Genomic DNA, 111,009 nt, shown 5'->3' with positions numbered 1-111,009 from the left:
TTTGATTATTCTAAGTCGATGAACAAATAGCTGTCAAGAAATAAAATCCAGGGGTGTCCAAAATAAGTTGATATCAATTTTTTAAGACATATTGTGGACACCATTTATTTAAGATTTTTTAGATAAAACATTACGAAGAAACCTTTTCAAACACGTAACATGCATAATACCAAATCAGGCAAACTAATTAAATCGATAAAAAATATTATAATTGTACATTTAAATCCTATTTGAAAATGTATCATTTCCACCGGTTCCTCTTGGCTATCGTTGAAACATGAAACGTTTTCGGTAATATTTCTGAAAACTGTGGATTCTGTTAAATTTTAAACAATTCTCGAGTACTTTTTCAAATGGACGTAAGTAACATTGAGAGCCTCTCTTTGTTTACTTTCTCTTTCGTTTATTACGACGTCATTACAACACTTTGTACTAATTTTCCAGTACATATCGAAAGCCGACGGTTTTTTACTACAATATTATGCAAAGAGTAGAGTAGTAAATGTTGAAATGGCCGAGTAATGAACAGAAGAGAAAGACCTCAAAGAGAATCTCTCATTGTTACTTACGTCCATTTGAAAAAGTACTCGAGAATTAGAGATGAATTAATGATATTGAAACTTAATAGACAACCCAAGGAATGTAAGTGCTGCATCAAACCAAACAAATGCAGAGAAACTTGGCAGTGTAGGAGGCAAATACATTAAAAGGGTCCAAAATATGTAGGGGTCCAAATTAGGTTGGTTACCCTAATTGTGCAAATTTTGATACCGATTAATAATGAATTCCACTTGTTTTGAAGTGATGCTGCTTCTTTAGTTAATAACTTTTCTCAGCGAATTTTCACTAACTTACAGTGTGCCACGAAAGTGTTCAGTAAAACAATATCTTTAGAAATATATAGTTTTCTCATTAATTAGTTGATGTGATTTTTTAAGAATTTATTCTCAATGTTTACCGATTTTCCATGCTAATTGGGTCATTAAATGAGAAAAAAAAGTCGTTTTTTATTACTTACATCGATAAAGCTGATTTTCGTGATGGCAACAATATTTTTTTCCAACTCAGGAAACGTGAAAATAATATTAAAATTTAAAATAAAGGAATATGTTGACAGTCTGGATTTGACACTATAGGAAGGGTTTGACATATCGAATTTCACGACAAATGATGCCCTGTCAGAAAAAAATAAGGCATGTTTTCTCGGTTTTTCCACAGGGTTATTTTTATTTGACATAAACACCATACATTGCATACAGTTTTTTTATTTTGGGTGTTGTCCTGATAGGCCAGATGTAAACAACCGCTGTTTTCCTATGTATGGTTGCCAAGTTTACATTAGATTTATTTTAAAAAACAAAAAAATCGTTTTTACGTATTACAACGAAATTTTTTTTGAAATCATGTTATATTATGTATATTGGACCTAAAATTTATCGAATGGAACGGAAAACTATATATAGCTTAATGACCCAATTTCCATATAAACTTTCAAATTTTTGGAGGATCCGTAGACACAATTGATCGGTACCAAAATTTGCACAATTACTAAGGGCCATAAAAGCAATCAGTAGATCCTGGTGGAGCTAATAGTCAAAAATTGAACCAGTCTAATGTCCATACATAGTTTATAATTTGCGAACCATAATATTTCTAGTTTTCAACTATTTTTCAACCACATTCATTTCATCATAGTCAAGCGAAACAGTGTTTCATCAATATAGAAAAAAATATGATAAAATGTAGTAAATTTTAGGAAACGATTTCCGGGAAAAGTAAAGTTTAGAAAATTTCCATCATCAAAAATGGTGCACAATAGAATTATTTCATAGGAATCCGATTCGTCTCCATGCGTTACCCCTAGATTTGACCCTGATTGTTCAGGGCACTCAACTCAAGAAATCAAAAACAGCAACACAAATGAGTACCAGTGAACTGTCAAAAACATAATCACCACACCGCACACACAGCCAGAGCGAGATCCAGAGAAGAGTACCCGCATCGCAAGTTTCTTGTCGTCGCGAATGTGTGATATGTTAAATTTTGTGCTCGCGAATTCCGTCGTAATTTGGCGTACTTTCGATACGTTGTACCGCACCATTTCACTTCCGCCTCGAGTCCGATAGTGTCCTACATGTATTGCCAGCTTTTTCCACCCGGAACAGGTAAGTTTTACCGGTGAAAATCGGAAAAATATTTTACGCATTAGACTTCTTTTTCTTGCCTGCCAAATCTTTTGCCTATTGGTAGGTATTTGATATGGTTGGTACCGTATTGCGTTCCCGAGAGACTATAGTGTATTGGTTCTCCGTGGCGATCCTCATCGGTCGGTATACTATAATAGTTTTGTCCTCACCCATCAAACAGCTGCCTCAATAGTAGTCGGTAGTTGTGCGATGGATGCTTCTTGTGGGATTCTTTCGACGATCGGGCTATCATTACCGGTCATCGCCTACCAAGTTGATACGTATTTTTCTTCTTTTACTCTTGTTCTGTCCGTACCACGAACGATGGTTTCCAACTGGGTTTCGTTGTTCACACTCTATTACGGGGAAAGAGTACATGGTGAATGAAAATATTGAACCTAGGAGTTACAATTGAATGAATTCTTAATAATATTAAAATACATATCAAATCGATTGTATGTATTAGTAGGGGGATATGTTTACTATTTTTCAACCAAAACCGGAATACTATCAGCTGTTAGCAATGTGGTCGGCAAATATGCGTAATTTAGGTGGTGTGTCAACATCCAGATAACAACTGCCTCAAAGACTGTGCAGTGCGCGTTACAGAGAAACTGCCTCCAAGTTTGGTTGACCTTGAAATTCGAAACTGCTTTTGCTCATCGCGTCGCCTGCTTTGGGATTCCTAAATCCTAACGTGCCGTTTTAGGAATAGAGTATCACTAGAAGGTTTTACCTATCACAGAGATGTGAAGAGTGATGTTGACTGGGAATACTGAGGAGACGTAAGTTCTAACTTTGGTCATTTAAATGTGCTTCCTTGATTTCCAGCTGTTTCTAGAAGAATAATGAACAAACGTGTGCCCCAATTCGCCATAGTCCATTATCAACTTTCCGACGATAGTCCCTGTACCTTCGACGAAGCATGTTATCAAGTTACAAATATTTTAAAAACAGTAGCAATTCGATCAAGTAAATAGTTCAACGAGTGATGAAATAGACGAGAGAGAAGTGGAAGGCATAGGAACGACGAAATGCTTCAAATTATGCTGAATTATTTATAAACGGTTCTCCCATCACGAAAAACACATGCAAACCAACATCATCATCATCGTCCGTTCGACAAACTTGCTTCGCAAGTTGAGACGCATTCCCGCAGTGCTGTAGTGTGGCAAAGAAGCACCAGCGACCAGCGCAACTGGAGCCAGTACTGACAGTGCGTCTGTGTGTGTGCGTAAAAATGTTTTTGTTTTTCCTTTATCATCCAAGCAAAGCAGTGTTCGAAAGCCAGCCACTGTGCAGAGAGGAGCAACGGCAATGTAGGATTGTTATTATTTGATGTTATCAATTCATTTTATGTGCAGAGACAGACTAAACAGCTTCGATTGGCTTTTACTTTTCTGGGCTGTTCATGCTTTTATTGACTGTGTGTTGTGCAGCTCTGTTTTGCCTAACTTTCGGGGGAGGCTATTTGTTTAAGTATAGTGTTGTGAGGCTTACTTCTCTGATCTGATCAATAAACTTTTTAAGGTCTGGTGGTCTCCGAGCCTAACAGTTTGGGTAGTGTCAATTTATAACGAAAATACTTCAGATTTCATGAGAAAACTAATCGAGTCGAGAAAATATTTTGATAGATTCAATTTAGTACCTGGAAATGTTCGCATCCCACGCATAGGACTAATGCGATCATATTCAATAATGTTGGTTTTAAAATAGAAACTGAGTAAAAAGTAAGGAACCCAAACCACACTAGAAGTAGGCTCTAGCCACGTAATTTTTTTTTTAAACTGCGAAATGCTAAAATCAACAGTTTTCGTGATTTCATCCCAAATTTGCAATGTGATCCATTGATAATAACACTAACTAGTTCAATCTTGGGCCGAGGAGTGTACTGTACACATTATTGAACAGGACAGAATTGTTGATCAGATTCTCTTTACCAAAAATGTACTATGAGGAAGTATCTTTTGAATGGAAACATGCATTCTCCTGCCAAATCGGATTAGCTAGCTAGCTCGCTAGCCGCTTACAGTAACGAAGACGTTTGGCAGGTTATTGTTTTGATGGAAGCTGTAATCCGATTTCGTGGTTAGGCGTAGGAATTTCCGGACTTGAAGAGAAAACCCGGTTGTTGCGTCGTCCGCCTTCCACCCCCGGAATTTTGTATAGAACATAATGCAGTGATGTTTCGCTCCAATCAAATCTCGGTTAGTTTTCTTACAGTCAAGGTCCATCGCTCAACCACACATACACACGTGCCGTTGCTTATCTTCTGTTTGTCTTCAGCCTCCTTCGTGTGGTGCAGTACGGATCTGGTCCCGTACAATCCCAAAAACTGGATTTGTCCGCCGTCCGGGTATTTGTTATTTTCTTCGAAGCCAGATGTTTTGATGTTCTTATATTTGTCCAAGCTTTTAGAGTGTGCCCAGCCTTCGGTGTCAAAAAAAATGCTGTACAAACAAATTACGTCAACCGTGCCAGGATGGGGAAGCTAAATCTTTTACCGATATTTGAGTGTCTGAGTATCATAGGTGTGGATTTGATCCAATTCGTAAACAGCTTAATTCAAAGTCGTTCCCTGTTTGCTGCACGTGTCTGAAAATAACTGTTCAGTGACACCAAATTGAAATAGTGTTTCGAATTTCCTTCCTGGTTCTTCAGCAGTTGAGGTAAAAGAAAATTTGCTCTCAACGAACAAGCATGATACCGTAGATTAAATCATGTTAGTACACCCCAAACTGCATCTCCCATGCAAAAAATGCGTTTCGCTTGAAACGTACGTTACGTATAAACGTGCAAAACAACTATTAAAGACCGCAGCTGTGAAGCTTCTATACCACTTTTCTGTCGTGTACCGTGACGACTCAAGTCCAGGTATTACGGGAAGTAATTTTTTTTCTAATGACCGGCGAAGTCATCGAATCATTCAAAAGCAAATATGCCGCTTTTAGTATTTAGAATTAGAATCACCCTACTAACTGTTACAGGAAAATAATGGGTTTGACGATATTGTAAACATCATCAAGCTACAATAGATCCAATAATTAACAACAAATGTATCAAATTCTGCGTTTAATGCGTTAATAAATGCGATATAAATAAAATAATTGTTGAAATAACTCTGAATAATGTCATGGATCAAACGTGGGAAACTGTCGAATCAAAAAACACGGTTATAGAAACACCTAAAATTAAAAATGCCCTCGCGATGAAAAAGCGCGATAAGACATACAATCGCTCAAGCTTTTTGCGATAATACAAAACCCGGTCGCAAACGCATCCCCGCACTAGGGTCGGACAAAATGATCGTTTATTCAGCACAAAGTTTTTTGGTTCCTTCGGGGGTCTCAAATAACTGAACAGAAATAAAAATACAAAAAAGTAGGTTTTCCATGCGAATTCCCTTACAAATTGTAAACGCAGTGCGTTGTGCCAGGTAATAAACAATCGGCATCAAATTTTGCACAGTTGTTTGTGATCCCAAATGGAATTAAAAGGATTTGTGGTCAAGTTTAGCTTTTTCCATGCAACTATGCCCCACCCTAAGATACCGTTCAGAAATTACGTAACGCATTTAAGGGGGGGGGGGGGGAGTTGCACAACAAATTGTGACATGTTGTGGCATATGAGGAGGGGGAGTTAGCCAGATCGTTGCGTAACCTGTTTTTACTGAAGAAAAAAACTTTCAAGGAATTTGTTTCATAATAGGGGAGGGGAAATAGAGAAATTTGTGACCATTGGCTAGATGAGGTAGGGGAAGAGTCAATTTTGGGCAATGCTTGTGTTACGTATTTTATGAATGGTTCCTAACATACACTCACGATCTCACAATTATTATTATCGAGGTCTGAAGCACCAACATACAAACACTCGCTGTCGCGCTATAATGAGTCGTCTTCATCCAGGAACTGCCACTCCAAAATACGGAATTTATATACACAACAAATACATGTCTCGCGGCGTCATAATTGGAGACTCCAACGAGATGGGTGAGGTCACATTCTTCCTTCATCTTAACGGTGCACTCAAAATTAAACTTCAGAATGACCACACGCGCGAACATTCCAAAGCCCAAGCGATTAAAAAACGTAAACGAAATTACACCCTTTTATAAATGAGTTCAAAGACGCTAGCATGCACCTCCGAAGAAAAAAACCTGCCGTATCCGTATACTCATCCTACGTTAACACGGAAACACTTGTGCCCTTCGCGATAATACAAATATGGTCACGCATTCGAACATACCAATACGATAATCCGTGCACACCTGCGCCTCTGATCTCGCATATATAAAAACGCTACGGCGATCAAATCAATTTGATAGCGTTTACGAATATGGATTATTTCGCGTGATCAAGGCAGTGTAATTAACCTTCACGGATTTGAACTAATTTTGGAGAAATAGTTCATCTGGAGCCATATTTCAATTTTGAAAATTTCCATTCTATTATGTTCCCCCAGATATTTTTACATAAAACACTTAACACCCAAATTCAATTTGAACCTATCTTTCTCATATGGTCGGCGTTAAGTCAGACCGGACTAAGTGACAAAATATTGATTTCGAGAAAAATGAGTTTAAAGTTTGTTTACATTATGATTGGAAATTAATTTTTGCCATAATTCTTGTTTATTGTTGCATATTTCAAATCTGGCAAGAGTCGAATGTAGCTGACGAAATTCTTCATCCAATGCTATAGTTATCTCATTTTTTGATGTTTTGCGACTTAGTCCGGTCTGACTTAACACCGACCATATAAAATTACAAGCGGACGACATAAAACCACTGAGAACTGACATACAAGTAAAGTTTTCAACTTGTGTAAGAAATAAAACTGTCGCTTTGAAACGACAACAGCGAGTAGCAACTTGCCACTGGTCGGCGCTTCGATCGGCTAGCAATCGCTGTACGGAACTTGCGTGCAAACTTGGATACAATGGTGATTCACGTATGCGAACCAGTATGCGATGGTGATTTTCAACGTGTTTTCATTTAAATGTTTACGCAGGTTTTTCGGGAAAGTTTTTTTAGCTTATATGTCTGTGTTCTGTGATAAAACAGAAAAAAAACAGAAACGCATATTTGGCAACACTGCAGTTAAAAACTAATATTTTTTTCTAGACTCCTAGCTTGATTCTACAGCATTAAATAGAACCGGCGATATAATTAAAAGAAAAACAAGGGTTTTAACAATTTGTCATAAAAGGGGTGTCCTCCCATTGGCCGAGGGGTGGTTCGATTTGACACAAAAATTTTGATTTTTATTTGTTGGTAATAGATAAAAAACTCCTCCAAAATTTGTTCAAATCCGTGAAGGTCGATTTCAAGTTTGCATCTATTTTTAATCATTTTGCGCGGAATGACATACATAAACGTTGTTTTAAGTGCAATTATACTAACGCCCTGTCCCACACGATACCGAATCGGTCGCCTCCAGAGGCATCTGCCTTAATGCTGCCCTCCAGACTTCGTTTCAAAAAATTAAAACAATCTCTCATATAGTAGAAGTCTCAGAGCGCCATGGCCGCACGAATATACGAGCAGTTACACGATTAGACAAACACGCGAAGTTACATATACGCGTCACACACTCCCACACACAGCGCGTTTACATACAAACGCTCGTGCCCTGCGTGATACTATAACCCAGCTCACAAACGGGAAAATGCAATTGCGATCATCCACGCAAATGCACGTCCGCGATCTCGCAAATATAAAAACGCCCCTGTGATTAAATGAATGTTTTAGCAATTATAAATATATAAACGCGGTCTTGATCACGAACATATAAACGCTCGGTTCCACGCGATTGTGAAATCTCCATGTCCACATTTAAACCTCAATACACAATCAGACTCACAGCCCGCTGGAATGGGCCTCAAGCAGTGTTTCATTATGTAACATTTTTTTCTCTTGTTTGCAATTGTAGTGGGAGAACCAAGCTCTACCGTTCCGGTTGAATTACTCAAAAAAAGTGAACCCGTCGAAGTTTGATCAATCAGTATATAACATCTTTCAGCAATCAACAGCGAAATTAATTACAAAAAAATGTTTAGGACCACTTTCACTAGATTGAATCTCTGGTCGAATAGTTAGAGAGAGATAGAGACATTTGGGAGTTTAATGTGCCTGGAAGCACTGGGAACTCGTTGTTTTGTCTCAATTTTTCAAGACCAGGAATTATTCGTTTCTGTTTTGCGGCAGCGCTTCCTGGATCTGTTATATTTGGTGGTCCTTCTAGGGAAACTTTTTAGCCTTTATAGGGAGTCTCTGGTGGTGAAACTTTTTTCCTTTTGCTATAGATTCTAGGTACCTCATAGAGATCATCATAGTTACTCTTCCTCACCCTTATCCAAAAGATCATATGAGTTTATCATGGTCGGTGCCGTAGCTCTCTAGCAGTTCTGTGTAATAGTGCTTAAAACATCCCTTAAAAGAACGTTTCAGTTTCTCCAAACGCCGTTTGTACGCGGGACATGCCTAAAGCTTATGTAAATTCTCTCCACAGTAGGTAAACTTTTCAGCACTTCCTCTATAAGGGGCCATTCATATACCACGTGGACCAAAAAAAACTTCGTTTTTGACCCCCTCCTCCCCCTACGTGGACAAGCGTGGACAATTCATGTACCCCTCCCCTCCTCCCCACAATATCGACGTGGACTTTCCCGATGTTTTTGTCACGTAGTATCAATTTCCGATTTCAGGTATTCGTATTGTGTTGGAATGTTTTTATTCTGGCTGTTCCCTGAAGAATCGAATTAAAACATATTGCGAACATTGATATTTGTGAAAATTACAAACATTATGAATTGAATGCCACTTTTTTGTATTCATCGTAACACAAAATTTAGTGAAAAAAATAAACCATGAACTTTAATTGTGTCATGTAAAATCAACAGTTTGATATAAAATTCTAAAATAGTTGTTGACAACGATATAGAAAATTTAATCAAATGTTTCTGGGAGCAACAGGTGGGAGGTGTTGATTTCCACTGGTTTCGTAGCATGAACTGTTAGAAGCTCTTCTAGTGTTTTGTAGTTTTGGGATGATTTGAAGGAAAACATCAAAAGCTTATGCCAATGATGCAAATTTGTTTTACGACCTCATTGAGAAAAAAATATAAGTATGGTCCACGTGGACTATTTCTATACATCCCCCCCGCCCTTTTTCGTACCTCCTACCCTCCCCCAAAATGTTCACGTTGTAAATGGATGGCCCCTAAGAATAATTCCATGATTTACTGCGCATTTCTACAATGGATGACTGTGTGGCCCAATTGCTTGTATTTAGCGCAATTCATGGCCAGTGTTAAGAAAAGCCAGACGGAAAAACGAACCTCGTCGAAGAGGATGTAATTTGGTAAAATAGATCCGGCGGAAGTCACCCGATACGAGTTTGACTCCACGTAAGTTTTCATTCCGTCCGGAATCGGAGACCACACCGTCTATCTCTAGTTGGTGTGCGGGCAGCTAGACATGATACTTTTGCCGGAAGGGTCCTCTCTCCAACAAGGTCATTTGCCTGCTTTGGAGTTGAAGCCACAATCCTGAGCTTATCTGGGTGGACTTTTGAAATTTCGGTTAAGGCCGAATATCGTTCTGTTAGGTTAGGTTAGCTTTCTAAATCTCGAGTAAACTTTGCGCTTTAACGTTGGGCCGGATAAAAATCACAAACGGTCCGACCGAGTTCAATGGGTAAGCAAAGTCTTTAATTACTTTGACATCTAGTTCACAACGAGGTGGGTCTTTATGCTCGGGCATGGAGCCCGGTGATAAGTAGGGATGTAGAGAGTATTAAAAGGAAAACAGGAATTACTGAACTTATAGGAAATGGAAAGATGATTCAGGGACAGGGAAAACACAGCCCTTTACTAGATCTACGACTCGTAAAAATAAATTCATTCGATTCTACCGGCCACAATACTCTGAACCGCTACAGATGCGAACACTTCCAGCGGCATGTTTACAAACGGGTAGTGCTCTTCGCCCCCGGAACAACCCAGCATATTGTACGGATTGTTGTGCCCTTCGCCGGTAACGGTATAATCAAACTTCTACAGATACTGGCAAGCCGTGGAAAAAATGATTTTTTTTTAATATTTATTTACAGTAAATAATAGATATTGCGTTCCTCGAATGTGTTAAAATATGGAGTAATTATACCACTCAGACAAAACATGCGTATGACCCTGAAATATTCTTCGTCCCAATCGTGGTTGGTTAAATAAACACTTATCAAACATAGATATATTTACGGCTTTCTCAGTCAAAATTAAACTCAGTCAGTAAACGAAAGTACTGACTGAGAATTCAATAAATCACCATTGAATTTTTTTCCGCTTCAAATTTTAATTTCAGTCTAGTGGAAAACGAGGTTACAGTCAGTTGTAATAATTTTATTTTCGCACTTTAAATATTTATTTGAAAATCAGGCAACTAGTGATCTGGGGGGAAGGGGAGGAGTTGCTTCTCTAATCTTCCGGTCATCGCATCACATGCTTTGGTATTCTTAGTATTTATAACAAACATGAAGATGTGACACAAGGCGCCAAGAGCGCACTAAAATCTTGTCAATCCTATTTTTCATTGGATTATCTGCTCTAAATATATCACCAGGGGACCATTCATAAATGATATCGGATATTGACAATAGGGGTAACAACGTCACGTAACGAGATGACAACTAAAATGAATTTAGACGTATCAGCGGATCAGGAATAAAAAAAACGAACAACATTGTTTATGAATGGCCCCCAAACAAAGAATATTCCATAACGAATATCACGTAACATCGGCGACAGAGCATTGGGATCAAGGCAAAGTTCCCCCTGAGTCGTGCAAAACTGAGAAGCAACATCAATTTAGGCACAGATAGCAGACGTCCATTTATTTTCATTTTTTTTGTTTTGTCTTTTCATTTGTTTCTCTTGCTACAATATATACAATTCGGTGCAAGAGAACGTGACGGCCAAGGAAACGGAAAGCCAATAGCCCAAACAGATCAGGAGCAGGAAGGAGGACTACGAACAAGGAAACAAACAACCAATGAGAAATCGTTTACTTATTTATTATAACTACAATACTTATCACAATTATTTTGCTTTTCTTGTACTGTTTCAGCAAACCAAAATCTATACGAACTAGCACATACGAACAGTTAGGCTTTGTAGGTTCTCATCTTGACAGAGTCTAGATGAGCGGATGAACGTCTGCCAAGGTGTGGGCTGAGAAATGACAATGACACTGTACGAGATGGCGCTGGGCCTGTGGCCTTCGACTGGCATGGTCCATTCTCATTGATTCGGAAGTCTTCTTGGCTGATTGGTAGATATGTGCTCCTACTTGCAAGTTGATCAATTCGCTTGGGTGGGGGACCTGTGGATTCTGCTAGTTGTCGACTCTTTTGATCGTGAGTATGAGGCTAGTTTAGGAAAGGAGTGCAGGACTGACACCTAAGAGATAGTTAATTATTCAGGACTTGTTCTTATGATTATTAAACTCGACCAAGCACACCGGCTCTCAGAATTGATAAGCAACCCTTTCGGGTCAGTGCGGTCCATTCGAGTCGAACCAGGCGGACTTTCGGTTCGAGCAAACTTTATGGGGAATAGTGGATAAATATTTCTTACGCCTTTATTGGCAGAGACTCTTTTTGCGAAATCCGAAAATATCTTCACTAGTATAGCTACTCAGGATAATAATAATAGAAAAATTAAGGGTTGGCCTGGTCCATAATGTATTGAATATGTATATTGACTAGAACAGGGATAATCGAGTTATGTTATAAGATAGAGAAGAAACAGCACAGTTGTAGGAAAAGTATTCGCGAGTAAGGACTAATACTGCTAGTATGTTGACCGTTTCAATTAATAGTCGATTGATCCGCTTCAGACCTAGGAGGCCAAAAGGAGATTAGGAAGAGACAGAAGCGGATTCAATGCGAAATTTGCCAATATGACGTTGACCTCAAGGCGATGGTAGGATGATTTTCCATAGGATGACAGACTAGATGACACGACGTTACACGCTCTAAACTTGCGCCAAATAGTTTGTATGTATGTATGAATGTAAGCCCGTATGTATGCCTGTATGCATGTAGGTGTGTAGGACCAATGTATCCCTGAGCAACATGGAAGGACAGCCTCTGAGCCGCCAAAACGCTAATGGGAAGCCGGGTGCGCGGTCGTAGGTGTGACCATAAAGCACTGCACACGGAGAGACGGTAGGTGTACAGTTAATGCACATAGGTTGCAGAAATAGGTTGTTGAGACAGCCCGATTGCACACTGATAAATAGCAAATAACAATAACAAAAACAGGCAACTGAACTGACCACCACCGCCTACACCAAATTTCTGACTACGCCACAATTCTTATCGCATGTTCTGTATAGTTGAACTTTTTAGGGCATCGATCCTTGCACGTGTGTAACTAAAAAATCAATTCAACCAGTCAAAATATAGTACTTTAGATTTTCGGCTTGAATGAGACCTTTTCAGTTCAATTTGGAATTTTCCAATTTATTCACACATTCCAGAATTTGTTAATCTTTTCCAGTTTAACCCAGATTTTGAAAGTGCGGAACCGAATGATTGCTTGCTTGTGGTAAAAAATATACTCAACAGTGCTTGGAATCGAAGTGAAATTTGTGTAGTTTTTTTTTTCAACTGGAGGTGATAAAGATGAGAAGCGAACTTGCCGACTGGGATGCTTCTCTTGATAATAAGTCAAACGCCATTGAACTAATTTGCTACTTGGATATTTCCTTTAAATCTCACAGGACATTTATATAATGAATTGTACGGGATAAATATTCCAAAGCAAATGCTTCGAGATTCGAATATGTCTGTTTGAACTTACGAGGACGGGCAAATTTTTATTAGTTAATTTACACCTTAAGTCTTGTAGGCTATTACTTTGCTCAGACCACGCTACCTACGTATGAAAATCGGATGCCCACATGCCAAATAAAATAATGAAATTCATTCGTGGAAAACACTTCTATTATTTGTTGTACAAACTTCAAAATTGATCCTGATTGATTAGAACCATTATGTATCTCCAACTAATTCTTTCGCATTTCTTTTCTATTTTAGCACAATACAACTTACACGAGCAAAAGAGATTCTTCAGAACTGTAACCGAAAACAAAATCGTAACCCACCAGAGAAGAACCGAACGTATATCTAAATTTCACCCCTTTCGTCATCTATAAGCTGCCACCCAAATTGTGAACTTCACGTGTGGTGCGTGTTTTGCTACAGCCTCCCGTTCGTTCGTTCGTTCGTATGCTGCACCAACCTCCAACGCACAGCAGCACCGAACGAGCAAGCTGAAAGCCCGTAACTAAAAAAGCTTTATCGATATTTTCACCGACTGCGTGAATAGCCTTGGTTGGCATCGTAAATTTGGGTGTGTATTTTCGCCCTGTTTCACTGTTACGAACCTTCGATGTGTTCGTTCGTTTGTGTTGGTGGTGGTAGTGTTAGTATGTATGTAAGTCACAGCACAGATAAATCGCTAATTGGCAACTAAAGGCCAAACCAGACCAGACCAGGCAGGGCAGGCAGGCAAACAACAATAGCAAACCCAGATAACAGTGATAGCACATGCTCCTTGATAAGGATCGATTCGACAACCGGACGGAGTGAGTGAGTAAGTGTGTAGAAGCGAATAGTGAACACGGTTGAGCTTGAGCTTGAAGTTATAGTGTAAACGCAACAGAAGCAAACAAACAACGAAAATAGTGTAGAGTGTTGAATTAACAACGCTGTCGAAAAGTAAGTGTGAAACGGAAAAGCATGCTGTTGAAATGTGCAACATCGCCGCTTAGACGTGTTCCTTCGAGTCAAACCGGATCCGGTGGTGCTTCCGGAGGAACGAGCCCGGTTGGCTCGGGCAAGGGCAAAGGGAAGAATGTTCGCAATGGAACCGCTGCTGGTGGCGGCGGCACGGTGACTGGATCAGGTGAGCTACTGCTTTTTTTTCTCCGGATAATTCGTATGCAACAGGTTGCTGGGTTTTCTCGTTGCATCAAAGAGTGCTGTGTTTCGGCAGCGATTTGCTGCTGTGTGAAACCACGCCCAGGGTGGTACAATGGGAGATGCTGCTTTTTCCAGGGGGTGGTACTCTGCTCTCAGCAGGAGCTGAGGAGACAGTTCGAATGGCCCAGCCAGCCTCGTGTAAAGTATAATTATCTATTATTTGGTAATAAATCAGAAGGACAGTGACGGGTGACTTTCTTAGGTTTCTATATGGAATCAGCTTCCACGATTGTTTGAAATTAATCGAAGCTGAAAGCCGTTTGAATATGTATCAAAAATGGAATGATTCATTAGGAACCTGTTTTGGAACTTGTTTCGTGAGAGTTAATTTTCTAAATGCGATCATTACTACGGGCGCTGGGTATTGGACGTCGTGTGATATATTAGAAGAGCATTTAGAATTGCTTCAACCTCATTTAAATATAAACAAAGATCAAGCGATTGGAGTTTTTTGGAATATTATTTCACCACTTCCTATAGAGAAGGACAGGAAACATGTGCACCCTTTTATACTATGTTCACATAACAGAGTTAAAACACGTTATAATAATTTGCAACAAGAAAAATATTATCAAGAAAGCGTTAAAAAACTTTTAACTTGTAGTGTGAACATAGTACTAGCATACGGGTTAAATTATATTCTCACTATGTATGGGGGCGATTGGTTGCTCCTTGGTTTTTTGTATCGTGTTTAATTTTTGTATAGACTTTAGTATGGGAAATATCTTTTTGCATCTCACTATTCCACTCAAATTAAAAAATGCGCTTTATTTTTTGCGTTTTACTCAATCCCCAACATATTTCACTTCTAACAACTCAACTCAAACAAACCCTTAAGATAGGTTCATAATTCTTCAATATTGAAAAAAATGCAACCTCATTATAAAGCCACAATTTTCGTTGCAATTGCAGTAGATGCTCCTCTATCAGCGTACGGTGATAGGAACCAAAAACCTGCAGTAACACTCAGTGCCAAAGCTCTCTTATCGCGGCGGCACACTCGGGAAACGAACTGCGTGATTCATTTGACACACTTGTTTACACGGTAGGGTACCTACCAAACAGAAACAAAAATCGGCTGATGATGGGATGTGGCAAATGGCCTGCTCCTGCTACTTACCTAGTACCGGGCCAAAATTTGTTTTTATTCTTTTGCACCGGCTGAAACTGCTTCGAAAACACGCTTGTTATCTTGCTCACATTGCTATTTCTATCTATCTTTACCATTTTTTACAAATTTACCTTTTATCTCTCCTCATGTATCATGATTATTTTTTCCTCCGGAGGATTGGCTAGTATTGTTTATAACAGTTAGCTTATTGTCAACTGAATCGGATCAAATATTTTCAGTACATGACAAAAGTCATTGATGCTTCTTTCGACGTCCCCGTTGAAATTTTAATGATGAGCAGAGGAAAAAACAAAAACGTTTTTTTTATTATCAGACGCACCGAGAGCGAAAGGCCAGTGTGTAATGACGAAATTGAATGAATTTTGTGCGTCAACCCAATTAAAAAAATCGACCAGATACAAACCGTATACGGTTGTGTAAAATTAAACGACTTAATTTGTAGTTTTGTAGATGATAGATCCAAGATAGTCTTTGATAATATACATTTGGAGTAACATCAGATATTGCTTCAAGCTGTATTCAACTTATCTTGGCAGTTTTCATGACATCACCCGCGTTACGGTATGATGAGGTCAAAATGGTATCGAAGGGGTGTCAATTGTCGAACGTATTCTTGATGGTCTCATTACTAGCATTTCGGTTAAAAATCGGAAGGTTCGATTGATTATTAGAATGGAATGTTCGTCTGTGATATGGCATATCCCTTCCGTAGGTTGATGGGTTTGACGGTATTGCAAACATCATCAGGCCTATTTCAGTCTTAAAAAAACCTGATAGGAAGTTGCTTTAAGATGCTTACTGCATTACGCCTCGATAGTGGTGCATCGAGGAGACCGAGAGGGCTCATGGTCTTTTTTGCGTTTTTCATATGGAAAGGTTAAAAGGTTATGCAATCGGTTGAAATTTCGACTTTTCAACTGAGGCCCGCAGGGCCGAATCTCTTGTATCATTCGACTCAGTTCGTCGAAATATGAAAAAGTCTATATGTATGTGTGCCAAACAATGTCATCCATGTTTCTCAGAGATGGCTGGACTGATTAGTCTCAGATGCAATGTACAACCTTCCCATCAGTCGCTATTGATTTTTTAAATGATCGGCGAAGTTACGGGTTGAAGAGTACTGGTGCCACCATGATATCATAATGATGCAAAAATTGCTGAAATGGGTGCAAAGTTACTTTGATGTCAGTCTAGATCAATAATGACCAACCAAAGTCACAAACGATAACCTGAATAGTGGTCGCAGTGGCAAAGTTTCCCCTAACAAAAAAAAAACAAAGTCGTTTCGCCCACATTGGCCACCTACGGCGGTTATTGATCCCATGTAAGCAGGAACTGAAAATGCTGAAGGGGGGGGGGATCGATAAAGGAAATCGAATTTGTATTTTTGATGCCAAATGTCTTTAAAATGCATAGAACGTTGAGATTCTAGATTGAGATTTTTTCAACGAAAATTTATTTTTTTGGCTCATTTTTGCCTTTCTCAGGTTTTGAAATCACTCTGAACATCGACCCGGCTAGGGGTAGACGGTGTGGGGTTGCCCCTCCCCCTTACACACCACCCTTTCCTGAGCGTCCTCCCCTCCTCAAGTCCACAAGCCCCCTATAAACGCGCCTACAGATACCCCTCAAACGACCACCTCATCCTTCCTCTTCAGACCCACTCCTCTTTCATCTCAATCACCTTCACCCAGTGGGCACATTACGTAATGCGCAAAAATTTAATAAAAACCAGTGAAAAATTTGGTTTGATATGACTTTTATTTAGAAACTATTTTAAACTAGTTTAAAATTTCTTAACAAGATGAAACCTTTCGGTGAGGTCCGGACCTCCTCATGAATCTGCCACTGGTTTCAAGTGTTTCACCGGCTGTGTTCATCTCGAATTCGTAGCTGTCGATCCATTGCAAGTATGTGCAAATCGTACTAAATATGTAATATACATTTCCACCATTATATTCAACATAACCAGCCATGGAATCGTAGCTTAGACAAATGAGAAAGGCACAATTGCACCACTAGGTGGATTGAAACAGGTTTTTAATGTTTCTCTTTTTATACTTTGCACCAACATAAACTAACGATCAACTACTAGCCTTTGCGTGCTGGTGTGACCGACTGGCGGGTCGACGTCGATTAGGGTTTGCTGCGGGCCGTGTTTGCAAACATTGTTCCACAGCTTTAAGGCAGTGTTGGTGGATACGGCTCGCAGTGGAGGTCATTGTGTGTCGGTCGACTTCGTCCTCGTGCACAGGCTAATTAATTGAAGAAATATAAAAATATTAGCTTTTTAAACTTATTAAACGTGTTTTGAACCGAGAATCTAAAAATGCTTATATTCGCGCGAAAATGCATCGGTCCCATCCAGATATCTCTACCTTTGATCTTAACAGACTAAGTTCATGCCTTCAGTTGGACCAAAAAAGGATGCTGATATCCACTTTACAACACGTTCCGTGGCGACATGACCGGGATCTTTAGTAATATGAAAGAACTCACTCTCTTCTAGCATCTGAGCTGTACACAGAAAATAGGTATCAGATTCACGATCCGCGCGCGGTCATCCAAAAACACACGCGAATATGCGAATGGACACACGGTTATAAAATTTAATTTTTACACGCGTTATATACACGCTGGCACACAAACAATATAAACACCCACACGATCGAACACTTTAACGTTCAAACGCTCTATTCCTTCGCGATGATACACGCGAACGAGAAGTCCCTAGGTTCGCATATATCTGAACTGTACATTAATATCACATTCAGAATCACGGCCCGTTGCAATTGGACTTAAGCATTGTTAGTGGGTGATATTTCTCGTCTGCATCTGTAGTGAGTGATTCTAAATAAAAAAATATTCTATTTTTCAATAGGCGTCTGTACTTTTTTAATAAACGTTAAAATTTCTTTGAAAATGTATTGCACAAATAAGGTGTAGAAACAGTTAATACTTTTTATTATTATTTGAAACTATTTATAATTTAAAAAGGATTTGAAAATACACTAACAAAACTTCAAAGTAATTTTTCTCTGTTTGAGCAAAAAGTCCATAGATCGTTTTTTAAACTCCGAGAAAAGGAAGCATTCCTTTCTTATCATCACCAAGAGTTGCAAACATCTGAGAGTCCAAGTTTTATAATATGTTTTGTATAGCACTATCTCCAAAACATGTGCGTACGATACCAGTATTTTCTAAACTAGAGCCTCTGTAACTTTGAAAGGTCCATATAATCAGCTGTAAATGAAATGAGTCCAACAAGGTGTAGAATTTTGGAAAAACTGGAACATTAAACTTAACCTGAAAAAAATCTGGGATTTTCGAGGTATTTGTATGTAACTAAACGATCAATGTCAGATCAATATTTAGGCGCGTAGACGATGTGTTCGTTTTGAAAATTCATGGTTTTTGTTGTCTATTGTTTATCAACTACACATATCTAGGCCCGTGATCTCGATCTTGAAGTTAAGTTAACGTGTTAGGAATAACAAAATTTGTAAACACAATCTGAAGCACAAACATACAAACCACCGTTCCCAAGCAGTCATGAGTCGTGCAGGCCCAGAAACTCCATCATAGGTCCGTGCTTTCTCACGACAAAGACAAACTCTCCCTTCTAGCATCTGAACTGTAAACTCAAACACGCGAATATGCCAGCGATCTGTACATGCCTATACAAACAAATTTATTTATTTATGGACACGAGGTTACATACATGCTAGCACACTCGAAAAACAATGCGATAAAACACGTTAACATACAAACGCTTAAGCTCATCGCAATAATTCAAACCTGGCCATAAAGGCAAACCGTGCAATCGCAGTTGCATACGTAATCAAAGAAACACTCGCACATAAACATACATAAAGCCACTGCGCGCAAGCACGCAGACCCGCACAAATATCTTACTCACATTAGGCACCATAACCTGGACACTTAAAGGAAATAAGAAATAACGATAAATTTTATTTCAAATTGAAGTCAAAAGCACAGGCGAATTTACAAATGCGCTAGCATACACTATACACAAACTCGCCAGCTATGAAAAGAACGCCCATAATGATATACAAACGCTCGAAGCTCTCACAATAATACAAACCCGTTCGCAAACGCAATCACTCATGTATTCCTACGCCCACGATCTCCTAATCATATAAACGTCCAGGAGAACAACAGGGTAACACTTAAAAATTTATAAACGCGGTCCCTTGTGCCAACATACAATCGTACATTTAAAATTAGACATCAAAATGATGAATCGTGCGAACATTCAACTGTCCACACGATTATACAAACGCGATCCCAATTCAGCAGACTAGGTCCATGCCTTCAATTGGATTGGATTAATTAAAAAAAAAGCTCTCATATCCAGTGGATACCACATTACATGGCAACATGACCGGGGACTCTAGTGATATGGGGTAACTTACTCCCTGTCAGAATGTGAATTGTGCACCTATACATTAACTATCAGAATGAAGGTCCGCGTGACCATCCAAAAACGCACGCGTATATAAGAATGGCCACACGGGTAAAAATTCAGTTTTGTACACGCGAAGTCACGTGAACGCGAGCACATGTGACAAACACGTTAACATGCGAACGCTTGAGCCCTTCGCGATTAACAACGCACACCTACGTTCGCCATCGCGCAAACTTAATAACGCCCCGGTAGTGAAGAGAACGTTTTAGCACTTACCAAGTTTCAAACGCTATCCCAAACGCGAACCTACAAACGTCCGTTTTCTCGCGCTCATGAATCGGTCACGTCCGGAAACCATCACTCTCTGTCCTAACAACTTAGGTCCATACATTCAGTAGGACTAATCGAAAAATAAAGCTCATATCCACTAGACAACACGTTCCATGGCAACATCACCGGGAACTCTAGTGATATGGAAGATCTCACTCTTTTGTAGCATTTTGGCCGTACACCAGAAATAAAGTATTAGATCCACGGTCCGTGCGAATATCCAAGAACACACGCAAATATGCGAAAGGCACACGGTTATAAAGTAGAATTCATACACGCGAAGCTACATACACGCTAGCACACGCGACATACAAACGCACAAGCGATCGAACACGTTAACGTACAAATGCTCGAGCTCTTCGCGATGATACACGCGATCGCGAGTCCCTACGCCCGCACATACCTGAACCGTACAATGAATATCACATTCAGAATCACGGCCCGCTACAATTGGCCTAAAGCAGTGTTTTAGTGGGCGACATTGCCTGTCTCGTCTGCATATTGTAGTATGTGATTCTGACGGGTAGCCCTTCCGAAAACCTAGCTCTACAGGTCCAGTAGGACAACTCTCGAAAAAAAATTGTAAATAATAAACATCACCATTATTATAATGGAATTAAGAACAGTTTTACAATTCTTTCTTCAATTATCTCTTTTTGTTTCGACGAAAAATCGTTTTTTTCACATCGTTTCATATGCAAAAACAACGATTTCGAACCCACTACATTTGTAGTGAGGTGATGCTGTGTTAACTATTAAATTGCAGCGAAATGAAAAACGATAGGCATCAAGCTTCAAATAACAAGTTATAGAGAATGTTAAGGTCCACCAAACGAATAGTAGTTGCGATAAATTTGGTTAATTGATAATAAGAATGATTACAATACTCTCCGAATACGCTAACTTTGAGTTATTTTACTAGTAAAAGGTAATTTAGTACACTTAACTAAGAGATATTTGTACATACATCGAAAGGAAATTTGCTCAGCTTTCCAATGAAACCTTGGAAATAACGATATGAAGCATATTTTTTAAAATTAGAGACTTTTACGCACTTGCTAGTCGATTACAGGAAAGGTTTGTTAAAGAAATTACAAACAAACGAGAAGAGATAAAAATATGATGTTGAAGAACAAATTAAAATCGTCCTAAAACCCATATTTTGGATAATAGATATTGTTATAATCAATCCATTATTTTGTAAAAAAAATAACAAAAACCTCATCAAAAACACTTGCTTTTAACTACGTTACAACTAAAAGGTCACTAAATCTAATTAACTGAAAGATATGAGAACAACATTAAATAGGAAATTTTCTCAACTTTCCAACGGAACTAAAAGATTTAAAATACAAAGTAAACTTTTTGAGCTGAAGGTATTTCAATTTAAATAAGTTTTTTGCATAAAAAGTTCAATAATTCTGTAACGGGTGAGATTTGATGATATGTGTAGAACAATTTTTTTCTCCAGTCAATCACCCCTCGAGAGGTTCTTAATCATGAACCAAACAACCTGTATATCCAAAGTAACACCAAATTGGCGCCAGTTAGACACTAAATCCAAACAGGTCACACACATATGCGAACGCCTAAAGCAATTGGCTGGTTCCGAGTGATGTCTCGGTAAGCCAAACACAGAAGCTCTGGGTCGCTGAGGAGTATAGGGAAACGATCTATGTCGTTTGGCATGAGAGCAAAACGCCTGTAGGTATGCGACATATATGTTTCCCAAAGAAAAAAAAATGGATGAACCAATTTGCGTATGAGGGCATAACACATTGCTTCGAAAAGTTGGATTTGACCCGCTGTTTTTCCTTGGAACAGCTCCTTAGACACCCTACATTTATTAGCTTGCTAACAAAATCGGACCCACACTGTGATATACAATTTTGTTATCGTGGATACGATCAATGAGATCATTGCCGAATATCCAAAAACTAAATGACCTAGTATTTTAAACATAACGCAAAATTTTGCCAGTAGTTTGTCCGATTTAATGTGGGCTTTAGAGTGTCTGCAAGGACATAGCCTACTAAGATAAACATCAAAAGGCAAAGTCTAAAACTTTTCGCATAGTCCGATGCTCCAATTAATACTGATGATTCTACCTGTTCGGGTCCTCGAACATACGACGGCTGACTCATGACCATGATCCTTACCCTTTGTCCTGCCAGACCAATGCGCACTAACTCAACCACCCAACTTCAAAATAATCAGCATCTGTGCCACGATAGGAGCCCCCTTTCGAAAGTCGTCGAAAACAGGAAGCCACACACCTATCACACTATCTGAAATATTTTACTGCTCCTCGAAATTTAATCCAAACTGGAATTATCAAGCGACGAGGAGGAGGAACAAGAACATGGGAAACCGGACTGATTTCACACAATAATTCTGTTCAATAATCGCTGCTATCATCGCTGGTATCCGACCGCAACCGGATAAAACCGGTTCTATTTTGGCAATATTCTTCTGTTGTCTCCGCCGTTGCGCTCCGTCGTTATCGCCTTCCATTTGGAAGCGAACGCTCGTGTCCGATGTTTGTTTTGCTGGATTTTGGTCGGTATGTAAGTGGTGTTGGTATTTTGGCTCTATAGGGGCCACGTAGTCATCGGCTGTACTGTGCTGTGCGCCCGGCTGTTTCTTGGTGTGCGGTCCGTTTCGTATAGATCACACACGCCCACAGCGCGGTTCCAATCTGCACGTCGCGGACGTCCTCTTTGTTGTCGCGCACTAGCAGCAACTCGCGAAGCAACCGACTAAAGCGGATTCATCGCGAAGCGCGTGTTTGTGATTTTTTTTATTTGCTTTCGTAAATACTTCGTTTGGGTTTCTGCGTACGGAAATAGAATCGAGAGGATAGAGGATCTTGGACCGAATCAGGCGCCTCGACCATCTATCAGTCACTGGTCAGACGTCGTACCGTAGTGGTGGAACTCCCTCTTCGCGAAAGGTCGCCGGCTAACGTTAGTTTTTTTTTTTCGTTTTACTCAACCACAACTGACAGTAACACAATAAAACGCAATCAATCAGTAGTTCGTCGTGGTTCATACTCTTCGCCGGTCGTCGTCGTGCGCGTGTGTGTGTATGTGCAATCATGTTTTGATCGAGTGTTTCGGCTTCTTGCCTTCCGTTTGCAACCACCTCGCAGCTCAGCTCTGCTGCGGTTGGTTGGCCTTCTCAATTGACTTGTTTTTCTGGTTGTTGTTTATCATGCGTGACGTCCACCAGCGCTGCTGTTTGTCGTCCCATCATACCAGCAGAGCAGAGAGGCCGTAGAAATTTACGGCAAATAGCAATAAACAAGAGTGATTTTTCGTACATCACTTTCTTCACCGTCGTCGTCGCCGCCGTCTTGGATCCGAGATTACTATGATTTGGTTTGATTATGATCCTCACTGTTTTTCAGTGCCACGTAGACTTGGACAATGATGATGGTAAGGTTGACCTGTGTCCCCCCGGAAGTGGACACGTAATTTTAATCAACGAGAAGTGTTATTTGGCTAAGATGATGTACCTCTAAATCTATACAGGACGTGTACAACGTGTGTGTGTTCGTTGCTTCCTACCTCCGGGAAGCTCTACTCCTGTCTGACAATCCCGTTGATCGTCGACCACTTAGGAGAGAGCGAAAAACGTGCGCGTTCGAGCGCGAGAGCGAGATAAAGTGAGTAAGAGAGACCAAACAGAATAGTGCGACTCAATCGTACAATGAGACCTAGCATATCGCTAATCATAAGAAGATTCAAGCGCAATCGTATCAGAACCATTCAGTGCCAAACAGTCGCAACCGCGAACAGCAGATATCTGCCGATGAAAGTGCCATAAGTTTAAGCAAAAGAAGCAAAATAATCTGAGATTTAGTGAAGTAGTAGATTAACATTGTGTAAATATTATAGTTTAGCAGAGCAATGAGATACATAAGTGATCGGAAGCAGCACTCAAGTGCCGAAGAAGGAAGTGACGGTGAACGGGCACATTCGCCCGGTCGACAGCATCCGCCACCGTACGTCGGGAAGAATCGGTTGCTGCAAAGTTCCCAGTGGAGTAAGAGTTACGACTCGGTGATAAATTATTGGAATACCAGTGACCTTGGAGGACGCTGCCGGCCCGGGCCCGGAGGTGGTTCGCAGCATCAGCAACAACAGCAGTGTAGCTCGGGGCAGACGACCAGGGGATACGGAAAGCCAACAGGATATAACGCACCGGGTAATGAGTGTGTGTTTGGGGTTCAACGCCGATGTTTTTTTTTGTGTTGACTAAAGACTCAGCGAAATGATTTTTCGGGGACGAGTGTGTTGACTGATCTTGATAGATTTTTTTAAACAGTCTAGAGCCGTCCCTTGAGTTAAAATCAATTTGGGGAAATATCTTTTCAGTATCCGATTGGGGCCGAAAAGTTTGCAAAGTGCCAAACATTTATTCATGATTTCGGAAGCTTAATCACAATTTTCGTAACCGGTTCCTCTTACGAAATCGTGATTTTTGCCACATGAATTTTTGAACAGATTTTTTCGTGTGCCTTGTTTGGTCTGATTGGATTCTAAACTTCGTATAACTTATCTTCTCTATGCAATTGCTGCCCCTAGGTTAATGGGTCCGTCAAAGTATTTCAAACATCATCAAGCATATTTGACCTCTGACAGACAATTACTTTAGAATAGTTATTGCATTACGCCTTGATAGTGGCGCATCGAGGATACCGACCGACCGAGTTTTGTGTTTTTTGCATAATTTGCACGTTCCCAAAGCATTAATCATTCACTAGCCGGTGCACGCTGGCATGGCCGATTGACGGGTCGACGTAGTTTGGCTTTTGCTGTGGGCCGTGTTTGCAGACATTGTTCCACAGCTTAATGGCTGTGTTGGTAGACATGGCTCGCAGTGGAGGTCATTGCATGTCGATTTATTGGTCGACTTTGTCATCGTGCACAGGCTATTTAATTAAAGGAATGCCAAAGTAGGGCATTATTAGTGTCAGTTTAGTGATGCAGTGAAGACCCGTTTTTATCAGCCCCTTGGTGAATTTTAAGCTGATAAAACAGAGACATTGATAAAATATTTTTCTGCCTTTTCAATAAACAGAAGATCTTAAAATATTCTTCTTTGGTCCTTAGATATAGCCCCGCAACCTTTTCTGATTATTTACTTTAAGTTCCCCTTAAGGGGGTCTGACAGTGCAAAAGTTAAAATAATATTTTAATTTTCGCATTTTTCGGATTTCTAAGATAAGAAATATATGCCCAAGAAAGGATTTACTCAAATTCAACTTGGTTCGTCTTCTAGAGCCCATTAAACTACCAACTATCAATTTTCATATGAAGCTGATAAAATCGGGTCAAAAAGCTGACAAGTTTGATTGCATGCGACATGTGCTCTTTTCTTCTATTTCAATAGCCGGGTTTTGTTGTACTTCTATTAGTTTGCTTTACAACTACTCATGTATACCAAATATACCATCGGTCAATTTATACGCTTCTACTTAAACTATATTCAGCATACTTTTTGGTCGCATTTTAGTTATTTTTTGCTCATGTTAACACTCACTAACACAATCAATTGCATATACTGTCATAAGCAGTCACAATCTTTCTTATTCTAAACGTACAAACGCTCGTGTCCTTCGCGTTTACACAAACCTGGTCACAGACGCGAACATGAAATTGCAATCATACTTACGCCCGCGATTTTGCCAACCTGAAAACACCCCGGTAATAAAGTGAACGATTTAGCCTTTATAAATTTACAAACTCGGTCTCAAGCTTGAACCTACGGTTCGCGCGATCATGAACCAGTCACGCCCGCTAGTCATTACTCTCGGTCCTAGTAGCCAAGACTCATGCCTTCAGTTGGACCAATAAAAATGACGCTCATATTCACTCTACAACACGTTCCATGGCGACATGACCGGGATATCTGATGGGGTGGGGAAACTTACTCTTTTAAAGCATCTGAAGCATACACTAAAAATTAAGTATGCGATACACGGTCCGGCGCGAACGGCCGCACCGTTATAAAATCCAATTAATGTGCGCTATGTCACATACACGCTAGCATACGCTACAAACACGTTAACATACAAACGCTCGAGCCCTTCGCAATCATCCACACACGCCTACGATGGTGATCTCGCAAACAGAATAAAACCCTGTTGATTAAGTGAACGTTACAATAGCAGTCTCAAGAGCGAACCTACAAACGCCCGTATTCGCGCTGTCATGGCGCCAGACCGGACGCTAGTGATATGGAAGAACTCGCTCTGTTCTAGCTCTTCTGAACCGTCCACCAAAAATTACGTATCACATGCACGGCAAGATCATCTAAGAACACACAATGTACGCACGGTTATAAAATCAAATTTATAAACGCAAAGTTACTGTATAAACGCTCGAACCCTTCGCGATGAAACACGCGATCGTACAAATCTGAACTGTACAATAAATATCACATTCAGAATCGCGGCCCGCTGCCGTTGACCTTAAGCAGTGTTTTAGTGGGTGGTTTAGTTTCTCGTTTCGTTTGCAATTGTAGTGCTTCTACCATGCCGACACCATAGATCTACAGTCTCCAAAAGGTTTAGGAACATTGTTTGCGGGCTATATAACGTGAGCCGATTCCGGATTCATTGCACCTTTATCCTGATTTTCGCGGTTGTGAATCAGTGCACTATGAAATAGGTTTTCATTTTCATGATGTTGTTCATATATTATGCAATTTTGTGCATGGTTCTAATATTTTACATTAACAAATTGACTCAACTCATGGACTCATATCTGATTCGTGAGATTGTTCTTGATTGACAGTATATTATTCACCATATTACTTACGTGCTTGTCAATAAGTTGCAAATACAAAAGAGATTCCTAGTCACTGTCTTTTGAATCCATTGGGGAAGCATGTTTCATTAACTGAATACACGCAATGCTTAGCAAACGATTTATGTGATCACAGCTCGTTAAGACAAGTAGAGAATAGGAAACTGGGTGTCTGTGGATGTGACGCGCTGTCACCACGTTTATGGGACTTTGTCGCCGATAACTTGTTGACAGTTAAACTACCCTAAACGCACGTAGTTCGGTAGATTTGATTAGTAATCGCATGTCGAACGCAAATCGAGGAACTCAGCATTTCAAATGATATCTGTCTGTTAGGAGTGCCTGCTTACGGTATTACTAGAATTACATTGGTGGACGACTTGGCTAGAACGTGGGGCCGCAATTGGATTCGTTGATCCAGTACCAGTTTTATCACTGGTGAGAAGTTGGATGAAGCAATAGATTCGTTTTCGGTCTGTACCCGAACAAAAACTTTTCTGTCGTATGTTAAAAAATACCAAAGAATTTTTCCAAGTACTACTGCAGTTAGTCAGGGCACTAACTGACTACATTGCAAACTCAATTATTTCAGGGTTACTATTCAGCATGCTGAGCATTATCCGTGTGATCTTTGTGAATCCGCAGTGAGTGATCGCTGCTCTGAAAATCTAGCTAAATCATCTTAGGGCACCAGCGGCTACTCCTTCAATGAGCCATTTGGGTGACTTCCGCAGGGATATAGAATTGTACTGCAGTAATGATAATGTGACACCTAGCAGTATGACTGTCATAGCTACAACACGTTATCTGAGAATACGGTGCACTATGACCGAGTGTTTTAAACTATGGGATAGAGACCAAAAAGGTTTCAAACAACAAAATGAACGTTTCTATAAGCAACGTGGACCCATTGATACGTGAGCTTAAAGGAGCCGTTGATCTCTTACATTACAAAAAATAAAAAATCATTTTGAATGTGCTACTATCGAATACTTCGCACGTAGCTTGCTTAGGCGAGCGTAGATTCTTTTTCTTTGCGGTGAAGCATTTTTGACGTCGCTTGACAATGCCTGATCCTCATTCCGATTGCTTCCATCATCGTCGCTTTCCTTCATACAATCATCGATACTGAATATCTCGAACGTCACAGTCGATTACTTTGATAAGGTTCATCGATTTGCTGACTATGATACTGAAGTTCGTTGTCTACATCCTGTTTTGGGGAGCGGTTTGTTCTTCGAGAAGCACTGGATGTAGTCAAATGATCAGTTTACCATATTTTGACGCCAAACTGGGTACTGCGCTGTTACGCCAGAGGCAGATCGTGCTGTCGTACCCCGATAGCACCATACTCCATTTATACGGAAATCTTGACCTTAACGTTACCGTGTTCAGCAAAATGTTTCATATTGTTCTCGTAGATTAACACATCTGCTTGGCATCGATTGTCAAGGTGAATGGATGTATAAACTGAATGAGTAGAACTTTTGTGCTTGGTTTTGGAGACAACTCGATCCACAAAATGATCACTATAAAGGTACTTAGCGTAGGATTTGTAATGCTACGTGTACACGAACTAAGCTCGACAGGCGACAGTGTGTTGTTAACTCAAAATCTGAAAGCTGGTATGTGAACCAAATGCATAAATGCGGGGGTTGACCCCAATTTCTGGGCAAGTTTTTTCATGGCGTAGTGGTTAATCACAGAGTTGAAATATACTGATCTTCCTTTGAAGTGTAAGCAATGTTTTCTGAGTATATCTTACACCATAAATTGATTTGCATTGGATGGTCAGGTAGGTTTTTGTTGGACGCATTTTCACCGTTTCACAAACAAACGTTATGAAAACATGGAAAGGCGTTTCTCCAATCACTCTTAAAGGTTTCGGCTTCTCTATATTTTGACATGCGTTGTTTGATGACGCTTACATTAGTACGTGGGATCAGCTCATGTAGCCTTACTTCAATATTATATATGCTGTATAAAACGCCATTACATTCGACGACGTCTTTCATGTTGTTCTGTGAAGTGAATGGTTCTGCTTGGGTAATGCTTTTGAACATATACGGCGCCGCATGACGTAGGTGGTGAAGTTGCATTGCAGTAACTTTTGCTATGATAGGTGTCATATTTATTTTCAACAATTGTTCCACTGTATGAATAGATGGTCTTACGGGACATCCCGAAAATGTCATCAGATTGCCCCCTATCGGAGAATATTGCAGCTTTGATTTATCACACATTTTTGCTCCGTTTGTCGTAAGCTCAAGAATAAAGTTATTTTTTTTTCAAATTTGGTTTGTGATTTATGATTTCAAATTAAAAACACCTGGAATCATACTTGTGATTAAAACACCTGGAATACTGCTCATAAAGGGTAAAAAGATACTATGCAGAGTATTCGTGCTGTTTATTAACATTAACAAAACATGAAAAAACACTGTTTCAAAAATCAAGCGCATTTTTTTTCATTTCGAGTAACGATTTTTTTTTTTCATGTACCGTTTGAACCGCACACTGAAAATTAAACATCAGAATCACAGCCCACAGCAGTTGTCTTCAAGCAGTGTTTTACCGTCTCGTCTGCAACTGGTCCTGGAACGGAGCCCTTTCAAGATTCTAGGTCTAAGCCTGTAGTTGGAACATTTGAAGAAAAAAATCATTACTATGTCTCCTATTTTTAGGAAGTGCTTAAATGAATTGTATAGAGAGCTGACGTCCCTTGTACACGCCAATTCTGTATATGGAATTCAGCACAAAAATTTTGCGCGCATATTCCTTGAAAATAGATGCATCTATCACAAAAATAAAATATAACGCTTCTATCGTTCTAGATGTGTTTGGTCTTCCTAGAATAAATCTCGTGTACCAAGTATGTCCGATCTTTACAAGTATTTACTTTCAGAGCGTGTTCCAAGAATAAATCGGTTCTATAAAAGCATCGGAACTGGCAAGCAATTTGTAGAAGTGAACCAGTTCGCTTTCCCTCAACTTGTACATTAAGCGCGAAAATCGACAAGTTAGCATGTCTTGTAGCGGCTTATTGAATTTGTGAATCTTTATAAGAACTCAACACTCTGGAACGTGTGGACGAACCGCAACTCTTGAGCTTTGCAGTCGTGAAAATGGCACTCAAAAATCCGAATATATCAAATTGGAATCGCTGATGTTCTGATGTTTGCTAAGGAGTAAATCTGGTACGACATTCAATAGAATATGAATACTTCCCAAAGAAACCAACATACTTATTTGTGTTATCATTTGTGTGTCCTAAAATTATTCTATATCTGCGAAAACTGAACCATGGTAAATGACATGTCATATTAAACTGAATACATATAAAGACTTTCACACGTTGTATTTTGTTTGGTTTTCAACATTCTTTATTTTCCTTTCAATTTGCCGAATCGACCGACGTAAATCAGCTCGTCCGAATTCTTCGGGTTCTGGCAGAATAAGAAGCGTGCAATGCTTATCAGCCTGTGTAACACAGAAAACAAAAGGAAATCATTCAACGCTTTGATTGTACCATCAGACGAAAAAAAATACAAACTGCGCACTGACGTAGTTCTTTCTGCTCTTGCGTTTGCTGAATCGCCTAAATGCGCTAAATACTGTTGCGTAGATCGTCGTCACTGACGTTATTGCGCCATATCCGTTGTTGATTTTTTTTTGGAATAGAAGTATTCGAATAGATAGTATTGTTTTTTTGCAGTCGTAATCTTTGGATGCTATGTTTTCAATGCTTTGATTCATTGGTTCAGGATCAATTGTTCTTTAAAGATACTGGATATAACCGGTTACTGCTTTGTTGAAGAATAGCGCCTAAATCTACTACGTACTAAGAGAGCTTGGCAGTCGATATGATTTTTGGTTTTTGACATTTGTTTCGTGTATTGGGGATCCATAATTGAGGAAGTCTGACTCTTTTTAACAAAGAAAACTGATACAAAATCGGTTGATTCTAAGCTGAGAAAAAATCGCGTAAAAATGGTTGCTCAAAAAAAAAAATTACGGGATCCTGTGTAATTAAATAAATAAAACAAAAGTTGTTTTCTTTAATTTATTTTGATTGCTTTTTACAAGAATAAAATCAATTAGTTGATGAAAAATCGTAGGTATAAATCGTATAATCTTACACCGCAAGAATAGATTACTGTTATGTATGTACAACAAGAAAAAACAAGTCATCAGTGGCTTCCTTGTGGTGCAGTTAAAGGTTAGACAGCAAGGCGTCACATTTTGTTCGTTGGCCTTTAGCATTGATTATTGCTCCGTTTACGTGAAGAATTAAGAAACATTTCCTACTGGATTGGTACATCTTTCTGTTACCTGCTGCGCCAATATTTCGTATCATTATAACTGCTTTGAACTAGTTCGCAAAAATACGTTCTCCGCAAGGAAAAAACGCAACGCTATCCACGGCTCACTGAATCGAGTTTTTTTTTTGCTAAACGTTCCCCTAAATGTAAATTTTGTGTACCATTCGATCACCAACAAAAGCGTGCGAAAAACGGTTGATTAATGCGGGAAGACGAGATCTCTTTTGCTTAATATAAGATGCGAGTTTTTTTTCGATCGTAAGAACAAAGTGAGAAATTGGGTAACCTCGAGGAAACCGGTTTCTATTAAGGTTTTTTTTTGTCGATGTCCGGTGTGTTGTATATACCAAACATTAGACGTTAAGAAACGCACATTCACAACAATTATTCCTTAGTCATTTCACGCTCTATATTCATCCCCCTATTAGAGCACATTGATTTGATTATACTACTTTGTTCAACGCATTGGCTAAAATAGTAGTCCTCGATCGAATATATTTTTTTTTGTTCTACCCCCTGGTACTGGAACAAACCTATTAGGTTCTTTACTGGCACAGTTAACCTCACTTTTCTTGACTGTTTGCTTGTACTGTTTACATGAAATTTGTGGACGACTAGATTCGCTCGAAGAAAATCGTAAAGAATTCCTTGTAAACAGCACAAGCGAACTGTCAAAAATGAACACTCAGTTCATTTGTGACGTCACCGTAAAGTATTCAATTGAACTAGTGTGACGCCTCTTCCAATTAAATACTTTACGCTGACGTCACAAATGAACTGAGTATTCATTTTTGACAGTTCGCTTGTACTGTTTACATGGACTTAGAAAAATTCTTCACGATTTGCTTCGAGCGAATCTAGTCGTCCACAATTTTTTCTAAGTCAATGTAAACAGTACTAGTGAACTGTCAAGAAAAGTGAGGTTAATTGTGTCAGTAAAAAACCTAATATGATTCATTAGACGCAATTATCGTAGTAAGCAGGCTTGCGAGCATTTTGACAAGCTCAAGCCATTCATCGTTTGTGCCTTTCTAGTATAACAAATAACCATTTTTAACGCTTTTCTCTTCCTCTTCTCTTTCATTCCAGTAAAACTCAACATCAGTCCTAGTGCGACCCTTGCCTCAAAACTCCACAGAAAAGTATTACGGGTGCCCTCGAAACGCATTCCCGGCAAAGTGCACCCCGGCAAGCTTGCCTCAGTAGCTAGCAAACTGACAGCCGCTAAGCAGCGACTACACCAGCAGCAGCAACAACAACAGAACCAGCTGCAACAGCATCAGTTCAATCTTCAGCAGCTTCCGCTGCAGCGTCCTCCGGCAGCTCCCAGCGTCAACAACTGTGATAACTCCAACGACTCCGGTCTTGGATTCGACCGTAGTCTCGATAGTGCCCTCGGTGCTCAATTCCAAAGTCATCCGAATCATACCAGCTCCGCGTCGACGGCGACGGTTGGCGGTAGCGGTACCATCGGTCGGTCGATTCATCACAGCAGGTGAGTGTTGGGGGTTGAAAAACAAAAACAAAAAAAAAACATTTCCACGGCATATTAAAATATGTAGTCATCCCGAAGTCGGAAGTCGGATAACGTCCAGTCATCCCTGGGCTGGGTAAAACCACTAGGCGCCGCCTGTGAGTTTAACCTGCTCCCTTATCCGGTCGAGACAAAATTCGCACAAATACGAGTCCTATGCGAACTAACGAGATTCTCCAGAATCGATTACTACTCATTGTAGCTGGCCGCTCCGTTTAACCCCTATCTCCCGGAGAGTGCCGATTGATTTATCTGCGAGCGTGAATGTACCGCCGCCGTACCACTGTACACATATATCATCGCGGTCCGACTTGTTACTCTGCTGGGATGGGATTGCCTTTCAATAACGTCTAATTAAATCATTAAAAACAATTTATGCGCGACACGGTTCAGATGGTTTCGTGCATTGTTTTTGCAAATCAACCTACCAACGAAAGGAACCGAGCAACGAACCACTGCGCGCTGACTGACCGGCTGGCAGTATTATTTATGCCGTCGTGGGGCTGTGTGCGAACGTTCGCCTGTCTGCCTGCCTGCCGGTCGAGGTTATCATTTCACTTTTTAGTAAAAGTAAGCACACTCTGAGGGGAGGGATTGTCCATAGTGGATGATGGAAATGGAATTGGGGATGGCAGATTGAAATTATCTGTGTAGTTGTTGGGTGATTTTGTTTGCGATGTTTTTTGTTGTGACATGGAGAATTTTGTGTCATGACACTTGTATGGAGGGATCGTTCAAAGAAAGACGAATCCACGATGATTTGGACCAGTTGGGGGTAACCATTATCAGAATTTCTTCAAGTTGTATTTTTGAGTGATCGTGCCCATTAGCCTTTTATTTTTTAGGAGCACAGACTCGATTCCTAATTCATGTAAACTAGGAGATAAAATGATAACTTTTTGCGGATTCATGCTGGTTGGAGGCTACTATATTGTGTTCTTGATCCCTTCGCCATTTCGAAACCTATTATAATAGAATATTTTGTGGCTATATGGTATGATTAAATACTTAGAAACATATTTTACTAACATTTTGATTATAATCTAGAGCGTAAATTTCGGAATGCTGGTTCCTGAGATATAGTTCATTATACCAGAGGTCTAAAAAGGAACGTTTCTTCGGTTGGAATAGGTTCATATTGTAATCATTTTCCTAATCAAGCTTATTTATAGGTTTTCGGAATGTCCGAATTGAATCAAACTCTGTCTTTTAAGAGCAATCCATGTACAATCTGAAGGAAGTTCGTCTAACACATTTTTGAAGAACATCGTCGGGTTAATTAGATGGAATCTTTACATCCACATCTTAATTGAATTATTCTATGATACTACCAAGTGCCATCAGACTTTAGAGAATTAAAATGCTATAACGTCTTCAAAAATGTTGTAGAGATTACTTTTGCACAGCTTGGCCAAAAACTTCAACTTTTTATCTTGCATATTTCTGGAATAATAGTTTTTGGTTTGTGGATAACTATTTAAAAGCCTACCCACTCCATTCCCGTCAACATCGTTGTTTGGTTCAGAAACTACCGGCCGACTCGGAATGTACCAAGCTTGCCAGCTCGAAATAACTTCTGCTATTTCTCGAACCGCCAGTCATATTGGCTCTCTTCCGAATTTTATTACGATGTTTTACCGGTTCCGTTTTACAGATTAGGCTTAACGAAAAAAACTACCAATTTGTTCTTCGAGTCAATAAGTAGGGTGGGTAATGTCAGAGACTAAGATAATCGGAGTGAAGTAGAATACATTTCACGCTGTTCACTCGAATGCAGTAATTTTTGTTCAAGTTTTTCGTAATACAAAACAGTAGCCTTGAAAATGGCACTTGATGTCAGCAAAAAAAATCATTCGGCACCAGAAGAGAGTGCTGTATTCGTCTGTCACTCCAAGTATTATCTGCTATCTAGTTTCTTACGTGCCATAATGACAGTCCTCTTCGTACATTTCAATAGCCAATTTCGATACCTCTCTAATATGAGAAATTGTTTCTACGTGAGACTGTTATAACGTCGATGCTAGTTTGATTATTGATTGGTATCTTGGGCACAATAACATACAAACGCTCCAGGCTTCCACGATAATACGAAAACGGTTGCAAACGCGATCTTTCGCGACAAACCTATGCCCACGATCTCGCAATCATAAAAAAAACGTCCCGGCGTTTAAGTTAACGTATTCGCACTTACGAATATATAAACGCGGTCTCAAGCGTCAACATACGAGCGCCTAGAGTGTATTCTACTTCACTTCGGTTATGTCTCTGACATTATCCACCTTTCTGCTTTTTCGAGTTTTTGATCCAACAACTTCCGAATAAGTGTTTCTTTTGGACGCATCAGCTCTAATTTTTTTTCGAGCTCTCCTGTATATTGCCATCTGCTTTACTAGTCTTTTTGAAGACCCTCTTCACAAGGGTCATTCGGTAGATTAATGTCTTTCTCAATGCTATCTACGCCCTTTTTCCACGATTCAATTGAAAGTTGTTTTGGCGTAGTGCACCAACACTAAATCCGATAAAAAAGCGTAGGGGTACTATGCTTCTCACATTAAGGCGGCGTATGCCTCAGCAGACACTCAGAGTAAAAAATGGTAGACAGCAAACCGCGGAAACATATTGCTTGCCATACTAGAACGTTTTGGCTAAATTTCTCCGCTTGTATCCACCTGTCTGCATACTTACTTCCTTCTCTTCAACGGCAGTATAATTTTGTGGAAGGGTTTTTAAGTCCTCTTTCACATATCAGGAAGCAGTAGCAACTGGCTCAAATGGCACGTACCCCATGTTGATTGGAGATTTCACTTCCAAGGGAATAAAGACACTTCTCGATGAGCGTATATATATCAACGCCCCCGTGGGGATATTGAGACAACAGAATGACAACACGTCCGAAGAGATACTGTCATTCGAATTCGGCTTGAAGCGATTTAGGTTTATGAACTTTCGCTGTGACTGAACCATAGTTCGGTTTATAACCCTTTTTCGCTAGAAATTCCATAAAACGGTCGTCAATACGGTAAAAATAATGCTGTATTTTCTCTGTAAGCAACTTGGTTCTCAGCCAACTGCCCACGAACCAGGATTATGGAAATCTAGCTTCATCAGAACATTAGTACCCTTGAAACATTTCTTGAGATTCCACGGAATGTAAATGAATGCTATATGGTTCGGCAATAAAACGGAAGTCCCCTGCTTACCTTCTCCAATTTCTGCTTCAGCCAGGTACAGCTTTGTCCGTTATCAGGAGAGAACCAAACAATAACGTACCTTCAACCAAACCCACTGAAGCTGGGCATGAATGTGTTAAGAGTTATTGAAAAGAGACACCCGTGAAGATCTTCTAGCAGATCATCCGTCAGCGGAATCAACAAGTGACCTTTCTCCAACCTTGCTTGTGACTCGAAGACTCTATACAATGAGCCAACGCATTGTTGAAGAGAGCACACCTCTGCGATTGTGCTTCTTTTCTTTGATTTTGATAAAACATTTTCCCGTATAATAATACTACCAGTATTCACATCTGATGTTGTGGGAAGTGTCTCAATTTTCGATTCCCCGAAGATCCGAAAAAGATTTACACGCATCAACGATTTAATAAAAGAGTGGAAATTTACAATGTTTTTCTACCACTTATTCAAAATTCAACTATCACACGGTAGAACCGCAGAAGGTTGCTGCATAGAGTGACCGGAAAAAAAATGACCCCTATTGGCCCACCCCTGATTCGATTCCTAGTCCCACCAGGAGTACTTGCACCAAATTTGAAGCAAATCGGACAAGTCTAGCTACCGGACCAACGTGCCTGAAGTTTGTATGGGATTTTTCGACAATTTACATGGAGAAAACCTACTAACTCGCATTTTTGCCGCTAGGTGGCACTGTATGTATCGCATTATCACTGTAAGTGAAAATAAGTAAGATAATTTAATTGTCTACAACTTTGCCGAAGACTGCTAGTGAATTCGGCTTTGTTAAAAGAAGTTATTAAGGTTTTAGTGAAGTAATGTCTGAGTCAGTTTTGCATGGGGCCTAGCAGTGCATGGTTCTATATCAGTACTCGATTTGCGCGAACTAAACATTTTTGTGGAATAACCGTAAGATTTAGCTCTATGATATATTCAGAAGAATTGTAGTAAATAATACGAGCCATGTTTTGGATACAACGTTTTAGTTCCACATTTCACCACATAGAGGGCGCCAACACTAACTTTTCGACGGAAAGAGATAGAAATTAGGTGCCTTCCACAAAGTTGTAGAACAGATATTTTCCAATAATTCTTTCGAACATTTTGATGGTCTATCTCTCTTCCATGAAAAGTTAGTGTTGGCGCCCTCTATGCGGTCATAGTTGGAACTAAAATTTTTCAACCAAAACATAACTCTTATTATGTCTTATAATTCTTCTGAACATACTATTGGGCTAAACCTATCGATTATTTCCCAAAAATGCTTAGTTTGTGGGACTCGATTACAGATACACAACCATGCACTGCTAGGCCCCATGCAAAACTGACTCAGACATCACTTCGTTAAAAGTTTAATAACTTCTTTTAACAAAGCCGGATTCACTAGCAGTCTTTGGCAAAGTTGTAGGCAATTAAATTATCTTTCTTATTTTCACTTACAGTGATAATACGATACATGCACTGTCATCTAGCGGCAAAAATGCGAGTTAGTGGGTTTTCTCCATGTAAATTATCGAAAAATCCCATACAAACTTCAGGCACGTTGGTCCGATAGCTAGACTTGTCCGATTTGCTTCAAATTTGGTGCAAGTTCTCCTGGTGGGACTAGGAATCGAATCAGGGGTGGGCCGATTGCGTTTTAAAAAAATTCATTATTTTCCTGGGCAGTCTATTGCTGCATCTAGACGTTTAAATAATTAAAGACGATGACGTTTAAATAATTAAAGATAACGACGGTTCGAGCTCGTTCGGTACGAGCCAGTTTACCAACTCATGCGTAATACCGTCAGAGCAGAGAGTTATATGTAACACCTCTTCTCTGCCAGATCGTGCAAATGTTGGGCAATTTCCTACATTAAGTATATGTAAATTTATGCCGCTTAAATAGTCCATCAATTGGGTGCCGCTCAAATTGATAGCTGAGCTGTCTAAAGTTACTTGGTGGGTATTTGCATCACTGCCGATTATGTGTGGAAAATCATTTCTGCCCTAGTATGATACAACCCTTTTAAAATCATCAGAAGGTGATGATTCATGATGCGGTAAATATGCCGAACAATAGACGTATTTCCTTTTCATGTTATTAACAGTCTTATTGACTGTGACAGCACAAATATCACGAGCAAAAGGCATTTTACGTCGATTTGTCATGCCATTTTGTTGTAAGCTACGAAGACGGAGTTAAGTAACTTTTGAACGTAGAGGTTTCCTTCATTCCGTCAGCAAATTAAGAGCTGTTTTAGCGTACGTAGATTCGGCCGCAATAGTGGAGAGGTGCTATGTTTCTCGTATAAAGGCAGCAAGCTTCTCTGCAGGGGCTCAGATCGATAGATTTTCACCTTTATGGCATCGCTAGCGTTAAAAAAATGTGGACTTCAAACCGCAGGGACATATAGCTTGCCATACCAGCATTTTTCGACCAAATTTCATCACTTGAATCGATCCGTCCGCGTTCTGCCTTACAGCTGGCATATAATACACTAAGGTTTTTTTTAACACGGTTTTTTTGCACGGTTTTTTTTACACGGCTTTTTTTACACGGTTTTCGCAATTAACACGGTTTTTCGCAAAAATATTCTAAGTCCTTTTAAAGGCAAAAGACTTAGACGATTTCTCAACAATTTTTTTTGCACGGGTTTCGCAAAAACGTTCTAAGTCCTTTTGGAGGCAAAAAACTTAGACGATTTTTGATCAATTTTTTTTGCGCGGATTTCGCAATTAACACGGTTTTAGCAAAAATCCTTATGAAGACAAAAGACTTAGACGGTTTTTGACCAAGTTTTTTTGCACGGATTTTGAAATTTACACGGTTTCTGCTTTTCCATTTTGAATGCAAAGAATTTCGAAGATTTTTGGAAAAGTGGAAGTGATTGCTTTTGGAACAGCATTAACGAGTAGATGCCAAATGTTCATGTCTGAGGCCATTTTGGAAACCAAGATGGCGACTTCCGGTTCAGTGGAAGTTTCTGAAACCCCATTAATATGGGTATTTTTGGAACGGGATTGATGAGTGGCCGTCAGATATCGATGTTTAAGGCCATTTTAAAAACCAAGAAGGCGACTTCCGGTTCAGTGGAATTCTCTATAACCCAATCAGCATGCATATTTTCAGAGCGGGCCTAATAGAGCGCATGATAGAGATCAGTGTCAGAGGCCATTTGGAAAACCAAGATGGCGACTTCAGGTTCATTGGAATTCTCTAAAATCGAATCAATATGGGTATTTTTGGAATGGAATTGACGAATAGACGCTAGATATCGATGTCTGGTGCCATATTGAAATTCAAGATGGCGACTTCCGGTTCTGTGGAATTCTCCAAAGCCCAATCAATATGAGTATTTTTGGAACGGGATTGACGAGTAGGTGCCAAATATCAATGTCTGAGACCATTTCGAAAATCAAGATGGCTACTTCGGTTTAGTAAAATTTTCAATTACCACAACAATGTGAGAATTTTTGTAATAGCGTTAATGAATAGATACCGGATGTCAATTCCGGAAGTCATGTTTTCATCTAAGATGGTGACTTCTATTTTAGTGCCAAGACGATGTTTTAAATATAAAGACACGCGGCGAGAAAAACAGTAAATTTGGCTGCATAACTCAAAAACTAATCAAAGAATTGACTTGATTTTTTTATGAAAATGCACAATATGTGTAGCCTGTCGGTGAACCACAAAAAATAGAATGAAAAAATTGTTCTCTCTATTATTTTGAAGAAAAGTGCACGAATTTTACAAAAAAATATGAGATTTTTCGGTTTACATGAAGCCATTTTCCTAAACTCGAACTTTTTTTTGGGTTCATCGAGTAACTACAAGTCTAAGCTTTACAAATTTTACTTAATTTCCTGTGTCAAACAATTTTATCAAGAGTCATCGTGTTAGCCGCGGCGCTCCTCGACGTGGAAATGGTTGAACGTCTACTCTTGGAACGCTCGTATGTGTGGCTCTGCGTGGCTGCCGACCCTATTCTGCGCGGCGTGTGACGTGAGACGACTAATCTCACCTCACTCTACGTGACTTCACCCAATTCTGAAGAGTCACTTCGGGTGACGTGAGACTCCCATTTAACCGCAATGAGGAATCTCACCTCACCCGAGTCGACTCTCAGAATAGGGTGAGAAAAGTCACGTAAAGTGAGGTGAGTTTCGTCGTCTCACGTCACACGCCGCGCAGAATAAGGCCGTGTAAATATTTTTTTTCGTACAGAATAAACGTACAAATTTAAAGCTTAACATTACATAAAAGATGCATTGTTTCCTTGCCTTCAAAATCGCAAAACAAAATAACTTTCGGTTTGAGCACTTTACACCAGACGCCCCCCTTAATAATACAGCGAAGACCTGATTTTATTATTTCCCCCTGATTATGTCAGCTTTTTGATTCGACTTTGAGTCTCGCATGAAGATTCGCTCGATGAGCTCTAGCAGACGAACCAACTCAAATTCGAGTAAATCCATTCATGAGCACATTTTTCTTATCTTATAAATGCAAAATATACAAAAATAAATGTATCTTTTTGTTTTACGCTGGATATTTATACTAAATAATCAGAACCATCTTGGGTGTTACAATGACGTCAGACCTCTGGCAACTGCATATTGGTCAATCCAGTTCCAAAACACTCCATGTTGTGAGTTATACAGAATATCGCTAAGCCGATAGTCTCAATGTTGCCTCAGACATTGATCTCTATCATGCGCTCATTAGGCCCGCTCGGGAAATATGCATACTGATTGGGTTATTGAAAATTCTGTTAGACCGGAAGTCGTCATCTTGGTATTCCAAATGGCCTCAGGCATCGATATTTGGTGACTACTCGTTAACACTGTACCGAAAACAACCATATTGTTAAAGTGCGGGACAAAAGGAAACCTCAAGATCCGACGTTTCCACTTTTCCAAAAACCTAAGGAATTGGAAAAAGCAAAAATCAGTGCAAAAAAAAACCTGTTCAAAAATCGTCTAAGTCTTTTGCCTTCAAAAGGACTTAGAACATTTTGATAAAACTCCGAAATCATCCCTTTTCCTAAAATCGTCTAAGTCTTTTGCATTGAATGTAACGCGGTTTTTTTTTGCACGATTTTCGGAATTAACGCGGTTTTTTTTGCACGGTTTTCTGAATTAACACGGTTTTTTTTACACGGATTTCGCAATTAACGCGGTTTTTTTTTGCACGGTTTTTTTTACACGGTACGTATCCCCCGTGTAAAAAAAACCTTAGTGTATTACCTGAAAGTGTTTTTGAGTTTTTGCATGCATCCTTAGCTGCGAAACTCGCGAATATCATTTCCGGGCCCTTGCTGCAGCACGCCGCTTTTGTTTGGCGATTTTCTGCTTTTATATAGGTCTTCAGGTTGTTTCGTTTCGTGATACGTTTGATCAATCTGATGCTCGTTCTCGGTTCATTGGTGGTCAAAACACGTATCGACATTGATTTATTCTTCCTAATTAGAGATACCATATTTTAGTTTAGTTTCGGGTTGGAAGATCTTGCTTTTCTGCCTCTTTGTGGCAGATCATCAACAGAATATTGTGTTCCCAATTGTGTGCACTTCGCAAATTTTCGCATTGTTACACTCTTTTCACTTAGCCATGTGTACAAAACTTCATTTTCAATTCGCAACATTTTAGAAACAAACAAATTAAACCACACAAAAAAGTAAACAAATGCAAAATGACAGTCAAACGCAGCATGCTGTGATGAGCGCTTTGAAGTAATCAAAATACGTGCGAAGAACGCAGATATATATGGATTGCTCATTTTCGGGCCTTGGAAGTAAAATTGCGAACATTCATATTCATAATAAATCAAAATTAAAATTTCGGTTCAATTTGTTCGTTTGAAAGATCTGGAAAAGTTATCGAAAGGGTAAAAAAGTTCTGTAAATCGATTGCCTTGTACGCAGTGCACCTGGGTTTGAGTTCCGACCCCGTACATAGGCTTAGGCGATTGACCTTAAGGTTAAAACCTCTATAATCGAAATAAAAAAAGTTCTGTAAAATCAGAGAAATCTTATACAGAAATGAAGCCACAGCCTAATTAGGAAATAAATCCAATTACAGTTCATATCACTTTCTAGATTTCGAACAGCCTATGACTTGTTCGTGAGATAAATTCAGTCGTGTTGATCTTCTGATACTGTGTGTAGTTTGTTTCAATTTGCACCTCCGGAAAAGCCTTCCTTCTGAGGCATTAATGTTCCCACTATTAACAATTTAATTCAATCAGTCAGTCGAAAAAAAAACAGATCGCAACCGTGGAAAATCTTGCCAAGTCATCCCGTATCGCAAATGAGTGCGTTATCTGTATTGTGATCTTACTGCATCCACTTACTGCATTAATATGCAATGTTCTATCGAGTTGCGGCAGGTCATCCGCCACAGCGAATCACTCACGGCAGAGTGTTATTCCAGCTTAGCGCTGAGTTGATGTTTGTTTCGTCGTCGTCGTGATTGGAACCTATAAACAAGTGTGTTAGCGGGGATGGTTCCCCATTTCTCGCTGGTGTAAAACAACAGGGAAGCTTAGAGCAGACACTTCTAGAACCACCCCGATGCTCGTTGAGTCAATCCCGATCGTGTAATGGGACGCATATTTAATTGATATACTCCGCCCCCTCTCTTACCAGTTCTCATGAATGCGGTTGATTTCCCTTCATTTTTACGAGAGACGCCACTGCTGCCGCGACGACGTCGTCGTCAGTGTAAGACAAATCCTGACCTACTACATACTGAATGAAGTGACGCTGTTTAGTTCGTGCTGGGAAAACCAGCTCACAGCAACCTGTTTTATTGATTCACCTTGCTGGGCTGTGTTACGACATACGGCCCCGGCAGGCGCTTTCACATAAGAACTTCCTTCTGTTGGATTGTCTATAACATCCGGTCAGATCGGATCAGTGGGAAATCAGTTTTTGACCATCCTTTTTAGGATATCGGAAATGTTAAAGATGGTCCTGAAAGGGTTATTCTACCCAACTGGTCACCATGAACCGATTGGATCTCGTGCAAAACACGTTTCTCGTGATTGAAGTAGAGTAAAAAAGTTCCATCTGACAGCTCTCACATCATCAGTCAGATATCGTCAGTTGATGCACATACAGTACATACTAACTACCACATAAAATTACCATAATAAACGCCCGTTCAGGTCGATCGTTGTCGCGGCGACTCTCTATTACATAGAGATAGAATATAGGGTACAATCCACAGTTATTTAACACTCAATTTCCCACCTCCCCTGTCGGCGATACCGTTTCGCTAACTTGTTTCCCTGCTGGGGGGCGAACATTAGCGAACCTACCCCATGTGATTGCACAATATTCAGTACATTCACCAGTCGCCAGCCCCGAGTGCGACCGGCGGCATCCGATGTAAATGCAATGCAATATCCATTTCTTCATTCATATGCACGACACAAACCTACACACTCTCACACCACTAGTAAAACGTTGAGACCGGCTTCTCCACAGATCGCGTTTCTTGCCGGTTTCAGTTTATAATAGAGCGCGCACCCGAGTAGTAGTACAACCCACCCTCCCCTGCCGAGAGCGAGATTGTGTACAACTTGATTCCCGACTAGTAGTGCTACTCGCTGTTTACTATTAATATTCATACAAAGTGTTTATACACGGCAAAACAATCGAAACCCGCGCGCGGTCCGATCCGATCTAATCCGAGCAGAAAGTTTGTTTACGCATCAGTCGAGTGACGGGTTAAACGAAAAAAAAACACAGGGGATTCTAGTACTACATTGTCTATATATAGTATGTTTATGTGTTCGATGCTTATATTTACCCATCATTACCAACCATTCACCACGTTACTAACAAATTGTACATTTTTCCATATTTTTCATGTGATCGTACACCACCGTCCCTCCATGTGTCATCATTCCATTGTTTTGTTTTCTGTGTGCCGTGCGTGCTTGATGTGCCTGTTTCATTTGAACCCACCGTCACCCTTCTAACACCCACCAGTACAACACCGGCGGAAGATGAGGGCGTTGAAAGTGAATCCGGACTCAGAAACCGATCGGCGACGATCAGCGTCGGTAGAGGAGCACGGGGTGGAAAGCCGGCTACTACACTGTACAGCAACCGTCGCACCGTAACCCGATCGGTTGGTAGTAGCCGCAGTAGCAGTACTGCCAGTACTAAATCGCTAAAGCGAAGTCACCTGGAGCTGGATGATGCGACTGCCTGTTCCGGGGATCTGTTCGTACTAACAACCACCAGTGGTGGCAGCATCGGAGCCAGCAACAGTACCATCGTCAAACTATCTAATCCACCAGCCAAAATGAGTGTGGGCAAGGTTAAACCGGCGGTACTTCGAACAGTGGCGGCAACGAAGAAAATCATCTTTCCCGTGACGGGAAAATCGCCCAGTGTTGGTGGTGGAAAACGTACGGTTACCATTGCGCCATTATCATCTAACAAAACATCGCTATCATCATTGTCATCATCATCATCTGGCTCACCGTCATCATTATCCATCACGGCGGCTGATTCGACGACGTCAATGGCGCCGGCGGTGACGGCGGCGGCGGCGTCGGCAACACCGGTGGTGGCGAAGTAAGGAACGATTTTATTAAAAATATTGTTTTTCACTGCTCTCACCTGGCTCTGGCTTGCTTGAGTAATTAGGTACGATTTACACGGTAGAGGTCAGTTTTCGTCGGAGGAACCTCACTGATCCGTAAGGATGGTTCTATAAGGATCGGATGTTATGTAGTACCGGTGACGGAAGATAAGCGAATCGTGTTAATCGTACTTTGCTAAATAATCGGAGCATTTTAATCGGTTATCATTAGCGGTAGTAGTTAGAGAACGGTGTAGACTAGATAATAATCGCTTGTAGCTTGATGTGCGCAGCTGTTTAAGATTAGAGTAGTTTTGTATCTGTTGTATTGTAGTACATAGTGTTAGATACTCCGAGGGAAGTGTACACGGTAAGTTTGCCGGTTTGACGACGAATGAATCGTAATAATTGATGTATTAGAAAGGTACAAGATGATTTCCCAGTAATTGACCGTTATTCGGTATTGGGTACAAAGAGGGGAATACAGTGTTGCCAATTATTGACATCTATGGTATGTCGTCACTGATCTATGAATTATATGAAGTAAACAAGATGATTTTAGTAACAAACAAATACTTAATTTAAAATAATGAAATTAATCTACATGTCGCGTTTGACGATTTCGTTAGGCAATAAGTGATCCTCGATATTCGAACTGTCGGTTGATGCGACGAATAGGGTGGTAACCGTTTAGTAGAGCTGGTACAGCTGATAGTGTAAATGTACAGAAGCATGGTTGGGACCCACTATTTGAGGTTGTTTGCTGTGTAGGGTGGAGTACCATGCGTTGAAACGAAAATCGTTAACAATGACTTATTATCGGTTTGAAAAACAAAGCGTTCGACGGATCGGTAGATACATCGACCTTAAGGCAAAGATTATAATACGTTTGCATAATCAGTGACGGGAGAATTTTCTTAACAAGACCACAAGAAGGCCTAAAAGCTTCCGACCACTAGAAACTGGAACTCCAGCGGTTGGTAACGAGTATGAATTTCCCGAATGTACGCAGTTGAATATCAAACAAAATGCTCCTTTACTGACAGAGCGTCAAAGTTCGGACAGGGGATTTTTCCAAACCGTGAATTGCTTTCTCTGTAGCGAGCAAATTTTTCTATTTGGCCTCATGTTGCTTCAGCGACGGAGCACGGAGCTATTTGACCCAATCTCCAAAAATACGGGCGGCATTTGCTCTTTAGGAGCATATGTCAGTTGAGTTTCTGATAAAATAAGAGCAGTTCGTTTGCTTTTTTATGAAATCATAATTGAATATCAGCTAACTGCTCAATTTTCGGATAGGGAAAGTATTGCAATCGGTCGATACGAATTGTGATCAGAGGCAGGTTTCCTGGTTTATGGAAAGTAATCACTCACGTGTTAATTACTTGAAACAATGTTCTTCAAAAGAAACAAAATCAACAAACGTGTATTTGTACGACCAGGCCGATTCTTCAATACGTTGAATTCTATTTTCCTGGTCCAGGAGCAATATTTTTGCATGACAGGAGTGCAACTGAGACTATCATTGAAAAAGGCGGGAGTCAATTGTGTAGTTTTCTGTCCACACATCACGGCCAATTTTCGGAATGGGAGCAAAGTCCTGACATCCCTTCCTTGAAAAGTCCAAAGGCTATCGCGTCGAATATTCCTCATTATGTTTCAATTACGCCTTCTATTAGCAGTGTTTGATAGAGAGCTCGTCGATGTATTTTAAAAACCATCGACAAACCGGTGCCAATGCCCGTTTTATCGCGCGAACTGCTAACTAAAGCCGTGTACCGCTCAAATTGCTTCAGAGTTCCATTACGACGCTTCCGGATTTTTTTGAATGCTTTTTCCGAATGCAGGTTCAATCTAATCGCAATGAAGTCGGATACTTACACGCCCTGGTGGTTTAGGACCCGTATCATATCACCCTTGTTCATAATTGTCGTATTGAAGTAATCGCAAGGATTATAAATTATGCTTCACAAAGATATGCAAATATAAAACTTTAGAAATGATACTTCTGCATTTCAATTATAGGGCGATGATCATATTTCTGTCCTCGATCGACCAATTGGCTTTCGAAGGATACGATCGCCACTTCGAAAATAATCTTACTGTTAGGGGAATTGCTGGTAGAAGTTATTTAAGAGGATAAGCAAAATCGCTGGCTTTGAAGATCCAATCTACGTCAGAAAACTTAAGCAGTCAACCTTCTGGCTGGGTCTCCGATTTTGATTTGGGAGAGTTTTTGGGGGTTTTGCTTTCTTCGATAGTACTGGGAACTCTTGTATGGATTTCAAATTGCCAAATCCAAGAGGCTCTTGCTTCGGTTTCGTACCAGCACTATTCGAGTTAGTTTCAATTTACTAGGAAGTTGTCAAAAATTCTTTCTTTTCAAAGAACTGTCTAGTTCAGTATACTAAGGTTATTCGTAGGGGTTTTCCAGATCTTTCTCACTAGAAGATAAATGATCGATGAATTTTTTAAGGACAAGAAGATATTTTCAGCATTTATGCATGCACGAAGAATGTTCTTTTATAGATCGCTTTGTACGCGGGACATGTCGATAGATCATGTGGCGTCTGGTCACTTTCCAACATCTCATCTACGAACGATACCGGGCGTAATTGCTCGCATTCAAGTATCTTAGCTGGCCAACTCCATACTTCAGCAAGTCTTCAATAATCGGACTCGATTGGGTCGCCACACCGTCAATCTCCACGTCTCGCGAAGGTACATATACGCGGTACTCTAACGTGAAGAGCTGATCGCAAGCAACTGCGTTACTTGCTTTAGGTTAGACAAAACAATGTAAACCTTGTTTGGTCTTACATTTGCAATTTATATCACTTTAAGTGATGTAACTTTGGGACGGAACAGGACCACCCGGAGGGCCAATCGATCATTCCTGCTAAGCCTTGACATGGCTCTGGTTTGGGGGGTATGGATAGGAAAAGAGTTGGTTTGTGTTTACGCGCTTTCACAGAATCTGCATTTTGTGACACAGAAAGAGAAGTAGACTTGACTAACATATAGAAAACTTAATCAAATAATTCACCTTATTTAAAACTTTTCGGTGGTTATCCAACATGGAAACCTGTCGGCCTTATTCTGCGCGGCGTGTGACTAAACTCACCTCACTTTATGTGACTTTTCACTCGATTCTGAGAGTCGACCTGAGTGAGGTGAGATTCCCCATAGCGGTTAAATGGGCGTCTCACGTCACCCGAAGTGACTCTTCAGAATTGGGTGAGAAAAGTCACTTAGAGTGAGGTGAGATTAGTCGTCTCACGTCACACGCCGTGCAGAATAGGGTCGTGTAAGTGAAGCTCAAGTAGACTTGAGTGACATATAGAAAACTTAATCAAATAATTCATTTATTGGGTTTCTGACACCTTATTTAAAACTTTTCGGTGGTTATACAACATGGAAAACTCTAAGTGAATCGAAAGTAATTATTTAAAAAAAAATGTATGTGATCTTGCTTTGGAGGCAGGGACGATCACTATCGCTAATGTAATGACCATATGGTCTATCCGGGACGTCATCATATCCCAGAGATAGCATAAGGGTTTGTGCATTGGGCCGGAGTCTCAAAGGTTGCAGGTTCGAATCTTGCTCTTGGGGGGGAATTTTTTTTCACATAATTGCTTTCGCTTTACTCACCATTTCGATTTGTTTTTCCTGTTGGATACCATAAAAAAGCCATAAAGCTTAATGTTAAAAACTTGAAGCTAAACATTAAATACAGTGCAGACCCGTTTTTATGAGCCCCTTGGTGAATTTTAAGCTGATAAAACGGGGACACTGACAAAATCGGGACATAAATTTTTCTATCTTTTTAATACACCGAAGCTCTTAAAATATTCTTATAACTTTTTATAACTTTTTCTGATTATTTACTGTTAGTTTCCCTTAAGAGGGTCTGACAGCGCAAAATTTAAAAAAAAAATAATAATAACGGTACCGAGCGTGCAGAACAAACTGGGTGTTTTATCGTACAACAGAAAACTGATAGCGAAAAAAGCGACCTACTGCAGACTAGAGCTGACCTGCTATGACAATATTTTAATATTGTGCAACAATTCTCACTAAAGGAACACTATCATGAATGTGAAAAATATTAGGGATGCTCTTGACACAATTGTTTGTTCCTTCGCAAACCGTGGAATTCAAGCGGTGGTCATGTTTCTAATACCCATCTCGGGGTTCGCTATAGACGATTATAAGCCAACTTGATTTGTATCTTCTAGTTGCTGTACAGAAAGTGCTGGTGATAAATTGTTTAGTGCTCCGATCGACCATGAGTACCACAAATTAATGTTCAGCATAAACGTACAGCAACTGTGAATCTATCCCGATATGTGTATGTTTAGAAATCGTATTTCCAACTTCTATGTTCTAAGCTATTTAAATCCATCCCTGTAACTATCGAAGATAAGAACTATAAGAAAAATGGCATGAAAAATCCACGTGAAATGCCTCGTGCATGTATACTTGCGAAAAGTACTACTGACGCATGTCATAAGCTACCTGATAACTCACGATATCGGTGCTATCAGTAAATATGACAGAAACACGAAATATCCCCATTTTTCGGAGTATTTGCCTCATAATGAATCATCACCAACTGATGATTTCAAAAGGGTTGTATAATACTGGACCAGAAATGGGTTTCCACTTATAATCAAAAGTGAAGCAAATGCCCACCACATAATTTGGGGCAGCTCAGTAGGGTAAAAATCAGTATTTAGAAAAATATGGAAAAACAAGTGGTAGTTATAACACAGTCATATTCAACTGGGTTTCACACAAATGCATACTTCATTACCAAAATAACCGCTGAAAAACATCTGACCACCGAAAACTGATACCCTCCTTTGGCATCTCATCCAGCGGTTGGCTAAGTCAAATTTGAAAAGTCTGCCTAAACGTTGATAGAGCAAAAGCATATCAAGAAGAATTTCGTCTTGTGCATAAAGATAGAATGTTCCTCAAACTTGACGGTGAATTCATACTCTTTAAGGTTCGGTACAGATTCTACTGGTGCTTCTAGCTGGTGTGACCACCGCGCCATGGCGCCGAGGTACGAAGATATACATCTACTCAACACCAATAAAGCCCCTTGTGGGTATTAATCATGATAGGTTCTCTGCTATGATGTGGTTAAATGTCTTTCAATTTTCCATTTATTTCAAAACGTGTTCCGGAAGTGGCGAAACCGAATATACCACATTATCGTTGGTATTGTTCCGGTTGCGCATACGTGTGCTCACCGATGTTTCTCCCAATCACTCGTCGATGAACCGACGCCAATAACCGCGTATTCTTCGAATTCTCTTTTGTCGTTTTAACGCATACTTCATGAAAATTGTCAGGTATTCAGACCTCCACGAACTCTTTATATGCGAAAGCCTCCGCGTATATCTCTAGGAATGCTTTGTTCCACCGCGGGTTAAGATACCATCCGTTGAGTACGCGATTAGTTTGAGCTTCAATCACGGTGTCGAGAATCAAGACAGCCAAAAACACGCACACTGTTTTCGATGGTAGCTTTTGTGTGGACTCGTTTTTGTCGGATATAGTGGACCATATTTGGTGTGAAGTAATGTCAAACATTTATTGTATCCGACGGTTTCGGACCGCTAGCTATTGTAATTACGTCGGTAGATGGTCGCTACCGTGGGAATAGAGATATATGCTTCCATACGCAACCGAGGAGCAATAAACGGGTAACTCTAACGGACAAGTGGAGTTCTAATGTATAGTCAACTCCCCGTAAAGACCACTGAATGTCCCGTCAGATTGCTAAATCACGTTCTGTTATTGACAGGACTCCACTCGAGAGGACTGCAAAGGTTGTAGAAGCAGTTGGTGGGAGAACGGAAGGTCAACAGCAGATGAAGAATCAGGCGAACTCTTACAAATACTGCGGGAAGCAAGGTTATCAGGAAACTTTTCAGAGAATCAGAAAAATTGAAAGCTGGCGAAAAATAAGTTCACGATGTCAGAGAATTTTATTGGTCCAGCACATTGTTGTTTATTAGGCTGAAACATAGTTTTTAATGCCCAAGAAGTATTAGGAACTCCTAATCTGAATTGAAGATTTTCAAGACCAGAAGATATTTGCTTCGGTTTCGCACCAGTACTTCCTCGAGCTGTTAGTTCTGGAGAAAACTTATGAGAAAAAGAGTTCCTCCTCTTTCTATTGTTTCTAGGCATAGCAGAAGATGTTCGTTCTTGTGAATCATCGGATCCGCTTTCGTTGGTTAGTTGTCAAGAGAGAAAAGATCGTCGTGTGCAGGAGGCATAGCTAACTTCGTCATTTCTGGAACGATTCAGTTTCTCCTCAAGTTTGTACGCGTGGCATGTTGAGAGACCACTTTTCAACATCCCTGCCAGAGGTATCATCCCCATTATACACAATTAGTAGCTGAATCCCAATTGTTTGCAATTAATGTAGTTCCGAACATGCGGCAGAACAGGCAAACAAGAAGAGATAACTAGATAGAGCAGACCCGATATGAGTCTAAGACGACTTGGGTCCAATTCCCATCAGCCGCGACTGAAACTGAATAAAAACGTTTGCTGTCCAGTATCTTCACTGACTGAAGCATGGAATCCTTAAAAAAGCCACTCCCACACTTCAGCAGATCCGCGCGAATAAAACTTGAATCGGAAACCACGCCGTCGATCTCGACTTGGTTTACAGGTACGTAGACGTGATACTCCTTTCGAAATTCCCATCGCTAGCAGTATTATTTGCCTGCTTTAGACCGGTTTCCGTCATCCTAAGCTTAGTACGGCGATGTTTTGATCACAGCCAAATGTCGTTGCGTCAAGAATCTTAAATCTTGAAGCTTTTCTGTCTTAGGTTCAGAAGATAATGGCAAAGAAGGAGAAGTCGATTTTATGACGACATCGCTTTCACTTTGAGGGGAACTTTTGTCAGGAAAAGACATTTTTGCTTGGTTGGAGACACAGATGAAAATTATTCCTATTTTTGGCTTAGAGCAGCGGTTCTCAACCTTTTCGTACCACGGATCCCATTGAAATCACCCTGGGTTGCTGCGGACCCCCACAGATGAACATCGATTTTGTTTGCTATTAATATGTTATTTTCAGTTTGTTAGGAAACAAGGCCTTAAATTTAAATATGCGCTCGTACAATATATTTTTCTTCGCGGACCCCCAGCAACGACTACACGGCCCTCTAGGGGTCCGCGGACCGCAGGTTGAGTATCCAGGCTACTCACAAAAAAGAAGCAGTCTTTTCTTCTGCTCTTACAAAGGCTAGTCAAACAAAAAAGCCAAAATCTTTAAGCCGATAAAAAGGATGGCAATACTGTATAATGTTACACTGCCCGAGCTCGTATGAGCTCTGAGCTATCCGAGAGTCACCGTAGGAATAAAAAATGAAATAATGATTGAAACCATAAGACGCTGCTGGAAATTCATCTGTTGGCGAAGAACTGAACAATTTATATTTGCTTGGACAAAACCGGAAGAACAGGGTCCTAGCGGCTTTTCGACGACAGCTGAGAGAATCGAAACTGATCAGTTTACGTCTGTCCTCATGGCTAGCCAGATTCAACACATCATTCCATGGAAGATTGCGCAGAGTAAAGCGCACTTACTAGTGTTGAAAGTCTTCGAGGCGACTGGATACTGTTTTGGTAGTATGGCGCCCGGACAACCGTTGAGTATTCGAATATAGAACGTACTAGAGAGCAGTTTTAAAACATTGAGCTGTTTGGGGATGCTCAGCGCCAATAACGCATTCGATGATGGAATCATATTTAAAGTCGTCGGCTTAAGACATATTTTATAAACAATAGAAAAATAATAGGTCCCGTGTGGCTTCCCTGTGGAATAGCGGATGTTACGCAACAATCGGAAGAAACAAAGTCTTCAGTTTTGAAGCTTAATTCACGGGCGGTTTTTAACCAGTACTTTCTTTAATTTTTCTTTTGGAAGTCCTTGCTGGAAACTTATAAGAGGACTGCTTTCTAGATATAGTATAAAATGTCCCCTCTTGGGAATCATCAAAGTCACATGTATTAGTAGACAAGAGAGTAAAAATATTCGTAGTGGCACACTATCTGTACGTGGGGCATTTGGACTTTTCCCACAGTAAAGACACTTTCCAGTATCCCTTCCCCGGGTATCATAACTATAATACAGGCCAATAAACGTAGTTAATGACGTTCGGCACACAAAACGAGCAGGTAGACGAGCTTTGCCAAAAAGGAGATTGCTAAATAAAGCAGTCCCGGCGAAAATCGTCTGAGTTGCGTTTGAGTAGACATAGGTCCTATCCCAATAGCTGTGGCTGATGTTGAATGCAATTGTTTGCAGTCCAGTATCGCTACTGGCTAAAGCATGGAATCCTTAAAACAGCTAACCCTGTGCCTGAGCAGATCCGCATCATTCGAACTTGAATCGGAAACCACGCCATCGATTTCGACTTGGTTTACAGGTGCATAGGACGCGGTGCAGGTTTTTATCCAGCAATACCCATTTGCCTCCAATGAGACTGGTTTCCGCCATCCTAAGCTTAGCAGGGCGAATTTTTGAACACGACCGAATATCGTTGCGTTAGGGACGTTGGACTTCCTAACAGATTTGAAGCTTTTTTGTCTGTGGTCCGGAAGCTGATCACAATGGACCCGATTAAGGAACATTTCAGACGAGAATCATTTTATTCCAACATCACTTTCATCTGGAGCGAATATTTGTCAGGAAAAAATATATTTTTATCTTTGTCATGGGGTCATATTGAAATTCATCTGTTGAAGAAGAGCGGGACAAAATCGGAAAAACAGCATCCTAGCGACATTCTGATAACAGCTGAGAAAATCTAAACCGACCGGTTGCATTTGTCCTCACAGCGGATTAAAAGTATCATTCCAAAGAAGAACACTCAGAGTAAAGCGCACGAACTGGTGTTGAAAAGTGCCAGGCGTCAAATCCTCAGAAATGCCCCTCTCTTCTGACTGACTTAATCATTTGAGTAATAGTTGGATGCCAGTCAGTTATGTGTTCAGATTCAGAATCAGATAATAGTCACACGGGATCCTATACAGAGCATGAAGGTATCTGTAAGAATTTCGTAACATAATTCGGTCGGAGCATAAGGTTTGTTTTTGAGCTCAAGTCAACACACACAGCATCCAATGGGCGCACAGCTTTCGCATGGTCAAATGGTGATACGAAATGTTGAATATTAGTTCTGATGATCTGTTTGCGGTTATCCTCTTGTAGGTTAATGACATGAAGTCTCTATCATACCAAACCAGGTTTGATGTATTTGTATCATGTACCTTAATCCTAATTTGAATAGTAAAAATTTGTTAAACTACCCGTTCCGTACAGTAATTAGTTGCATCGTTCCTATTTGAATCCTTAGCTTTTACGTATAGTTTTTTTTATTTTCGCACCATTACAGTAATATAGTTCCAATCGTGTAGCTAAACACGTAGCAAAAATCTGTAGCGCAAACCTATAGTTCCAAGATTACAAATCAACAAACATACTACGCGATACCCGTGATAATACTGTTTCTAACCTCACTCTTTTTCGAATTCCATTCCACAGAGTGATGACCTCATCGTTAGCCCGCCCGATCAACCGATTACCGGGCAAACGGCCACCCCTGCTGTCATCATCGTCTTCATCCCTCGGAGGCGGAGGCACTGCCAGCGGCGCAGCATTCGGCGTAGTCACCCTACAGACCCCGCTCGTGTCTTCCTCCCAGGATGGTAATATTCACCTACAGATTCTAACCCAACCGGAGCAGCAGCACCGGGCACGCTACCAGACCGAGGGTTCCCGAGGTGCGGTGAAGGATCGCAGTGGCAACGGGTTCCCGGTGGTGCGGTTGGTAGGCCACACCAAACCCACCGTACTGCAGGTATTCATCGGGACCGATGTGGGTCGGGTAGCGCCGCACATGTTCTACCAGGCATGTAAGGTTTCCGGGAAGAATTCCACCCCCTGCATGGAACGGAAGCTCGAGGGTACCATGGTGATTGAGGTTGATGTGAAGCCGGAAAACGAAATGACCGTAACGTGCGATTGTGTGGGAATTCTGAAGGAACGCAACGTGGACGTGGAACACCGATTTCCAGACCAGAGTGGTCCTCGGGCAAAGAAGAAATCCACACGCTGCCGAATGGTGTTCCGAACGACGATCAAGCATGACGACGGGAGTGTGGAGACGTTGCAAGTTTGCTCCCAGCCGATTGTTTGCAGTGAGTATATTTTGTTTTTATCAATTTATGACGGACGAAATGAAATCAAACAAGGCGCGTGAAAGCTGACGACCCCGTTTTCCTGATTAACGAGTATAAGTGGACTCCACCGGGGCACAGTATATTCCGTAAACTGTGCGTCCCGGGACGAAGTACGAAAAGATTTGGAGGCTTGTTCTGTTGTTGACCACAAAAAATTGAATCGCCAATTGACGTCAGCCACAGAGCAGCGTGTTTTCGAATAACAGGCTCGCAATTTTTTTTTTTTTCGTTGCCTTTTATTAGAGGTGTAAAGTGAAGCGCTCTGAGCATGATACACGAAGCGTAAATAGAAATCCGCCGAAAACTGGTAATCACGCGTAACAGGTTTCGCTGGGTTGTTGTTTTTCATCGGTCAAAATTCGACGGAGGAAAAAAATAACACCGGCCGCGGCTTTCGGTTCTGTTTTCGCTTGCTTTTTTTGCGAATGTGAAATAGTGATTAGATACTTCTCTTTATATATTTATTCATTTTGGTTTTGCTGTTTCGGTGAAGTTGGTCCGTTTTTCTGAGCGTGTTTATTGGTCGGTAAAAATATGCCGTTTGTTTGGAATTGATTAGCGATATTCGGCGGAATTTGCATTTAATACATATACTCTAATACTAGGCATTTACATGCCTTAACACATCTCTTGGGACGACACATGCCGGGAAGATGCATATTTCGTCAACAAATCACTTTTCGTTGCTGTTGAATTTCACAAGCAAGAATTCTGCATTCTAAATAATATTCTATTCGATGGTTTCAGAATAGACGAAAAACTGACCTACAAATTGCTTGCCTAATCATTTTTTTTTATTTCATCCATGTTTCCATCAAATTATCTTAGAACCTTCGTGAACATTTTTTTTTTGCATCGCATTACGATCTCATATGACAGGAGTTAAAAACATTCTCGTTATCAGTCAGAGTAAAATTATGTATTGAAGACTGTGTTTCGCAACGCCCCCTTCTAACTACTAACTACTAATTGTTCCCCGTTACAGCACAACCACCGGGCGTGCCGGAAATCTGCAAGAAATCTCTAGTCTCCTGTCCTGCCGAGGGAGGTCTCGAAATGTTCATTATCGGCAAAAACTTTCTGAAAGACACCAAAGTGGTGTTCCAACGACGCAAAGCCCCCCTGGGGGCCAACTCAGCCTCGATCAGTGTTATCCCGTGGGAGCAAACGGTCATCCCGGATAAGGAGTATCTGCAGCAGGTTCGCGCTATTGAAAAAAAACTTTCCAACAGACATGGGTGTACGTGCTAACATTATATTAACATCTTCCCCAGACTCATCTCATCTGTACCGTCCCACCGTACGTCCGGCAGGACATACTGGAACCTGTGGTAGTACAAATCTACATCGTTTCCGCCGGCAAGAAGAGCGAGACGCACAACTTTACCTTCACCCCGAAGAATGCTCACACGGCCCTTACGGCGGCCACGACGACTGCCGTACCCGCCGGGGGTACCTTCTTTGGAACGCTTGGCAGCGGTGAGACGATTGGTGGTGGTGGTGGTGGTGGCGTAAGCGGAGGCAGCGGCGTCGGCGGTGGCGATTCCAATGGTCGAACGAATGGTAGTCCCGCTGGAGGTGGTAATACTACCGGAGCCACCGGTTTCGCTTCTCTAAACTCTAGCTTTGGTAGCAACCCAAGCGAAGGTAAGAGAACACAGTCGAGAGCCAATCGGCTCGCTCAGCGAGATCTGTCGGTTCCCCCGCGAATCCAGGGCCTATGTTTGTGACAGGTAGGGGAAAATTTTCGGCGAACAATGAGTAGAAGAAAAAAAATCACCCACGCGCAATTTTCTGGTGGTATTTGCTTTACCTAGATTCGAATTCGAGCCTCGGCCAAAATTATCACGATGGAAGTATATCTGTCACAAGCATATTCCTTTTAGCAATTAGCAAGATAGAAGCAATATCGAGTCCAGCCAGTCAGTGAACGCCGTCGCGGAAAATTTAACATTACACACTGAAGCTTATGCCGGGGATTTTTGCTACGATCAAAGCGCTTTATGCGATGAACGCAGTTTGCGAGCGAGCAATGTGTGATGTTGAAATCTTTCTTAGAAAAAATTGGCCATTTTATAGCATCGAATTCTCATATGATTGTGAACTATATTTTAGTAATATTTCCGGTTGGGTGTATGGATAGTAACTTTTAAATTTAGGCTGCAAGCTAAACCTGATTATCTTAATTTCGAATGTTTTGTAAAACTATTCTAAACATGAGTGGGTGCGATTGTGTAATAGAGAAGCTCGAGAGATAACAGCTTAAGGCGCTTTGATCCCATGCAGGGGTAACTTGATTTCAAACATTGACACAGTGTAATGTTACTGAGATAAGAAAACATCGCATCGAATAACGAATTTCAGAGTCCAGCGAAGCAACGCAACAGCGATTTTCTAGTAATTCTTGGGAGACAACCATTTTTTTCACTCTTCTTTGTGTACCCTTCTTTCCGCCCTCTATCATTTATAACAACAACTATTGGTTCTGTACGATATTTAATTTTAAATCAGAGATAGATGTAGAGTAGAGAGGGAGAGAGACATCTCATCGGATTCTACAAAAGCGAGCGATGACAGCAGCAGCAGTCGCGAGTCGCGCAGCAATCAGCGGGGGAGCTGAAAACTATAGATGGTCCGGGCAAGAGACGCGTATGGTGGTGTTTTCGGATCGACTAGCAGCGAATATGAATGGTCTGTCTGCCATCGCGCAATGCAGGTAAGGTGGTGCTTTATGATTTGCCTTCCTCTCTCGACATGTATCGAACTGTTTCATCCTCATCTTTCTCACCCGATATCATCCCGTAGTTGTTGTTGTGTTTGTTTTTCAACGTTCGCGGGGCGGATTAGGTTCTATCGGCTATGTTTGTGTCCCGATGATGCCCAGAGGCTGTCGTCACAGTGCTCACGAGCAAATGTTTTTCCTTGTTTACGCGAGTAAACCCGTTGTATTTCACATTTGTTCCCTGGTGGATAGCGCTGGTTTTAGATTTGGGGGTACTGAGTGCAGATTTGACTACGTGTTGAAGTTGACTGCCATAGCTATGTTTTTTCTTGGCAATTTATGCGCAAGATTTTTTTGTAACATGACGTCAATAGAAATACTTGGAAAATGGTTTTTCGTGTATTTTCTGTCTCATTTATGGTTACATCGCAAGTACGGGGTGTCGTACCTCGATTTTGCCTACACCCATATACATGGGCATATTGTTCCTAATGCAGTTTCACTCAACCAACATGTTTTAGGGTGATATACCGCATGATATGAATATCCTAAAACACCCCGGACTCTCATGAATCGGTTAACAAGGGTCCGGATGTCATAATAGATTGCCTCCCTTATAGATCATCGAGCTAATGTTTTTAATGTCTTCGATCCTGGGGACTGAGTACCGAACCTCCCGGAACTCACCAATTAATGTCACGGTCATGTGATGTGTTAAAATTACCTATCGACAATTTTAGTACAATTTAAGAAGTGAAACTCTTACATTCCTGAAAACTATTCTGAGTTTCTAAGCGACTAGATGTACCGATCCGCGTAGCAATTGAAAGTTTGTGCCAATTGCAGCTAAGGAGTGCAAAAACATAATGAATCGGGTCGCAGCGGTGTCCTCTACGGACTCGCAGGGATTCCTTTCAAAATGGGCGAAACGTTCAGGCCGCACCTGGTTAGGAAATCCAAACAATTTTTTTTTCATCCGATCTTTCCGGTTCGATGTTTGATAATATTTGCTATTTTTGATTTGAAAAAATCAATGTGGCTGAATCGATTTGCTATTTTAGCATTCCCATTTCTATACTTAGTATCCGATTGTTGGCTTACCAGCTTTGGATTTCAAGAAGATCACGTAGTGGTGCTCTGATGCGGATCGGTAGCACACCGACTTGTGTGGAGATTTTTGTGGAACGTTGACAGTATTCAGTGAACCCATCATGAAAACTATTCTGAACCGCAACGCATTGTAATGCTTATCGCATGATTCAGGTGTTTAATGAGAATCTGAAAATATCAAATGTGTATTTTTCCTTCTTTAAGTCATGAGCTGTTCCTTTGAATTTAAAAAAAAACAGTAATTGCTTTATTTGTTCAGCTTCTGCTCAGCAAGAGCCCAAAGAAACGGTAGCCATATCAGAAAGGTGTTCAACCGAAGGTCACTAGAACACTAGACCGGATGAACATAATGCTTAACGCAGAGAAGCTCACGTTTATCCTGCGGAACTTCCAAGACTTCTCGGCTTGAGATAAATTTGCGATGCAATAAAAGGTTTTATTGTCTGGAGAATACTTCAGTTTGGTTTTTTCGAATATTTTCTGCATACTGAATTTTTATAACATATTTTTGCAAATTGACAGTCAAAGGACAGCTGCGCCAATTACGAAACGCTTGCTGTGGCCTGCGATCCGCTCGTTTGCCCAGATTGCTCAAGTATAGGGGCTACGAATTAGTTTAAATCCGACTGAGCGGAATGGTTTCATTTTGATTGTACTTTTTTCTGTAATTGAAATTGCAGCGATTTTTCTGGAGATTTTTACTAAGATTCTTTCTTTCTCATTTTCGCCATGTCACCTTTGAAGCAATTTGAATACGATCCGCCATCGTAGCTTGATCCTAACAGTAAAACTTCAAATCCCAGACCTTCCAGTTCAATCAGGAGTCCGTGTACTACCACGGACCACAGAAGGGGTGACAGCATTCCTTCTTGAGAGCAGCCTTTAGTGGGCCTCATAATTATAGTCTCGTCTCCCAACGATGCTGCCACAGTCCGGCAACACAACATTGCAGTGATTCATTTGGCAGTGAACCACTAATTTGATTGCTAATGCTATCTCAATATTGATGAACAGAGGTTCTGCGCAGTTCTTTATTTTGCAGCGCACTTTTAACCTTTTTGGCATCATTACGCAATGTCGCAGTTGATTTCCTGTCCATGATAGGCGTACTGTTTATTATTCATTGGTTACCTGTTGAGAGAATATAAGTTTCCTGGTAACTTCGTCTGGATCATTGGAGTCTTTGACATTGACCTTAAAACCCTCCAAAGACGCTCTTGGAGACCACATATACGACTGTAACAGTCCGTCATGAGCTTCATGAGTTGTTCTCTCGGTCCTTAGGTCAAAGCAGATATGTCTGTAATCCAATAAGAATGACTCTTCAGACATATGCTACTTACTGACAAAGCTTTTTGGTGAAAACAGCTTAAATATTCCACGCTCTCGTTAGTACCGTTTCGTTTCCGCATGCGTCGAGTCGTACCCCAAAAAGCGCGCTCATCGATGTTACTCTCGTAAACCCGTCGACGAGCCGGCGCCAGTAACCACATGTTTTTGATTTCATCAAACTCTGCATTCGCGTTTCTAATGTCGCATTCTACCGCTAGCTAGCGGGTGTCCAGTCATCTCGGAAGGCCTTATTTGTAGTGGCCTTCTCCGTGTATATTTTTAAGCACTCTACCATTTTTTAGGAGGCGACATCCTCAGCAAACATCTGGAGCCTTGGACAAGTTTAGCGAAGCTATAAAATAATGGCTATCACGGACGAGTAATGACCTTTCCAACTTCGCAAAGTATGGTTAGTACCCCGATCAGACCTAAAAGCATGTTGTCATTAGTCGAGACGCCCGTTCGGCAGTCAACCGTGCAGCATATTAAGGTGATTTGTACTTCTATCGAGTGCCCATAGCAGCTCATTCAGAGTGAAGTCGAAGTTATCAATATCGTCAGTGTCGAGTTGAGGGTTGGCGGATCTTTCGCTCTCTACCTGTTCACTGCCTACCACATCTCCGACGTAGTTGAACTTGTAGATATTTTCGCGACGAAGTCTACCCATGATCGTTGCTCGACTTCATTTTTAATGACTGCTTTCAGCTCTGGATACCTCCATAGATCAGCTTATCGGCGGAGCCAAAGCATGCCCCTCGCAAGAGGTGTAAGAGGCGTTAAAATAAGTTGACAAGGGAGCGTGCGGGTTCTTGATGGTAAGTGGAATAGCTCTACTTTTCTGCGGAAAAGTATCGTTTCAGTTGATCCATGCGTAGGTCGTACGTTGGACATGTCGAAAGCGCATGTGGGTTTTCCCAACAGTACCATAAATACCCTTCTGAGCGGCCTTTCTGCATATATGCGCACATTTGCCGTGTTGCAGCTTATAGCAAAATAGGTGGCTGTACGACCTAGCTTCTTGCTAATCATGACCCGAGGTACAAATTGACGAACGGGTAAACGAGCCCCTTCCATTCCAACGTAGCTCGGGTGAGCAAATCTGTCGAAAGTTACACAGAACGGGCCCGGTGAAGGTCAGAATTCTGATGATGGGTCTGATCAGAGCATAGAAAGATAAATTCCAAACGTTGACCACGCCGTCGATCTCTACATCGCGAGGCGGAATGTAAACGTGATACTCTATCGCAAAGATTGGCTGGATCTTCTCAATTTGCACTGTCTTTCGTGCAACATGCTGCACAATAGATTCTTCTGTGGACCGAAAGCACCAGCAAATCCACTTCGTTCGATGAGTTAGCTGTTCACAATATCAGTGAATTTGATAATTCCAATACTAGATAATTCTCTGACTGAAACAAAGAAAAGTTTGGAAATATTATGTCCCCCGAGAAGGCCTGTCAACTTCTCGTCTGACCTTAATTCATCGAGACCAGGAACTTTTCGCATTGGTTTTGCTACAGCGCTTTCAAAATATGTTCATTTCGGAGTTCCGGACCTACCAATGGACCCATCGACCCCTAATGTCTCCTACAAGAAATAAAAACGACTCACGTCAAAACAAGATCCATCATCGCCGGATTTGCCGTTACCATCTGCCGATAGGCTTTAACGGCAGCCTTCAATATGCTTCTCCATGCCTCTATTCAGCACCAAAGTCTGGCGGTGTTTGAGCCAGATAATGGGACGCAAATAGTGATAATAATATCTCAAGCCTAAACGCGATCCACTGTGGCTATAAATAGATAACGAGAGAGAGAGAGAGAGATGTGCCTGAGAAGGGGTCCAATGGTAGGTATTGAGCCTGTGGCGGTAATCACGATACTGTTGGGAATAAAAAGGTGACGCCACCGTTCCGGTTACCCGAGCAACTTATCATGGGCTCAAACACCATAAAATGGTCTAAGAAACCCATAAATACATCCGAATATGGGTTTTAAATGGCATCTTACGGACCATGGTGATGGTATTTTCATGGGTTGAATTCATGCCAAACACTATCAAATCACCATGCAATGGGGGTGAATTTGGACCATGATCATGGGGGCATTATGGGCTTTTCGTTTGCTCGGGCATTCTTTCCCTGTCTTTTCCATTGGACACGTTCCTAATTTTATAACTGATTTTGTCTTCTTTTAACTATGAGAAGTTTTTCTGAGCTTCATTTTTGAAATTCTTGTGTTTGTTCATTTTCGCAATTATGAATTTTTTGTCCATGACTTTGTAGCATAGTGCAGATTTTTTAGTTTTTTGTTAATGCAGCGCACTAGAACTGCGATCCACTAGACGTATGTTTTGTTATTAGTATCGCCATACATACAGCGTTTCAATAATTAAAATTATCACCATTATCCTTCTTTATATCATGAGCTGTTCATTCGAATTATAAACCCTTCGATCCAGACGATAGTTTAACTCTATCATTTCTGGATATCGCCAAGTTCTTCAAACGATAATCTATTGAATGTATTTTCAAATTTACATCATCGGTTGTTACACTGCTCTAGTACTTGAGGCGAAGCCAGTGGTTTTGCTGCATAACCGGGACACAAAAATCCGAAACGGTGCAAAACCGCTGAGTATTCGTCGGGCGCAGGAGGCCGCTGACCCGCCGTCGGAAGTGACGGCCCCTCGCAAGCAAACCTTTGATTCACTCGTTTGCCTGGATTACTCGAACATAGGGGCTAGGAATTAAATTAAGTCAGACGGAGCGATTTGATGCGATGCGGGGTACCTACATTAGACGTAAATGTCATTCATTATTTGTGGAGAAGATTGAACCAATTAATTTTGGACCTTAAGCAAGCACATAATTATGCGGAATGACCTTACTTTTTGCGCAGTCTAAAATTATGCATATTTTTTCTGTAGATATAAAATAGAAAATGACGTCCAGTTTGATCACTTCTCAAAATTATGCCAACTGACCACTATGCCAAATAACCGTTATGCCAAATGTACGTTATGCTAAATGACCTTAAGTCAAGTGACTTTATACCAAATGACCCAAACCCGTTCAACAGGATACACATGAAATGTTCTTTTCCATAGCAGGAAATTGATACTTAGTAGCATATTGGAACATCGCCAGGTAGCATCTGGGAGGATACAACTGATAATTCAAGAAGCCCCTTAACAGCTCGATATTGTACCAGGCTATCCATAATACCCAAATACTATTGCAATTTCTACCTGATTTGGACATTTTTCGATGTTTTGAATTCAGTACTCTTTTCGGGGATAACACCATCAATTACAACTTCCCGAACGGGTACGTTGATACGATAGTCTTACTCGAAACGCTTGCAGCAAGCAGTATCGCCTGCCTGCTTTGAACTTGCTATCACGACCCTTGCATTTATTTGAGCGAACCTTAGCTATTTTGGACGCAGCCGAGATGTGCTCCGTTAGTCCTCCGCATTTTCTCTTCTTCGACCGAACCTTTGTAGTTTCGGTCACGGTCGAATGATGTCAATAGCCCCTCGATTCGAAATAAAAACATTCGATAGACCAGATCGTGCTTCTGTTTTCAATCACCACATCCTCTTTAGTTATTTCTACTAACCACCATTAATTAGACCCGAGAGCTTTTCGTTTCATCTCATCCACTAACCTATCTATTAACAGAACCAATTTATGTCGCAATCATTTCAATTCCACCATTTTTCTCCTCTCCTTAGTTCTAGGTTGTGATCCACCATTCCGAAAAACTCGTTCTTCGCGGTTCGTAAAACTCGTCTCTAAATGGGAGTGATTGGTGTGCACCGGTTCTAAACCGGAATAATATTTAGATTCCATTAAAGTAAAACAACAAAAATCACGTGCTTAAATAGTTTACAATTTTCACCTATCATTCGCTGCTTCATTCGCCCACCGAATCCCTCCCAGAAGTACGAGAGAACAGAACCCGAAAAAACGAACATCAGCATCATCCGAGGACGGCCCGCCCTGCCAGACACACCCATCCGAAACCTACTTCGCTCTTGCCTATCACGACCATCTGCTGGCCGTTCCAGTCGCTCTTCAAGGGTACTGATAAACAATGTCATTGATTTCTTAAATCAGCATTTTTTCCACACAGTTTCTTTTGTTGTTATTGAAAAAAAATCTGGTTCTCGTTCTGTGTAGCTTGTAAAGTGAGCTCTCACTCCTCGGTAGCGAATCCCTCTCACCATTACCCTTAATTTCATCTCGTGCAACGAAACCTATCCACAATCCGGATCCAGTCGAACTTCTTCTTGTCGCTAGTTAGGTTCCATAGAGTATCCTGCAGAGCTGAGCTTACACGCACAGATGCCGTCATCACGCTCCTTATCTGTTTCTATTTTGTTACGTGCTCACCATCTGCGACCATCGCCTCCACAGTATCTCCCTCTTTCTCTCAGCATCAACGAATAACAACAACAATCATCGAGCAGCTGACAGCAGAAATCAACAACAGGCAACGCCTACTTCTGGACGACATCAGTAATCATTCGTTTCCAAACTTTTCAGATTTCTAGGGTATCATCGAATGTTACCACCGCCAGCCAGCAGAGACTGACAGACGGACCTGTAAACCTGTTTTGTACCTGCGTAGAGAAGTGAAAAATTTCCTGATCCAAAAATCACCCAGCCGGAGTCGTGTGAAAATTCAATTCCATGACAAAGATGCACTCGGCACATGACGAACGACTGGCGGCTGATGTCATTGTGTGTCCATGTTTGTCGGTGTGTGAATTTGTGGCCGTTTTTCACCTCGGATGTTTGTCCATTTGACCAATGTTTAAAATTGATTGTAATAGTTCTTTACTTGTCGGTTTTCAACCTAATCGGATTCAATAATAAAATATTTGTTTTAGTATATTGTTGGTATGTTCGAGGATTGAGAATGTGATGAAGAATGTACGCGAATTACACCAGCTTAAAATTGTTTCTTGTCAATTCTAGAATGCGTGAAAATGGATCAGGAAATTTATCACAACAAAAAAAATCAGAACCACCGACAAGACACAACCGCAACGTTCCAGCTCGATTTCTCCTGATTAGTCTTTAAGCTCTTCCGGTTATTCTAGCGATTACAGCCTGCTAGTTTTTAAGTTCCGCGCCGTTTTAGTTTATGATTCTGTAGAGTTAAGAAAACACCCGCTGGTGCATCACTTGTCAACCCGGAGTAACCGTGCTTTTCCCCGTTCTCGTTCTCTCTTTCCACGACTTTTCGATTTCTTTTTTTTTCTGTCCCCTCAGATACCTTGACGCAGAACGATGGCGGTGCCGGTGGCCAGAAGCAGCAGCCCTCGCTGTTCCAGTGGGGATCCCAGCTAAGTGCGGCGCAGGATGAATTGGACACAGGAATGATGCCTCCGCCGGTGAATGTGTTGCTCATGGGAGGTAACGGTCGAAGGCCATCGCTGCTGGGTGATCAGTTGAGCATGTCGTCGCCACCGAATTTCAAGGCGGAACTGATTGATGAAAATAGTCGTAGTCCGCATAATGAGGATTCACTTGAACGTTTCCCGGATTCAACCGATAATTCCATCGATAATAGTCATATTCTGTACCGAAGGAGAAGCGTTCGGCAGCCCAGTATGGATCTGATGGAGGATAGCTCTAGTATGTCGATGTTGATCAATGAGAACAGTGCAATGGATGTAGGGGCGATGTCAGGATCGATGGTTGGTTTCCGGACGGGACTGTCTACGCTGATGGAAACGAATGAGATCAGTAATTCGGCTACATCGCCGTTGGCTTCCGAGCTGAAGGTGATGGATTTGTGCATAAAGCAAGAACAGCAGCAACTGTCTGCGACGGCTAGAAATCAGATCGAACACATGATCGCCACCAGTAGTGGTTTGGGTGGTTTAAACGAGGTAAATCAGATTAAGGCCCAACTCAATGTGGAAGGCATGTTGAATGCTGCCGTGCAGCAAGGTTCCCTGGAGAAGCAAGCTCTCGAATCCACGATTGCGTCTATGGTTGGCGGGCAACAGCAGTCCGGTATGTTGGAAATGAATTCTTTGACTGGAAACGGTGGTAGCGCCCTCTCACCAGCAATGCTTCATGGCGATATTTCAAATGCAACCAGTGGCCATTCACCCCTATCCCAGGACGTTATGCTGAACTCGCAGAGTACGTTAACCGTTCCTTCGCCGGGAAATATGGTACTGTCGCCAGCATCTACGACCTCAAGTGATGTGAGTTCTCATCCGCATTCTTCTATCTCCCCGGAAATAATCTTGAATCCAACGGTGTCACCCTCGTCGATGATATGTTCACCTTCGAACGCAACGGTTGCCGCTACGGCAGCAGCAGCCGTCGCTGCGGCGGCTGCCGTTTCCGAAGGAGCCGGTCTACTAACGAATCAAGTGTTTAACAATATGGCAGCCGTAGCCGCTAATATGATCGAACAGCAGCCGAAAGAAACCACTCAAGCAGTGCAGGAAATCATTCTGAACGCTGCCGCCGAAATTCTCACATCCCAGGAACCCTCCGTCACAACCCAATCCACGATCAACGCTCTGATCTCGATGAACGCCCAGGAAATGATGACTACCTCATGCCAGCCACAGTCCCAAGCCATTATGTCCCAACAAAACCTTCTACCTCAGTGCCAACCCTCCACGATGGCTTCGAACGTTCTGACGAGTGCGTTACAACAGCAGCAACAAATGGTTCAAACTTTGATCAACGAAAGCATCCAGCATCAGCATCACCAGCAACAACAGCAGCAGGCAGCCGAATCTCTCATGCTAAACCTAGCAGCAGCGTCCCATCAGCAGAATCTACATACATCACCCGTGCCGGAGCAGATGGAGATTGGAAACCCGATCATGCAATCGTCCGGTTCCTCCAGTCAACCACCACAGCAACCGATGGACACGACGGCACCACTGTCCACTGTCTCGACGACAACATTGTCCCAACAACAACAGCAGCAGCAGCTTCAGCAGCACCAACAGCAAACCTCGCCCCAGCAGCAGCAGCACCTCTCAGCACCAGTTTCGACTGATCCAGTCCAGATGACGGTCGGTGAACAGCATCATCGACAGCAGCAGCAGCAAGCGCAACAACAGCAACAACAACAGCAGCAACATGCCGCAGCAGTAGCAGCAGCCAATATACCTCAGGAGTTGACCATCATGTCGGACAACGATCTCATCAGCTATATCAACCCGAGTGCATTTGATGCAGGTATGTATAGCTTTTACTCTTCCAGTTGACCCGAAGAGGGAGGATAGTTTTTCACGCTCTTCCTGAGGGGAAGCTACTATAGCGTCAAAATTGTGGGTGGGTCACAAGCGCACTTTGGGTTTAGTCTAGTCACACGTTCCGATTTAGCGTTGTTCGATTTTCACGGCATGATTTTAGGATATGTTTAGGAGCTTCGTTTTTGTTTTTGACGTTTCTTCCATTCCAATCAAAGCAGTCTCTGGATGGTTCTGCAGATCTGAAAAAAGATTTAAAAATTTTATTTTTTCATAAATAAGTTTAGAAAGTTCTAGTAGTGCGTCGAATTATTTGTGATTTGTGTTGAATTATTTTATTGCGTGACTGACCAGACGACACACTGACAGACGTAGGGGCAGTGTTGCCACATTTACACGTGTAATTTTTTCGTCTATACTTTTCCCAGCTGAAAATGTACATGTGGCAACACTGCACAGAAGGGAGACTGACTTCTACAGACTCGCGTTAACCGTTTAGCTAGGAATCATGCAAGCGGAAATCAAACCTATCTCTAACTTATGCTGTAACTTCTTTGTTATTCTCTTTCCACCCCTTTTTTCACAACAGTTTAATACGCGGTAATTTTAGACGTAATACAGTTCAGCCCCCGCCTTCTAGACAAACAAAAGTATGCAAAACCGTGCGGCCCTTAATCCGAAACAAAGCCAGTTGGACAACGCCCGCCTAGTTGTTACAATCGCTCCTCGTGTGCGCCTTTCCGCCTTTTTTCGACGAAACTATAAAGCATGGAGTGATCTCGAAAGATATAAAACACTATCCAATTTCCAAAATTTACCGGAAAAACCAAACGCACGCACGCACACAAAGACAAATGCACGGAAAAAAATCATTTTAAGCTAATGTTTCGTTATTGTACGATTGTACTGTACTGTTATTGTAGTATCGTTTAGGATTTTTTTTACATTCAAAGAATGTGAGCAGTTTCGCTCGTGTGTATCTATTTATCGAATCGAGAGATTGTCAGTGCTTTGTCCTTCTCCCTTCAACGCAGAATGCCAGTTGTGTCCCGCTCTAAACTAAGCATAAATATTCATTCGAAGATCATTTTTTAGCTTACTCTCAGTGTGTCTTTTCGCATTTCGCATTCATACTACAAACAATCGAAAAATCAAAAATAAAATCGCACTACTCTCAAGGGGAGCGTGTGCAGCAAAGAATTCAGGCTAACAGCCAGTCGCATAACCTAAGCCTGTTGCGCGGCGCGGAGTTCCGGTGTCCGTTCAGGGCACAGTAGCAAAGTGCTGGATTTATACAGTTTATACGAAGTCGATTCAAAGTTACAAAATTTTAGCCTTATGACAGTGTCTAAACGAAAGAAAAAAAAAAACCAGAAGAAATTTTAAACTTATGAATGTTTACAAAAGAAAAATTTTACTAGGTGATTTTTCCCTTTATTATATCAGACAAGACGAGTCACACACACAGCAGAGCGTTCGATGCTGAGCCGAACAAAAAGAAGGGACAAACAATTATTAGTACACTATTAATAACCCACACCACAGACTGCCATACAGAGTTTTAGGGAAAATAAAAACATATACAAATAAGCAACGAATATGAATGTTCTTAAAGCTACAATTACAACGTAAATACAGCAAGGTTAAAGTTCAGATCAACTCGCGTGTCTGCATGTTTTGCTAGCTGGGTTGGCTTCCGAGCCAACATCGAAACGGATCTTTTCTTTTTACGTGCAAATTAATAAGAATGATATTACAGAACAATATTTTTTTTAAAGATTTCCTTTTTTCATTGATAAATTTGATTTAGTGAAAAGAAAAACATAAATATGCACACCCAGTTCACGTTTAAGTTTAGTGACGAACCGATTGCGAACAAGGAGTTAAGGCACAGGAAAAGCAGAAGCTAGGGACGAGTTAGAGGAAATTAATGGACGATGGTGGCTCCTATCTTTTCAACTGTTTTCAACACGTTAAAGAAGCCACAGTTCAATGAAACACACACCGATTGGGAAATTTAAATCTTTATAGTAATCGTTTTTTGCTATTGGAATATTTCTATATTGATGTACCTCAAGAGATTGGAGAACTAATAAATTCTATCTGTTTTGTGTTAATAGTGGTTGCTGTTTTATAAAGTCGCCAACGGTGCGATGATTCGCCATATTGTATTGTGAAATATCCTTTGCACCGGAAAAAAACTGACCCTCCGAGCCGTTTCATAGACTTGATGTCTTTTGGCGCTATGTTGATGGAGCAAATTCAAAGGTAGGCAAAAAAAGAATAGGAATAAACAGCAATGGGAAAATTTTCATTAGCTGTTAAAGTTGTTACAGGATAGGACATAATACCAATAAACAGATTTTTAAAACGTGTTTCTTTATAGGATTTTGTGAATCTTCCGAACTCCGAAGAATATTGGGCCTTCTCCCGAGTCCCGACTCGAAAGCAGACATCTAGTATATATTAACATAGACTTATGTCGAAGCAGGATATTTACCGCAGGTACAGTTTCAAGACGTTTTTTTCATATTTATTTTCCGTAGACCTCTGTCCGCACGGAGTATCTATCATCGACGCCAGAGGGTTGACTACTATGTAGACCCTAGATATACGTTCATTAAAATGCAGACCGGAACCAGCGGATTTTCATCACAAGGAAGACGTGAGTACAGATTTTTTCACCTCAGAAAATCTCAACGACCTCGGCTGGGATGTAACCCAGACCCACTGGGATGAGAAGCGATCAGCCGCCAGCGCCCCCAAAAATAATAGAAATAGAATTAAAAAAGAACAACGTTTTGATAGCTTTTTCGTCGATATACCTAATGTGAAAAGCGAGACAATGTGACGGTAATGGGAGTGTACGATCATTGCCAACCTTCAAACGTCGATTCTGCCAATTGTTGCAGAAAGTCGGTGTCCCCGAAAGGTAGTACTAGTCGTCAAATAAGTCTTAGAATTCAGTATCCTGCTAGAAGAAAGAAGATAAAAGTTGAAATGATAATTATGGCGACACTTTCAAATTTTCGTAACTTTTGTCATACTTTACCAAAATTACCCCAACTTCTCTTTAGTGTGTTTTGTTAACTTTCGCTAAGTTGTACAGTTGTCAATGAGATTCAGGCTGAGATCAAATAAAATCAACGAACCGTTGTGGAAAGAGCACTAAAGTGGAAATCCAGTTCTAGTAATGAATGACAGTTTCTAAAATGAAAGAAGCTAGATACAAACCGGGAACAACGCGAAAAAACTCGATATAGCACTGATAGCTCATGTCAAGCAAAATTCGAACATTTGGTCGCGGGATTTGGCCAAAAAACTTACTGTTTCGCTAATTTTCGTCCATGGCGGCAAAAAACGATCCGGATTGAAAACGTACAAGGTGCTGAATCTCCCAAATCGGGACGCACACTAGCAGACTGTTGCCAAAACGCGCATCCTTAAACTATATGACACTGCTAACGAAATACGGGTTCGGCGTCATTGATGGTGCGATTGTCAAAGCCATCCGATGGGCACTACTGCGGCACACACCATCTAGCGAACTCCAGGCCAATTCACTTCAACGACACCATCGTACCCTTTCGGAAAGAACCAGTCATTCTCAGAGTCACAACCGACAGGAAACTCACGCTGATACCACACTTCCGACGAATCAAGAAAGACTGCGAAAGCAGAAACTGGCTAGTCCGCATTATCTGCTTCCCCAAAAACAACAGTAGACGGCTCAACGGCTCTCAACATCGGACGATCCATAATAAATAGCAAAATTTTCCACGGGATCGATCTCACGTGCCGAAACTTAGATGGGCTCTCCACCATCCTCGGGCCACTATACCACTAGCGTTGCGATTAGTCTCCGGACTACTACCAAGCACCCCTGCCGAAGCAGTCTGTGTCGAGGCTGGAGTACTACCTCCTCACCCTCGCAGCCACCTGAAATTCAACAAAACCCTCCCAACCATCGCCCGACTACATCGCATAAGACCACGACCCTGAACCTAACATTGACGATAGCCTCATCCGTACAATAATGGCCGGAGACCCCCCGAGCAGTATCATACCAATATGTAGTCAACTCACTAAACGGGTATACTAACAACACATTGACGGTTCCAATGCGGACGACGGTTTCGGAGCGGCTATCAGCGGACTGGAGAACGGGCTCTCCTTTCGCCTACCACCCTCTTGCTCAATCTTCACAATAGAAGCTGTAGGTAATGGCTAAAAGAGACGCAAATGAACCAACCATAATTTTAAACGACTCCTTGTCAATCCTACGGCACATCGCATCAAGAACTTCAACCCACCCATTCGAGTCCCACCGAGACCCACTGATCACACGATGCTGGATCCCTGACCACAGCGGCGTCAGAGGGAATATAGATGCCAACCGACTAGCCCTACACAGTAGACATACCCGAGCCCGACTGCCAGAAGAAATACCATCAATCAACATACAAAGAACTCAACATGAACCTGCGGAACGGATTCACTAACCACTGGCGGAGATACCGAAATCACACACAGAGGGTTTAAGGATCTGTCAACTGCTGGGACACACTGGGTGGGACACACGAGACATACTCACTTCCACATCATCACTAGGGAACCAACAACGGAAAGTACCACACGCAATACCCGACTCTGTTGAACACCTATGCAACTGCCGGGAACTTGAGGACCTTCGGCGACAGTATGATCTAACCAATTCAATCCGAGACGTGCTGTCCAACGACCCGGTCCGGGAGGAAATATTTCTATATTTAAAGGACGACCGCATCTGAATCAACCATACCAAACGTGAGCCCTCGGTACACCTTCACCGGTCGATGTAGAGATTTCCACGGCCCTCACCCGTCTACTACAATCAATGTCACCTCTAGCGGAACTCAACCGAACGAAATGCCCTATGACACACCCCCACCGGGTGCTAGAGAGGTCTCCCACGGCCCAGACCAGCCAAGACCGAATCATCGAAGACATCTCAATAGCAACGAGCCAACCTGGAACAACCACAGTCACACCAGCGAAGAACCCTCTGCCACATCACGTAACGGCAACGAAAAGGACGCCCACGACCTTGCGAGAGACCACCAAAAACCGAAAGTCTCTTCCAGCAAATCCTTACCAACACGGCCCTAGATCAAACCCTCGAAAGCATCTCAACAGAGACACACCACAACCACACTTTCAATGGACCCCTACGGTGATGGAGAGGTCACCCATGACCCTTTGAATCGCCTGCAGCCGGCCTCCCTACCTACTGAAGCGACGAGCCAATTTGGAACAACCACAATCACCACCGAAGTGAAAACCAACCAACCGTGGATCCTCTGCCACACCCGGCCGGGTGCTGGAGAGCTCTACCGCGACCCCGTTCAACCGTATAGACATCCAACCCTGTTAAAGAGAAATGACGAAGTGAAAAAACGCAGGAAAAGCTTCGAGATATCGTAACCACGACCCAACACAACGAGGATCATTATTTATATAATCTGAATTACGAAACAAGTCCGATCTTGCAGGTGACGCGTTTCAGAATACTGATTAACCAGGGAATATGATCCACATTTTCACAAAGGATCAACAAATCATCCGCATACTGAATGAGGTTAGGAAGTATTGTGGTTGATATCTGTAAAACGTGAGAGGGTGTGGCACACTGACCATACCCATGAATAGACCTCATCTCGACTTAACATGGTTGTAGGTTGCGATTCCAATTGATCTTGCAAATGAATAGCATAAGCCTGATGATTGTCCTTCCCATCTGATTGTACATTTCTGGATAGGACAGGATCGCAAGCAGCTTTTGTATTGTAGAGTAATAGTCTAGATGCTGTACATCTACGATGAGTGTTTGATGAGGAAGGACAACGCACCGAACATTCGTGCAGCAAACTGGACCCCATTGCATATTCTATTCAACTGCGTTTCGGCACCGTGATTCTCGGTATGAAGAACAAAAGAGATCAAACAACGCTCTTATTGGTTTTGGAACCCCTTCTGGAACTGGAGATTATTTCTAAGCAGATTCAAGTCGAGATGTAATCAATTGGCATATCAAGTGGAAACATAACAGGCAAAGACGTTTGAACGATATATCAGCGTTTCAATGTACATCTGATCACCTTTTGATCACTGATAAAAGCTGTATGCAAATTCCCGGTGATCCACGGAAATGTGAATTCAGCTATCTTACTCATTGAAACATGATTGGTCTGTGCTTGGACCATGCATCACTCACCGTTTATATAGTTTCACAACTGCAAGCCATGAATAAATACACATTTTTAAAGCCACCGAACGTAATATAAATTATCGATGTATGCGATGCCATGAACAACTAAAACATTAAATTTATTTAGAAATTTAGTACCACATGAAAAGAGCTTCCATATTTTGGTAGTTGAATACTCGATATCCTTCAGAATCGGAGAAATAAAATTGGCTTTTTATGATTAACGTTCAGTATTAAAATATCACTAACAGCAGCGAGTGTGTTCGTAGATACTTCGTTCACGTTTCTTCCATAATTATTAAAAATAAAATCAGTAGCAGCGTTGAACAGTTTTCATTACATTTAAAGATTCGGAAAGTATGTGATCAATCGTATGTATTATAAGATCTTAAGTTATTCATATAATATCAATATTTCTTTTTCAGTTCTATGGATCACGATCAACTTTTCAAACATCTGTACGCAGCGTACGAGAAGAAAAATCCTTGCAAGCAACAACATCAAATTCAGGGCGATGATAATGAGATCCAGAAAGAACAAACCCATACCCTGAGAAAATCGTCGTTAAAGCAATTGCAACTGTTAACAAAAAGATTAAGGGGAACAAGGCAAACTAAATGCAGTTTTGGGGAACTGCTGTATAAAAAGGGAAAGCTCAGAGCACTGCAGAAGTATCATGAGTAGGAAACGAAAATGAAAACACGATTTTGGTAAAAAGTAAATGTCAGATGATAATTTTACAGATCTTATCAAAACGGCCTCCACCAACGCAGAAAAAGTTATGTAAACGATTACGATTGGCTGATGTTGATCAAGAAATATTACAGCTAGTAGGCATAAACGATCGTGGACTTTTGACTAACAGGGATCAAAAACAATTGAGTCGCGTAAAAGTTAAAAAGAAATAAATTGGAAAAAGAAATAAAGAATGTTGGTCCTACAAAGCGTCGTAATGATGTGAAAAACTCGTCAACGAGCTAATAATCGATATCGCTATTTAAGTTTCCCGCATGTGAAAATACTTGATAAGTTGGTTAACGCTTTAAATCGCCAAGGTCTTCAGATCAGTAGAACAGCAACATATCAACGACCACTAGCTCATACGGTCAATTCGATTGAAGGTTTGGGACTGTGAAACTTTCGAAAGCTCTAAATGATAAACAGCACAGCGATTATTAATATGCTGGAGCAAATGCCTTCGTTACACAGTTCGCGAAGTTTTCTTTGTAAACCAAAATGACAAGGTACACATTGCAATCGGTTTAACAGCTGCAAACAAACAGGCTCCTATGATCATGCACATGGAATACAAAATATCGCTGTCCGAGGTCGAATGACCCATCGAGGTTAAAGCCCCAATAAACAATACACTGTTCGAACCCAATAGGCGAATAATCATCAAATTAGATGGCATGGGCGCTAAAGAAACTGTAGGAACGATTGTCCAATGTGTGAAGCTCGGGACAAAACAGTAGCTCGGCAGGATTCCTAGATACCAAAACGTATTCAAAGTAGCAATTCATAATTTCGTTGAACATAACCTAGAAGGCAACTAACGCCCTCGGTCGGAGTGCGTGCAATCTGGTCGAACGTCGTATGTACTGGCAAGATTAATATTGAAGACATGATCACTACGGCTCTCACCTCGACCGTCAGCTTAGAACGACAGACGAGTAGCTTGAGAAAAAAAAACATTAGTTTTGCTGGCAGCACTCTTGTTTCTATAAAAGGAATTTGATAAATTTGACGGTTGTCCCGTTTATTCTGCATACATTGATCCCGATGATGCAGATCGCAAGGAGGACGAACTAGACGAATTGAACATTCTCACCATGTCAGGAGCAGCTTGTTTATTTTCCTGCGAAACAGATTTCTGTCACCACCGGTTCTGCTAAAACAAATGGAGCTTGAGCCTACGGTACCAAAGCAGTACGGATGGTAAAACTTGCATCGTTGTTCGTGTTCAATTCAATGAAAATGTTTGAAATTTTGCCGAAATCAATTACATGTAGAAAGCAGAACGGGCTTTTGGTACTTGCAGTTCATCGGCTCATAAATCGTCCTATAGAATGAACGCGTAAGGCTTGCAAAATATATTTTGTGTCAAACGTCATGCTGAAACAGTATTCCAAAAATCGATAGGTCTACTGCGATCGATGTTACAGTTCGATCTAAACACATTGCTGCCAGAAGAGGAAAGAAGTTCTTGTTGTTTTGATGAAACCATGTGGATGGATATGGATGCAGTCAGCGAAGGAACTGTTCGGTAGTCTATTTGATAAATTAGAAAACATGGCAGAGCGGTTATTACCGAGTTGTTTGGGTAGAGAAAAATGTACTGAAATAAAACGCAAACATATTGCACTTAAAATCGCACACCTCTAGTCATTGTGCAACAGGAACAACAAGACGAGAGACTGACGAAATAACCCGCGAACGAACAAGTCTCAAATATGAAATAGATCCGGACTATTAGAAAAAGGCAAGCCCAAAAAAGATTAATTTGTAACAATTTTGGGTTCACCCAATTTTCCTCCTTAGGGTGAAATATAGCATAGTATTAATTTGTAATTTTGAAGTGACAAGGCTGTTTCTTATCTTAAAAGAGAAAGGAAATAAATGACGCTTTGGTACAACAATGCCTATATTTGGCATCAACCCAATAAACCAGATTACCAGAGGCAGTATGGAAACAGATGACTTCATTCGGTACAACGATAACGCAATCGAACCGTTAATGTATCACAAAACTGTGCTAAAATCTTGCTTGTATTGTTGTGCTCTAAAGGAAGTCTTCACGTATGTAAGGCCTGTAAGACACGAAACTAATTAAGATTTTTCCAATCAGATCTGATACGTCACAAGACATTCCAAAAATATGTTGGCTAATTTCAATGCTCGTCTAGGTAAAATCATCTATTTCAGAGACTGGGAACTGACATTCCAAGAACAAGCGTAAGGAATAGAACTTAATTTACTATGACAAGCAGAAAGAAGAACACACGGTTACGACCGAACAAAACGTTGGGTAATTATTGGTCGCTGGGTTTGGATGGAATCGTAGCAGAGCTTATAAAAGATGGATCGAATACAAATATTTAGAAATTAATGTCTAGGATGTCTCATCAGCTTGGACGCAAAAATTTCGGATACCGATCTTAAATTAACACGAATGTTGATCAAGAAACGCAAATGCGGATTCATCCATAATCAAAAACTGTTGGATTTTCTCTTTAAATGCAACCTATAGTTAAAAATACCATCACCATTTATTAAAAAAAAACTATTCCGCAACACGTCTAATATCTTCGATCACAAATGGTCCCTCACTTTTCCCTCTCAGGTAGAACAGAACCCTTAAACTACCATCAAGCTTACAGCTTACTAACAACTCCCGCAGCCTTGCTCAGCACCTCGAACATATCATCCAACGCCTGGCGCAAATAATCCCGGAACACCTTCGAATCCGTCGCCGGATTGCTCCGGAATGACGAAATACCGAACCACATATCACCTTCCTTCGGATTGTAGCAACAACCGTACCCATCGGCTGTCAACGGTCCGTAGCACATAAACGCATCGTAACGAGACGCTACCTGACTGGTCGATAGTCGCATATGTTGACTGGCCAATAAACCATCGTCCTTGAACAGTTCCGGCAATGGTATATTATTCTCCCGGGCGATCAGTTTCAGCCCCAGCAAATGCCGATCAACACCGAATCCCTGGACGGCTTTCGCCGCGTACATCTTGTGCGAATCAACGGCCGCTCTCAGTTTGGCTAGTTTTTCCGCAGGACTGGCTGCACCTTCCAACATGGCACGTGCGAAGGCGATCGATTCGTTCGAACAGGACCGTATAGTTTCGGTACGACCGGCTTCGTACATTCTGGTTTGAGCTGACTCATAGTGCGCTCCCGGTACCCGGTGCAGTTTGAAAAACGCATACTGGATGGCCATCTGAATGTAGCTGTCCGGACTCATTTTCTGGCCCTTGATGAAACCTTTGCCATAACCGGTGTAGTGAAGATAGTTCATGTCCAGATCGCTGATTAGTTTGTCATGACTAGCGGCCGCTTTCTGGAGAAGATCTTGAGCTTTCGACGAAAGATTGAAGACTAATTTCTCTGGCGTTTTAATTTCTCTGACAGCCCCAGATTGATCGCCTTTTGCGATATGGTTAATGATAAAATCAGTCAGTACGGCGATCGGTTGTCCTTCGGCCGGGGAATGTTCGTACGTGAGTCCATTCACCCCATTAGGACCCACCACAAGCTGTAAGGTTTTGTCATACCATCGATTGCCGGAATTGGCAGTTGATCCACCGCCATGAATGAGCAAATGGCAGGCGTCGATTATGTCGTCCCCCGACGGGTTTCCGATCTCGTAATCCAACGAGAGAACGAAGAGGGAACTTTGAATCGCTTTTATCGTTTTTTGATTGGTTGGATCAGTGTGCAGTGCTTCGTACGCTTCATACCAACTGTCCCGAGGTAAGGCCGAAAGCATTCCAACGGGCTCCGTTTTCTGTTGCGACATTTCATGGCATTGTCTCAGTAGCTGGTATAGCTTATCTTCACCTATGATGCTGTCAGAGTCACCCACTTCCACTTTAAAGTACTGATTGTTGGATGCGACTACAATGTGCGTTGAGTCGGGATGAAACAGTAACGAATCAGCCGGTTTTCCTGGTACTCGACAGGTTCCGAAAATCTTATTATACTGGGACATATCTAGTGGAGCTTTTCCCATACTTTCCAACTTGATTTGATTTCGATCGATCATTCGTTTGTACAGTAAGGCCCCGAAGACGATCTTCGCAGCGTACTTCAACTGATCATCTACACTTGCGTAGTTCAATTTGGGGAAGACAAGCCCCGGACTAGAGTAGATAATTACCGGATCACGATACTCCAAGTAAGCAGACTGTAACCACCAATCGGAAAGCCAGTTCTTCTTGGTATTCGCTCTCTCTTCCAGTAGCTTTTGCAGCTTCGCTCCTACCCCACCGGGTGCGGCAAATTTCGCTATGGCAGACTTGGTTCGCTTGTAGCCATCCTCGTTTACGTGCGGTTCGACCGTTGTCAGCAGTTTGTTCATTGTTTCATCCAGTTTTGGCAGGGGAAGCGCTGGCAGTGCACTACTGCTGAAATGTCCTGCCGTCAACATTCGCAGCAGAGGACCTCCGCCGTTGACTCCTAAAACAGGGATAGCCCTGCTTTGTGCCATCCTGATCATCGCCATCGCTGTTTGGTTGTGGTACTACGTTTGTCGCTCAGAATCACTAAAACGAGAATGAATTACAATTGGATTCGTTCACGAAACGGCAACCCTTGAACTTTACCCGCGAATCGTGTTGAGGCACAGCGAAAGGTTGAATTGATAAAAATAAACTATTCTGCACTGCACTCGATAACGACGAATGTGTACACGTCAACAAGATGATAACAGATGACTGAAAGTATGAAAGTGAAAGGAATGGTATACCAAAGCTGGATCGCATTGGTTGGTGAGACAGACCGATCGCAGGCAGATTGGAGCGGCTTTTTACTTGTATTAGTTTGCAAATGTTAAACCTAAATGGTTACCTACCGGGAAGCGTTACTGAATGTCGCGGAATGCAGCCGAAAATTCCGGTTTGGAACAAGTTTTGAGTTTTGCCATACACAATATCGAGATCGAATGAAAACCAAATGAAGCACTATCAAGCGAAGATAAGAGTTCTGTTGTTCTACGATTGATGATTTGATTGCCTCAATGAGAATGCGTTTTAAGGGGGGTGCCTAATTTAACGAATAGTTATTATATTCTAATAACAAATGAAATCTGTAACAGTCTCGTGTAGTTAGTCATATTGGATTATCCTATCATTGATTAGGTGATTAGGATTTAGACTTCTTTCAGAGCATGGTGATTTATTCATAACATCGCTTAGCATTTCCTTTCAGTTTAGTTAGTGTCTACCCTATGTATACAAAACACCGAATCGTTTATGTGATGCGTACGTGACATTTGCATAACGAAACAAAAAACAAACAAAACCTTCTAAAGGGCCTATCTTTTCTGAAGGTTCTGCATTTGTAATCTATTCCAAACGGCTCTAAGCTAGTTGATAATATTAGGCTTTGACCTTTTTTTGTAATAATTGACGTAGCTACACGGAATTAACTAACAGATTTTTTTGTATTTTCAGGTGACAAGCTGTTTTTGTGTGAGTTATGTAGGTATTTTTTTGAATATGTGCCTTCGCTCGATTTCTCATTTTTAATAATCATTTTCATTGTTTTAGATTTCCAAGGCTATTGCTATTCCAGAAGTGGACACATACAACAAGAAAAACAGGTGAAGTAGTACCAGGAGAAGCACACCAGTGAGACTTTCAGCAAGTAACGGTATTACAAATATTTAGGAAATAGGCATTATTGAGAAAAATGAATGAAAAGACACACTTACTTTGGCAAGCAGGCTGGAATGTATGTGATGTGTATGATTCAGTGCGGAGAAACTGTAGCAGATAATGTTTGAACGTGGTTTTGCGACAACCCTCGGAAAGGGAGGCTCCGAGAATCGGACTAATTATTAACTCTGACCAGAAGAGTACATGGTAACTGTTAGAAAACGAGAACATTCGAACGGCGCTGTTTCCGAGGTGAAAATCGATGGGGTACGGTGCAAGGTTGTGGATGAATTCATGTATCGTGGATAATGATGCTAGCCGCGATGTAAAAAAAGCATCCTGCAGCTGTAACAATTCCCATATCCTACATGCGAGCATGGAACTTGCTTCATACAAGTCGCTGATACTCCCTGTTACTCTGCAGGGCGGTGGAGCATGGGCGCTGAAAGAAGCAGACTATCGAGTTTATGGTGCGTTTAAGAGAATTTTGCGTTCTGAACGCAACGGCACAGTAGAAAACGGAGAATGACTTGAATCACGAGCTGCGCCAAGCGTACAAACATGCTGACATTGGAAGGCTGATCAAACACGGTAGTGGGCTGGACATGTAGTGCGAAAGCCACATGTCGACAGAGAACCTGCAAGGGGTTGTCAAGTTCGTGGTTGACCCCGAACACACGGGCTTTGTGCGGTAGAGTGGGACACGGTTATATTAAAAAAAATAAATTTTGCTCCGAGCAACTTTTTGGGTTACATTTAGGTCCTAAAACAATCGTGCAAATACTTAGCTCGATCGGTGTAACTAAATTTTTGCGCCCATGGTTTGAAGTTTGCATGAGATTTCGTATGGGGAATTTGACTTTCACAAAATAATTCCTCTAGGAGTCTCCCAATCCCTCCTAAAAATGAACCGATATGTGGTTTTAGTGGGACCCAAAACAATCGTGAAAATTTTTAGCTCGATCGGTGAAACTATATTGTTGCGCCCATGGTTTAAACTTTACATGAGAATTTGTATGGGAAAATTGATTTTCACAAAATGATTCCTCCAGAAGTCTCACATTACCTTCTAAAAATAAATCGATGTGGTTTTATTGGGAATTTAAACAGTGAAACAATGTCTCGAAGACTGCGAAACGATCAGACGCTTGTGCAAAAAGTTATTAAGCAGAAACCGATTGATGCTTTGACGATTGATAAAACGTTCTAATTTCATAGCATCACTGCTGCTGACGGTCGAATTATATAGAAAATTCTAAACTTTCTCTTATTGAGGACAAAAGAAGTCTCATTTATTCCCAAAAACTATTGTGAAGTGACCAAACAACTCATAATATTGATTTGGACTCAATAACAGAATGTCAAAGAACATTGCATATGATTGGAAAGCCTACAGCTGTGGTACTAGAAAAAATAAATATTTTATCAATTGTCAAAGCATCAATCGGTTTCTGCTTAATAATTTTTTCCACAAGCCTCAGTTCGTTTCGCAGTCTTCGAGTCATTTTTTCACTGTTTAAATTCCCAATAAAACCACATCGATTTATTTTTAGAAGGTAATGTGAGACTTCTGGAGCAATCATTTTGTGAAAATCAATTTTCCCATACAAATTCTCATGGAAACCATGGGCGCAACAATATAGTTTCACCGATCGAGCTAAGAATTTGCACGATTGTTTTAGGACCCAAATGTAACCCAAAAATTTGCTCGCAGCAGGAATCTAATTTTGGTCCCATATCAGCGATCAGTTAGTTGAAAGTGGCAGAGATTCAGTGAATAACATCACGATAACCATACGAAGCGTTCCTGAGTTTTCAGAGCTTAGGTTAGGTGCTTAGGTGCTTGGATATAAAGTTCCCTCAATTTTTAACAAGAATTTTAGAAACCAAGCAGCTTGGGTTGCTGATGTCTTTTCGAGCGTAAACAGATCTTATAATTTACAGCGCTCTTCGTATTGCGAAAGACTGACAGTGTTTTTTTTTTAAACTGAAGACGACACAGTGCATAACGAACGAATTTTCTTTGAATTGTTACAATTCTGGTTATCCATGTTGGTGGATACAGACACCAGATTATGGAGATAGCTGTCGTTCCGTCTTACTAGCAGAGGCCATTATTTTTATTTCCGATTGTTGGAAAGTGGCATACACAACGGAAACCTCGATTTGAAATAATCCGACCGAAGCTCGTTCGTGATTGGTTCCCGCTAATTTCATGCATCAAGCCGTAAATCTTGAACTGAAATTGTTGTGAAATCAGATGTATTCAAGCTTATCAGGTGCTCTCTTTACGGGAGGCTGTATCAAGATCGGACAGAAACACGATTAAAAGGATGCGGCCGACTCCATGAATTGCCTTCATTAGTTGCTAGCCGTGGCTTTAATTGGAAAAGAATATGTTCCACCCGGAAAATATTGTCTTTAGTAAACACCCTAATCAGCGCTATCAAACCATTCAGAAGAATTGAAATTTGAAAATGTATACCATGATTTGTGTAGAATCGCATTCATTAACCACAGGTGAGCTCGAACAGAAGACAGCAGAATCCAACGATCTTCGAATCCAGTATATTAGAACCACCGCCAACATTAAATCTTCTTTTCAAAACCACCACGACTAGCTAAAAGAATAATTTGAAAATTGCCCTCTTCAACGTGATTTCATTAAATATCATTAGATTTGAATTAACAGCCCGATTATGTCAGACATTTCCCAACCATCGTTTTAGAACACAGGAAACAAAATTGACATTTTACAGCTTGAGACATAACGGCACTGCCTGAAAGAACTGCTCATCAGAATTGCCAACGCAAAAATTAACGCTTCAGCACATTTTTTGAGAACACATGAAAATATGCCGCCAAAATCAGAAGCAACTGAATGTTTTCGTTTTCTAATTGCTGATTGATTAGTTGGACAAGGCTGTGGCCCAACAAGCGAATCACGACTGTATAATCTTGTGAGCTGTTGACCGTGAAGCTTCTCAAAGGATGGATATTTAAAGGTGTGGTACAAGGTTCTACAAGCGTACGATATTGGATCGACATATAAACTAGCAGTTTGTTCATTCAGCATCATATCATCCTCCTTTCGCGTAGTGTTCACATATTTTCTAAATAGTCGAGGATTATTGCGTAGGTTTGTTTGTGTTCGAATGGAGTAGCATTTGTTTTTTCTATGATAGATAATTATTGCGGCAACGTGTATATACATACGAAATGCCTTAGATATTTAAGAGGCGAATCTAATAAAAAATGCCTTAGATATTACTCATAAGTGTGCATTGCCTTAAAATAGCTCGCAAACTAGTCTTCGCAGAGAAACATATTCGGCCATGTGGAGATTAATTACGACAGTAAAATATTCAACGGCACAGTGAATACCTTCCGAACGCAGAACTATATGGCAAGCTGAAGTAATGCCGATGCAAGTTTTAACCATGAAATGCTACAATTTCCTAAGATGATCACGAGAAAAGGGATGAAAGGGATTTAAAACCCTATTCACTCACTGCGATGGAATTGTTGGGGGAAGCAAAATTTGAAACCCCAACAAGTGGTTTTTGGGGAATGAGAAAATGAGATTACAGGAAAATTAGAAGAGTGGACCGGATGCTGAATAGGGGAACATGACTGAAAAGGGAGGATCGAAGGCTAGTTGGATCCAAAAGAACTACACGGAGCTCTCTGATATCTAGACCGAGGAAGCTAAGGCATCGTTTTACCAATAAAGTCAAAGTTTGGCACTAAGTGCCTACTATGGATGGCTAGAAAGGTTGATTGCTCTGGTCACTTCACTGATAAACGTGCAGTTTAGTCAAGATCGAATAATGAGACCTCACGCCTTAATCGTACCTTGTGTCGGAATGGCTAACACGTAAAGGAGACCGTCATTGCAGATCCTGGTTGTAAAAGCCACCACAACTTCCATCTTCTAATCGCCAAGGATAAGGCGGTCTGCGGACCGCGGTAGACTGTCCAGGAAATCCTCAAGGTGCCAGGTATTAGCACAGACTAACAGACATAACACTATGAGTAAATTCGTTCAAAAAATATCGAATCGCCAATTTCACTATAACACTAGCTCCACCTTCTATACACGGTCCCAACCACTCATTTGCAAAAGGGTTATCCCTCAGGCTCGGGAGCAATTTTTCACTAGTGGTCTATCCTCCGTATACTTGCGCATATATCAGTGGTGCCATAATCTCAACTGCGGCCACAGTCCCAACTAAAAGTATATTTAAAATGACCGTCAAAGCGAGCGAAGAATTGTTCTCGAGTGTTATGTCTGTTAGTCTGTGGTATTAGTACCTCTGGAGAAATCGGCACGCCTCGTGGTCGTGATTTTCAAGACCGTGAGGGAACCATCCACTACCCAAAGTAGGCTCACGCATTGCCCGATCGCGTACTACGGTGACGGTAAACCGTCTGCTGCAGCAATTTGCCAGCTCTACAGAAACCAAAGTCACTCAACCGTCTGTGACCGAATACCATTCCGTCGCCGTCGACCCGTTTCACCATCGTCACAGCCACCGCCGTGCTCCACCATCAACCATTAAAGTCATTGTCATCTTGTGTTTGAGAATGAGTAATAGAACGTTCAAAACTAACCTCCTAATCTCGTTATTAATCCTCCGGAATTCGCGCATATGGCCCACTGAACGATCAGCCAATGATGCTTGAAGACGATTTCGCTAGCATTTTGGAGCAGCGTGCACTCAGTGCACTAGCGCGAGTACCGGAAGGTTAACAAAGTCCGAACACCTCTACAATGACCCTGGGACATGAGGACCCAAAAAAGACTTTTCGCGCACGCCCTGCCGCCTGCCCTTGGTCAGACCAGCAGCTCGGGATTTAGACCGATTTCCCTTCCGGGTCTCGGAAAGAAATCCTCAAGGGATAAGAGATTCGTACCAGGTAATCGGAAAAAAGTCCCAAGGAAGCAGCTCAATGAAACTCGAGACAGAGATCCTCTGGGATATCCTCTAAACTTATCAGTCCAGGATATGGTGGTTGTCGAGGACGCAAGAAACGGAAAATATCAGAAAAAATACGTAGCTCTCGCATGTTTTGGTAATAGTTCATTATTTCGGTTTGCATCGCAAGACGATTCCTCAAATTCCGCCACGTCGTTCATCTATTGATCCGTACGTCTGGAAGTTGTCATTATTTGAAAAGCGAGCAGTACTAGGGGCAGATAACTGTATTTTGTGTTGCGTGGAAGATGCCAAGGCCTGGCAAGAAACTAGCTCTACATCCCACAAAGCATCGAACACAGTAGATCAGCGTAAGACGTTTGTTGATGCAAAAATGGGAATGAAATGATTTTTTTTAAATTGAATGCAAATTTCGTATACATTCCATTTCGTAGATCTGCCCCTAGGAGTAGTACCAGTTAAAGCTTCTGCGGAATATATACTGCTTCTTAGGTTACTCGACGAAATAACGTTTCTGGCCCTGGAGACCATTCTCATGCCTAATTTACTTTAACAATCGTCAGACCAGTTCGAGATTGACATGTCGTTGATCAATCTTTTGTCCAAAAAGATTAGGATAAGTGAAATGGAAGAATATATTTTCTCTTAAATTTTGCAGATCCGCTTGGTAAAAATTATTTTCCCGGATATAACGGAACATCGGAATTGATAGCGGAAACATTCCATTTAAAACAGTTATTATTGTTAACAGCCATTTCTACAATATCATACAAGCATACTCTTAGTTTGAAAATAAAACTTATTTTGATTGTTACTCTTGATTAATTTAAGTTTTACTTTCAACCTAATAGTAGGCATTGGTTGTTTTTTGCTTAGAGTGGAACACATACCAATATTTTTTTGTGTGTGTATGTACAATATTAGTTTGTTGGAATAAAAATGAACATGTTGGGAAATGCGGAACACATACCGGGACGCTTGGTCATGCAAAACAAGACTTTTGAATCTGGGTATGTCCCGCCTAATTCAGGACGTTTGGTCACTTTAATCACAGAGAACAGACATATAAGCTAGAACAAACTTTGCCGAAAAACCTGTGTAAACATTTAAATCAAAATACGTTGAAAATCCCCATCGCATACAGGTACATGCATGCGTGAGTCACCATTGTATCCAAATTTGCATACAAGTCCCGTATAGCGATTGCTGACCGATCGAAGCGCCGACCAACGGCAAATTGCTACTTGCTGTTGTCATTTCAAAGCGACAGTTTAATTTCTTACACAAGTTGAAAACTTTACTTATATGTCAGTTCTCAGTGATTGTAAATCGTTTTAATTAGTAACCGAATGCATGGAAAAAATCGATTTTTTCATGGTTACATCCCTTAATGACCTTTTTTCGATGTAAATCTCGATTTTACAATGAAATTAAATGTAGAAATAACAAATTTGATTGTATTTTCTTTGTACATTATTCAACAGGTCTCATTCTTTTTCAACGTTTTTCTATGTGATGTAACAATGAAAATCGATGTAATTTCGTTATGAATTTTTATTCGGGTTCGTATCACTTGCCCTCAATTCGCCGGTCTATCGTAAATGTGTCTATTCTCATTACTCGGTTAGCCCCTTTGGGGAAAAAACACTACCCCAAACGTCAAACAAATGTTTATCTCCAAAGAATTCGCATTGATAAAACGAAAAAAGTGAAAAATTGCAAACGCCCGCACAAACAATTCCCTGCAGATGCTAAAAATAATCGTGAAATCAGTCTCATCGACGCCATCACCGCCAAACATCCGCTGCAAATTGCGTTCCGTGCTTGCAGGCAAGTAAAACATCATCCGCTGCTGCCTTGCAGACGCTCGCAAACGACAGAGGAAGAGGGTGTAGTACCTTCTTTTCTTTCACGGCGCAGTGGAATGGACGGGCTGGACACGGCCAGCTTCGGCGAGCTGCAGGACAAGAACGAGATTATCCGGAAGTACATCGAACAGCTGGATCAGCTGAAACGGCTGGCTGCGTTGCGGGGCCGCATCAGTGAATCCGAATTCAACAACTATCTGGTTCGGCACTATTTCCACAACAATAACATTATCAATTACATATTCGACAAGAATACCAGTCGGATTCTGCTCAAGACGGTTATCGACCGGAAGAAGAAGATTATAAACTTCATATTCGTGCTGCTGACGCTGTTCATCATATTTTCCTACAAACATGAAGTGTCGACGGTAGTCTTGCGCAACATACAGAGTTTTATCTATCCGGGAATGCGGGTTTGGAGGAAGGTTACGGTGCCAATAATCGCTAGTTATCCGTCGCTGACGGAGTACTACGACGAGAGCTGTCTGCTGACAAATCCCTATTTCCAAGTGGAAAACCTAAACTGTGATCCCTGTGCGGACGTTGCCAACGTACTGGATTTTACCAACGTCGACCATGTCGCCGTCAATTATCCGTATATTTTTAAGGTGAGTTGTGATTAGTTACTATTTCCTGTTACTATTCTTTTGCTTGTTCCAGCAGACTCAGAAAGAACTAGTCGACATCCATCGGCTGCAAACGCTGTACGAGCAGCATCGTGCCATTTTCACCAAGGATGCGTACAAAATCCATTCGACACACGAGCACATCAGCAACTTGGATGATCTGTTCAAGCAATTTATGAACGCCAGCCATCAGGTGGAGAGTCACAGCGTGTGGCGCTGTAACCGGATGGCTCCGGCAAGGCTTTTGAGGGCACTTTTTCCCCGACCTGCACGACTTCCACCGACCGGGGTGAGTTTGGAGCGATACCTGATAGTGGATACACCACAGGCGGCACCCTATCGGATTCCGGACGCCGAGTGTGCGAACATGTTTGTGATTCAGGGTTACGGCAGTAGGACGTTTCTCTTGCGACCTACGCAAGAGTGCAGGCATGTCTGCCGAACGTTATCGGTACGATTACCGGCTAGCTATGGGCGTGAGTATAAGTCCAGTGTATGTGTTCCAGCAGTGAAACTTGTCTAAAACAACCAATTCTATTTTAGTCATCTACAACTGGTGGTACTGGAAGCCAATTTCCTTACCAGAACAGTACGCTAAGTCGCCCTCCATCAGCTATATCGGGTCATATTGTTGAGGCAATAACGTGAAATCAGCCAAAAAAAAACGAAAATATTTGCAATGGAAAAAGTTGAGCGACGAATCTTTCCAACCAACTCACCGAAATTTTTCTTTGGGAGATTTGTATCCAGATTGCGCAGGCCCCTAAAGCATGTTGGTTCCAATTGCGCAGCTCAAAACGATTTAGGCAAACTAGCAACTATTGTGTTTACACTTCACTAGTGTGATTTGTTTACCGCCTGTACATGTTACACAGGGCACTAATAGCGGTGAAAGAAATAATGTCAATCAGTATTGCAACTGTCAAAAGTGTGCCCAAAAACAGTAATACATGTCTCATAAGTAAGCGGAATCTTTCTAGTGAACGGTAGCATTTGCAGAAAAAGCTTTTCGAGAAACATTTATCAGTAAGCATACCAAAAAACACTTATAAGTTTATCGTTTTTTTTGTTTGTTTTTTAAACTAATTTAGTGCGTGTGTTTGATATTTCGTTAGCACTTTTGCATTTAGTTCGTAATTTACGTGTTATTATAGATACGCTATACATAGATAAGAATTTTTCCAGTCTTCTTTTTTAAAACATTTACAACGTACTTCCACTTCAAGGGTGTTTGCGTTCGGACGCCTTAGTAAGCTGCATCCTTACAAAACTGACGACCCACACTGAGATTCCTTATTCGAATTTTTATTCCTGTGACTGACGCAAATCTGAAAAAACTGCGATAATTTAGGTCCTGTTGTATTTATTTCGTAACCGAAGCCAAAACTAATAATTGACATACTTAAACGGGGGAAGCAGTGAGTGTTAGTCCCATAAAAAAGCAAGCTTCCCGAAACTAGAAAAACTTTGACCATAAGAACCTGCCATAACGATTGTTCGTGAAAATAATTTGGTTTAGAATTTTGCCCCCCGCTAAATTGATTGATAGATGTGCGATGCGATTGATGTAAACCAGATTGGAGTGATTTGGGGGAAATCGTGTTCCCCAGTGTCTCGAAACAGAGCAGGTCGTCATAAGCAACAGCGGACGATTGATTAGTCAGAACGGAAAGGTAGTTAGCTGACGTGTTTAGGTGGAAAAAATAGCTTTATGTAATGTATTGTAAAACAAAGCACATATATTTTTTGCTGTATTACACAGATAAATTCCAGCAACAAGTAACAGTATAATGAATACCGGTAACAGAGGAAATTAAAACAAATGTATATAACCGCTCAAAAAATCAGCAACTTTTTTCGATGACGCCAAATTAATTGGGTAAGGTACACCCATGAAAATTCAGCTAAGTTTCAGTAACTCAAATGATTGATTGAAAAAACAATAATTAAGTTAGCACTAATTTTGAAGTACCATTTCGTCGTAACTGCGACATTCTATGAAACAATGTTATTTCTACGGAACTCTAGATTCCTCGATCTAATTTCGTCAGCACCTCCAATAGAGGTTCCATCCCGATCTCCTCGTGGTACGAAGTAACCTTAGTGAAGATCGTGTAACCAACCCGCATGGTGACAGCAAAACGCCGACGAGAGTCTGCTATCCATGTTAGAAGCAGCTCTACACAGCGGCTGTCCCGGAGCAGACGACTGAAGGAGAAATACGGTGCCTCGTTAGCCATATCCAAGATGGCGGTCCCACCACGAGGTTGGGTGTCACAGCCATGGTAAGCAGAGCCCTGCTGGAACGTGTGAAAACCGGCCTACTTGCTCGGAAGCTGCAGTGTCCGGTCATTACACGGAGGCCGGAGAATGATCGCATATGTGTGTTTGGAATAAAGATCGATCGGTTGATCGGATTCATTGAAACGGGTTTAAAATACCCCGCCGCTTGTGAAAATTAAAAAAAATTAAAGAATGGCACATGTTACTGTTCGAGGGGCATTGCTGATAACCTTCAGAAGCAAGACTTGGCAACTCTGCCCAGCTCGTCGATACATTAAAAGAATTGAGCATCTTTGAGGAATGACAGAAGGATTTCTTCGTTTATCGGATCCCTGATACAGAGTGTGAGTTGGTAGTGTGTCCGTAACTTCTAGAGTTCCATGCAATTGACCAGCAAGTGTTCCACCGTAAGCCTGACGTTGCAAGTTTGGCAGGTAGTAGGGTCGGTGCGAGAGATCGTGTTGCAGTTTGTAATCTTTGTGTGCCCTGTGCGAGTGCGGGGAGTATTTCCTGCTCAGCTCTGTCGTTACGGTCGGCCCATTTTGTGAGTTCCTCCTTATTTTTTGCATGGGGACAGGTCTCCTCCCGTGGCGCATAAAGTAAACAGAAACTTTTTCTTTATAGTAGTTCATTATATCGGTGGAGAAAGTTTTGTTGCTTCGGCACCGCAAAGGCCGATAACCCAACTTACTGTTTGTACTGAGTTGCATTAAAGCTTGATTCCTTGCACGAAAGGGTTTCGGAATTCACCAGTTTCGAGGGCTACGATCACGAATAGTGAATCAGGCAAGTGCGATAACCGCCGCTACTGCTGAGACGAGCGACTATATAGGAGGAAGACGGAGTAAACGGCGAACACGAAATTATTGCGACACATTCAACAGGGCATAACTTTTTTACCATTGGGTAAAAATCAACCAAATTTTGCACACTTTCTCATTGATGTGTATCGTTTCCATGCTGTCAAACTCTAAGTCGTGATTTTCGATTCAACGAAAATGGAGGTGAACCAACGCGAGTCGAGAGAACAAATTCTTTCCAAACACCTGGAATTTCCTGACCTGTCGCACCGGCAGTTGAGAAAAATCGGGATCGGGACCGGAGAACAAAAAAACGGAGGGAAAGGTGAAGCGGATGATTAAAGTAAATCCCAACGTCTCAAGCCGTGATTTGGTTAAAAAGATCGGCATGTCGCAGAGCTACGTTCAGAATGCAAAGAAGAGAGCTGGACTACATACATACAAGGTACAGAACTTCCCAAACCGCGATGAGCGGCAACAATCGACGGCTAAAACTCGGGCACGGAAGCTCTACGAGAAGATGCTGACAAAATATGGCTGCTGTGTGATGAACGACGAAACGTATATAAAAGCCGATTTTAAGCAAATTTCAGGGTTGGAGTTTTTCACCGGCAAGAGCAAGTTCTATGTGGACGACAAATTTAAGAAGAAGAAAATGTCGAAGTTCGCCTCCAAATATCTCATTTGGCAGGCTATCTGCTCTTGCGGACTGAGGAGTGAGCCTTCCGTGACAAAGGGCACAGTAAATGGCGAGATCTACAAATCTGAGTGCCTCGAGAAGCGCCTTTTGCCGTTCTTGCAGCAGCACGACGAAGCTCCGCTATTTTGGCCAGATTTGGCATCATGCCACTATGCTAAAAGTGTCCTGGAGTGGTATGAGGCCAATTCTGTCCATTTTGTTCCACAGGACATGAATCCGCCAAACTGTCCGGAGCTGCGCCCGGTGGATCAGTACTGGGCAATGATGAAGCGGGAACTTCGGAAGAGCAAGAAGACAGTCAAAGACGAGAACATGTTAAGAAAATGGAAAAAAAACTGAGAAACTGGTACCGGATGACACTGTAAAGACTTTGATGGAGGGCATCAAGCGAAAATGCGTTCAATTTTACACTCAAGGCTCCATCGATTAACTTTTCTTTTGATTTGTAGATGCGGAAGTGATTCGTGTAGTTGTCGTTAACTGACTGTTAATAATTGGCTCGGGCTCCGTTAAAAGCGCGCCTGCTCCTGTTGACTTCGCGAGACTGGTTCGATATCCAATCTGTTGTCAAACCGGTAGGGTCCGTATGCCACAGATTCCTGGTGGAGCTGGCGCTCCTGAGATCCATACCACATGCTTTATCGCGGTCTACTCGACTAGTCCCTGGCAGTTATTCTAGCCTACTCTGGCGGATAGTTTCCCGTCGGTGATTGTTCTCCCGAAACCATTACTCGCTGTTCATCACTCCATTTCCAGTCATGATCTGCTCCATCACTCTGCTGACCGCAGTCCACGTGTTCACGTCGCTTGTCATTTTGCAGACGACGTTATCCGGCCCTCCCATTTCTAGCATCTCTGTGTGTCGCTTCGAACCTCGGACATTCAAAGACCACATGCTCCAGTGTCTCCTTAATGCTCTCACACTCCGGGCACAACGGTGACATTGCCTGCCCGAACCGATCAAAATACTTCTTGAAGCAGCCTTGGCTTTCTATTGACCCACGCCTACAGGTTTGGAATGAGCCGGTAGGTCCACCTAGCTTTTTCTGTACTTCGCCATCGAATCGATTTTCACCATCTTCCTCACGTTTCTGGTGTTCCTCCGATTGTACCACTCGATATCCTCCGCCAGGGTGGTGCAGATGGGGATCATCCCGGCGATAACGCATACTGCCTCCGACGATATTGTTCTGTTCAGCTTTTTGCGGTTCCGCTTGGTTTTCACCGCAGCACCCCAGACAGAAACTCCAGTATCGATGACAAAACAGTAGATAACAGACGTCTCGTGCTGCTTTTCGGTCCCCCTACATTAGTTCTCGCTATTTCGTGGGTTGCCTTGGATACGTCGTACGCGAAACCCACGATTTTCAGTTTGAGTTGAACCGATAATGGAGCCGCCCGCTGTGACTCGCATTGATTTCTGTCCTTCCCTCGTTTCGTTCAGCAGCTCTTCAGGATCTGGCATAGATATTCGAGAACCCCCATTCTGTGGCGCGGGCCGCTTGCGGACTCTGTGTAGTCGGGCCAAAGGTGGGAGTTCCACCATTACCGACTCGAGCAGGGCACAATCATCCGCGGATGTGTTTACTCGAGGTAGCTGATAGTCCACCCAACGGCTCGGCTTCAAGACATGCTGTTAGAGCAAGGGTGCTGTGTTTGCAGACTTGATCCGTATCGTATGTCTCTGGCAAATGCTGAGGCCTGTGTTCCTATTCTATTTCGGGTGTCTCGATAGCTGATGGTGCGGATGTGGCGTAGCCCAATTTTACTGTCTCTTTTGCCCTGCCGGGAGTGTGTGACAATGTCATTATGTTGTCGATCGTTACTCCTAGAATCTGGAACTTTCATCGCAGGGAATGGGAGAACCTACGAGTTGGATTGGACGGCTAGTGGCCAGCTGGTGTGTATTGCAACGGTGTGAGATGACACGCATTGAGGTATTTATGTTAATGCCGACCTAGCTTACCCATCTTCAGACTACGTTCATATTAGTTTGGAGTTTTCTTATGGGCCGAAACCTGCTTTCCGATGAACACGATGACGACGTAGAGATGCTCACTAAGAAAGGGATGACGGCAAGAACTGACCCCGTTGGTTTCGTGGAACGTATCTGACTGGAGACCTCCGATGCAAATTTTGAAACTACGGTTGCAAAGGTGCTTTGAAGAAACTGTCCCGAGATTTCCAGCAGTTTAGTAGTTGGCGGAGCATTCCTTGCCGCCAAAGCATACTGTAGGCCTGGGTAATATCTAACACCACGATGTTTGCATGCTGGTTCTCGGAAAGGGCCCGAGTGACTATGTTATCGAGGGATCCGAGGTGAATACCGGTTCCGACACCTTGTCGGAATGCGAATTGCTGGTTATCCAACAGACTGTTCTCCTCTAGGAAAGACATTAGCCTTCTATTAACCATTCGCTCCATGCCCACTCCAATACATGGTGTCAGGCTGGTAACACTGAAGTCTTTTGGCGTCCGTGTGTCTTCGCATTTTTTTTTAAGAATTGGTACACTCAAGGCGGTTCTCCAGCTCTCCGGCAATAGGCCGAGGTTCCATGCTCGGTTGAAGGGTCTGAGTAATATCTTCTTGTCGAGTGGCGACAGATGTGGGTAACTGATACCACCTAGCCCGACTACTTCTGCGTGAGTTAATGTAAAAGCGTGGCTTAGCTCGGAACCATAGAAGGGTTTATTGAAACCCTGCTCTGAGTCCGGATGAAAAGTAGTTTGGTGAGATTCCAGATTTCTCTTGCGATTGACAGCGGTACCAGCGGATAACAAGGAGATGCAACTTCCCAATTCGTTAGCGATCTCCAGTGGTTCCATGGTCGTATTACCGTTGATTTCCAGAACAAAACCTGTGCATCTTCTCTCGTTGTTGAGAGCGTTGATTCTTCTCCAGAGTTTCCCCGTCGGTACGTCGGTCGAACTTTCAGCCAAGATGAGTTATTCCTACACTCAAAAAAAAGTAAACGTTATGCCTATTGATTTTACACATAGATTTTTGCAATTAACGGAGGCATATAGACACTATTTGCTGGCACATAAACCTAATGTGTGTATTTACAAGAAATATTAATCTTACATTCACATTTCATAACTATTAGGCACATAAAACCCCATTCTATACCAATATGCACATATAACTTATGTGTATGCATACATAGTTTATACAGTTGACACATAGAAGGAATGTGTGCGCGTGATAACAATAGCATTTCTTCTTCATATGAATTTTAAGCGGTTTGAAGCAAATAGAATTAACGTTTGGATTTTTTTCAGTGTAGCTTTTTCTTAGCTTCCACTTTTCTGACCTGATTTCGGGCGCCCCTCTGTTTTGGGGAATGCAAACCTTGGCTGTCTGTGACACATCGAGCCCGAATTCATCTGGCGTATAGAAGTGATCAAGCGTTATGACGTCTTCATTGGCTCGCTCGTAGGTTGGCTAATCAACTAGGGTCTCGTAGTGTAGCTGTAGCCTGTCTTTCGGTCGATATTCGACTTGGGAAGTGATTGCTGTTTCTTGAGTCACCGAATTCGGCCCAACTACAAGACCAGTCAAGAGAGCTGAAGGCAGTGGACAGATCCAGGGCGAAATGAAAGATACGCTACAGATACGTTGAGAATCAAAGTATTGCGAGGCTCGGTAGCTCCGATGGTTTCATTGCCTCTGTGGATATTTCTTTTTGACCTCCACGATGTATACCGAGCGTTAAATTTCCCGAGAACGAAAAAGCTCTTCAATTTACGTTACGTTACGTAAGCACGGTATATTTCGTAGATTGCAGACTGGTGACTCATTTTCAGCCAGAATACTTGAGGAACATTGTTTGGGAATAACAATTGATCCAGTCCAAGCGAGAATTTCGCCTGAGAACCACCATTGCGGGCCACGACCATCTTTACCGTAATTTGGGATATGAGAAAGGAAATGTTGATGTGGTACTTACTTAACGGAAAGCCTTGACTCAGTGACATTCCCATAAGTACCACGGATTGGGTAGTGGGTGGGTTTTTAGTCAGGATTCGCCAGAAGCAAGCGATGCGACTGAGAATATATTTGAGTTTAATGACTGTAGGATACGTAAATGCTCTAGATGTTATCGAGAACGAAAAAGCTCTACAATTGACCAAGAAGCCTGTCTAGTTTGCTCGCGACATTCCTCATTTCCTGGGGGATATATATGGACAAGATATTGCTTGAGAAAGCGAGCTTTCACAATAGTTATAGGATGTCATCCCTAATTCCGATGGATTGATGTGTTAGTTCCACTGGTTGCCCACGTGTATTTGTTGTCGTAGCAGGGAGAGAGGACAGTGATGTGAGAGTAAGACCATTCGCATTCCACCGAAGGGCAAGGGTGCAGTGGTCTGTGCTACACACTAATAAAGACTCGTAGAAGATTTGGAGTGTGGGCTGCGACGCTGACGGTTTGAATTGCTATTGTCCTGATGGCTGGGGTTCGGTTTGGCATTTTCAGTAGTTGGAGTCTTGGTATTGGCTGGGTTGTTGTTTTGTGCACGGATTGTTGGCGGCAAAGCACCATTTGACGAGTATTTACTCGAATTCCCCTAAACCATTCCAGTGAATACTCGTCAAAGGGCACTTTGCCGTCAAGCGGCTTGAGTTATATTTTATATTTCCTGATTATACATCATATTAACATGATTTAATCTGTTCCACAGTATTCCGCCACGTCACTCGGTCAGTTGCTTCTTGTCTCCAACCTATCAGGTGCCCGATTCTCGCCAGGTTCTGCTCCACTTGGTCCAGCCACCGGGAACGGTGCGCTCGTCTCCGTCTTGTACCTGCCGGGTTGGAGGTGGAAACCAACTTGGTGGGGTTGTTGTCCGGCATAATAACAAAATGCCATTCCCGCTTGAGCTACTTTCCGGATACTTGGCTCACCATAGAGTCGCGCAAGTTCGTGGTTCATCTTTCTCCTCCACACGCCATCTTCCTGCACCCCACCGAAGGTCGTTCTCAGCACCCTTCTTTCGAAGACTTCGAGTGCTTGCAGATCCTCCTCGAGCATTGTCCACGTTTGGTGCCCGTAGAGAACCACCGGTCTAATCAGTGTGTTGTACATGGCGCACTTCGTGCGGTGGTGAACCTTCCTGGATCTCAAAGTTTTGTGTAGCTCATAGTATGCACGACTTCCACAGATAAGACGCCTTCTGATCTCCCGGCTGGTGTTATTGTCCGCAGTCACCAATGAGCCTAGATAGATGAACTCGTCAACCACCTCGAACTCGTCGCCGTCGATCGTAATACTATTGCCCAAGCGTTCCCTATCACGATCGGTTCCGCCGGCCAGCACGTACTTCGTCTTAGACACATTTATCTTCAGTCCTACTCGTGCTGCTGCGCGCTTCAGTTTGTTTCTACCGATTATGCCCACGTCGTCAGCGAAGCACACGAACTGTCCGGACCTCGTGAAAATTGTGCCCCGCATGTTGAACCAGCGCTATATTGAACAGCAGGCAGGACAACCCATCGCCTTGTCTTAGTCCCCTGCGTGTTTCAAGCGGACCCGAGAGGCCGCCCGAAATTTTGACACTACACCATCCACCGTAGCCTTAATCCGTCTTGTCAGCTTCCCAGGGAAGCCGTTCTCGTCCATTGGCTTTTATTTCTGATGGGTTTTGTGATGAGACTTATCTGGAAAAAAACCCGGGCCCGCGCCGACAGACGCCGGCAGTGAACTCGGAAGGTCAGGGTCGATACGGGAGGCCTGTTTGTTTGGTTCACGCTAGTGAATGTTCTAGTTAACTCCGTCGATCTATTTCCGCTACGAGGTCAAATACCCACGCCAGAGATGTGACTCCACTATCTGGACTAGATATTGATCCATCAACTCATGGACCGGGAATCAGATTTTTCTCATCTCGGAAAAATCTCAACGACCTCGGCTGGGATACCATTGAATGTTGTTGCCTTTGTTTGTGGGCGCCAAGAACGACCCAGGCTTCGCCGGCAGCCGGGGTACATCGGGGGCCCTATTCTCACAGTCACGTCACCTAGTGACTAGAAGAAATTTTTGTTCTAGTCACCAGGCGACGTGACTGTGAGAATAGGGCCCCCGGGAGAAACCGGAACGTCCCCGGTCAGGGTCGGCGTTGATTGGGGTGGGATTGATTGGATGTGTTCTGTTCGTTGGTTGAAGGTTTTCGGATGAAATCACTAGCGAGAGATCCTATGCGAATGTGCCAGCTTTGCCCGGTCGTATATTTGTTTTCTATCTTCGCATGTTACTTATGTGTTACATCCGCATTGGATATGACAGGATGGACGAGCTGTCGGATGTTTGTAAATCTAAGAAAAAGGCTAGTTGACCCGACCATGAAAACCGAATCAAATCCAAGAGGAAAGGGAAATATTTGTGCAGACTTATCGCCCAATAGACGTGGTTTCTTCCACCTCTATTCCCGGTTGGCGGGAATCTCCCTCTTGCCCAGAACATACATCTGCCGCTTCCTCATTCCGGGACTTTTCCGTTTCGTGCTTTTTTTGTTCTACTGCACGCCCGCACAAATGAACAGTGCGTCAGCAGCACACTGGGAACAGATGATCCTTCTGGAAATCCTTCACGGGAAGCCCACAACAATGCACTCTGGGATCAGTTCCGAACTATTTTTCACCGCATTCCACCGACGGAAAAGTACTTGTGCGAGCGAGAATGCGCACCGTTCTTTGCATTGCGTACGCGAACTTTACTTGTCGGATCGGAACCGGACTGGAAATCCGATCTTTACACTGCGTACGTGAACTCTTTTTGGTGGCTCCCAAAAACGTTTGAAGCATGCGGTTTTTCTGTTCTTGGCCGCTCTCGCCACACGTCCGCACTCAATCGGCTATAACATTTTCTGACCCCTGCGGTTTTTTTTTTGTTTGACAGCTCTAGTGCTGCCGTCATCCCGCGACTGACAATGTTATCGCGGGTGGGGTGCGTTCAGGTCCTTCTGGTTTTTTTTGGCTACACATTCCCGTCTAACACCTCATTATTGCACTTATGTTTACCATTTATCCCCTTTAAACGTAACATTACTAACTTTTTCTTCTTTGGTTTGTACCCGCAGGGGTAGTCTCGGTTATGGTGGTATTGTCCCTGGCGCGGTCCGACGGCTTTCGGTGGAGTTAGAAATCGGTATGGCGTAGTTTTGTAATTTCGGTTAAGGCCGCTTATAATCGCTTTTGGTGTCAAACGATGTGTCCCTTCAGCAGCGTGATCCGATCTTCTTTGTGTCACATTTTTGGCTAAGGTGATCATGAATATGCTTGTCTTAAGAATTTTCTGTAGCATGTGTAAACAGTTTGTAATATTGAAAGAACGGCTAGTGACCCAAACACGAAAGGCGAAGCGAAATGCATGAGGAAAGGGAGAAATTTGTGCAGACTCACCGCTCAACCGACGTGACTTTCTCGCGTTCCTTTCCTGGGCACAGGGGCTCTGAATCGATGACCTTGGCCCGTCTTCCTGGTTTCGTTTCCGTATGGAATAAAAAAGTTCGGAAATGCGGAAGCAAATCGCTATTGCCACCGCACCGCTAGTGGCAGAGCAGTTTTTATTGGGGCTGCCGGCAAACACGTTCAATTCTCAACAAGTTACTTGCAACTACCATTTTTGGGATCCGCACTGTTCGGTAGGCGATAGTCTATTCTGCGTTGCTCACCGAATCTGAAACAGGATTACCCGGGCCGATGGTTTATTTTCTAAACGAATGGCGTTCAATTACCGCCCACGTTGAGCAAAAAATTATGACAAATTTTGTTTGACAGCTCCAGTGCTGCCGCCATCCCGCTACTGACGACCCATCGCGGGGGGAATGCGTTCAACCCTTCCTGTGTTTTTGACTGTGTGCTACACACTCCCGTCTAACACCTTATTATTGCACTTATGATTGTCCTTCACCCGCTTTAAACGTAACAAGTTTTTGGAAGAAAAAATTAGCCATTAGCTCCATCCCCGACCACGCCACCAGAATCGAATCCAATTTGTACCAACTTCCGGTGGGCACGTGTGGTAAATAGAAAGAAACTAAGATAACAGCCACCGAGTGTTGACTGTGCGCGATTATCTCGAGGGGACTGCGAAGGTATCGAAATAAATTATGTTTGCCCTACCTACCTGTTTGTATAAGATGATAGATACTGGCACTCGGTATCGCGCGTTAATGAGGGAATTAAAAACATCGCTCCGGAGGAGGCTGCATTTGCATTGAGAACCAATATTTGTCCCAAAATCTCACCCGCGAGAAATTTATTCTATTTTCAGCAGCTTATCTAACTACTAAGTGGTATCGGTTTTTTTTTTTCAATCCGATTGCAAAGAAGAGGGGATTCGAAGATATAAAAGACGGTTCCGAGACGTTGAACAGCTTCTTACCACGTTGGAGAATTAAGTTGTTCGGTTCGGATTCCGTTTAGTTTCAAAAGTTGAAGTGAAAGAAAAACTATTTCAATGCTCTATCACATATTTTCCGTTTATATTTCATATCTTGTTGTAATGCAAATATTGTTTGTTCTTTTTCACTTGATTTGAATAATAATTAACACGTTTATAAAGTTTGTAACGACAGTGTTGGGTTAGGCCTAAGAACGCTGATTTTTCATGTAAGTTGTGGTTGTCGGTGATGGTGGTGGTGTGCAATTTGAGTCCTTCGCAATTACATACTGTGACTAATGAGAGTACACATACTATATAATGATAACAGGGTTTGATTTGTTGCGGCTATTTAGAGAACCCTTTTGCCTGAAAACCATCGAGATTCAATTCGGTTTTTTGATTTTTTTGTGTCTGTCGGCGACGACGACTGGTAGCCGAAACTTTTTTTTTGGGATATGGCGTTTGCGTGTCACGTGTCCTAAACGGTCCGATTGGGTATTAGTGCCGCGTGCGTAACTGACTTTTTGCAAGATACATTATTGGTAAATGAAGTAAATTAAAAATTGCAAAACAGTTGAATTGATTCGTAAACTTGTTTGTGGTTGGTCTAATTGTCATTACTAGTGAAAATTAGGTCAAGGCATGCTGAGACCCACTGAATTTTCAAAATGACAAATGAGCAAATGAGTGCGTTCAATGCCTCTATGAGATGTCATTGAATCGTATGTGATAAGCAACGTAGTATTACTAGTAATCATCTGGAAATTATTCAGTCTAATTCTGCATTATGACAAATGGATTTTCCGAACGAATTCGTTCGACTTTGTTGTCGTTATTGTTAATACAAATCACATTCGTTCAAAAAAGGATCCGTTGTAATGCATCAGGCTGTGTCCGTCCAAATCGGCTACGATGACGCAACAAACTGATTCCTGTCCGTCTTAGATGATGGAAGTTTGAGTTCCTTTTTAAACCTCCGGTTAACTGTATAAAACTAAGAGTAACTGCCACTTATTGACAGAGAATTCTGTCTTTGATCTGATCTTTAAAATAACTGCAAAGCCGTACACACGCGGGACAACGAGCAGCCACACTGTGACATCGATTCTACCAAACATGGTCGTAGTTTTTGTTTGTTCTTCACTATGTTCTTTTTATTTTCGATTAAGTAAATGTATTATATTTTGTTGCTTGTCCTTCCTGTAGTCAGCTAACATATATGTAGCTTTTTTTCTCTCAACAGGCTAGTGCCAAACTCACTAAAAAACAACGATAGTAGTATAATGGAGAAAACTGTGATCAACACGAAGGGTAGCGTAATTTCAGATTTAGAATTAACATACGATCTGTTGTTTTTTTTTTCTTTTGCTTGCTTACTTGCGTTACTAGAGTTGAGTTGGTTTCGTATTTTGATTTCTTTTTTTTTCTCAAATTGGGGAACAACATATGTTACAATTGTGTTACCATATAAGTATATGCAATATTCATTCCTAATATAGAAATAGATATTCAATGATTAATAATATTAGCGTGTGTTGAAGTCTCTTCTAGTTTCACTCTTTTTTTTCTTCTGTTTAGTTGTATAAACTTCTCTGAATCAAAAGTAAGGTATTCGATATAATAAGCTAGCACTACTTTTTTGTTTTTATTAATTTGCGGCTGGCGGCGTGCCCTGCTCTAGTAAAAAGTAGTGGACGCGTTTCCAATCGATGGTCCCTTTTTCTTCTTTGTTTGTTACTTTTATAAGTCTACTAGTTTTGCTCAGAGTAAACAAAATTCCACCTATAGTTGAAACCGTTGCTAGTTCAAGTGTAGGGAGTATTATCACGAAAGTTGGTGCCAGTGCGCGAACATGAGTGTGAGGTATTAATTCAGGTACAGTGACAAACTTTTTTTTTAAACATAAATTGAACTAACCTTTCTGTGATTGTGCTCTACTATGACGCTGTTAAAAAACAAGCACGATGGCCGGGCAGGCAGTGTTCGATATCAGCTCGTCTCGCTGAAAACCGATCTCTGTCAGTCGCTATATTAGGTGGGAAGGATTCTATATCTTCATAACACAAATTTAACCATTTATCCCTACAGACACGAAAAAAGCCTTAACTTATACACTCGAATGATTGGTGAAAAACAAATGCCTACAATTCAATCAAATATTCAACTCGCTTAGTTTTTGTTTGGTCCATCGATTTTCTTCGCTAGATTTATATTTTATTTTTCGACTCTTTTCTGTTACTCGAACAAAATAACTCAACCTTGATACACACAGTTAGATATGAACAATCTCGAAATTTGAACACAAAAAATTCAGTTGATATTTAATAAATTAGATTGACACACGAACGGAGAAAAAAATACGCCATCGAAAAATAAATATTCGTTTTGTAGTTGTTGTGGTTGGGTAGTAATTTCACAACCCCCACACACAGTGACATGAACAATAAACTGACCCATCCGAGCGAGGTTTCGTTTTTTTACTGTTGGAGAACCCCTCGTATTCGGAACAAAAAAAACCCGCACGCCGCCAAGCGGTGCCTAGCGTAAGTAAGTATAGCTGAAAGTGTATCTGTGTATATGTGTGTGTCTGTGTTGCGTTGTTGTTGCTGTTGTCGGTCGTGGTGGATGAATGTTTGCTCTACTCTCCACCGACCGTTGTGATTCCACTTCCAATATGGATCAAATAGACGAAAATACGATTATTATTACTGTTGCCGTTACGGTTATCGGTATTACCACTGTTGTTGTTGCTGTTGCTGCTGCTGTTGCTATTACTACTGCTTCCAAATAGTTGATAATAGTATAGATAGTGGTGGTAGTGCTGTTGTTGTTGATGTTGTTGCTGATGCAGCTGCGGATGGTGGCTCAGGATGCCCAAAACTGGCGGTTGCTGCTGGTGACACAAATTTTCGCGCAGGTGGTGCGCTTGCTGCTGCTCTTCTTGCTCCTCCCCTTCTAGCGTCAGCGGCAGCCGACCCGGCGGATATACAGAACTGAGCAACTAGCTGTCATAATAGTCGTACAGTTCCGACAATTCCGAATCCTCACTGTCGGAGAAGAAGGACGACATGAAGTCGTCCAGTAGGCGGCCACGCTGGTGCAGCACCTCACGGAAGAAGTCCTGCAAAGGGAAGGGAGTGTGAATGGAACGAGAAAAAAAAAACGTTGCAGATTGCGGATATCGGGCCGATTTTGGATGGGAGCGGTCGTCTTGTAGATACGTTCAAGTTGACTTTAGTCATCTTGTTTTCTTCGCAAGACCAATTAATCCGGTGAATGAAATGTGTGTCGTTGTATCGTTAAAGCACGTGACATTTTCAATGTTTAAGCATCAAACAGAATGGTCCGTCGCTGAAAAGTTTACCAGAACACGAAGAATAGTTTATAACAAGCGTCGTTGTCATGACAACTTTGACACGGTTAGTTGCTTCAAACGTTTTTGATGGATCTGCACGGAAACGAAAAACTACCTAAAATTGAGTTCCTTGGATTCAATCTCGTGGTATCGTGGGGGAACTTAAAATTAGGTAAACCGTGTTGAAGGTAGTTTCCATTTAACCACGGCAAAAATTACAACTCATTGATAGGTTTTTTATACTCAAATTTAAGTTGAATTTACCTAATTTTGAGTTCACCCCAAACAACTCAAAAGTACCTTCCTCCACGGAAGACCTCGACTGAGTCGAATCTCTCTTTTTGTTTTTGACAACACTAATAAGTGCAAAAGCGACGCACAACTCAAAAGTAAGTTAAAAGAACTTATTCTGCAGGTTGTTTTATTTAACCGTGTGGGTTAACGATGCACGGAAAAATAAAAGAACCCAAAGAATAAGTTCTTTTAACATACTTTTGAATTGTGCGTCACTTTCGCACTTTTTCAGTTTCAAGCAAAAACGACATAAGTACGGCGCTAAGAACTGTAGTTGATCGTAGAGATCCACTTTCGTTATGTTCTGGTGTGTTGTTGTATTATCTACCGTTACGTGCCTGGACGAGTGGTTGGAATCAACGGAGTACTTATCGCCGCGATGTTAAAATGTGAATTTGTGTAGTAAGAAGTTTGCTTTTTTGTTCTTTTGATTATGTTGAAGGGGGTCCGTGAGACCTGTCTCTAGTGTGGAGACTTTCCCACACCCTACAACAGCATCATTATGATTATTTCCCATCCAACTGACGTAGCGGATGTAAGGGCAGCAGATTGTCCATTTATTCCACGTGACACATTTCCGACCAGAATCTTAATATTGTATGGTCAAGTGACACTATCATTGTTTAATGCAGTAACGACCAGTGGAATGGGAGTAAATGTTGTGTTACATGGATGCATATGGAGGCAATTTTTTGTGTCACTAGCCTCCGTCACTAGGCCCTATCGAGTCCAGTCCGTCTCATTCTGTCGTGTCTGAGGCTACACGGTTACCTACATTCACCAGACGATGCCAGCTTAAGTCAGCTTGGTTGTGCACTGGTTTCATAGAATCGAGGCGATCATCGAAATGATAGATTCTACGAGTGAACGCACTGGGCCCAGTCACCTGTCAAGCATTTGTTTTTTTATAGTAAGGTTTAAAAAGCTTCAAACACCTGGCTTGTAGTGTATTGGCACTGTGTGGAACTCACGACTCACGTTCGCGCTTAACCACTAAAAACACTCCTTACTCTTTTCGGCCTTCTTCCTCATGAAACTACATTAATGTATCACTTAGTGGGGCAGAGGGAGTCGATGTACATTTGTCGCACCTCTTCCTTCTGTTCTATCTCGGAGCCTTACTTGGATCATGAAATGGCTCAATCTTTAAGCTTTGATTCAACTCTCGACTTTTATCTTGCTTCTTGTCTCCATCTATTACCTCACCATTTAGCTCTCGTCGCCGTGAGTCGTTTAGATGCTGATTCTAGGAGCCGGTCTTATCATGATCTACTCGGACAGTCTCCAACGGTGAACTCACCCTACTCCGTCAAATAGTTTCCCTACGAAGGACTTTCTATCGACTCCGATACCCGCTTCTTTGAGCCATTTACCTCCTAGCCCCTAGTCCGACTGAGAGTTCTTTGATAGTGGAATTTCTCTCGGTACCGGTGTTTGTTTTGTTAAGCCAATTAGTTCCATTTTTGTCGCGATAGTCCACGGTGGCGAACCGTACCCTACCGTAAATTACTTGGCTGTAGATTTCTTCCGATACCTTTGTTCGTTTCCAGTGAGCCAATTAGCTCCCCGTTCCGTTCCGTTCCGATCTACTCGATCAAGTCCCTGGGGGTGGACCTAGCCTGCTCAACGGGCCAGCCAGTAAGTGCTGAGTCTGTCCGGCGATTCCGCGTGGAGCTTAGCTTCCGATTCACTGGCGCCTCAACGATCCACTGCTAGATATTTGACATAGCCTATTCACTCTAATCCCCGGCAGTGGATCTAGCCGGCGCATGAGCTATTTGGTAGGTTTTCCAGGTCGGGCAAAGGGGTGACGAAGCGTGTCCAAACCGATGCAGGTACTTTCAGAAGCATCCGTGCCCGGACAAAAATTGCGTCAAATGGAAGTTCACCTCTCCATGCTTTCTATGCACTCAAGCAGACACAAATAGGATGAGTCGGTGGATCCACCTTCCTCAGCCAGAGTGATGCAGCTGCGATCATCCCGGAAATTACGCAAACCGCCTCCGGCGATATCTTTCCTTAGACACACGCGACACCAATAGCTATTGGGCGAAACGTGCTTGTCAACTTCGTCAGATTCTGCTTTGAGTTCAGCGCAGCAGCCCATGCTATACCGTAGTATTGGGAATGAGACACGCGCGGAGACGTCTCGTGCTGCATCTTGCTTCTCCGTTATTAAGCATGATCCTTGCCAATGTGTCAGTTATCCTCGCAGCCTTCTCACATACCTAGTCGATGAGGCTGTTGTAATTGACCCGGTCGTCGATCATCACACCCAAATGTTTCAGCGCACGCATCGGTGATATGGATTGTCCCCCGACACTGATCACGACACGCTGAATTTTTTACGGTTGATTACCAGCACTATCTCCATCTTGTGGTGAACCAGCTGCATCTTGACGTCTGCCATCCAGGTTTCCACGATGTCTATTGTCTCTGCCGTCAACATCTCCACCTCCTCAAGGGATTCGCCAATTATCGTCAGGAAGTCATTTGCAAAGCCGACGATCTGAACTCCTCTGGGCAGTTCCAGTGCTAACACTCCATTGTACATTATATTCCAGAGCGTTGGGCAGAGCACGAAGCCCTGAGGTACTCCCAGTATTTCGTTTCGTAGACCAGTACTCGATTCTGGAAGTAACTTTTCAGATTCTTGGACAGATAGTCCGGAACCCGCATTCTGTGCAGCGCTACGGCAGTCGTCTGCACGTCTATCGTTACCACGACGCAGTAGCGATTACCCCTTCTCTTTCGCTTCGATGCTTTCTCCGCGCTCGCGATGACTGTGCGGATGGCGTCCACCGTCGAGCCCCTTTCCGAAAACCGAACTGCCTCTGCGATAGTTCGTTTCAGCGTAGGTCGACAGCCTGTTGAGGATGACCCTTTCCAGAAGTGTATCAAGAGTATCCAGCCGGCATGTAGGCTGGACCCGGCGGTTTCCCTGATGTTGGCAGCAACACCAGCTTCTGGATACCATCCGGACCGGGAGCTTTCTTCGCTTTCAACCTTTTCGCCACTATGAAGAGGTCGTCGTTGGATACTCGATTGTCACCCTCCACGGCAATCTTCATTTTGTCTACGCACACTTCGACTGGCATCGTTGAATCCTTAATCCTTGTCAACACGACACGGTAAGCGTTGCCACAAGCGTAAGCATCTACCTCTCTGCACGGATCCTTGTAGCAGGTTGACTTAATAAGCACTATCTTGCGTTTAAAAGCGTTCCTAGCCGCCCGGAATGAATCCGATCTTGCTCTCTGAATGCGTCTTCTGGCTTTTAGGCAGGTAGCACCGGAAGATGCTGAACCTTTCGTTCCACCAATACGCCGGACGCCAGCAGTTCCTCCGCTCCATTTTCCTCGGCATTGTCACGTCACACGCCATCGCTAATGCTTCCGACAAGCCATCGGCATTCGAAATCGGAGCGGGGCTGTCAGCACGAAGTGCTTCTACAAAAAGATCTTTATCGAAGTCCTTTATTTTCCACTTGCGCTCGCCAGTTCTCACTCTCTGCGTTACAATGCAATTCCGCCGACCATGGATCGATTGGTGGTCAATATGTGCGTAGTGCTCGCTAACACAGCGCTGCACTGAGGAATGTTAACTCGATGATGGATTCTCATCCATCTTTCTGAATGTACTAGCGGAACCTTAGTTGCACAGCCTTACATCCAGGTTCGCCAGGGCTTCCTACAGGCTGTAACCTCTTGCGTTGGTCAGCCTTTCACCCCACTACATGACCCAAACGATAAAATCTCCTTCGTCCGACTAGCGAGTAGGTCCGATCCTACTGCTCTGATGTCCACCGTGGGGGAAGCATAACAGCTACATAAGAGTACGCCGTTGATCCTGGCGATCACGAAGCCTTCGTGTGTGTTATCCACCACTTCTTGGACGGGGAAACCGCCCATAGCTTGAATTGTCGCCATACCTGCACCATCCACCGCCCAGTTACCGTTACCAGGAGGAACACGTATGCTCTGCAATAATTGCTACGCCGCACTTTGTTTCTGATGTTGACTACCGCAACAATAGCTTTTATTTCAAAATGATTGAGATTATTCTGGGTTATCTCCATCATCGTTGGCCTGCCTTCGCCTTTTTGTATTCCGGGCATAAGAATTTGTACTGAGCAAGTACTTCTTGTTGCTTTCTGTAGTCTCTAGCAATGTGCCCCTTTTCCCTACATTTTCTGCACAGATCAGATCTGTCCGGACCTCCACTGTTTCTTACCAGACGACCGAAACCCAGGCACCTGAAACACTTCTCCGTTTGTTTAGTGGCTCGAGGGATCAGTCGTAATGAGCACACGGACCATCCGACTTTGCTCTTACCGGTCGACTGCTGGCGATAAGCTACTGTCTGTGTGCCTTCCTCAACCTGATTGACATCTGAACTTTCTTCAGGTTACATTGCTCTATTAGTGCGTTCTTCACTTCGTCTTCCATTGTGATCTCCAGATTTGTGCATTCGACCGCCGCTTCTTGAACTAAAGCACTCACTTTCGCTTCTCCTTCCACCGCTTTTGCCAAGAGTTCCCAACAGGTCGAACTCTTGATGAATGGATCCTTCTTCAGCTGGAACAGCATCTCATCTTTCTGAGCGCGCCTGGTTCGTACTACGGTCTCCCCTAGCTCCTTCAGCTTGGGATCTTCTCTCATCCTTTTAAGGATCACAGCGTACGTCATACCGTAGTTTGACTAGAACGTCACCCGTATATCTCTCCTAGCTTCTTTCTTCTTTTCATCCTTTTCTTTCTGTTTTTTTCCCTGTTGTTTCTATGGTTCACTATCTACTCTCCATTTGTCAGTTGTTTCGCTGTCTTTCACCGACCTTTTTGGGAAACCCTCCTTCTCCTCACCTGGTGTTTCCTTTATACTTTTCAGTGAATGAGAATACCGATCACCCTTTGGCGTCTCATAGACTTCTGCTACTTCTGTAATCTTCAATGTCTTTTCTCCAGTAACGCAATCTGTTCGCTTCGCCTGCTATTACGGCGAATTTGATGCTAATCACTAGATCCCTGACCTGTCCGTGCACGTTACCCTTGCTTTTCATGAATTCGCAGAGCTCTTCGATTGTTTGCCTCAGCTTCGTCACTTTAGGCAACCCATTAGACAGCTCTTGGGTAATGCTTGATTTCGGCGCGCACGCCTGAAACCCCTGGTTTGTCACCGCTCATTCCCGGTATGGTCTCCCAGAGCTGCTCTCACTGCTGCTGCTGCTGTTGCGGCTTTATTTGAATTGATCGACTTGCTGGATCGGAGACCTCGCTAGCCCACTTTTGGTGAACGGGCTTACCACACTTGCTCAGTTAGATTTTTTTAAAATTTTTGTTGCTTTTGTCTTCTCCTATGCTTTTTGGGTACTAACTCCAAGCTGCTAGTAAGTATTCGCCTATATATGGTCCCCCTCCTAAGAGGGGTAAATATGTTCTATTAGTATCCCGCTTGACGAAGTCCCATCCAAAGGATTGTGATCGGGAATGTTAGGACGCCAAATATCCTTCTATCCTAAATTTCCTAGCGTTATTAGCAGACTGACCAGTAGTAACATTCTTAATCTAGGGTACAAAAACATCCTGTAGAACCTTCATGTATACCACGTTGAAGACTGTCCATAGAAACATTAGTTGGAAACTTGGTTAGCATGACGACAGGAACCTGACTACGGGCTGGTGGAAGCCATCTGTCAATCCTTCTTTGGTTCACCTTTCGATCGCGGTAAAAAAAATTATCAGAGAAAATGATTAAAATATTATTAAGTGGATGCTTCAACTGATTCAAGAGTTTTTAGCTTTCTCCGATCGCCGTGATTTGTCTCAAAATTAATGAGTTGACTTCTGCGTAGCTCATACAACACATATCTTAGGGTTTTAGCCATTCCTCGTCAAATTAAGAAGGTCGAACACCAAATTTCCTGTGCAATTTCTTTTTAATCGTATTCCTACTTTTTTATCCGGCTCCGTGCAGTCGAATCTCTTCCGAATTTCCCAAGCATTTTTCATACAACACATTGTTCTTCCCGGCCGAACTATCTTCTTTACCGATTGTTCTCTTGTTTCCACACCTGTACGAAGCTTCACACAGGGTTGTTATTGTCTCTCGTACCGCGCTGGTTCCTTTGGATTAACGATAGCGTGATTGTTCTTTCCTTTTGCATTCGCCTTTTCAGCGGGGAACATTCGACCCTTTCCAAAAGGAACCAATGCACCACACCATGTTCGCAAAACTTTTGTTATTCAGTAGAACTCTAGAGGTAGTAGATTCTACTCGGATCATTTGGCCGCCACACACTTTTTGTAGAGGTCCCCAGCTTTCTGATATTGACATCTGATTTTGTTTCGCTGTCTAACGGTCGCTTCCGTCATCGTGTAGATCAGCTTTTTAGTTCACCACGAAGTGGAACGTTCCGCACGCATTGATTCTATCTCGTTCGGAACCACCTTCAGTTCACCGAACGCCCGATTAATCTTTTCGACTGATCCTAGAATTTGATTCACATTAATAGGATGGTCTTCTCTACGAGCGAACTCTACCCAGCGGTAGTTCTTTGATGTCTGTTGCTCTCTTTATCGATAGACTTCGCAGCGGATCCATAGTGTGTCAAACGATTGCACGACCGACCACTAAGAAACCTTTCTGACTGGGACGAATAGCTTAGGAGGCCAGCGCCGTATCCTCTGAACCGCTGGACCAGACATTATTCCGCCATTAGTGTGAAACGAATTGTTACATAAATCAAAAACTACATATCAAAAAGACTGGCAACTCTGTCCAAGATCTGGAGACAGAAACAACAACGCATCTTGCGCGTAAAGGTGGTACTTTTCATAGTGATATACGCACCCATATGAACTTTTACATTGAACTTTCTACAATCGTACAACAGGAGTCTGGGTCATTTGGCATAAGGTTATTTAGCATGACGAACATTTGGCGTAACGGTTACCTGGCATAATTTTGAGAATTGATCAAACTGAAGGTCATTTGGCATAATTTATTTTAACTCCAGAATAAAGGTCATTTGGCATAATTTCTAATTTTGCGCAAGATGACGGTCATTTGTTGTAACGGACATTTCGCATGATTTTGAGAAGTGATCATACTGGAGGTTATGTGCCATATTTTTATATACAGGGAAACGGGCAGGAACTACTTAAGGTCAAAAATTAATTAGTTTATTTTTCCTTTACAAATTAATAAATAACATTTATGCCTAATGTGGCTACACCACATCGCTTCAAGGATCACAGGATTGCTTGCGAGGGGCCGCCGCTTCCGACTGCGGGTCGGCAGCCAGCTCGGATCCATGGTCTCAATTATGCGGCAAATCCGCATTACACTGGCATCGCCCCAAGCGCTAGAGTAGTTTAGCAACCGATGATTCAATATATGTAAATTCATTCAAAAAAATTTAGCGACATCCAGAAATAATAAACTTAACTATTTTTTGGATCGAACAATTTATAATTCGAAAAACAGCTCATGATATAAAGAAGGATAATTTTAATTATTGTAACGCTGCATGGAAAACTAAAGCTCACTGGTGCCCAGTTAAACTCATTTCGGAACCGGTTCGGATTTCTTAATGGAGTCATTATGGACTCCAAATCAAATGCAACAACCGATCTCGACTCAGAATCGGTTGTTGCATTTGATTTGAAATCCATACTGACTCCATTCAGGATGGTTTGACTGGGTGATCGTTTGTCCTTAAACAAACAATCCATAATTTCAAAAATGACCCAAAGGTTAAAACCTCTATAATTTAAAATAATATTAAAAAAACTTCTTAAATTTAAAATGTAAAATTATTCATAAAATGTATTCACTCGAGCTATAATCAATCATAGGTAACGG

General features: G+C 42.0%; 4 protein-coding genes across 9 annotated transcripts in view; 2 read left to right on the top strand and 2 right to left on the bottom strand.

The window, feature by feature from the left end:
- The first annotated feature begins 1,982 nt into the window (after positions 1–1,982).
- On the top strand, positions 1,983–69,370 carry LOC131689299 (nuclear factor of activated T-cells 5). 4 transcript variants are annotated; one of them, XM_058974306.1, is made up of 8 exons: positions 1,983–2,165; positions 13,283–14,153; positions 32,348–32,753; positions 43,963–44,556; positions 54,149–54,804; positions 55,832–56,046; positions 56,121–56,493; positions 65,294–69,370. In XM_058974306.1, exons 2-8 carry the CDS (start codon positions 13,988–13,990, stop codon positions 67,264–67,266), a joined length of 4,383 nt encoding a protein of 1,460 aa, XP_058830289.1. In that variant the 5' UTR covers positions 1,983–2,165; positions 13,283–13,987; the 3' UTR covers positions 67,267–69,370. The 4 variants fall into 4 exon arrangements, with proteins under 4 accessions (XP_058830289.1, XP_058830280.1, XP_058830271.1 ...); XM_058974297.1 differs by lacking the exons at positions 1,983–2,165; positions 13,283–14,153 and adding an exon at positions 23,026–24,330 and having other exon boundaries at positions 65,294–67,237; positions 67,841–69,370; XM_058974288.1 differs by lacking the exons at positions 1,983–2,165; positions 13,283–14,153 and adding an exon at positions 23,026–24,330.
- A 7,378-nt stretch (positions 69,371–76,748) lies between these two features.
- Positions 76,749–79,221, bottom strand: LOC131689335 (carnitine O-acetyltransferase). 2 transcript variants are annotated; one of them, XM_058974357.1, is made up of 3 exons: positions 79,090–79,221; positions 78,842–78,952; positions 76,749–78,781 (listed from the first exon to the last, which is right to left on the bottom strand). In XM_058974357.1, the coding sequence occupies exon 3, from the start codon at positions 78,739–78,741 to the stop codon at positions 76,873–76,875; it is 1,869 nt and encodes a 622-aa protein (XP_058830340.1). In that variant the 5' UTR covers positions 78,742–78,781; positions 78,842–78,952; positions 79,090–79,221; the 3' UTR covers positions 76,749–76,872. The 2 variants fall into 2 exon arrangements, with proteins under 2 accessions (XP_058830340.1, XP_058830349.1); XM_058974366.1 differs by lacking the exon at positions 78,842–78,952.
- A 7,272-nt stretch (positions 79,222–86,493) lies between these two features.
- On the top strand, positions 86,494–89,172 carry LOC131689390 (uncharacterized). Its single transcript, XM_058974450.1, has 3 exons — positions 86,494–87,310; positions 87,366–87,804; positions 87,872–89,172. Exons 1-3 carry the CDS (start codon positions 86,759–86,761, stop codon positions 87,961–87,963), a joined length of 1,083 nt encoding a protein of 360 aa, XP_058830433.1. The 5' UTR covers positions 86,494–86,758; the 3' UTR covers positions 87,964–89,172.
- A 10,396-nt stretch (positions 89,173–99,568) lies between these two features.
- Positions 99,569–111,009, bottom strand: part of LOC131689286 (probable E3 ubiquitin-protein ligase makorin-1) — a 14,804-nt gene continuing 3,363 nt past the window's right edge. For both annotated transcript variants that reach the window (XM_058974270.1, XM_058974278.1), the window contains one exon: positions 99,569–102,619. In XM_058974270.1, coding sequence (XP_058830253.1) covers positions 102,500–102,619 — 120 coding nt within the window. In that variant the 3' untranslated portion in view covers positions 99,569–102,499. The remainder of the gene's footprint in view (positions 102,620–111,009) is intronic.

The sequence above is a fragment of the Topomyia yanbarensis genome, chromosome 1, assembly GCF_030247195.1.
Source record: "Topomyia yanbarensis strain Yona2022 chromosome 1, ASM3024719v1, whole genome shotgun sequence".
Taxonomy (NCBI): Eukaryota; Metazoa; Arthropoda; class Insecta; order Diptera; family Culicidae; genus Topomyia; species Topomyia yanbarensis.
Note: the sequence above shows the minus strand (reverse complement) of the source record. Positions and strands in the feature narration are given on the sequence as shown.

Excerpts from the sequence above, each read along its gene's own strand:
- LOC131689390 (XM_058974450.1), top strand. The coding sequence starts at position 86,759 with ATGGACGGGCTGGACACGGCCAGCTTCGGCGAGCTGCAGGACAAGAAC. Across the intron at positions 87,311-87,365 it reads ATTATCCGTATATTTTTAAG|ACTCAGAAAGAACTAGTCGA; the intron begins GTGAGTTGTGAT and ends TTGTTCCAGCAG. Across the intron at positions 87,805-87,871 it reads ATTACCGGCTAGCTATGGGC|TCATCTACAACTGGTGGTAC; the intron begins GTGAGTATAAGT and ends ATTCTATTTTAG.
- LOC131689299 (XM_058974288.1), top strand. The coding sequence starts at position 24,033 with ATGAGATACATAAGTGATCGGAAGCAGCACTCAAGTGCCGAAGAAGGA. Across the intron at positions 44,557-54,148 it reads GCAACACCGGTGGTGGCGAA|AGTGATGACCTCATCGTTAG; the intron begins GTAAGGAACGAT and ends TCCATTCCACAG. Across the intron at positions 54,805-55,831 it reads CTCCCAGCCGATTGTTTGCA|CACAACCACCGGGCGTGCCG; the intron begins GTGAGTATATTT and ends TCCCCGTTACAG.
- LOC131689335 (XM_058974357.1), bottom strand. The coding sequence starts at position 78,741 with ATGGCGATGATCAGGATGGCACAAAGCAGGGCTATCCCTGTTTTAGGA.